The sequence below is a fragment of the Patiria miniata genome, unplaced genomic scaffold (genome assembly GCF_015706575.1).
Source record: "Patiria miniata isolate m_02_andy unplaced genomic scaffold, ASM1570657v1 HiC_scaffold_22, whole genome shotgun sequence".
Lineage (NCBI taxonomy): Eukaryota > Metazoa > Echinodermata > Asteroidea > Valvatida > Asterinidae > Patiria > Patiria miniata.
The window spans coordinates 15,290,648-15,434,826 of record NW_024037061.1 but is presented as its reverse complement, the minus strand read 5'-3'; the positions used below and the strand labels follow the sequence as shown (position 1 = coordinate 15,434,826).

The following is a 144,179-nucleotide window of genomic DNA, read 5'->3' as shown; positions in this document are numbered from 1 at the left end:
CCCTGGTGGGAAAGTATGGATTTTGAGGACACTCTGGTTGCCACATACATGTATGACACCTACTGCAAGGCACATCTTTTCTGTTCTGTGTAGGTCAGTAACCCAATGTCTGTAAAAGTGAAAAATAGTCAAGCATTAGAGCTGAGCAAGAACTCCCTTTTTACAGGTTTATGTATGTGTCTTGACTAATTTAGGACAAGAAATATACAATTTAAAAAATTTCAAGCATTTTTAATGTTAGGATTTGTTTTTAATTATAGGTAATAACTTTGTGTCAGATACCCAAAAGTCTGGTCACAAAAAAGTGAAAAAGAGTATTGACCAAGCATTTAATCTTTTTAAATTTTATTAAATCATTAGAACTCTGTTATACATGTATGTATACACAAGTTCATGTACCTTGACTAATTTAGGACAAGAAATATACACATTTTAAAATTTTAAGCATTTAATGTTTAGTACGTATACTTCTTAATATATGATCCACACTACAGTGTTGGCCAGGTTTTGTTTCAAAAAAGGATAAACTCTTTGAGTGTATGTATGCACAATTAGATCATTTGCGACGTATTCACCCACAAAAATTGTTCAAAACCAGTCAACAAAATCAGGGATTATTTTAGACTGTCCATTCCCACTCACTGCATACTTTTGGTGTGTGGGCATTACGAAAGGCAGTAGTGCGGCCTGCATAATATGCAAAAGTAAAACGAAAGGAATTTTTGTGAATGGGTCCACAAAAAGGACTCGTGAGCTTTGACAATAGAACACAGAAGTACAGGAATGTGGAGGATGTACTCTAGTAACTCTTTACAGCACTCGATTCTTTAAATCTTTCAAAAGCCTGAAAATACTGTATTATTATGCATGCAGAGACCACAGAGCAGCATTCTGTTAGAGTGTTTGGAATATTTCAACTACGTGTACGAGCAAGCCAGTGATTCCTTCAAAAAGATTGTACTGAAATCCCAACTAGGCCTACAAGGTTGAGTTCTAGCTGATAAAATGTAGCATTTGTGATCAACTCTGTAAAAAAATAATTAAAATAAACAAATAAAAAAAATTGTATGAAAGTTGTACCTTTTGAAAGAGACTTCAAACTTTACAGAATGGATTTACTTAGTACATACTTTTTATTTATTTTTAAACTCAATACACAAACATACGTAATAATCTCATAGAGATCAGATAGAAAACATTTTGAACATCAAATTCAAATTTTCTGTTTTTCTCGAAATTTTAAATATTCAACATGCGAAGAGTCATCAAAGAGATCATATCGAATTGCAAAACTCGTCTTTAGGACTTACATGTACATGTACATGCATTTTGTACATGTACACGTACATGTACTGTATGTTTTAGTCCTTTTGAAATCTAAGTTATTGTGTACAGCATGCAAACTGTGCATGTGTCTTTTTTGACATGTGCATGCATGTCAAGCATCCAATCTCTACCCACAGCTCTCTTAATACTTCCCGACATCATCACTGTAACCATGGCGACAGTCGTACCTGTCACACTGCCCTACTTGTTTCAGGTGTGTCGAAAGAAAATTTGGTCTCCGTTGTGCTGGACAGGTGTTGAGCACACATGCTCAGCCCCCTGTGGATCCTCCCCTCAAACCCTCACGCAAAAGCCCCTCAGAGGCAGTCCGTAGGCATTCACTGATGTTTACACCGGTAACCCTGCTGGGAGAACCGGTCGCACAAGTGAACACATTTTACTGTGCGTGCCGGCGTCGCTTGTGGAAGCATTGTTAGACTTGCCAAATATGTTTTTGACATTCATTTTATCGTTTACCTGAACTGTTCCATGCTGTGTGGACTGTTAAAGGTCTGAACCATGAAACTGTAATTGGTGCTATTTTGTTGAGAGATAATTAAAGGAGATAGGATAGGGGTGTGTAATTAAGGGACATGGTCGACATGTACATGTATGTTTAACATTGAGAGCCTGACTGTTCCAAAGTTAATAACATGTAATGGAATGTTCATTTCGAGTGATGCATTTGGCATTTGGCATGCATGATGTATACTATATACTGTACAACTCATACAAGGAATCACATCTCAGGTTGTTATTAAAACAAAATGGCTAAATGTAAATTTTATAAATCCTAACCGCCAAGCTAGTAGGAACCATCCTCAATCCTGAAAAATTCTCCAATTGCCACTCTGTAAAAATTTGATACAGCCTCAATCCTCCAAAATCATTTCTTGAATTTGTTCTGTGGAGGGGTGACCATTGCCTCAATCCTTTAAAATCCTACAACAATTGATGTAATAGGTTGAGGCAGTGCCGATGACATTGCAGTGCGGATGATATCGAGCATTTATGCAGGGCCCAATTATGCATGACTGAACATAAACAATGCAGGGTACAGCCTAAAACTCAACACAACGCATCCTCCAAAATCAACCGACACTTTTTAGCCATTCAGCTTCAATCCACCAAAATCCTCCAAAACTTCCTGGAGAATATTGGAGGATTGAGGAGGATTAGGGCTGTAGTGAATATAGAAACATTGGCAAATAAAGGAAATCGGGCCATTCCAATTTCAGAATATTGTGGTGTTTTTTTTAACACATTGACCCAGTTTTCTAGAATCTCTTCATGCTTCCTTCCTCCCTCAATACACAGAACCTGCACAAAGTGTTGTCACGACTTGTCAAAGTATTCACATATGTACCGGTAGCCTATTTCAATCAAATCCAATTCTGTGGGGGAAAAAATCAGGTCTTTATGAATTTCTCAAACAAATGTTAAGGTTTTATTTTAGGTTTGTACATGTGTGTACAATACACGTATTCCAATTGTTTTTAATTTTTTTTTTTTTTAGGTTTTATAGATCTACCCTAAAAATATCAGTTCGATAACAACATAAACAACATGTTTATTTTTACAGTGCGTGATTCGGGGGAAGGTTTTTCCCCTTCTTGACTGGAAATCTGCAGTTGCGTACTTTATTGTCACCTTTGTTGTTAACCAAAACAGAAGGTTGATCTTGAATTCAATGCAATGTGAGGAATGAAAATGTTTTGGAAAAGTTGTCCAAACACCGTTCCCTTTAGTGGTTCTTGATTTCAAGGATTCCTTCTCACCTTGCAGTTCATGTTTTATTTTCCACTGCGAAATGAACAAATATTGTGTATATGTTTTTTCATTTTTTTTGTTTTTAGGTTTTCTTGTTTGCAATATGACATTGCACAAAATTCTTGTCAGGTGTAGGTCAATGGGTGAATTTTTTTCCCCTCACAAATGAAAGTTCGTGTGAGGAGCCTGAATTTTTCTGATTCAGAAAAGAAGTTGTTTTTTTTGGTTGAGAAATCCATTTCTGGCAGTTTTTTCTCACACTGCCAAATTATATTTTATTGTTTGTACCAACTTCTTACAAATAACAAAAAAACTAGAGAGCACTCAGAGAGCGCAAACCTCCGCCAAGGCTAAACAATTCCCTGCCATATTGTCAGTACACCCAAAAGAAATGCTCGCATCAATGGTGAAGAATCCTTAAAAAAAAAATCCCGGATCCAGATCCGGATCACTTCCAAAAGCTAATCGATTTGTACTTGTATCAAGGACCACCCCTAAAAAAATGTTCATGCAAATCCGTCCATAACTTTTGGGGTTGTCTTGTTAACAGACAAACCAACCAACCAACCAACAAAATTCGATGAAAACATAACCTCCTTGGTGGAGGTAATAATTGGGAAAAACATCTTTTTTATTTCTAGACCGATTAGGTTTTTCATCAACTAGTTCTGGATAAATTAGAATACATTATAATGTTGAGTTTCATTTCCTTTTATGTTTGACAGGTGCGTGAGTTGGTGAATGAATGCACATGCCCCAATCAATTCCCAATGGTCAGGGAAGCAGAAGGCAAGTACAGGATCGGAGAACAGCTCACGCTCATTTTTGTTAGGGTGAGTATTTGAAACTGATTGGTTGATTCGTTGATACTGGATCGGTTGGTCTGATAACCGGTCCATTACTAGTTGGTTTTGTGTGTTTCTCCTTCCAACCCTGCATGCTTGTGTGTCCCCTACATGTTTGTTGCTTGTTCCTCGATCATTTGACTCTGAAAAAGGCCTTGCTAAGGCTGAAATATGAGGCCATTTTAATTGTTTGATTAGTTTGTTTTGTTTTTGAATTCCTTATGTTTTCGCCCCAAAGGAAATGAAATATTTTCCTAATGTCCCAAACAATCCTTCATACCAAAGGATCTACCCACTATATTGGTCCCCCGAAAACATATGTTTAATTTCCCAACCCAATCCTGTCAAACCTGACAGAGTGGAAATTAACACTTTGACGAAAACACCCAAACCCGTACATATTTACAGGCATTGTCAGTCTATAAGAAAGAGCGTCTCTGAATGGGTCTGAGCCACCATTTTCCCTATCTTTTTTTTTTTGGTGTTTTTAATTAAATCATTCACTTTTTATTTACAGTAAATCTTTAATATTTCAGTTACAAACGATCATTCAGTAAACTAAATTTGTGTCAACAACTGAAGGCAATGGTGCTGTGTAAATTCCGTAACTTCCCCAGACGTTGCCAATGTGTAAGAGGGGGGCTGGACACCATTTCACAATAGGGGCGCTTAAGCATTTTTAAGTATTACTCATATAATTCATTTTAATACATGTATTCACGCTTAACAGCAAACCAGGTTATGGCAGGGGTTAAATTCGTCATGATTCTTCCTGATTTCAGGAGTTATAATCCCTTTTGAAAATCTGGAATTTCTGAAGGTTGACTACGAAGACGTTTTTACCTATAAACGTTTTTAGAAAACAAAGGAAATAAATATTTTAATGGACATTTTAAGACCCTATGTTGCCCTGGAACTCTCGGCGACCCTCAAATCCTTTTGCGATCAGTCCACGGATTTTTCTTTTTCCCCAATACATCCCTGTCATGGTTACATGCAAGTCACATCTTTAAAATGATTCTGTCCAAACAGACAGCAAATTCTTTACTGAAGCCTCTTCATTCTGTTTATGATTGTATGCAAATAAGTTCAGATCCCTTGATAAGAAACCAATCTAACAAATCTACATACATGTACATGCACATATTTATGTATAAACTCTAGCCCACATCACCCTGCATACTGGTATCTGTAAAATGAAAAAAATAAATATCTTACAGCTTGGACTCCCATATAAGGCCATTATTGCATGGCCAGACATCAGTGACATATTTCAGTCACACGTAATTATTAGGATGGGCAGAATGTGTATCTTCTGCCTATTTGTATAGGGAGCTGAAAACAAGTGCAGGGAACGAAAGCCCTGTGTCTTGGGATAATAAATTGCCTTAGTAATCGCAGTGGACTGTTGACAATGCTTTCAGGAGTGTTCAGCTCAGATGGAGTACATTCAAAGATGATTTGTGTTCTCAGACGATCATCAGTTGTGAAGGAATAAGTGAAGTACCGGTAGAGTGTGCATTCCATAAAAATGTGGGGGGGGGGGGGGGGGACAGGCTGTGGTCGGTTCCATTAGCATTTCAAAGCTTCAGGTTTGATTAGGTTTAATGTGTTTCAACTTGAAGACTCAGATATGAGATTTGTTCAGGCTTTTGTCTGAATTCAGACTTTTTGAATGTCAGAAAGACATTATCAGTATAGAAAAAAATTGTATCTTTCAGACTTTTCATTCAATTTTCAGACTTCTTTTAAAAATTGACAATCTCATCACTGAAGACTAGAATATGGGTTGGGTTATTTCAACAATGGATATTTTTAAAGTGCTCTGATAAGAATCAGAAGTAATCACTAACAAATTTCTTGAGATGTGATTACCTTTTATTTAGGGCTGATTTATACCAAAGACATGTATATGAATATTCAATCATCCACCAAATATTCATTTTTAGATTCAAATTTTCAAAAAATGTGAGCAGTATCAAGAAGATGATGAGAAAGATGGCATACATGTAGTGTAATTTGGATCGTTTTAATTGTTTTCTTGTTGATCATGCCGCACTTTTGTTGGAAGCCACTTTACAGGCATATCTGTAATTTTTTGTTTATAATCTGTCAAATATCAGCCGATCCACTACATCCACAAAAAAAATACATTGATACGTCAGTACCATGATGTTCTTTATATTATTTTGAGAAGCTCTTTGTCAATTTTCGGCAAGCACAAGTGCACTCAAACCCAAACCCATGTAAAAATTAATCAGTGCATTTTGAATATTTGAATATTCGATAAGTTCGAATAATAGAATTCTAAGTTTTTCAAAAATGCACAGCGCAATCACTTTTCATAATTTGTGGGTGTGGCTTTGTTTTTTCCTGTGGGATATATTTAATTGAAAAAGTGTCAGTTTGTAGATGCACACATGCCTATATAAGCATTTGTTTTTGCCAATCATTTGTTTACCTTCTCTTCTCTGATGTTTGATTATTCCATATTTGCCTTGTGGGGAAATCATATGGGGATCGCCACAGGCCTAGTCTGGTTTTGTGTTTTTGTGCCTTTTAAAAAAGTGCAAATTCATAGAAGTTTTGACTCCATTTCCTGGTATGGCTTAAACCACAGATTTCCCTTTACAGTTGGTTGGGTGAATCCTTCCCTCCCGAAATGATAACAAAATGTCCGACCAAAACCGCCTGTGTTAATCTTCATTCACGAATGTCTAATGTGAGAAAATTGAAGATAATGTGCCAGGCACATGCTGTCGGTGTCTGCAAGTAGTTATTTAAAATGTGGTGGATGAATCACGGGGAAAGAACCATGGTGCACTTTTGGGCACCCGTTTTGGCATCATTACTGGGTTTTTTTTCCCCGCTTGATTTTTATCGAAAACCCCGAGGCCTGATATTCATTCAATCGCTCTCATGCTGAATCATCAGACTTGTGAGTAAAGATATTGTGTATTCTAGATATATAAAAGATAATGTGTATTCTAGGACAGATGAGCCCTGCTGCAGCGCCCTCTTTTGGTGTAAATTGTGAAGTGACAGTCAAATGAAAAATGGTTTGGAATTTCTTTGGTGTGCCATGTGCATGGAAAGCGTTCAAAAGACATGTACCTAATTTATTTCCCAAATGAGGAACTGTCAGTGAAATTATGATTGGTTGGGAAATAAGTATTTTTTCCCGGAATAATTAAGAAATTACAGTGGAGAAGAGTTTAACGACACATTCTGCCAAACATTGTACCAAACAATGTACCATCACATTCTACATATTTTTGTCATTTTATGTGTAAAAACAGTAGATATTTGAAGGTTTTTGTTTTTAAGCCGAATAGTGGGCAATCTCAAATTTCCAAATTCCCACACATTGGCATCGTGCCTGCCACTCGCTGCTAGAAATCAACAGAGGGCGCCCTATGCACACGATATCTGCACATTACAAGATATTAAAAAAAAAATTCTCCAACAACTTGCCAGTGACAGAAAATGAAAACATTGCTTTTATGACTGGACATCCTGTTTTGAGTTTACTTCTGACAATGACCTGAACAGTTAGGTCAAGTGATGACCCAAGTTATATAGGTCACCAGCAGAAGATAATGGCAATTCATTCTGGACAGGGATTATGTCAATTAAGCCAATTACAGGTGGATTGGGCCATGCCCAGGCACGGTGTCTAGGTGTATCATCAACCCAGGATTGAAATACTATGGCATATGGTTTTTATGAGTACAGCAGATGCACAAATTGTGGACATTGCGTGAAAGAGTGCCTTGTCTATCAAAATTAGATTGTATGATTCTGGAAACGAAATAAAGATTCAATGGGAACAGTGCCTCCCATACATGTTTTGACAAAGCACAGTGAAAATGTTCAAGCTTTAACCCCTTAATAATGAAAATTGAAAAAATAGAAAATGTGGGTGCCATCTTGCTTTTGACACCGTGGGCATGAAGAATCAATTTGTATGATCATGTTAAGCCATTAGCAACTATACTACAATATTGTGTGTCACTGTGTGTTTATTCCCTAAAGAATTCATAAAACCATTGAGTGGTCGGGTGGATTTGGGCACTACAGGGAGTAATGGGCACTGTGGATTCAGGCACTACAGTGACTTTAGAAATGCAAATAATAAAACTTTCAAGTAAGTTTATTTACAGTTCTTGTGAAGTACATACCCATTTAAATATAGCTTGGCTCAATTTTTCCAAATCCTGCAAAATCCTCTAAAACCTTGTAGACTTTTAAGTATCTGTGAGGGTTAAGGACAATAATAAGCAACTGCATACACCAATCTTGCAGACCACAAACATCTTAGCCTATTGAAGAAACTATCGACGATTGACGTCAGTGGTTTGGGCGTGTCTTGCTGGCATCTAATCAGCCATATTTCCCATCTCTGACCATCTTGAGCTAACATCATCATGAAGAGGATATGACTGGCTTGAAGGGTGTCACAGGCGTGGTTTACCCCACAGACACTTGGGCGCTGTGATCTTATAAACTATTTTTCATCAATAACCGTTGGTGTCCTGTCTAAAACATTCGCTTACAATGTACAATGTACGCTCGCAACGACTGCCTCTGGTTGGCCCAAAGCTGTACTGTATTTTTTTTCACAAATCATGCAGTCCATTGTATATGACTTCATGTACATATACATGTATGTATTTCACTCTGTTATAAATATTGGATGTCACTTTGAAAGCTTTCATTTACAATTTTGTTAATCCTATATTAAAAGCTCCTACGGTGTCTGTCTGATGTCTGTCTGATGTCTGTGTGTCACGTTTTTTTTGTAAAAGATAATTTTTGTTTTCTTTTCTGACTGAAAAATCCTAAATTGAACTAAGAAATAGTTCCAAGAGAGGTTTTTCCGTGGACCTGAGTGGATGGGAAAAACCTGTTGCCATGGTAACTTGCATCTGAAGGTTCAAGATTGCAGTGTGATTATGTAGGGAAGTTATCCAAGTTTGTAGAAGAGGCCACTTCAAACCTACATGCTTTGCCCTTGAACCAGACAAGGTTTGCAAAGTGAAGGAAGGCTGTTACAGTTTGGCTACATACCTGGAGTAGCAATGTGTTTTTTTTCCCTTTCTTTAAAGGGCCCAAGGACACATTTTTTTTTCTTCAAGTTTTATGAAAATAATAGAGGTTGCACTGTACATCTGTGTTTTTTCTAACACCAGAGGGCGCTGTCACTGTCATTTAAGGACTCACTGCAGTTAAGGCACTTGATATAGCTGTACAGTACATGTCATCACCCAGAGTTTAATAGCTAACCTAGAACTTTTGATTAAATTTGTTCATTTGATCATTCCATCATTCTACTTAAAACAAATCATTTCTCAGCAAAAACAATAAAACAATGGTAAATTGGACACAATTAAGGACGCATTTCAAAGCTGTACCCAGCTTGTTGGTGTTATTTCTGTGGAATTGAAATTCATATATGATAGCTACATGTATAACACTGTAGCGTCTGAAACCGCACTGCTGATTACTCACTTTAGGGCCCAAAATCGCCTGAGCATCTGGTTGGAATGATTCTTCAGTGAATTAACACAATAGACCATTATCATGTTGCGGCCATCTTGATTTTTTCCCATTCAAATCAATGTAACCAAAGCGAGGCTGGAAGGAAAAATAGTCTGGTTCCTTTTTGCACAAAAAAATCATTATCGTTCAATATTGTTATTGGATACAGGGAACATGACTGAAATGGTGGCAGCACGATAAAGGTCTATATAGTACAGGTTAATGGGTTAATGTCATCATTAATGGTTGACAAGATGCCTGTACTTTAGGAAGTAAGAGGTGTTCCAATAAGGCCAAAGTAAAGCACCAAATTCCTGATGGAGGCACGATGGAGGTTCTTCCTGAGGTCAAAGCAAACGGTCTCTGGGAATACGGGAAAGCGTTGGTAGACCATACTTCCTACTATTATGACTAATGTCTGGAATCACCAATCAGGAAACGCAAAGGGAAAAACCTATGAAAACAGACCCAAGAGTTGGCATGAAATCATTGTTTTTAAAACAAACACAATGTTCAAGTTGGGTGTAAGGTTAAAAAAATAATCCCAAACATCCCTTCCCTTCCCAAAATATCACTTCCCTGTTTTTCCCCGCAAGGTTCAAATGTAATGACAACATTTGGAAACTCTCAAAACTTAAACTGCCAGTATATTATGAAATATTCTAATTGATTGTAAGTAAATATTAGAATCATTCATCCTGTGAAATCGTGGCAAGTTTAGTAAGCTGTCATTTTCGGGAAAGGGGAAAATTTTACGGTACAATAATTACCTTGCATTGGTTCAACCAAACTATCGCGAGAAAACAAATCGGCTTTTTTCAAATGCTGCCCCAAATTGACCTAATTTAGTTGAGGCTGCAATCTGTTAGACATCCATGAATAAGATTTATTTTCCCGAGTGACAAACTGGGGATTATATCACAAGAGGATGCAAGTCAAGAAGCATTGAGGACGATTTTGGAAGGGAGCTGGGGCTTTTAACGGGGAACCTTACTTTGCATCTAGATAAAATGAAGACACAATTTCACTGTTTTCTCAAAAAGTACATGTACAGTCGACTCTCGTTAGTACAAACATTGTTAATACAAATTCTGGTTATACATAAAGCCTTAGTCCCGACTGTGCATTTATGTGCACAATGAATGGGACTGATGTTCCTCTTAATGCAAAACTCTCATATAACAAACAATTTGGCTAGGTCCGAACGAGTTTGTATTAACGAGAGTCGACTGTATATCTTATATTATTTACTGAGCTGAACTTTTAACAAGATAGTTTTTTTATAACTTGATTCAGATTTATTGTATTGTTTTCCTTGAGTCGACAAAAATACCCCGTTTTTGCAGATGGTGTTCATAACCTTTAATGCAATCAGCCAACTAGTGATCCTACAATCGCCTAACAAAAGTTTCATTGTAGAAGAATCTATGTATGGTGCCTTTTTCCCACAAAAGCCAAACATGAAAATTTCCTGTGAAAACCTCTTGTGCGGAATTGCAAACCGGCAGGAAACCTTCCCCATGTTGTGGCCTCATAGGTAGTGGTTATGTTCAGTGTTCGTAATGTGGTTTAGACTCCATGCAGTTTTGGCAGGCAGCAGGTATTGAATGCATGCTGAGATTCAGATCCGGTTGGGTTTAATAAAAAATGTTCCATATGTTTCATGGATTAATGTATGTCTATGTACAGTGTATGTGAGTGGGGGAAAGGGAACATGACGATGTCTTAAAGGGAAGATACAACATTTGCAAACATCAAAAAATGAAATGATCAAATAATCACGAAATACCTTACTGGATTATTAGGGAATGACAGTCTAAAGCATCTGTAAAGTCGTAGCTCCTGGTGTGCTGACATTTTCAAGAAAAATTGTATTTTTCCAACGCTGGTCGGCCGACCAGCATTGGAAAAAACCGGCTTTTTTCAAAAACTGCTCCTTATTTGTCATATTTAGTTATTCCGCATTTTCTTTGCAATTGATTACACACCTGTAAAGGGGTACAAGCCTGTTAGACTGATTCTCTGACCTTACAATTCCACAAAGTCTATTAAATGCTCAGTTTCATCTTAAGTGGGGTTACAGAACCAGACTACAAGAACATTATAGGTTTTCTTGGTTTTTCCAGCATCTACGAACCCAAAACAGAAATTGCTATAAAATACTAACCCCCAAATCCATCCATTTCTTAAAATTACAGTAAAACAAATGTTGTATATTCCCAGTTGAATTGCGCTTTTAAAGAAACATTGTGAAAAAGTTAGACGTAGATTTAAGATTGAAACCATAATGACCTTCTTTCTCTTGAATTTTTTTTCAATCGTATTCAAACCATGTTTTTTTTCTTGATCTACTCCAATTTCTACTTTCCCAATAGTTTTATAATTGATTAACCTCCTTCACCCACCCCCTCATTTGGTTATTAAAAATCATCATCGTGTGTATGGAAATCACATCATTCATCTAAAAATACACCTACATGTACATGTCCTCATCAGTTATGAGTAGCAATGTATCATCAATTCAGTCTACAGAGGGCGCTGTAACTTTTCCTCTGATTACTTACAGCCAGCATGGAGTGGTTTAATAGAGTGACTGTCAAGCTCATAGCCTCTCAAATAGCCTCTCAGAATCACCCCAGACATCCGACTACAAGTTTTGTAACTTAAAACCCTCCTACCCTTCTGCACTTCAAACCCTTCAAGTTTTGCAAAACCACTTTTTCCCATAAGTTAGCACCCACACTTCAAATTCCTTTGAAGTAATCTTCTGTGGAGTATGGATACCACTTCAAATGCCTGCACATTTCTTTTGTGTGGTTAAGCTCAGGGCAAGCAGGCAGATTCAGTCACGCTTCATTCCCCTCCCCTGTTTTTTTGTGTGTGCAGTGACACTCTGTGTGACACAGTTACTTTAACACTTGAGATCCCTTCACCTAAAACTGACCTGCAGGGTTTTAAAGGGTTTTACATATTGCTCGCAATATTGACTTCCCGCTAGAAGAGTTAAAAGCAGAAAATAATGAATAAATAGTTAGGTTTATGGTTCCTTTTTTATTCTGGTAGATTTTACGCAATCACGTGATGGTTCGTATCGGCGGTGGCTGGGACACACTTGAGCACTACCTTGACAAGCATGATCCCTGCAAGTGCAAACGTAAGTCAATTGATCATTTGTGTGCATTTTATTTGAAATTTAGGTCAGAACTTTATTTTTTTTAATTTTTTTTTTCAGTTTGAAGGGGGGGGGGGGAACTTTCCAGATTTTCAGTGAACTTTCATCTTCAAAAATGTTGCTGCACTTATCACAAGTCCATCACAAACAGTAAATCACAAGTCCTTTCACAAGTCTAGTCACAAGTAACAGGGGATGAACAATTGACCTATCGCGGTAGAATCGCGTTTGAATTGCGTCAACGCAGCTTGTGAAATATTGTTCAATTACATGATATACAAATGGACGCGGAACGCACAAAATCTGAGACAACAGAACGTAGTGTACAAAAACTCCATAGGGTTGTTTAAGGGGCGTGGCTAACTCGCAAACTGCGATAGGTCAGTTACAAGGGCCTGCCTTTGTTACAATTCATTGGAATAACTTGTGACTTGACTTTGATTTGTTGGGACTTTTGAGGACTTGTGCTGGACCTAAACACTGTCCTTGAGTTTTCAAAGTTACAGCTGCATAGGACGTGCCACCTTTGCTGATAAGATTATGGCAAACATTTACTCAAAAATGAACAAATTTGTGCTCTTCATTACTTGCTGAAGAATGTAGCTTCTGCTTGGTTAAAAAAGATACTACACAACATGCATACCTTTATGTTTGACTTCCAGTTAAATACTTTAATTGCAACCAATGAAACTGACTTGTTCTGGATTTCTTTTTGGTCATTTCAGTTCATCGCTCTGGGGGAAGGAGCCGGGCCAATAGTTTTGGAAGCAACTACCGAAGGTCACCAAAACGAAGGTAAAGATTACATTCTTTTGGTACCCTAATCAGGAAGTATTCAAAGTCTTTACCTCGTGGTCAAATAGGACTTGCTGACTTTCTGCTGTCTGTCGTGTTTTTTTATTTTCACCAGTAGAGGACACTGTTGTACAAATATCACAGATTGGTTTAAATCTTTGAGTACATTATCACCTTACTTAGATGGAATTAAAACAGCGTGCTATGACGTTCCTTTATTATATCACCTTGCCCTCTCAAGTGATTGCAACTTTGAGCATGCTATAATACGTGCAGAGTAAAAAAACACCATTTATGACAACTCAATGAGATTTTTTCCTACGTTTTGCAGGGTGTCAGTAGAGGGTCCTAAACTTCACATCCGCAACCAGAGTGTTGAGTCTCTGGATGACTGCGAAAGCCGATCAGTGCGCAGTCCAAGTCCACGCATGAAACGCGAGGACAGTAATGAGACTCTTGCCAGTCTAGATTCCAACCACAGCGCGGAGCTTCTCAACAGCCACAGTCCTGTAAGAGGGAGACCTGGGGGCCTGGTGCGGAACAGCCCGGCCAGGAGCTCACTTCAGGCAGAGAAGCGTCCCTCTCAGCTTCCACGGAGGCTGAGCCAAGTCGGCACAGGCACTGAAGAGTTTCTCAGAAAACGTCGAGAGGAGGTGGGCACCGACAGCCAGAGTCGTCAGGGGAACCTTGCCCGCAGCGCTCCCACAAGCCCAACACGTCACGCCAGGCCCTTGTCCTGTACACCAATTGACTTGAATGAGTCCAATGTGCAATCTGATGTATACAGGCGGCTGGCACTGGCTGGTGGACGGGAGTCTGGTTCGGCGACTCAAACCCGCCGACACCGCAGCTCCTCGGTGAATCTGACCAACACTCCACGCAGCAGAGAGACCTCGCAAGACCGAGGTATCCCCATCTCGCCGACTATGAGACGAAAACACCGATCTGGGTCCCTGAATGTCAGCGCTTCAAGATCCGATACCAAGAGACTTGCCGACAGACGAGACAACTCAGTCATCATGATCTCGCGAGACACTGGAGGGCGGCATCGCCTTAACAGCACCAGTAGCTGTGATTCCAGTGATCTCAGGTCCCTCGAGGGATCATCCTTGCGATCCCCAACAGACAGTGAGAAATCAGCCACAGAGTGTGTGACCCGGAGACTGAAAGAACAAGAGAGGACCCGAAGCCTTTCTGTCGACCGGAGTGCTGCAAGAGCCAAAACCCCAGCCTTTGAAAGGGGATCAAGGTTGCGGGCATCAACAGGTGTAGGGGAAGGGAGAGCAACAAGATCACAAATCCCAGCATTTGAGAGAGGATCCAGGTTACGTGCATCCACTGGTGTCTCTGAGGGAGCTAACTCAAGAACCCAGAGCCCTGCATTTGAGAGAGGCTCAAAGCTGCGCTCAACCACCGGTGGTATGGGATCTAATGTCAGACCCAGGAGTACCACAGCAATTCCGTCAAGATCAACCAAACCAGAAGACAGCCAAGAAGCTGCCGTCCAGAATGTGCCAAAACGACAGCCCAAAGAAAGTCCTCTTCAGAGAAGCGGGTCCCTCAGGAATCCACGGACTGATCGTAGGCTTTTTAACGACAGGGACCAAGAAGCAGGTTTCACTAGAAACTCTGCCAGAAGGCGGACCTTCATGGGCAAGGAGACAAAGAAGGCAGAACTGAATGCAGAGAACCTGGCCAAGTACCTTCAGAACTACCAGAGTAGGGTGGCTCCAAGAGAGACTCGTAGCGAGACCAGAAGTAATGCCAGTTCGAGGGCCAGCTCGCGGGCCAGTTCTCCTGGGACATCAAGGCTGAGACCCAGGATCCCGGTCCCCAGCCACCTGAAGGCCGAGCCCAAGACACCCATCAGGAAGGACTGCCTGGAGAATGCACAGCCATCCCGCATTCCCATGCCCGTCCAACACAAACGGCTGTTGTCAGCAGAGGGAGGTGCAGCCGCCTCCTCTCGTAGTCACTCCCTCCCCGATCTGATTGCCAACATGATGGACTGGTGTCAGCGCACCATCAACATCGACAACTGTGATACTAGGAGTTTCACCAGTGCTGGTTCCATGTCTCCGACGCCTTCCCTGAGGACCGACCAGGACTCTGGTTATGAAGACAACCCACAGAAAGGCTCGCCTCTTGGCCCAGATGAGCCTTACCACCTGCGTAGGGCGGAACGCGCTAGATCCATTGCAGAGGGGGACGAAGAGCCACCACTCTTGGCTGAGGGAGCCACCGGTAGAGGAACATCAGCAAAATAACGCTAAGCGCTCAACTTAACCCTTTAGTGACCAGCCTTAACTTGTTCAGCAACGCTGAACATAGAGAGTATATTCCCAACATGTGTGGTACCGGTATATTCCAAGTGGAAGTACCTTGACAAACAACATACACGAACACGCCATTGTTTTGCAAGCTCTTCACTGAGTGATAATTGATAAACCCTTCAACTTTTCATGTATTGTGGATAAAAAAAATGAGTTTGAAAATTGCTAGCTACATATATCTGTGTTCGTTATGGGCGTAAAATTCTGGCCTTATCTGTCTGCTGTGGTCACTGAAGGGTTAATCAACAGTTTGCTATATTTGCGTTGGCATTATTATTCACTTAGCCTCATGGGTAATAAGCCATTTGCGAGTTAAATTTGAATAAAATCTGGAACGCTGACTTAATCCAATGCTTTGCACGTGTTTACTTTGCATTCTCCCGACCAAAGAGACTGTTACTATATCACGTGATTCGGGGCAAGCCTTATGCTAGCAACCCCCAGCTCCGGCATGGTCTGGTTTCTTTGTTCCATTCTCACCCATTGTGAACGATGTATTGGTACTGAGCGTCTCTTACGTAACTATGTAAGAGCTTGCCCCGAATCATGTGATTAGCAACAGTGTCTTTGGTCAGGAGAATTCACAGTTACAATGTGCTAAGCATTCTGAGCAAGTCAGTGTACCAGACGTTTTTCAAAGTTAAATCCCAAAGGGTATAGGTCACTCGCAAATGGCTTATTGCAAAAGGATAATCAGTGTCGGTGCATCGTCAGTGGACTTCAAACCTATTTTGGTAAATACACTTACTTACAATTTGCCAATCAGCATTCACTTGTTTGCATTGAATTGAACCTTGAAGTATTTTTCCAGAGGTTCGTGATTCGTGTGAAAGATGAAGTTGATACCAAAGCCAAAGTCTATTTCCACATCGGAGTTGACAATGTGATTAAAATATATATTGATGAATGTTTTAATTGAGGATCGTGTGTTACAAAAAAATGAAATGTGTGTTTTCCAACTGCCAGTTTTATGAACTGTAATTTCGGCATGAAATAATGTTTTGTCCTTGTATAAATGTGCCAAAACAAATTAGTATCTTAACATTCTCTTCAGTTCCCGTACATGAGTTTGAGTGTTTTCTTCAATCGTCTTAATTCAGTTGTACGTAAAATTATAATCTCATAAAGACGTGGAAATCCCCACAATCCATTCCCATTTGTGTAGTATTTGACCATGAGCTTTTGAAAAAAAGTTATTATTATGGATCATGATTCCAACAAAAATATATAGAATTGAAAATTTTAACAATCAATCCTTTGGAATTCGAGTCTGGAAATACTCATTACTGGAATCATAACAAAACTTAGAGTAAATAATTGAAATAAGAATATTACGATTTATCGAGATAAAATACTTGTCCTACTTGCTCAGATTAAATGGTTACCGTTGTGCATGCTGTCTGCTCATGTCATTATAGTGCAGTGTTGCGACAAAGTATGTTCGGCCAAAATTGTTATCAGCGTTCCTGAAAATTCCCATGTTGGTTGAAATATTGTACGCTTGTAGGTGTGCTTCGCGTTTATTGTTCAAACTGAACGACTGTTGAAATGAGCCAAAGTGTAATAAGAAAAATCTTGCATTGATGTGCTACTACGTGTTCATGGTGTCCATAATAACCACGTATACTAAATATCTGTCCTTGATGCTAAGCAAATCTCTTAATAAATAAATTGTGATCAAAATAGTTAAAGAGTCCGTAAGGAGCCTTGATAAATACAGGCCTTGACTTTTAAAAAAATTGGACTGAAGTGATGTGATTCAGAATAACGATGTGATTGGTCAAGATTCTGAGTTGAATCTTTGCCCTGTTGCTGTTGCTCATAAACCCGTGATCACAGTGGTACTTAATTTATCGGACTATGCATATTGTCTGAAAATTTACATTTGAGAAGATCAAATCGCGAAATGTCCTTTGGCCTCTGTTTATATCAAAATGCATTAGTCATTCAAATGTCAGAAATGATTTATGAATAAAATATTTGTCTTGGGAAGTTCAGTGAAAATGCATTGTATGTAGATTGTACAAAGACATGATGTCTTTAAAAAAAATTCAAGATTTTTATTCCCAGTAGATTTTAGGAGCATGAAATTGGCAAAAAAAAAGGTATCTTGGATTACCATTTGAATGAATTGATTAATGCATTTGCACAAAAAGTACGATGTAAGTCTGTCTAGTGAAAGTCATTGTTTTTTTTTATTAAGAAGGCCAATTCTGCATTCCATGGTGCTAAACACAAAACAGCTGTATTTTTTACAAAAAAATATATGAACACTGTGCACCAATGCTGATTTTAAAGTATTTTAAGTATTTTATATCATTTTACCATTTTATCATTTTAGAACCTTGTCTGACAACACTTTTAAGCTGCGTGATTTTCTGGAGCATTTGCAGGTAGAATATCTTGTTTTGAAGGATATTTGTGTTTAACATTCCATTTTTATGTCTTTTTTTTCTTTTTTTCTCCTTTTGCTTGCTTCCACCCTTTCAGCTTTGGCAGAAAGTTTGTCACGGTCAGAACTTAAAATTTATTCCCGTTTTGCGTAAAAGTTTATTTGTATGCAGACCTATGCATCGTCAAGTAATAAAGTGCCTTTTTATAGGCCACCACTTGAACCGTTGTTAATTTGTACCATACACACGTTGGAAATAATGTTAATATTTCATTGACTTAATTTATTACGTTCTTACTTAAATTATGCAAATTTTAAATTTTGTTGGTGAAGTTTTATGAAGAATCGTTGAAGCATTTGATGGGCAACTCAGTGTGCAAATTGTGGTGACGAAACGTGAGATGGCAGCGTGTGCATTGTAAGGGCTGGTTCATTTTCATCGCAAATGTAACTGGGTTATTTTATAAATGTAGGGTCCAAAGTGTGACATTGTTCCTGTCCCTGTTACCTTGGTACTTTGTAATTTGTCATTCAAGTACATGTATCATTAAGTAGTCGTTGTAGTCGAGTCTGTCACAAGCCAATGTGGCCCATCAGGCCGGCGTTTATCTCCGGTTTCAGTCGCATGAAACGACCGAGAATATTTCCCCCTGGATGGGATGCTAGTCCATCGCAGCTTACTGCCCAGTTAATGCTGGTACCCATTTATGCTCCTGGGTGGAGAGAGGCAAGTGGGGGTGAAGTGGCTTGCCCAAGGACACAACATGTGACCAGCAGCTGGATTCAAACCCCTGACCATGTATTATTAAAAATGACCTCAAATATTTTCTTTTTTATAATTCATTGGGTAGGTGTGTTGCTATTCATAGTCACTATTGAAGGACGACTACATTGTATCATTCTGATGCACTCCTTTGCTCATCAGAATTATAAAATCACAGATGTCAGATGTAAAGGGGACAGGAAAAGAGGTGGACCCCAAATTGATAGAATGACCCAAATGCGAATAAGATTTCAATGAAGGATTTCGTTGCAAATATTTTGTGATGTCCAATTCACTTTGCATTCGCTTGAAATATGAACCAGCCTCACGTGTGTAATTAATGTAACATTGTATAAATGAGAAAAAAAGCTGCTTTGATGTATGAAAGTGTATAAAAATGTAAAAGGTTTTGCAAAAGTTAAATTTGGCGTGGAAAATTGGGGTGAAAATAAGCAGAGCTATGAAGTTGTATATGTATCGTCAAATAAGTGTAAAAAAAAAAATACAGCCTTCAGATGGTATTCTTTTTGTCTGTTCTTAGCAGTTGTCCTGAATTCATAACGACCCCAGACAGTTTACCTATTCCTACTGGTCAAGAGACCATCATGTGTGCAGTTTTAAACTGCTGGTAAAACACTGCTGCGTTCTGCGCCACATCATGCAGTACGCACTGCGTGCGCGCCAATCTCCATATAAGGAGATTTTTAGCACTATGCGTGCGAGGCACATGCCATAGACTTGGCCAGAGAGGTGTTTTCACAAAACATGAAGTAAAACTGTTGAACAAAATATTCCTGTGTACCATCATGCGGATATAACTTGAAGTTAGCAACTTCCTGTGTGAAGCAGCTCTCTATGAAAGTGGTCCCTGATCCCTGAAAACGTACGGTCCAAGTCAATAGACCGGTTTTCTGCCACCAGAAAAAAAATCATTCTTAGCAGAGCCATGGAATGGGCCACTGCATTAGACCAATCCCAGCACGCTGTCAATTCTATCGCACAGGCCCCCTTCAATGGGGAAAGCATTGTGCTAGCTATTGTTCAGATAGTTGCACAGGGCGGTTGCTTTGGTACTACAGAGTGCACAATGGTTTCCATTAAAGGGGGCCTTCTGAGTGATCATGCATGTGTCCGGATTTGTCTCTACTTTTAGTCGTATGTCATTGCCAACTGGTTTTCTGGATTGGATTTGAAAATGGATTGTCACTCCAGTAGATACCAATGCAAGTAAAAAGAACAGACGTAAAGAAACTGCCTTTGATTGTAAATGGATTAACTGTATGAGTAGCAGTTGTATCGGCAGACGGTAGATGAGAACCAATGACCTTGATAGTTTTCAGTCATTCACATTTGAAAGTAACCAGAATAAAAAAGATTGCCAGAGATCTAAGAAGATTTATCTTTATTTATTAATCAGATGAGGTTTCGAGAAAGATGTGTAATAATAAGCATGCTTTTTAAGTCCAAAGGCAACATGGCGGTATTAAAGTTTGCATGTGCTAAATTTTGATGTTGCCCTTCTTGACCATGTTTTTCGACAATTCCCTCCAAAACTTAAAAAATCCAGTCATCCAGTCCATCACAACCTATTCAAATGAACTTGACATAGGCATTATTTTGTTATTGTTCATCCCGTTACTTTTGACCAGACTTGTGGTGAACTTGACTACAAGATTGCACACCCTCAGAATTCCCGTATCAAAACTTCAAATTTTATACTCAACTGACTCAATTAACTTTACCTTGTCGTCTTAACTCTTAAATATCACATCGTAAAATTGCATAGACATAGTCTTACAAAACTGCACTTGAATGTTAAGGCTTAAAGAAAATGATGCGAGTGAAGTCCCTTCAAGGGGCGATGCCTTTGTTGCAAGTTGACTCATATTCAGATCGGCAACACCAAACCTGTCCTTGTGCCCCCCCCCCCCCCCCATGATGGAGAATAACCTCAGTATTGTGGCCAGCCATTTTGATTTTTAATGGTCTGAGAGATTCACGTGGATTTTGTGGCTGCGTTGGTTCCTAATGGACGCTGTAAGCAATTTTGCTTTGATCTGTGTAAATTTGCCACGGTGTATTTGTGATTATCATTTTGGTCAACTTGCTGGTATAAATAAATTGAGGCTGTTGAAAGAAACCTTGTTTTACAATTTGTCAGACTTATTTTCTCATGTGTGGAACCCAAGCCCCAACTTCAACCCAATCATTCATTCAAACATCTTTTCGGCATTGGAACCTGCAACCCCCAGATTGCAGCTCCAGTGCTGTACCAACTGAGTTATCCAGCTCTGTTAGCGCCCCTTAAACAAAGACAATGACATAATGGAGAACCAGCAACACACAGGGGACTTGATAGCTCAGTTGGTAGAGCACTGGAACGGCAATCCGGAGGTCGCAAGTCCAAACCCTGCTGCAGTCAATTTCTTTGTTCATCTTTTAAAGTTATACATGTTATGTACCTACATGTATATGTCAGCTTCTCTTTGTAGACTATTTGAAGATCTTTTTCGACATCATTTGTATTTTTGTGTGCAGTCTATCCTCACATGATTTGGAAAAGAAATACATCTTTGGACTCTGGGTGGTCTTACTGTTCTAGACCAAAGAAATTGTCACTGGTGCCATGTAGTTCCTTTCCATTGATATTACAGTAATTGGGTACCAGCGAATGCCATGTGACCCACATCCACGGTTCTAATTGGTTGACAAACTACAATTTTAACAATAAAATACATAAAAGTAATGACTCTATATTTATTTTTATTCAAAACATAAACTACAGAAACAAATTATTTTCTCTTCAATTGATGTTTATTCTTCAATTATTCATATCTGCCTTCATCCAACGAATCATAAATATTAACTTTTTGACTTGTTGCATACGCATTATTGGAAAAATTGTCTTTTTTTTTCTTCAAAACTAATCAATTCAATGATAACTTTTAGAAAATTTTGAACGATATCTCAAATCCAGAAAAAATAAATTAAAAGCAATCATTTGACTTCAATAAGTCATAGCATATTTATTTTACAGGCTGATTTAAAAAAAAAAAGCTGTGTGAAAGTGTATGAATGTAAATTCCATTAAGTTGAAAATTTCACATCTTTTTCTGAAACAGTGAATTAAATTTAATCTAATTTAATCTTTGATTTACCCAGAGACAGTAACTAGTCTTCTGCGACTGTTCCTTGGAATTTTCACAGTAAAAGAAAAATTCATCTGGAATAAATACGCTTACAAATTTATGCATATGAAATAAATACAAAACATTAATTCTAAAAAAAAAAAAAAATTGGGAAGTTTTTGAAAAATATTTTACCTTGCACTTATTTCTAAAAAAAACCAAATTTGAATGGAAGTTTTGAAAAATGTTTTACCTTGCACTTAGCTTTGTATAAAAAATGCTTACAAAAATGTGTTAAGTTATTGATTTCGAATAATTTAACCTTTTTTTTTAAGATTTGCGTAAATCGGTTGCTATGGACAATGCTATTTTTTTTGTAAAAGCATTTAATCAAAACCTCCCCGTGGCAGAGAGGCAAACAGAATGGTCTCCAATATATATGGAAAAATCACAGTCTATCTCCAAACTTTGCTAAGCTCATAAAGTTTTCCCTTGAATTTTGTCCATTCTTTATCCAACAAAAGACTCCTGTTTTAGATTAGGTCTTTTTTTCATAATTATAAAAATTTGTTTTAAAGGGAATATACAACATTTGCGAACATCGAAAAATAAAATTTCCAAGTTTTTACGAAATACCTTACTTGGATGTTGGTAAAGGACAGTCTAAAGCATCCTGTAAAATTATGGCACCTGGTGTGAAGTCATTTTATAGAAAAGTGGTATTTTGTATAAATTTCCAACGGTGGTCGGCCGACCACCGTTGGAAAAACCTAACTATTTTTCAACTCCTGCTCCAAATTTACAATATTTTTTTTTCAATCCAAATTTTGTTTGCTATTGATTACATGTTCATGAACGGGTGCAGGCCAGCTAGGCTGGTTCCCTTACATTACAATTTTCTGGCATCCATAAATTGATCCATTTCATCTCTAGTGGAGTCGGGGAACCAGCTGTACTTGAACATTTTTGTTTTTCTTGGTTTTTGCCAGCATTTTCGATCACAAAACTTCAAACATGTCAGTGTAACAATATTTGATCTATTATACTCACCCCTCAAATAGTTCATTTCTGAAAATTACAGCAAAAGCCAATGATGTACATTCCCTTTAAACCACCTTTTTTTCTCTAACGATGAGATAATGCAAGCCTACTTTACTCTTTTTTTTTTAAATAACGCTTACTCCCAAAAAAGATGTTTCCATCTGTTTATATCAATTTATTTATTTTAGTTATTTTTTTTATTGACAAATTGTCTTGTGAGGGCGCTGTTTTTTTGTAATCCTGAGCAATATTTACAACATTTTCACTACACTAAGGCAAACTTAAAAGTGCATGAGACCGTGAATAACTGATGTACACAGTGCTAACTACTGTCATCCGTTATGTATAAAAGCTGTGTCTTTTACCAAAGTGTTGGGTATAACATGTTTAAAGAATGAATATGACTTGGTCTTAAGGTGTAGGAAAATATATAAAAACTCTGCTGTCTTCCTGTGGCCTTATAAAACTAGTAATTTCCGAAGTTATTCTCTGGTTTACCAAATGAAGCAAGAACTACTGAATTTAAAACCCAAACAAAATCAATCAACTGCATATCGTCTAAGGTTTTAAGACTGTTTGGGCTGAAAACTATCTTGGCAATTTTGTAGAAACCTAGCTGATAATATGTGCTCATTCTGCTTGTTGATAACCCTACCTTCATGATGTCATACATGTTAGAAAGTGTCGTGACCCTACGCAAGTTCACCTTACACATTTAGCAGCCATTTTGAGGGTACTACAGCATATGACATCACGTGCAAACACTCTACAGACTACGATGAACAAAATCGGAAGCATAAGATGGAATTTGTGTCGATGTGATGTAAATTCAATATTAGGGTTTGCTCTTCACCGACGTATAAATACTGTATACTCAGTGTGCTACCACCCGAGTGAAAGTGAGAAAAAAATCACTGGGGTGGGACTCGAACCCACGACCTCCTGCTTTCTAGTGCAGACGTCTTACCACCAGACCACCGAGCGAACGGGATCGGTTGGCTGGTTCTAATCGGAAGTGATTACTGAGATTGAACCAAACTCGTGCACATGTTGCATACATTCTTATAAGGTCAAGGTGTGTGTGCATTTTGGTTACTATTTTGGTCAAGCAGCATATTGAATGCATGTGTATGACCTGCTTGCAAGTAATAGACTGTTTCATGGGTTCGCTCGTACCCCCCGCCCTGCAAACAGGACGCTGGGATACTCTGATGAATTCACGCTCTGATTGGTTGGATTTTACGTCACAAGTGACCTATGCGTCATTAAGGTCATTACTCTGCAAGGTTTGAAATGGCCGTTAAGACTGATTCATTACTCTTGTATTCCAGTTTAGAGATGGTTTTTTTCTCGTTGAAAAGCCATAATGTAATGTACATTCTGTAAAACTTATCTGTATTGTAAATTTACAATTCCCGTCACTCGCTCAGGCTCCGTTTCAAATCACGAACGGTCGGATTGCATTATGCGATGCTCAAAATTTTGTCCACATGGTCCGCAATGAAACAGCTAGAAATCACATCCGGTATGGAATGTGCGCAAAGTTTTATGGGAAGTTTTCGGATAGCATTTGCGCACATTGTCTAACTGCGGTTTTGAACAGCTGCAGCCAGATGCTTTATACATAGGTCATAGGCCACTTCCTTCACAAGATTCTGTGAAGCTCATCAGAGTATCCCAGCGTCCTGTTTGCAGGGCGGGGGTACGAGCGAATTTCATGGGTAGTACCATCTCTGTGATCACATGCTGAGGATACATGCATGATGGGGTGTATGTCATGGGTGGCAGAACAGGGGTGGCAGGATTAGCTCCATGACTAGTGACGTTATGTGTGACTGGAACTCGTTCTTCTAGCAAGCCCACAGGAGCATAATTTTAAAATGCAGCACTGTTTTTTTGGAGAAAAAAAAAGAAAACAATTGTGTAAAATTAAATATTAGACTTGCAAGATAACTTAGCTGTCACTTTTGTCTTTCTCTTATTCAGCATGTTAGGGGATCCGCTTTGACAAAGGTTCTGAAATACACAGTTGCGCGACTGTTGTAATTAAATATTAATTATATTCGGAACAAATTTATACTGTAGTGTCTGCTTAAATTACAAATTCCTCGGAAAAAAATACTTTCACATGCAGTCATTCTTTTACGTCTCTTTGCCAAATATTCTGGAGCTTACATTGATTTAATCTGGAGTTGGTCACTTTTGCACCTTTTGACCTTCTCCACCATAATTATGTGCATTTCATATTGCTTATCTATTTATTCTTTTGTCTTATGTATCTTATTTGATTTTTATATTGATTATGGAAATGAAGTTGAAGTTTATCATTGTTTGAGGGAAAAATCTTCTACGAAGTCTATTCAAAGGGACTTTCCTTCCCAAAATAGCTGAGAAATGCTCTCAGAGTGCGTCTAAAAACAAAATTTTCCAGGGCCCTTACATGGGGCCCCGGCCCCACGCCATCAGGCGCTTCGCTCGCTCTGCTTAACGGGTCACTATTTATTTGCCACCCCAATAGAAAACAGCTTCCACCGCCCTTGCATTTTCAATGATTGTCCCCAAAGATTACCATGTGATCACAAAGATGGCGGTATTCGTGAATTGGCTCCTCCTCAACAACAGTTTCTAGTAGGCATCTGATAAACAAACTTGTATCATATTAATACCATCATACTTCCACCGTACTGCTCCTGCTGTCGTTAGGATCACTCATCTCCTCAGGCATGTTGGACTCCGAGTCCCCGCTCCCAGCATTGTTGTTAGTAGCCAGGTCGGCAAGGCTGCCCATGTTGCTGCCTGAACCGGATGCACCCTGCTGCTTGGCCATCTCTGCCTGCATCTTAAGCAGCATGTCCTGCATCTTACGCAGCTCGGCCTCCTTCTCCTCCAGCATGCGGTCCTTCTCGCTGACCTCCTTGGTGGCAAAGGAGTCCTTCCGGATGGAGTTGCTGATGGGAAGAAAGAACAAATGGAAACAAAGTCTCGTCAAGTACTGATATGAACTCCTCTTAAAAAGAAAGGCATCCTATTTCATCAGAAGAAGCTGCCGTATGGACCTCTTTCACAAGCAACCCCTCATCGGTGTAAAAGAGAGAGAGAGAGAGAGAGAGTTAGACACATAGAAGCCACCATGGAGACACTACAAGTTGTGCAAATAATTTGGTTGTTCTGTAAGGTAAGTGTGCATTCAGTTTCGAACCCCTTGATTGTCTTTTATATGAAGCATGGAGAGAGATGAGATGCTATTTTATGGTGCTGCTGAACAGTGAGTAGAAAATTGTTCTATGTTTTAACCTACAACTTATGTTACAGCAATACTGCTGGCATGGACATGAAGATTTGTTGTTCCTGTCACTACTCAAGCATGCTCCCCCCACCGAGTTAGCGCATATTATCCTGCACTGCTATTGTCTCCAAGAAATAAAAAGAGGTTGAGTTGCCAAAACAAAAAATTATCGTTGGGATAAAAAGAGTTTTTGTTTTAGTCTCTTATTACCCACATAGGCTAGGCCATATTCATTCAGTTATGGGCTCCGTGGAAAGAACACAATGCATGTGCATATTCGCTCTTGTGCGTATTGCACTAGCGCAAAGCTAACTCTGATTTCTCTCATCTCAAGTAATTAAACTTTTGTGGCACCTTGTAACTTTTTCATTGATATGAAACACTGATATGCAGAACATAATATATGCAGAATATAATATATTCTGCATGTTTCATACAATGTAATTGAAAAGACCATACTTTATTGCAGAATATAGCGTGAGATACCATGCAGTTCTTCAAATCATCAAGCAAAAGATTTTTAAAAAAAAACAGGAAAAAGTTTTCAACTCACAGTCGCTCCTGCTTGACGTCAGGATTGTCTGTTTCATCCTGGATTCGCCGCAGTCGGTAGTTTTCATAATGCAGGTCCCGTGTGACTTCTTTCAGATCCTGCATGTGAGTCCTTGCAACAGCAAAAAACATGAAAAAGATATTTGCAAGATAATGCTGTCAATTCTAAAATGTTATCGGCACACACTGTTGCTGATGTAGTAACAGAGAAACAGTCTTCTCAATGGTATGGTTTGAGACCAAGTTTGAAACAGTTATAAAACCGAGGGGGGGGGGGGCTTCCAAATTTGGTTTGCCCTTTAGCAACATAGTTTTATGAGCACTGAATAACTGAAAATTTTTAGCAGGACTCGAACCCACGACCTCCTCCTTACTAGTTCATCAGCACCCGATTTCATCAAACTTTTCGTAACTTACAATGCATCGCAGCGCTGCGATGCATCGTATCTCTACAATGCGTCGCAGCTGCGACGCGTCCTGCAATCCATTTCACAAAACACGTCGTAAGTGCGACGCGTCGTCGTAGGTGTATTTATAGCACAACTCTGTGACTGTTTTATGTCTTTAGTCAGCGTACAGTAAATAGTTGTCTGATATTCAACAAAGCGTCGTCGGATGCATGGAGATTTCTATTGTTACGTCACTAAGTTAAGCAAATTTTTCCTCTGAGGTAAGCATGCCTTTTGCTGTGCTTATGCTTATGGTCTCAATGAAATAGACAGAGGCTCTGTTAGCATAAAATGATGTGCCTAGCCCAGGCTGGCTGGTTCAAATCTGATGTGGCATGTGTACCAAAATTAATTTTTATTTTGTGGAATAGAATTTTACGTCATCAAGATGTAAATGGGTTTTTTTTCTTCAAAAGATATTTTTTTAAAAATGGGGATTGAAAAATAAAAGATGAAAAAAAAACCAGGCAGCACCTAAAAGCAATTGTGTCATGCGCACCCTTATTCAGACTCTTTTATGAAAACTAGAATTGCTTTCTATCAAGTTCTGAAGCTATCAAGATCTAGCTGAAGTTATCAAGATCTTGCTTGGCCAAAGGTAGCAAAGAAGTTAGATTTAGAATTTATTTCCATGATAAACAATTTCTTCGGTTTGGACATAAGTATTTGTGACCAGCTCCACAAAAAAGGGTATTAAGTCGCGCTGAGCATTATTGTGTATGGCCTGCTCAACATTGAGAGGGTGAAAATTTCGTCAAAATGTGATTGTCATTTTTTTTTCATGAATTACATCTTTAATACCTACAGTTTCAAGTTTCATTCACAGAAATGTTGATTTTGATGAACAAAGTGGAAAAAACAACCATTCTGTGTGCATCGTTCTGTTGTTCTACAACAAAGCCAGCTATTTCAAAGCCTGTTTTCACAGTTGTGTAATTTGAACTCCAGGGAAGTAATTAATATGCAAATACGTCGGATCTCCAGAACGGGAGGGGCTATGGAGCTCTATTATATACCAAATGAAAGCTTACATTGTGAGCTTTCCAACCATGTACATAACTCAATTTCACTTTTTTGCGACATAATACCCTTTTTTGTGGAATGGGTCACATTTGGTAATAAATGCTCAGGCTTGTATTCTACTCACCTGATAAGCATGTTCCTCAGTTTCACAAAGTCACAATGTTTGGGATTCTCGACTGCAAAACAATATGTACAATGAAAAAAAAGCAAAACATATTATTCCGTGACAAAATAGAATCTGAACTTTGCAAGATACCGTATTGCATTTTTTTGGTCTTAAAGTGTTGCTGTGTGTTTCACTGTTTCTGTTCAGACTTCTGTTCTTTTCCCCTTACTCCTTTTTTTTCCACTCTGTATTATGATGACCTAAATAAGCTCCATTGTGTTACTAACATGTTTCATACTTCTTGAATCAAGTATATTCTTCAGCATCTACTCAAGCATCTTCCTTTTCAAAATTCCTGTGCAAGAAAACGTTTTCTTCTTATGTCATCACACTCCCTTAATTGCGTACATGGTTTAGCTTTCTTTATAATTTGATCAACTCTCCTTTTTTCACTATGTTTTGAATTTTCAAAATTTCTCTTCACCGAGACAGTTTCAAACAGTCTTTGGACTTTAAAATGTCCAGCCAATGTTTATCTGATTGCTTGTAATGAACTGCAAATAAGTAAGTTTAGCATCTGAGAAAAGCACTGCATATTTTGGAACCAAAAGTCCAAGGTTTTAGTTTGTCTTGCATCCCTAACATTTCAGAGGAAGCTTGGGTGTTGCCCTCTAATGAGCCTTAATAAAGTACTTCATAAAAATTAGAGGAACAGTTAAAGTTAGTAATGGTTTGGCCTACCCTCTGTGATACCCCATGGGTAGAGTCGACCACGAACCCGCTTGCCTCCCACCTCCACCACTGTGTTACTGCCAATTACAGCAAACGGAACACTCGCCTGCAAAACAACACCAAAATTTGGCAATAATCTAACTGAATGTTCATATAACAACTTTGAAACGGGGCCGAATCATAAGTCCGACGTCTCATAGGTCCGACGCCTCATAAGGCCGAATTTCGGACTTATGAGGCGTCGGACCTATGAGGCGTTGGACTAATGAGCGGACCCCTTTGAGACATTAGTTTTAAATAAATGGAAAGGTACCTTTTGGGACTTAAGTTACAGAGACTTAAATTACAGAGCTCGCATCAGGCTTGTTTTTACTTTCTGCTTTCACGATATTGTGAATTTTTAAAGTTTATATAAGATTGATGTTAAAAACTGTACCCCTTTCCCCACTATATTTTTTCTTATTTTTAAAAGCCAAACACAAGAGACCTGATGCAAAAAGAACTTTACACTGAAAACTCAAACAGCATACCTGTAAAACGCTCTGGATGAGACAGATTTGAATTCTTAAATAGCAAATGTCTTTTTTTATGGACATTTGATCCTCTTTCTATATATATTCCAACTAAAAGCCAAAATCCAGAGTTCAAACAAAACTCCAGAGTGTGAACTAGAAAAAGTGAAGAAATTGTTCACAGTTTTGAGAACAATCTAGAACAAAATTTCTTCACACCAACTCCAATTTCAACTTCAACTTTGATATGATACAGGACAAATTGTGGTCTTTTCGTACTTAGTATTATATGTCTTTTACATGTTTTTGTACTGATAACATCCATTTTACCTTCAGCTCCTTGTCTTGTTGTTTGTAATCCTCGTCCTCGTCAGAATCACAGTCGGGGAAGCTGTAGATGTTGATATCTTGCTCTCGAATCTCACGCATCACCTGTCATATTTGAAAAAATCACAAAACCATTTCTTTACACTCACAGGAAAGAGAAGTTTTTAACTCCGTTTTGTTACAATTAAATACTTTCAATTTATTAATGGTATATACAATTAGAGAGCTGTTGTTGAGTGTGGTGTCTGTGTTGTTTATCTATTTTGTATTCGAAGGAGGGGGGGGGGGGTGCGTTGGCAAACCAACCACTCACCAATGATAATTATTTACGCATGACTGGAAGAATCCTACATTTTCTTTCCTGGAATGTTACTTACACATATTGCAAATCTCAGATCTTTTATCTCTGTATGTGTCTACTTCAAAACCTTAACTGGCCTTCCCCCAACAACTTCCTTAGTTTCTGTAACCCCCTTTAAGAAACAATTATATCCCCACTACATTTACGTAGATACAATGATCATAGGCTATACATGTATAGGTTGCTCTGCCCTGACTTTATACAGCATGTCAAGCTCATCAATTCATGATAAGGACATTTTAGTATTTTTCCATTAAATGTACATTTTCGAAAGAAGTTCTCCAGAAAATTATAAACAATAGACAACTTACCCTTTCTTTCAACGTCCTGACTTCAGTCGGTGTTAGACAATCTGCCTTAGCCAGCACCGGTACTATGTTCACCTTGTCGTGAAGTCGTTGCATAAACCCAACATCAATGGGCCTCAATCTGTCCAAAAGGATATATGACAAATATTGACAAAACAGATTAGGAGCAGTACATTTCTAAATTTAAGGCATTAGGAAGAATTTCTTTAGCAAAAGGTTTTTTTGGCACCTTAACAAAAAGATTTTAAATTGAAATGTTAAAAATTCGATTAATTCAGCATTTGAATAAGTTATTCGGTTTCTGCACCAAAAACTAGTCAGGTTTCAAAATTGTGGATTTTCAAAATTGTGAAAAATGTTTATATTTTGGCTAAATCAATAAGATTCAGAATGTATATTGAGTGTTTTTGATTTTGTTTTGTTATATTAAATGTACAGTTTTCTTAATTTGTTGAGTTATTGGGGGAAACCGTTTATACAATTTTTTTGCAGATCACATACATTGAATCTTGAAATTTAATTTTAATGTACATTATGATAAGTAAAGCCAAGTCACTACACTTTTGCGCACAATTGACATGAAGAAACTATGTAGAGGAAGCATTTCATCTTTACAAAACATGATATTTTCCAGTTTTGCATTCCTTGAATGGCCTGGCACCTGAAACGGCCGTCAACATGTAAGCCTATTCCCTTACATACTGGCCTCTGTAATGGAGTGGATTTAGCAATTCGATGACACCTAATTCTCTCATAGAAACCCCCACGGGAATCTATGTATTTGGATTGAGATGCAGGGATGTAATTGAAAACATATTGTGCATTTATAACAAGCGAGCGTACCAGAATCAGTGATGTTTGGCCGAGATTGGTGTGCCTTACAGAAGTGCACCGCAAATTGTACTTTATTTTTTTTTTCTTTGATCAAAATATAGTCGCATCTTTTCAGTAGTAACAAAAAAAAACCCAAAAGGAAGGAAATGGTTAAAGGGAAAATACAACATTTGCAAACATCAAAAAATAAAACTACCAAATCAATTTGAAATACCTTGCTGGACTGTTAGTGAATGACAGTGTAAAGCATCCTGTAAAATCATGGTACCTGGTATACTGTCATTTTCAAGAAAAGTTGTAATTTTGTATCAATTTCCAACGCTGGTCGGCCGACTAGCGTTGGAAAAAAACTGGCTTTTTTTCAAATACTGGCCCCGATTGACCATCGCACTTGTTTGCAATCGATTACACACCTATGAACGGGTACAAGCCAGCTAGACTGGTTCCCTGACCTTACAATTCCCCAATGTATGTAAACTGTTCTGTTTCTTCTTATATGGAGTCAGGGAACCAGACTACAGGAAAATGATTGTTTTTCTCGGTTTTTATAGCATTTTCGAACCCAAAACCTCAAAAAAGTCAGTGTAACTATGTTTGCTATATATTTCCAACCCCCCAATTCCATCCATTTCTGAAAATTACAGCAAAAGCAAATGATGTATATTCCCTTTAAGTGAAGACACTGAGGCTTCAGGCCTTTGATATTATCAGCAATCCATTTGTAAGTAGATTACAGAAAGATATATTCAATACATTTACATGGTTAAAATTTTGAAGAGTTTCTGTTGAAATGTACATGTATCTTCTTGGATATATAGGAAATATGCTGAGATGCTGAAAATGTGGAAATGTATTTTTTTTTAGTTGCTCTTCCACTAACGAATTGTCAATTTGTACGTTTTGTTTTAACGAAAAAAATCTTCTTTATTCCGATTTTAGGAGTCTGCAAACCTCTGAAAAAAGGACTTTCATTTTGCCCACAAATGAAGCCACCCTTCGAGAGCCTTATTAATGTCAGGCAGCATGATAATACGATTTTTGGGAAGAATAAGTACTTCAATTAACTAAACGTCGGTTGATGTTTGTTTTGTTCGATGCCTCATTCAAAAGTGAATAAACATTAAAATTGCTAGGAAAAGAGCAACTGAAAACAAACCCATTCTTTGAGATGAAACTCAAAAATAGCATAGGGAACGTGTGTGTGTTGAAGCGGGAGAATCTTGAAAAAAACTTCTTTTTTTCCAAACGTAGTTCCAATATCAATGAAAATACGTTTCACGTGGAAAGTAATAAAGCGGAGGAATACTAAAACTCCGCCTGTTCACATCCTCTTACCCGTGTCCGTACGGCGAGATAAAGTAGAGACAGCAATGTACTCGGTTGTCCACAATGTTTTTCCGGTTCAAACCGCTCTCGTCTTCGTAATACTGAGCGAACTGGTCTTCAATGTAGTCGATAATCGGTTTCCACCTTCGAGTACAAACAATGAGGAAAAACGGCATCGTCAGTTCAGTATCTTTTTTTAACTTCGATTGGCGGGAATGGTATAATACTCATATCGTGTAACACGTGTTGAAGCTCTTTGGCAAAGGTTGTACCTCGTGGGCGGAACCGAAGTGTCAAGACTCAAATGGAATAGGCAATGATTAATGTTATCTTGAAGAAAACTGTACTGTTCTTTCATATTGTATTTAGATCCCAATAATAAAATGCCGTGGTTTTTTTTGGCGAGTTCGTTGAGTGGCAACGTTGACCAATTTCTGCCTCAATTAAAAAAAAATCACCATTTTAATCAATAATTGGCGACCGTACGTTTGTGATCATGTTTTTTTTTTCGTTTGCTAAAACAACACAACTATAGAGTATCTCTATAACAACTTATTCGACTTTGACACTGTAAGATTTCTGTCGACTTACGAGTTGCTGCAGTTGACGGAGTCCCCAAACCCTGGGGTGTCGACCACGGTCAATCTGAGCCGGACTCCCTGCTCCTCGATGTCGATCGAGTTTCGCTTGATATCTACCGTTCGCTCGATTCGTTCTACGGATGGATTTAAAGGTTGCGTTAGTGCTTATAAGTTGGTATGTCCGTGCTTGTGCATGTGACACCCTGAATAGCAATTTCATTTTTTTTTCAGTATTAGATAAGATAAGGGCTTTTTTAATGAGGTACCGTACACAAAAACAACACACTGTATATCAGATTTCGTTTCAGATGATTTACAATGATTACTTCAAAATTCACTTATATTATCAGTCTTCACATTAAGCGACAATGGATATAAAATACTTATATACTAAAATACTTATTGTTCAAAATATAGTTGTTTCCGCTATAATTCGTTGCCAACTGTATTAATATTTTATACAAGAAAGGGAAAGGATTGCCTGCCCATATTTTTTTAAAGACAAATTTCACTCTATCAAGTCTATCAACAGGGTGCGGTTTAGGTAGTCACTTAGAAAGGATGAAATAATACAGGTGGATTGGCAAGCAATCGTCATATTGCAACAAGGAAAACCAGACATATATAACGTACTTGGGTAAAATACTGCCGGCAGTTGTTATGTTGACCGACATTGGGCAACTTTTGCGAGTGTATATATAACGGAGTAAACCAACAAGCTCTCGTTCTGTCAGTTAATATTCTGCTAAACTTAGGCCTACCTAAAACAGAAACTGATCCATCACCAAAACAAAACCTGAAGTCAGTTCACAGAATCTACCACACTTACTATAGGGAGATATTGACAAAACTATAACACTGACAAACATTAATATTACACCAGGAAATGTATTTACCATCTGCACTTAGCTCCTTTCGCTCCTTGTACAAATCTGTCAGAAACAAACTATTCACTAAGGTAGATTTACCAAGACCCGATTCACCTGTGGGGTGGGGACAAAAAAGAAAGTCACTTTTGAGATATAATTTAAATGTTAGCTTTAGAAGTCACTTGTGTTTACTATTTCTTTCTCGGTTTTATTATCGACTAGAATCAGCTGTGAAATTCGAAGTAGTATTTAGTAATAAAGAAACACCTTTTTTACGAGGAAGTAAAAGGGACAGGACACTCTACAGTCTGCTCTACATTTTCAGAACTGACGACTAAATAAGAATGAACCGTTTCTATTTGACACAAATATTTATAGTACTGTTGTGAGTGTTTCTCGATGTTCATCAATCATTCGCTCATAACGTATGACATGGGATCGAATATTTATGGTATTACAAACATCAGAATTGAGTGATTGCATGATGTGTGGCTGGGGTGAAGTTTTTGTGGCACATGGCTTTGGGCCGTCGTAAAGGAAATATTTACTCCTGCGATTTTTCTATTGAAAGCGTAATTTAAACTGTATTCAATGGGTGTGTGAAAGATTGTGAAACGAAAGAATAACCTCTGTGTCGATTAATTAATGTATGAATTTCAAGGAACAAGGGAAATATTGCCATTAGTAACACGATTTAAATATACAGGAACTAAAATGTTTATTATCATAACTTTACGAGTCGACTCTGACTCTAAAAAGCAATTTCTCGACAATCTCCATTTACTTGAACTCTATAACGTTTCGACAAAAATACCGCTTCTTTTCAAAGTGGAAACTTTCATTTCACTCAAACAACCGATTATATATAACAGGGTTCAGACTGTAACGGGGATATTAAAATAATTTGTCCGTGATTTGCACAGTGGATAAAATTACATTGAAACTGTACGTACGCCTTCTATATCCTTGGCACCCGATTAAAATGTGTGCAAAATCGGAATCACGTTTCTGCATGGGCGTCTGAACTAATTATGATACCACGTTTTTGTAAAGTATTTTTTCTTTTCTTTCTGAGATCATTCTTCCTTTCTAAATGACAACGGACCTGAAAGAATAATTTTACAAGGTGTTTGGCACCATTTTTCCCCGGAGAGTTTCCGGGTGGCAAATGATACTATACTCAGTATTCAAAACACCCAAGCAAGCTGTTGGATGAGGTTGGTCACTGACAATCAATCAGACTTGGTGCGTCTTGCGCAAACAAAATATACCTTAAAAAAACCCAATAATATGTTTTCGACCTTTTTATATTTCTTTATTCTGCATGTAAGCAACGTGTCAGGGAAAAATATATGAAATCCCTGCCTCCCAAAAGGCGTTCTAGGGACACACTCACGATCCTGAATTCTGCCTCAGCATATTCCCTTACATGCCGGCCACTTGTAATATTTTTTTTGCAGCTCGTCCAATCATCTTGAAACTGTTGTTTCACGTTTCATGTTACTGGCGGGAAATATCCACGCGTCTGACACTTTGCGTAAATGACTTTTGGCACAGATGCGAAGGTGTTGACATATCCGTTTGGGTTTGCTTCGTTTTGGGGGTTTTGTCATTTGTCTTCTAAATGCCACTCTCTCATAATCTTCATCGATGTGTCTTATATCCGTGTTCTTACCATTATGATTACCGATTATACCTTCAATGGGATTGCGCTCAAATGCATATAGCATTATAATGGGAATTGTTTCACCATGAGGTTTCTATGAATTAACTCAATGAAGAATTCTTTCGATGGTTTTTATGCTTACCTACAACCATGAGCGTGAATTCAAATCCTTTCTTGACGGACTTGCGATGGACTTGGTCCGGTAGGGTCGCAAACCCCACATACTCCCGACCCGATTGCTGTATATAAATGGGACAAATGCATTTCTTTATATAAAATTTGTGTTATCCATTTATAAATTTTTGCAGCAAACGTGTATTTCTTATTTTTAAAAAGTATATTATTTAACCGAAGAGTGCTCGATAAAGATGCTTCATGCATATAGCTGCTTCTTGAAAATCATCACCAGATATATTCATAAATATCCTCGCGTATATTAAAATCTGTATTCCAAGCTCCCTTTTTCTACAACCGAATGTTGAATTAACTTACCGAGTAACCTGTTTTGAATTATCCGAATGTTGTTGCTTTATCTATCCAATTTCAAAGTAAAGACAATAATTCTCTCCTTTGCACACATTCGTTTTCCTCACAATCGAAGTAATTTATATCTTTCTTTTTTCCAGCGATAAATTTTGATTACTGTCTGAGTGTTTATAAACATCGCATGACCTTCTGACCTTTCGAAGCGGATGACCTAATTTGGCAACAAAATCTAAAATAGTGGGAATGTCAAAATGTCAACTTCGCCGGATGCAACATTTCCTATAATGGCACACGCCACATGTATAGGAAATTCCTGATTTCACTGTATGCCGTTTCCTGACGTTCGAAATAAATCCAGACTGAACTGAATCAATGAGCTATTTCAGCGCAAGAATGTCAAAAATACCCATACATTACTTATTGATATCTGTTTTTACAGACATGTTCACCGGTGCAGATGGCCTGGTTCAGACTCAATTACGAAAAGTCATCGTGCACCTCATGGACCGCTAGTTATAAAATTAGTCAACTTTGACTTTTAGAGCGGATCCCTGAATGAGTGAGCATTATTCGAAACTCAAAGCTACACATAGTTACACAATTTTCATGTCGTGCAAAATAACCGTGTTATATCTCCTTTTTGATTAGGCGTTTGATTCATTTAATGCCCTTGAAATGTGTAGCGACCAAAAGAAATCCGATGTTGGTCTGTGTATAGAATAACTTCGCAAAAAACGCTGATTTTATTGTTCACAAGTTATCATGTTGTAACTACAAAACATAATTCTCTTTTTTTTTTAAAGAATTAACTTGGAATTATCACGATAAACCAACACGCAGGTGATCATTTCCAGACAGTTATGTCAAAGTTCAATCGATTTTGCATTTACATAAAAGCTTAAAGGGGGATTTCTCGTGCTTAAAAAACTTCAATCCCACGCTCACATCCAATAACGATATCTCGCTCGTAAATTTTGTTTCCAAACTGTCAAATGGCCGTGAATGCATCTCTTTTGTTATTAAAAAATTAGAATGTGGAGGGTGCAGAGCTCAGTTATGGGCCCATTCACGCTTGCATGCCGGAAATAAACGCGACTCAATAAAAAATATTTTTCAGTGATCAGTGTTATTGTATGTTGCCTATTGACACATACCTAGAGCTCTCGGTAGTTTTTATTTCCTTGTGCTTTTTTTAAGGTAACAGCGTTTGGTGCCAGTGTGGTTTAGGCAGTGGCTTTTCAAACGCTTTACTGTGCTAAATGTAACCGATACTCTAGATACCCTCTATCTAAATTCCAAAAAGCGTAGCCAGGGTTGCAATTTAGACTGAAAATCGCTCTAATTTTAGATTGAATACTCAGGGAAAGAAAACAATCGCTTCAGTCAAGCCCAGTTAAAACTCGATCTTTTCGAGTTAATGAATGTCACCCTAAAACGTCTCTGGTACCTACTTTCAATCGGTGAAAGTGAATAGTCACTCTTTGGATAAAAGAAAATACCTGAAACAAGTTATGTTATATCGTACGTGGGTTTTGTCAAAAAAATCCAAATATCGTGAAGTTTATTATGAAGCGATCCCATCGAACTAGAGTACTACTTATAAAGAAATCCTGGCGGATTCATTTTTGTTAGAGTTGAAACGTGGGATATTCCCTCGGCTTCATTTTACCAACTGGAGAGAAACCATGTGTAAAAGACTCCAAAATAGATATGGTTCCATGGGAATATTATCCCGGAAGGCAACTATGCCATGTGGTAGGAAGGGCAAAGATCCCATGAAACATACACGGGAAGGCTATGATTCCATGATACATGCATATGGGGATGGGAGGTAAGTGACAAGAGGCAAGTAAGCTAGGATCCCATGAGAAATGGAACTTGAGTCCTATACTGGGGGCTGATGGAAAAAGGCATTTATGGTCTTTTGCAATAGGAAAGGGTATACATGATCCTATGGCAGATAAGATGGAGCAACAACCCAAATAAATTGGAAGGGGAATGGTCCCATCGTACATTGAAGGGAAATGGTCCCATGGTTCTTCTGTGGTGGCTTGGCATCATCTCATGGTAGACGGTGAGATGATTCCATGTGAACGTGGTATAAACGAGAAAGAACAGTGGTCCCGTATAGCAGATGGCGAGAGTCAAAACATTCCATGATGGAACTGTGGGATGAAACTGTTCCATGCGGGTCCCATGTTGGAAAGATGAAAGGATGTGTATAGGCCTACCTGACCACGGTCAAGTGAGGCCCCATGGTAGATGGGAAGGGGCCATGGCCCGATGTTTGGCGAGGACCCATACAATGGTCAATTGATGGGACCAGGGTTGTCGTTACCAAACTACTCAGACAAACTACTAAATATGCCAACTCAACTTCCAGAAGGTACCGGACTACCGGTATAAGGTTAATTAAACTGAGACTCTCAATTGTGGTAAGATCACCAGACACCTTTTCATATTTTAGTAGATTAAGTAACCTTGTTTGAATGTTAACAGAGTGTTTAGTTTGTATTCCATACGGTTGCGTTGATGCCTAACTGCAACCTCATCCGGTGACATCGACTAAAACAATGCTCCATTAACCATTGGTTTACCACTAATTGCGAGCGTATAACTTACACGGGCCACACCATTATCGCTCGAATCAATAATGCTATGTTATACATGTACAAATGATATGTACTTGTATAACGATTCGGTTGCATAACACGAGCTTTCGATTTTATATCAAGTGGAGCCATATTTCCATATAATTATCAAGATAGGTCTATCCATATACGTTCATGTATTATAAGCTTACCTTGTCAGTAGGGAAAAACAGTCAGTTTGCACTTAATGTACACGCTTAGCTGTATATAATGTGAAATGGTGCCACAAAATTAAATTACAGATTCCATCTATTATTTACTGCCATTCCGACGTCAATAATGATGCAATCATGCAAGCATGCTAACCTGAATATCCACGTGAGTCTTCGGCATCTTGTCAAAGGTAGACAAAAACTTGGACGACATGGAAGAAAAGATGCAGCTCCTCTTTAAAAGACGACTTCGCAGGTCAGTAAACCACTCCGTCGTAGTATCCAAGACACGCTGTTTGAGATTCCACACACGTGGAAAAAGTACAGCGAACTAAAGTCCCCCGGACACCTCGCTCAAGAATGTCAGAAAATACAGCCGCGATACAATGTCAAGTACAGTTTGAGATATGTGTCCGAAGGCTTTGACTGGTCCTAGCTTGATGTTTTCTTGTATAGGAGGTACGACTCGATGCTTAATACAGAGGTCTCTGTTTCAGAAGTGACAGTTAACTTGCAGCAGTGTGGATCCTTTTTTCCACTTGCTGATTCTATTTAACAAAATCACAGCCTAGTTGTATTGTTAAATATGTTGCTTGATCTCTTCGGCGTAGAGCTCACAGCAAAATAAACTCCACATCAAGTTTCTGAACGTAATAACCTAGCTGTTATTTCACTTTCGTTGATTCACTCAGTGCGGTCAAACAGCTCGATAGAACAACTTCATAGAGTTTAGAAACTGAATACCGCAACACAGTTGTCCTTCCTCGAATACCTCTCTCTCAACAACGTCGCCAAGCTTCACGCACTAAAAAAATAAATCATATAAATTTCACTTTCTATAGTTCATAGCAGTTGTTACAAACGCATCCCGTCCTTGGTTTAGGCTATACATGGCTGTATTGCTGACTATTAGGCGGCCATTCAAACCAAGCAATTCATGGTCAAAATATTCAATCCATACTTTCATATGCTAATAATTTCTCCTTGTGAACTCCCTGGCCTTGGTCGCTTTCGTCTTCAGGTGTCTTGTTGAATGAAGATAAAAAACCAAAATCCATTCACTCTCCAGAGAGGAAAAACTGGAATCCTTCAACCAGCACTTACACCTCAAGCACGGCAAATAAGATCGTCCTAAATTATCTCTTCAAAATCAGTATTATCAAATATGCACCATCAATCACTAAGCACGAGTTTTTGGATCTTTGCTGCTCCCATGTTGAATCTGTTTCTTTCCAACCGTGGATGCTAGACAGTCGGCGCGTGGATGGCGGCAAGCCAGTGGGCCCCGGAGCTTAAATTGACGGCTGAGGATAGCTCGACATCGACCCCTCATCAAAAGTATTTCACGTTTGGTACTCCCCAAAATAGAAATGATGTCTCGATGATTGAAGCGTTGCTGGTCTGTTGTCACTCCTCTATTTATCCACTGAAATGTCCTACATCTATCCACTGAAAAGTATTTGTGAAATATGTATAACCCACACCCCTAAATAGTTTCATCTTGAGCGTTTGTGGTGTGTGGGTGGTTTACAATGGTTTGCCAATTGTGGTTGTCGATTTGTGTGTTACTGGACCGTGGTTCAGTGGTTTCCCGTAGAATGTCAAGGCTGAACACCGCGTGTGAGAGCTGTCGGAGTTGAGATGTACAGTCGGTTCTATTCAGAGGGACTTTCCACCAATTGCACCTGTATACACCTGTCGTGTATGGCTCATAGTCTATCGGATCTGTGCCAGCCATAAGAAAATGGCCATTCAAATGTGCATACTTCCGGAAATAAAATGTCAACTGTGCACATAACAATCATACAAATGAATATTATACCCCATTTACTATTGGCATTGTTTTCCGTCGTAGAAGATCATTGCATGTTGTAAGTCCATGCGGGTGGTCAATCGAATCGAAGCACTGGCACCGTGCTGATGATGACAGGCGATGTATCGGCGAAGATATTATAATAGACAATATCGGGAATTTGAAAATATGTTAATCGGTTCTGAGGCTGGAATATTATCCTCAGGTCTGCCTCAATATTTGTCCGCGTCTAACTGGGACGAGAATTAGTTTCGTGGAGTCTCTCCGAAGAGTACACATCCCATCTCGGATCTAGTTTCCATAACGCCGCATCCTTGCCTGATGATTGCAGGCCTACACGATTGCAGATGACCCCTTTTTCGTTCGCCGTTCAACCACCCCGTCTCAGTCCGTCATTGCAGCATCTAGCGTCGCTGCTTGTTAGTCTGCCAATCTTGTGTGTGCAATGCAGAGGTTTTTTATAATCGCAGTTATCCCATTCTGGTACAATACTCCAAAAATACCATCCCAGGTATCACAATATTATTCCAACGACAAGCAAGATAACATGTAGTTCATGTCAGGTCAGTAGTGTATTACCCTGCGTTGTGTGAACATGGAATTCCTTCACACGATCGATATGGACTGACCCGTAAAATATATGCTATAGCATAACAATAATATTAGTAGAGCTGGAATTCAATTCATGGATATACAATGCAACTGCGCATGTGTACAACTATTGGACTGACCCGGTTCTGCATTTCCGTTTCCTCATCCTTAAGGAAATCATGCAGAGATTTCACGCTGCCTTGCCCTTGGGCTTTTTTAAAGACGATGGTGTTTACGCATTTGTAATTAAATGCAAACATTTGTTAATTTAAAGTCTGGCATGCTATGCAGTCCTTTCAGAAAAAGTGAATAGGCCTAGTGTGAACCTTTACCAAATTCTGTTTTTCAGTGATCCATATTATATAAGATGGTCTTGTTGGTATTGTCAAATGTCACACATTCAAATTGCATTTATTTCAATTCAATCCCCTTATTTCATGGTTTGTAGTGCCTCTGTACCTCTGTTTCGTTTTACCCAGACACCCTTTATTATTTGCGCCCTTTATTATTGTGTGCATGACAAGATTCCACCTTTAATCCGTCTTCATTGGTGGTTAAAAAAAAACTGAAAGTATTTTCCGTTTTATACGCAATCTCAGGCAGTCCCCAAGACTTTGTCCCTCCCTGGCAGGGCGTCTGATGATTCACTCCCTCATACTTCCCCCGTGTTTCCTGTCTGGATCTCGGGGCAAGACTTCCCCCGTCATTAGTGACCCGAACTATATGAGGATAAGCTAAGTTATAAAGTAAAAAAGTTCTGAGGCCGTGTTGGCATGAACTCTGTGCTGAGTTTCATTACTCAGAATATTTTTTTGTTAGATTGAGAGTTTTCGCTGAATTCGTTGGGTTTATAAAAATCTTAACCCGTAACGTAGATGTGACCCTAACACTCAAATTCACTAAGCAGTGTGTGTGTGTGTGTAACGTATTAAAAAGGCCTATAGCCACGATTTCAGATTTTATAGTATGGCGCCCTCTTCAGTTACACTGGTAGTTACAATGGTACAAGAACAAAGAGACATGATGGATTACTTTCTCTCTATTTTATGTTTAAGTTATTAGTTTTGTATATACCATATCAGTTTTGTTGAAGCGCTGTTTTCCTTCTTTGTACGAATAATAGGTGCAGAAGTGCATCATCAGGTGTGGCGATTATAATGACATATGAAGTATTAAAGGTAATAAGGCCTATACAACATTTGCTTTAGCTGTAATTTTCAGAAATAGACGGATATGGGGGTTGGTATTTTATAGCAAATATTGTTACACTGACCTGTTTAAAGTTTTGCGTATACTGACGCTGGTAAAACCAATAAAAAATTTTTTTAGTCTGTTTCCCTGATCCTACTTCAGACAAAACGGAGCAATTTATAGACGTAAGGCAGTTGTTAGGTCAGTAAATCGGACTAGCTGGCTTGCACCCCTTCACGGATGTGCAACTCATTGCAAACTAAATGTGGACTAACTAAATTTGGTGAAGTGGGAGCAGTATTTTTTTTTAAAAGTCAGTTGTTTGGTCAACGATGGTTGGCCAACCATCGGTTGGAAATTAATACAAAAATTCCACTTCTCTTTAAAATGACAGCATATCAGGTGCCATTATTTCACAGGATGCTCGAGACTATTATTCACTTACAGTCAAGTGAAGTACTGAAAGGGAAGATACAACATTTGCAAACATTACAAAACGAAATGATCAAATTATCAGGAAATACCTTGCTGGATTGTTAGGGATTGACAGTCTAAAGCATCCTGTAAAATCGTGGCTCCTGGTGTGCTGACATTTTCAAGAAAAATTGTATTTTTCCAACGCTGGTCGGCCGACCAGCGTTGGAGAAAACTGGCTTTTTTTCAAAACTGCTCCTAATTTTTCATAACTAGTTATTCCGTGTTTTCTTTGCAATTGATTACACAACTGTGAAGGGGTACAAGCCTACTAGACTGATTCTCTCCTCTCTCATCTTACAATTTCCCAAAGTCTATAAATTCTCCGTTTCATCATAAGTGGGGTCAGGGAAACAGACTACAAGAACATGAATGGTTTTCTTGGTTTTTCCAACATCTACAAGCCCAAAACGTAAAACAAGTCATTTTAACAATATTTGCTATAACATACTAATCCTCCAAATCCATTTATTTCTGAAAATTGCAGCAAAAGCAAATGTTGTACATTCCCTTTAGGTTAAATTTGTTTGATGACTGTGCTTTGGAAGTAAAAAAAATTGTTTGGAAGAACTTATTTGGAAGTTTGTGGCGGTCTAGAAGTATAGACCTCGCGCCCATGTACCTGAATGATCAATATTTCAACAGTATTCTATTCGTGTTTATTGAGCAGTTAAGGAATGTTAATAGAGGTGAGAATGGAGCAAAATGTAAGGAAGATTTGGGGGCATGCCAGTATTAAGCGCTACGACAAAATACCGTACCTTTGGACTTTCTGGTTCCCGTTCGGAGGTTGACGTCCTTCGCCCGAATTCAAACCGATCTACAGCACCTGGGAAAATAAAATTCATATACGAAATATACCACCAGAAGAAAATGTATGTTATTATGGAACCTGATCTGAAAATTCGACACTCTCATTGGTGTGATATTGTCACGTGACTATATACATTTGTACATTTAATGGAGATGTCAAGAGGCTATAGGTTCTCCGTTCTCATGGGGACGATAACAATACAATACTGACTCACTGGGAGAGGATTGTCCTTGTTTCCCCAGACAGGACCCTCTTTAGAATCTCCATGGCTCACTGGGATGATGTTCTGGCATACATGAGAGGCTTTCTATTATGTTTAATACATTTCGCATGCGCTACGTTACGTTCATGGACTATGTACTTCTTTCCTGCTGGTTACATACGAGTTTCCGTTTTAAGCCATTTCGTCTTTAACAGAGCATCGCCAATTGAGTTGCATTGTTGAAGCACATCATTTTTTTTTTGCAACATGGGATTCCTAAAAACATGCAGGTTCAAAGCATCAACCGCCAATTAATACAACTTCATTGAGATAACAAAACGATCTCATCTGAATACTCAGGCTCGAAATCAGTGGTCGTCTTCCTTTGGCCTTCGACAAGATGACACATAATGTACGACCAGCGTTTAGTTCAACTAAAAAGTTTGCATAACTTGAAATATTAAAATTTTGTTACACCAACCTGATATTATTGACATGCGCGACAATTTCTTCCGGGCTGGCTTTTTAGGCAGAGAGGCGCCGCTGTTAGCCATTATCATTCACCGACACAAACAAATCTAAAGCGTCCACAAAAATTGCCAGTATACGTCTTAACTGCGTGCGAGCAGATGGACCTATGAATAACTATAGTACTGTACACTATATAAAAACATGACGCACTTTGTAGCATCACCGTTCAGGTATAATGCTCGTATACCTAATAAGCACATGTAAGTAAACAACGAAACGGCCTCATAGTTTTGAGACAGTTTCAAAAACCATGTTCGTGCAACACCCTCTCGCATCCAGGAAATGTAAACTGGCAACTAAGTGAGCAAAGCTCTATTAATCATTTGCCCAATGTAAAGTCATCATCCGTATGCTTACCCTGCACGTTTGAACCTCTGCCGTCCATGGCTTTTGCAACACTGGCTTTTACAACAGTTTTGAGGCTAACCTCGTCATACTTTCTGAACGGGGGGTTTTAACACTGCCAAATAGCTTGGGCCTTTGTAGAGGGCATAGTTACTGATGCAGGACGAGTGAACCTTTTTGAAGCCGGGGTCAACATGGCTGACAATAACACTTGTAAGTTGTAGTGGGTTATAAAAAACTCTTCAGTCGATTTTATTTACGAACGGTCTTGCATGGGTTGTTGGGAATGTCCCTTTTTGATATACGAGGGCTTAATGCATAACTTCGTATTTAAAGGAGGGCTGACAGTACTAATGATATTTTTTTTTGGGGGGGGGGGAGACGAATCGAGTCTGCTCAGGCATATCGAGCAAGGGTCTGTGAGTGAGCTCTCTTTTCGGCATGGTGATTGGGAAACTGACTATTATAAAAGCACAAGAATACTACAAAATCGTTCTGAAAACGGAATTTTTTGTACAGTCCAATATGTAAATTGTAATTACTTTACTGCGGGGCACGGTTGGTAAATGCTAGGTTCACACATTCCCGATTTTTAAGCTGAATCGCCGCGAATAACAATTCTTGAGTGAATCGGCGGGAATGGTTCTTGGCTGCCTCGGGATGATTATGTTTGTTCGGTGAAAGATCGTGAAAGATCGGGAAGTGCCCCGACAAATTCGAACATGTTCAAAATTGTCGGGTTGATTCGGGAACCATTTTAAATTCTAGGTTTATTCTGGTTGTAGACTTATTCACAACTAATTCGGGAATGTGTGAACCTAGAATCACGTCCAGCGTCCTGGATTACATGTATTAAGGACAATGGTTGTATTATGGCAACAAAGATTACAAATTGTTACAAAACACAGATGTCTGAGATTTAGTCCATCAATCGAGTTCCCACTTTAATGTGACACAAAATGTAAGCAACAAGCTTTCAACAAAGATAGTCCGATACTTGTCATGATTGGTGCACTTGTTTCCGTTTCGGCGCAAGCAATCCCCAACCCTTTTTGAACACAGTAGTGTATACAAATTATAATAATTGTAATAATTGTAGTCAAAAATCTGTTACTTTGGTTTTGCACTTTGGGTAAGATTCTATGGCGCCCTCACGTACTCCACCATGAACTCGCGGATTGTTTACGTATTGTGCGCCCTCTATTGACTGAAACGGGAAATTTAACCAGGAGACAGTAGTCCATTAATTCAGCGATACTGAAAGAATTCCAAAAATAAACCCTTCTAATTGCTATCCATGTACTCAGAATCTAAAGCAGTTAATTTCGATAGATTTCTGCCACTGCCTTCCTCAGTATTGTGTCAACAGAGGGCGTTTTACATTATACATGTATGTCCAATGTAACAAGTACAATGTAATCAAAATGAACAAAACAATTGCGGCTGATTTTTCTGGTTTTCATCTTAATGTTCGGAAGCACGCTACTCACAATTATAGTAGACCTCGCGTTGCCAAAATGCTGTAATTAACACACAATGAAACGGATATGGCTACCCAGCCCTACATCCTCGACATCCACAACGAGAGTTTGCTGCAGTATTGATCCAGATCCAGATACTCGGATGGAAATTTAACGCCCCAAGTATTGCATCGTCCCAGGTATCTAGATGATGAGCCTGCCCCAGTGGCGCACCCAAGGGGGGGGGGGGAGCCCTCGGAAGGCTTGAGTCCCCCCCCCCCCCCCCCCCCCAAGGTTGTCATTTTTTTGTTGGGGGGGTTAAAAAAAAATAGTCCTTCGATTTGACCTTGGTGATAAGTATGTGGCCTATAATAGGGGTGTGAGTGACGCCACCAACGTCAAAATGGTCCGCCCCTCCAAAAAAAAAACACTGCGGCCAAAAATTTGGGGCAACATTGTTTGAACAAAATTAAACGGCTTCTAAAAAAATTAAAAAAAAAATTGTGAGGCCCCCCCCCCCAGCCAAATCCTAGGTGCGCCACTGGCCTGCCCCGACTGTTTCAACAGCAGTTGGGGCCGTTGCTATTGTTCAGGAGTAACACTTGGGTTTGGACAAAGTGATTTCGGATCTACAAATGAATCGAAACCATAAAAATAGACAAGGCCCAAGGTTTGGAAAACCGCTTCAACTACTTTGACTCGTATACTTACTTGTATGTCTTGGGCTTGGTGACGGCCGAGTCCATGACGTCCGAAACCCAGGGGATCTGGCTTGAAATGAAGACATCTTTGTTCGACACCGTCAGAAGTTGACCAGTTGGTTCTCCCAAACAGACTTGCCTCAGCCGACGTGGACTACCATTCAGCGTATGTTAGACAAGGGAGGTTGTGTAATTGGTTTGGAGGAAGCAGATCACTCGGAGGCTATTCTTAAGCGGACAGGAGTGATTAGAACCTATTATTAGAGACCTTCGGTAGATGACTCAACACATACACCACAGTTTTCTTGTTGCATGAGGAAAATCCTCGCTTATATAGAAGACTTACGCGACCTCCTTGGTAAGATCTTTATCTTTCGACGCCAGATTTATTATTTCCAATCATAACAACGCTCGACCTCTCTCTCTTTCTGCTCCTCTTGGATGCACGATTCCTTCCCGAGTTACCTCATCTCTGTTTTAAATTATTCTAAATCTCGAAGTTGAGAATAAGACGATGCTTGATGATGGAATAATGATCACTGAAGTTTCTTTCCCGTGTTCGACCTCTTCATAGGGTCTCGGTTCTCCAGTATGCAGTCCTATCACAGCACGGAGAACCTGTAACCTCTACAGAATGTATCTTTAAGCCCAAGATTTCTTTTGGTCGTAAAATGCATCAGCTTCCGCTTAACGTTAACTGAGCCCATCTGTGATGTATGGTGGCCATCAGCTTGGTCTATGAATATGGGCACAGTGTTAACCTTTTACCAAGTTGACTCACCTGCAAGACAATTCTTGTTGTTTTTGTTTTGTAGAATGCACAGCAGGTATACGTATATTTTTGCCGGTGGTTGCCACTCATGCACCACAGAGATGCAAAGTAAGCAAGTCAAGAAATGTACGATGATCCTGGAGCTTGCTGGAACAAAGTGCTGCCTTGTACCTCACCATCAGACGCTAAAACCACCAGGGGTGACCGAGGCAACTGATTAGACGATCCGTGAAGGACAAAGTTAATCGGCAGCCGCTCGTGAGAAACCTCTCATCAGATCGTCACACCCACCTCACGGCCAATCCTGTTCCTTGCTCTATGTTCCCATCAATACGACCAGTAAGCTTAGCCACGTCACGAACTCGGGCCTGGATTACACCATGGAGGAATGAGGAGAATTGGTGTATTGTGCGTGTGTGATTATGCATACACACAGGTATTGACAGTCAACAGCCTAGCCCTCGAGGCGTGACTCGCTGAGCATCAAAAGCCACTGAGTCCGGCCGGCGATCGTCAACATCAGTGAAATGACATCCTCCTTTGGCCCTTCATTGCTGCAACCCACTCAGCCGGACCAATGCATGTACAACACTACGATATGTACTTCGTCCATCAGATTTAGCAGCAGGGAGCTCAGCCCAAATTGCCTCCCGATGTATAGGCCTACAACACCCCCTCTGTGCCCTTACAATGCGCCTGTAATCTCGGTTTGATGAGAGGATAAGAGATCTGCCCAAGAAGCCGTGAATCAGGAGGACAAAGGATGAGAGAATGTAAGCCTGAGATTGAAGATGGTCCGAGCCCTGTGTGATGAGGCAATTGTCCCATAGCATCACTGTGCGTGAGACCCGGTCCTTTTGACAGGCAGCAGAAGCGCCATGGTGTTGTCGCGCCGTGCAGTCTTCGCATGGGGTTAATGAGTAACTGACATGGCACACAAGACAGCTCAGTTCCCTGTAAATCAAGCGTGCACTGTACATGTATTAACATAAAACCATGGCATCCATCTATCTACCTACCTCTGTACCTGGAATATTTGATGTGGCACACGGGAATATCCTCTCTCTTTGTAGATGCTGATGTCGATGATTAATCGTTTCGTATTGCAGACAGTGCGAACATTTGGACACAATTTTTCGTGACATAAAACCGATGCAAAATCCAAACTAATTCAAACGAAAACAGCTCTTTGTTGAAGGACAAACCGTAACTATACTTAATGTATTGCTTTGGCCCTCAGTCTTGATGTACATCTATTTTGTAAAAAGAGGTTCAATTTCAAAAGTTATTTATACGTTCTTGTGCCAATTCAAAGCTGAGTTATACTTTGACTACAGAATCACCTGATTAAATACAGTATCCGAAAATGAGTGGTATATATAATTTCTTAATTGATTTTAAATTAATATAAATTGTAGACCATGTTACCTATGACGTCATACCAACGGTCAACCGACAGGTATCCCTAACATTAATGCATCATCTTCACCTTTTGAACGACAAACTCTATTTATTGATTTATGTACTTAATCGTGTATTCTCTGCTTGCATTTCTCATTTTGGTATGAAAATAAATGTGAGTTTTGAATTGAAAATTGAACTGAATGTCATTTTGCCCACATTAGATATTTTATGTCACCACTTTTACACCAATCGCATTTCAAGAGATACACATGAGGTGCAGAGAGAACAGTTTTCCGAAAGCTGGCACGACGTGACCACAACCAACCGTAACAAAATTTAATATAACTTGTTAAACTTTATCTCCACCTTTTGAATGACAAACAAAAAGCACCCAAACCTGCGCAAATTCTTTCTTTTCTCTGATGGTACCCCTCCCCTTTTTTACATTTGCCTGTTTACTTCCACTGGTAAACTATCTTCTTCACTAAGACAAAATTATCCCGTTTCGGTAATTTGAAAGATCAAAACAAACTTTGAGAGCTATATAAGAATGAAACTATGTAGCAAGTTTTAGAAGACGTACCTCGAGATGGTATACATCCTGCTCATTATTCCCCCTACTTGAAATCACACCGGGATTGTTTGATCATTCTTTTGTCGACTTTCCATTAAGACGTGGAGATATTTTGATGGGAAAGTAGGTAAACTTTTACAGTATAAAGGTAAACACGAACAGCAAGGCAGACCTCGAGCTCATTGTTTGTTCGAGTTTTTTTTCCTGATCAAAAGTAGGCGCCAGGACGTTTTCACCAATACAAGTAGAAGGCAATAGCACGACAACAATGGATGTGTTGTAAAACGGAGAAGTTAGCCGAGAGAAAATTTCCTCACTTAATTGTAAAACAACCAAGTACAAAAGACAACCATATCTATTTTAGGTTCTGAGTAAAATGGGACAGAATAATTATTTGCCAGTGAATTACCATTGGTCGATAGAGGGCGCCACTTAAGTGAAACGTTCGAAAGTCCGCGGTGTGGCATGAAATTTGTTCTATGAAATAAGGACTCTTTGAATTGAATATGTATGCTTTAGTGAACTTAATTGGGCAGGGGCACGTCATATGTGTGAAATAAAGTCCAATATAGGTGCCCCCCCCCCCCTCCTGATTTCATAAATGTCAAACTTTTACATGACACTTGTTCGAGTGCATGTGTGGTATAAGGGCTTAGGGATGAGGTTGTTTTTATGTTCACCTGTTTACAACGAAGGCCTGGATAATGACACATTCAAACTTAAATAGGACGTTCTGTTAGACCACACAATATCCAAATATGAGAGAATTTGTATTTTGACAGGATACAGCTAAAACATTACAAATGAACATACTGAATGTGGGGTGGGTATAGTTGGTTTGAACACCCCCCCCCCCAACCTCCCCGATAACATCCCAAGTAACAATCATGAAACATGCATGTTTGAGTACAAAATAACAAAAAGAAATATGATAGCAACCGCGTTTCATTATTAGCAGCCTAATTTCTGCAACTTCAGAGAGGTCCAAATCCACCGATCACCCTTGCGAGGCCACCAGTGACTGATACCTCTTCAAAATAAGAAGCTTCATGTTTTATTATGTTTGTTGTGATTTTATAATCAAGCCTCGAGGTTTTGCTGCTACGGAATTTGGCATTAAATTGATTGAAGACATGGATTACATGTTTTTCTAACAAGAAACCTTTATAATAATACCTTTCATCATCTTTTCCGTCATCGGTCCTTTGTAGATGATTGGTGCGTTGTTGATTGCTGAATCTCACCTTTTTTTTCTTTTTGGTATTTATTTATTTATCATGAATTGTTAAAACTTAGTAGAGATGTGAACACGTGAACTTTCAAACATCGTTCCGGGAGCTGAGCCATCAATTCCGAAAAACTGGAACAAAAGTTGAGTTTTCTAGTAATAGAGGCATCTGTCAGAGCCACGATGTACAATTATGCTATGACCGTCCCCTATAGTGGGCGCAGACATCCGCGATTTCTTTTTTTACGTTGGCTTATCTAGCTCCCAGACATGTGTTCTTGAACTTGAACTCAATGTTTCTGGAGTGCTGAATGATAATACCTAACAACCAATGAAAACTGGTGTGCAAATGAAAAGATGTTTTAATCGGATGACGTCAGCCCGCTTCACCTTAACCAACTATGCTGCCTTAAAGGGAAGATACAACATTTGCAAACATAAAAAACACACGAAATGATCAAATTATCACAAAATACCTTACTGAATTGTTAGGGACTGACATTCTAAAGCATCCTTTAAAATCATGGAACCTGGTGTGCTGACATTTTCAAGAAAAACTGTGTTTTTCCAACGCTGGTCGGCCGACCAGCGTTGGAGAAAACTGGCCTTTTTCAACAACTGTTCCTAATTTTTCATATTTAGTTATTCTGACTTTTCTTTGCAGTTGATTACACACCTGTGAAGGGATACAAGCCTGCTAGACTGATTCTCTGACCTAACAATTCCTCAAAGTGTATTAATTGCTCCGTTTCATCTTAAGTGGGATCAGGGAACCAGACTACAAGAACATGATAGGTTTTCTTGTTTTTTCCAGCATCTACAAGCCCAAAATGTGAAACAAGTCAGTTTAACAATATTTTCTATAACATACTAATCCTCCAAATCCATTTATTTCTGAAAATTGCAGCAAAAGCAAATGTTGTACATTCCCTTTTTTAAAGACATTCTCAAATTTAGTAAAAAATGAAATTCCCCAGGTGAGGATCGAACTCACAACCTCGGCATATCAATGAACAGCCGCAGTGTGTACTGTCTTATAAGTACCGCGCGCTAACCGATTGCGCCACTGGGGAACCCTGATGAGATCGTTGGTCAAGGAAATTCTCGAATCATCTAGCCAGCCGCATGTGAATGCCTTACTAGTTGGCTACGGCTTGTTGTAATATAAACGTGCGGCTTACACGCACGTTTTATTTTGTTTAACCTTCATCGAGTGCCATTTTGTATGGGCTACCACATAAGGGCATCGTGGTTGGGAACAGATTTGGCTACAAACTAAATTATCATTAAACACCTTTATTATATTTAAGAAAGTGGCATTTTTATTATTCTTTTTCAATGAGATGTTTGTGCATAAAATTGAAAGCACTCATTTTTTTTGCGATGTTGACCCTCCACAGTTTGCGTGACAGACCAATTGCATGGCAGCCATCTTGGGGTGCAGTTCTGTTGTTTCGCAGTTGCATGAGCAGTTTGCTGCCCCTTCCGAACAGGCACATTTTCGACGGGCCCTGCACTAGTAATATTAAAGAGATGGATGATTAATTTTGCATTGTTAATAAATATAAATACTTTAGACATTATGCTAATACTGTATTGTCGCTGTCCAATCAGAGCACGAGTAAGGAGTTCCCATCCCAGGGCCTAGCCGCTTGGAAATAAAGTAGTCCCTGGACCCATGGGAACGAGGTTGCGGGAACCAGTCAACACGCCTTTAAATCTTCAACTACACGTTAATCGTAAAATAGCATTCATTCATACTGACGTGCAAGTCGTCACGCACGCTTTGCCTTTTGTTGATCATCGAACCGTTCAAAATTCACCTTTTTAACTGCACCACGTCAACAAACGGGCCATTCTAAAATAGCTGTTGGGAATCTAGAATACTTTGTAATGATTTCTATTTGGAAACAGCGTCGTTTTATTCGAATTTAGTTGAGGTAGGAACTGGTCGAAAATTCCTGTTTTCGCCGGCAGGAAGGGTTTTTCTCCGCGCAGACCACACGCATGCGTGAGTGTTGTCGAATGTCGTCAGAGCCCAACCCACGGCGAGCCTCCTCCATTCACGGTAAACGAACTTCTCCGTAGATCGTCGGCCATGTTGTCCGTTCAGTTGCATCAGAACGGGAAGGGATAACAATTTCGCGACGAGAGCGGTGGTTTCGTATTAATTTTCAAGTGACCTTTCGTACATGTTCATATCACTTGCCTGCTTCAGGAATTATGAGCAGTTTTCAGTTTTCCACGCCGGAAGACATACGTGAGTATACTCTCTTTGCTTTTGTTTTTTTTTAGGCCCTATAATTTTTCGCATGAGAAATGTAATACGGAGTCATTGCCACTGCACTGCGAGTGTCACTGTCAGTTGTCGAGTTTATCTTGATGTCTGTGTTTTAAGTAGTACTGTTCTAGTGAATCTAGTAAGTTAAAATCATAAAAAGGCAAAGCTAAATTGATCAAAAATGAAACGGGAAAAAATGTTGCAACCTGACGACAAAGTTTAGCGGTTGTGTACAAAGTCTATTTTTGAAGAGTCAAGAAATGTTTTAAAGTATTTCCTAACAAAATTGGAAATGTTTCTCAGTCCCAGATTCATGTCTTATCATCATTTTGCAATGACTGACCTTCATTGAGATGATATATGTGATGCGATCAAGCTACATGAGTCGTTTGTCGGGAATTTTCATTTGGAGATACTGGCCAAAATAGGACCACTTCATCACATCACCTTATCACATTTCTTGGTGTTCCGACTTCCATAATTTTTTAACTAAAGATGGAATCAGGATGCGGTTTTCACTCTTTTCAAATCTGTAAGTGTAATAAACCACATTTCGACAGGGGTCGACAAACGACTCATTTACTGTAGCTTGACCAGCTTCACATATGAAGAAAAAAGTGGCCTCAGGTTGCAACATTTTTTCTATGAAATGCACATGACATTTTAATCTAGCCTAAACATGACTTGGCAAAAACCAAGCAATTGTAAACAGAGCTGGCTTGTGCAAGTAGATGCAAGCCACGTTTATTGACAATGTTGTTTCATGGGCTTGCACTCTGTAGTGTTGTCACAGTCACACCACAATTTCTTGCTCTCCCATTGGTTAGTTTTAGAGGTGTGACCGTTTGGTCATGAATATAACTACCCAGCCCGGCCCTTTGATAAGATGCATCAGAATAACAAAGGCCCATTACATAACATCCTTAAAGCCCAGTGAGTGTGGTTTACTAGTACAATCATAGATGCTTGCTCTATGGTGTAATACAGTGAAATCTTGATAGGTCAAACCTCAAGGGAACAGGTTCAAAATTTGAGTTTGGCAGTTGTATATGGCGTGTCAAACGTTGCAAAATTCAAATGTTTCAGTATACAGTGCGTGAAATTACAGTCGGACATCGGACATTTTCCGACCACTTTCATGGTTTGTCCGACCAAATGCAGATGTGCTCGGACAAAATGTCCGAGCGATTTATGTATTCTTTGTGGAGTTGTCTTTTTCAGAAGTATGAAATAAACGGTTGCACTCAAAAGTATTTTGTTGTTTTACTTTATTTCCGATGATCCGGTCTGTAATACTTACCGTACGCTGAGCGGCTGCTAACTACATGTACGTGTTGTCTTATATTCACGCAATAGATGCAACGCGTTTACACCCCAATACATGTAATGAGAATTTAGCAAGATCAAAGTACGTTGTGTTGCGCGGTATGCTTTAAGTGCGTGATTGTTACTAAATTCTCACAACGTGGCTTACTACAGAAACGAGCGCGTGAATGCCCGGCGCTTGTCATTGCAACTACATAGTGTGTATTATGGATACGTACGTACGTACGTAAACATACATACTGTACATGTACACACGTGTATGTACCGTCCACGTGTTTGAAGTAAACGCGGCCTTTTGAAAGTTCGTCTCGCAAGGTTTCACAGAGTAATTTACTTGGGAAAAAGGAGCATTTCAAGTTTTCAATCATGAAGAGAGCACTATGTAAGTATGTTTTAACTAGTCCTCGACTGTTGATAACCTATTTGTTTGCTCATGTGACCTTCAAATTTGGAACGCTAAATGGCAGATCAAAACTTGACAATGGCAGAACACTTTTGATTGTGCTCGGACATTTTGTCTGACCACTTTTTTTGTCTAATTTCACGCACTGGTATATATGTTTGATGTTCAATATTTATGTGTTATCTTTTACATTTATGTGTGATGTTCAATATATGTGTGCGATGTTTTTCAATATTGTGTGTGATGTTCAATATATGTGCGATGTTTTACATGTATGTGCGATTTTCAATATATATGTGCGATGTTTTACAATATATGTGCGATATTTTCAATTATGTATGCGATGTTTTACATTAAATGTACAACGATTTCGATGTAATTATGTGTGATGTTTTACAGTATATTTGCGATATTCTCAAATATGTGAGCGATGTTTTACAAATATATGTTTGATATTTCGAGCAAAACATTTTGGTGTTTTTACTTCTGTATTTGATATTTCATCGTATATGTATTCGATCTTTTGCAATATGCATTTGATGTTTCACTTTACATTTGATGTTTCGTTAAGAGTCGCAGTCTGGTTACTAGACCGCAAAAGGCTGAACATTTTCCTAAAGTCAGTGTATGAGACGTGATTAGAGCCAGACCTAAACGGTAAAAACCGAAATTGTGGGTAATCTTGGATCATGTGCAAAGCAGTCATTGTTTGGGCAGTACCACCAGCTGAATGTGTTTGTTATGTGGATGTTTATGATGTTAGCATGGTGCTATAAAAACCAATCTGCGCAGCAGTACCGGGTGCAATTTATTCATCATAATTCTCGGATAAACAGCCCATCCAGTGTTGTATAAACAAGAGATAAGAGTTACAGAATTCGTTGGCTTTAAATAAATGGCAGACGCGAGGGCTTCCTTGCTCTATGGTGAGAGACTGAGGATATTTTTTGGCAAAAAAATGTTTTCTTTTTTAAAACTTCACGGATTAATATTTAGTGCAAGGGGTGAAATAATATTTAATACTAATAGACACATAACAGTGAACATTTGACATGGTCAAATGTGACGACGAATGGAATGTTAGTAGTGGGCAGCAGGGAAAGAACGTAGTATCCAGATGCCATGAAGTCTAGATGGAGAGTCGAGAAGTATTTCCAACAAAATCGGAAATGTTTCTCAATCCCAGATTCATGTCTTTCCAATGATTGACCTCTATTGTGATGATATATGAAGAAAAAAGTGGCGTCAGGTTGCAACATTCTTTCCGGCAGCAGTTTGAAAATTCCAGGCCGCTCATTAAATTTGGTCTAATTACTGAAAAAGCACTTGACCAGTGATTAGTTTGAGTCCTTTGTTTAAGTGCATGCCATATTTGTGCCGATATATTGGCTCATCGAGAGTGAAGCAACGGGAGACTGTTAAGACGTTGGTGGCAGCAAATACACCGGTCCTTTTTTTCCATTGTTTGCGTCATATTGAGCATGTGTGCTTTAGCTTAAACATGATGTAAACAATTGAAAAGGACTGGTGTGTTTGCCGCCAGCAACGTCTCAAAAGTCGCCCATTAAAAAAAATGCTTTGTTGCAGTTGCACAGTACCGTGTCATTTAATTTGTAACATATAAAACACAGGTCTGTGCTAAGAAATCTCAGTTATAAACAATCCTAGATTTGTAGTCCTGTGCATGAACTTAATCAAAACCTTGTGCATCCCCGATCTAAACTTTGTCCGTCATAATCAATCATGTCTCCACAATTCTCCTTGGAACTGTTTCAGCCAAAGCCCAGCCTATATGCGACCTGCGACCTCAGACAGGTAACCAGCACCAGGTCCTTGCCTACAGGAACAGTTCAGCCAACCATGAGACTTGGTCTGTGACGTTTGCGCCGGACCGCTCCTACTTTGCCTGGTCGTCAGGAAATTGCATAGTCAGACTTGTGCCTTGGGATGCCCAGAGAAATACAGTGTAAGCATCAGGTTGAGGCCTGAATGAATAAAGTTTTAAAATTGTTCTGCTTCCAAAAACGGAATTTGCAATAAAAGTGACCTTTAAACCAACATAAATAGAAGGCCTAGTGTTTTGATCCTTCGCATGACCTTTCCTGAAGGTAAAAAGATACCCATACATCCACACTATTGGATTTTAGCACCTGGGTTAACCCTAACCCCCTAGGCCCTTTTTGCTAAGAACCATCCTCAATCCTCCCAAATCCTCCAAAATTTTGCAACTACGCCTAAATTTTTCAAAATTGTCAGACAGCACTGCCTCGAATGCATTCATTGTCAATCCTCCAAAATCCTCCTCATCCCAAAATTTTGCACTCATGTTTAAATGGAGGATAACCAATGCCAAATCCTTCAAAATCATCAGACAGTCCTGCCTCAAAATGCATTCATCCTCAATCCTCCAAAATCCTCTTGTGCTTCAATCACCATTCATCCTCAATCCTCTAGAATCCTCCAAAACCGCCAGGAGGATTTTGGAGGAGTGAGGTAGGTTAGGGTTAACGGTGGACATTTTCTAAAATTACCACCAAAAAAATTATCCTCAAAGAAGGAATGGAATGGCATTGAGGAAAGCATACGTGTATACATGTCTCTTAGGCCAAAAAAAAAAAGTCTCCGGTTTCTGGTATGCGCGCGCGTCGCCGTAGCCATGCGCGTCGGCAAAATGAAAAAGTTTTTTTTTCAATACAAGATGATGTCTCAAAACCGCCAAACTCACTGGTTTGACTGGAATTCTGCTGCTGCACAATTTTAACGTGTTTTTAGATGGGGTTATGATCGAGAATAAGCTTTATGTGGCCTCTCTGGACTCCCATATATTTGCACTAAGTTTAGTCGGGCACCATTTGCAGTCATCAGCCGACATTTGAAGCCAAAAAAAAAAAAAAACACGTAAAAAATAAAAAAGCCGCGTCGCCGCACCACTTTTGGGGCAAGCTCCATACCAGAAACCGGAGACTTTTTTTTTTTGGCCTTAGGCTTAGCTTCAAAGTTCAAAGCAATGACTTTACAAATGTAACTAAAATTTTGGGCAGTGTGCTGTAGATAGAGCTACTTCAATGTAATTGACAAATTCATCATTGGCATTCTTAGGGCTTCAAATGCCCAGTGAACTTTTGGACTGAGTCCAAAACTTAGGTGTCTTTCATTGCACTCTGTGCCAGACTAGACCCCTGATCTAGTGGGGTTTTTTAACAACTGACCTATTGTGCTAGATGCTCCATTTGAATAGCCAAGTCAAGTTTTAACTAAAGGTCAATCTGAAAATGAATAAAACTGCTGCAAACTCAGTGCTTTCTGAATGGATTGACCTCGCTAAATATACACACCAAAACAACTAGAGTAGAGGGCCTAACACATTGATCCTAAACTTTTCATAAAGTGCGTATTTACTTGTAGTAAAACCATAAATGATCTTTAGACTTAAAGGGAATGTACATCATTGGCTTTTGCTGTAATTTTCAGAAATGAACTATTTGAGGTGTTAGCATAATAGATGAAATATTGTTAAACTAACATGTTTGAAGTTTTGTGTTCGAAAATGCTGGAAAAACCAAGAAAAACAAAAATGTTCAAATAGTCTGGTTCCCTGACTCCACTAAAGATGAAATGGATCAATTTATAGATGCCGGAAAAATGTAAGGTATGGAAACCAGTCTAGCTGGACTGCCTGCACCCATTCATGAACATGTAACCAATAGCAAACAAAATTTGGACTGAAAAAGGGTACATTTGCAGCAGTAGTTGAAAAGTAGTTAGGTTTTTCCAACGGTGTTGTTGGCCGACCACTGTTGGAAATTTATACAAAAATACCACTTTTCTTGAAAATGACTTCACAGCAGGTGCCATAATTTTACAGGATGGTTTAGACTGTCATTTACCAACATCCTAGTAAGGTATTTCGTACAAACTTGGTAGTTTTGTTTTTTGATGTTTGCAAATGTTGTATTTTCCCTTTAAAAAATATTGGGAAATCGATGCTTACAATTATGTAAAGGAGGTGGCTGAGCTTTGAAGCTGCATAGTCAGATGCTTGTAGGGTTAAATTTGTTTCTTCCACTGTGCCATGGCAAGTAACACCAAGTTGTAGTTCCCAAACCAGTTGTGTCACTGTCAAACTATGTAATTTCATGTTTATTTTGAAATATTATCAACAAATTTTGTTTCATAAATTTTAAACAAAAGTTCCCCCTTTTTCGCCCGTGTCTCGCAGTCAGGACATAAACAATGTCAACGTCATTCGCTATGGTGCAGTCAACCTGCAGCGGAACCAGCAGCAGTACCTGCAGCAGCAGGATCTGCAGCAGCAACAGCAGCAGCAAGAAGAGCAGCAGGACATGACAACCAATCGCGAGATGAAAGTCATCCGCTGTGGCGAGCCCGTCTGGTCCCTGGCCTTCGGTGCCTCTAAGCCCCACAAGAGGTGGAAGCATATCAACATCAAGTACCACCACTTTGAGCACCTGGACTCCAGCTACGACTTGATCCTGGCCATCGGGCTCAAATCAGGCAAGATCATGACGGTCGACATCGCTACAGGTTGGTAGAAAGTTGCATATTAAGCCTCGGTCAATAGTGCAAACGAACACTTCGTGTTTCAACTGAACACTGTGAGCAAGTTTGGGCGAGAGGTATGATTCAGGATAGTTTGACAACTTCACTGGCACATAGATTAGTCAACTATAGAGGAATCCGGGCGTGTGAACGTGAACACAGTACACTCACTGCCCCCCCCCCCCTCTTCAATGAGGAAACCATTGTGCGTGCCATTGTACAAATCAACTGCCCCCTGACAAATTATTGGAACAATAGCTAGCACAATGATTTCACCATTAAAGGGGGCCTCCGTGATAAAAAAGATAGAAAACATGGATTTGTCTTCGGTCTAGTCAACAATATGACACTGGTTGAATCACTGGTTACCAATCAGCATGCATTATTGCACAGCAGGGAGCCAGGACTGAAAAGTTGACATTTGACCAATGTTTGAATCAAGAAGACATTTTATTATACAGGGTGAGTAAAAAAAAAAAAACCCAAATGTCGGGACTGTTGTTTTAGTGAAGTTCTGCATGTAGCACTTTCAAAATCTAAGATATGAAAGCCCAATTCATAAGCTTTCTTTTAGTACAAGAATCATTCAAATCACTCATGTACTTTTTAAGTTACGGAATTTTAAACACAACCACTGTTTTTAAGGTTCTGTCCATGGATCACAAAAAAGGTGTGCGTTCTTTCAGCAAAACGAAAACAATTCACACACATCTCTAGGTGATTTCTTTTCATTTTGCTGAAAGAACACCAACCTTTTAAGTGATCCATGGACAGAACCTTAAAACGATGGTTGTGTTTAAAATTCCGTAAATTAAAAAGTACATGAATGATTTGAATGATTCTTGTACTAAAAGAAAGCTTATGAATTGGGCTTATATATTCTAGATTTTAAAAATGCTACATGCAGAACTTCCCTAAAACAATGGTCCCAACATTTGGGTTTCTTTTTTTCTTGTCACCCTGTAGTGCTACATTATGTAGTTAATCTTTTATTTTTTTCTTGGCTTTATGAGTGAACTGTAATGTCATTTCAGGACCACCTTAGGTAATGGGAATGAAATCCGTTGTTATGTGCATCGTGGGCAATGTTTCATTGGCAAATTTCCAACTAGGCCACGGTAGGCTGCCATGTGTCTAGCGATTGCGGATTATCATAACACAGTTCAGATAGCAGAGTTCTACAGAGTTCCCACATTTCCAAGTATAATCTACATGTAACACGTACATAGTGAACTTTGCTCACTTTACCAGTAATTATGATCCAGTGAACTTCCTCTTCTATCAGTTTTGTAAATAAAGTCTGAAGATCAACTGAGACGCTATCATTCTATTGCATAATTGCTCAGCAGGCGACCAGGAAAGTCAATTTTTTTTACTGACTTGTTCATTCCAGACAGAATGGCAAATATAAACAAATGTGTACGTGCCGAGATTCCCCGTGTTGTCAGAAGTATTTTAGGTTCAAGTCCATAGCCAAACACATCTCCAAAATGTTTATTTCTTCCACTGGTTTAAGGGGCATTCCATAAATTTGGGGTCCAAATGTTTGCGTCCCTGTTACTGATGGATGTAAGATTTTGTAATTCAGGATACATTCTTTAAAGGTAGAGTCCATCATTTGCAGCCATCCGAGAAGTAACTGGCGTAATTATTGTTGAAAAACTAACTTGGTTGAAAGATAGTAAGGGGACTAAACTCCCTGTGAAATTATTCTTTCTGGGAAGCTGTCATTTTGAAGTAATCAACGAAAGAAGGCATTTCCAACGGTGATTCTTAAGAAGCACCGTAGGAAAATTTAAATTAGTAGTTCGTTTTGTTATTCAGCGAAGCGCGCACAAGTATTCGAACGACGCACACGCGCGCGCGGTTGTTATAATTCGTCGGATCAGTGCGCGACGTCGCGTATAGTTGCAATTCAAAACAATTCAAAACATGATTCAGCAACTTTTGATTTGAAATTGAGATCTTAGAATGCTGTTTTTCTCGGAATGTACAGCTGAAGCTTAGCTGAAACTTCATCAGGTTGGTTGCTCAGTATCCTTCATTAGATTTTGAACTCTTTTGTTGCTTCAAACGAACAAAATGCACAAATTACAAATGATGGACTATACCTTTAAATTAATGCCTCCTATCTCCAAGAGTGATTATGTAAAAGCAAAGTACCTGTCAAACAAATAAAAAATTAGTTTGAAGTCAATTTTAATGATCCTTGCATGGCAAATTACACAGGTCAGGTGTAACAGAGACACCAAAAAAGGTCACACTTTTGGATCCCAAATGTATGCAATAACCCTTAACCCTAACCCACCTCACTCCTCCAAACTCCTCCTGGCGGTTTTGGAGGATTCTAGAGGATTGAGGATGAATGGTGATTGAATCAAATGAGGATTCTGGAGGATTGAGGATGAATGGTGATTGAAGCACATGAGGATTTTGGAGGATTGAGGATGAATGGTGAATGAAGCACAAGAGGATTTTGGAGGATTGAGGATGAATGCATTTTGAGGCAGGACTGTCTGATGATTTTGAAGGATTTGGCATTGGTTATCCTTCATTTAAACACGAGTGCAAAGTTTTGGGATGAGGAGGATTTTGGAGGATTGAGGATGAATGCATTTTGAGGCAGGACTGTCTGACAATTTTGAAAAATTTAGGCGGAGTTGAAAAATTTTGGAGGATTTTGGAGGATTGAGGATGGTTGTAAGCAACAAGGGCCTAGGGGGTTAGGGTTAAAGTTTCAACTCTAAATTTTTTGTGTGAACCAAAAGATCAGCTCAAAATCCACTGAAACACATGATCCGGTATATTTATTGGTTCAACGTCAGTTCCATATGTTTTAGTTATGTCCAATGTACATTTTTCTAGAAATCAAGTTTTTTTTAATGTTTGATTCTTGCTGATGTTTTTTTTATAGAAAGTTGGTATTTTTCTTCCACTTTGTGGCAAACATCCTACCTGCAAGTAGTGACATGGTGTTTTTAAGCCCTGTTGGCAAAAGGCCATGTCGGCATTGAACTCGATTTTTATCAGGATGACGGTTCATACTTTAACAATACAGCTCTGTGAGCTTGCTTGCCAAACTCAGACTTGACTAATACATGTATACCTACATAAATAATGAAAGGTTTGCGGAAACACCATGTGCGAATATGTGCGAATAAAGAGAATGGTTCTGAAAAGAACCAGAGGTATAAACTCTGTTTATACACTTGTACCTACATTGTACAACAAAAGTGACACAGTACGTTTAAGTCAGTAATCAGGTAGCTCAGGAATGGGATTTACCCAACTGGTATTCATTAGACACAGAAAAGAGTATAATAATAATCATCTTGATGAATTATTAGCACCCCCCCTCCCAATAAAAAAAAGGCTAGTACCAGCAAAAAAGAGCTGTATTTCCTACTAAGGAAGTTACTGATCATGAATCAAGAAGAGAAACAAAACTTTTACTCTTGAAGACTCGACTAAGTTCAATTTGGGTTTTGATCTCTCAGTGAAATGTTTGCTTTATTTCCTTGTTCCTTTTTTGTGCTGCATGCAGGATTGGTAAAATGAAAGTGCGTAGGCCTATACATTTGTAAATAGGGTTGAATTGGCATGTTTGCTTTTTTTTCAGATCTAGTGGAATTTTTTTTTTTTAATTCCCTGTGGACTTACATATTTGTATTACAATTACATGTACATGCACATGTTCAGGCACATGTACACGTAGAAATAAATATAATTTAAAATTATTCTCACTGCGTAGAAAATGGTAAATTTCAAGGTCAACTTTGAAGGCGCAATAAAGACACATAGGAATACAGAAATACCATTACAATACCTGCTTGTGCTAATCGGGTGCCATCCATGCATAACGAGATAATTTGGTCTTTATTATCCAAACACAATATTAGTTTCATGGAGCCAATTTTCAGAGGGTTTTAGGGGAATTTTGAAATTACAAATGGAACAATTATGTTGATCCTGTGCAATTAAACTATTCAGACATGAATCCTTTGTTGTGGATCATTCACGTTCTATACATTAGCACCAGTAAATTTAAATTGTTTCAGACAAGTGATTACATACTGTACAAGTTGTCCGTGGTAGCACTAATGTATGTGTTTCAAAAGTCATTTTTTAAAATGGCTCTGTGTCTTGACATGGCTTAATGAGTCTGTATAAAAATTGTCGTACTGCCGCTGCGAAGTGCAATGGAAAGTATACGTGTACATGTACTGTGTATTTAATGATTGTGAGGTAATTTTATGCTGGAACGTGTAGTTGGTGATAGTAAAACCAAGCCTCACAGTGCAGATTAGGCAATGAAGTACACAGGTGCAGGGCCTTTGAATTATTTACAATGTGTCACTTCGCATCCTGCATGCATATTTACAATTACAACAAGATGCTGCCAGCATACATATCTTGCTTTTGAAATTTAAAATGAAGGAAGCTGGTACCTGCATTGTTTTTAGATTTGAAGATTGTATTTGCATTTATTTCACTTCAGTTTTCAATTTCACTTTCAGTTTTTCTTAGTGTGATTTAAAGCTATAGTCCATCATTTGTAATTAGTGCATTTTGTTCGTTTGAAGCAACAAAAGTGTTCAAAATTTTATGAAGGATACTGAACAACTTACTTGATGAAGTTTCAGCTCAGCTTCAGCTTCATATTCTGAGAAAAACAGTATTCTAGGATCTCAATTTAAAATCAAAAGTTGCTAAATCATGTTTCGAATTGTTTTGAATTGCAGCTTTACGCGATGTTGCGCACTGATCCAACGAATTATAGCAACCGCGCGCGCCTGTGCGTCATTCCAATTCTTGTGCGCGCTGCGCCGAATAACAAAACGAACAACTAATTTAAATTTTCCTACGGTGCTTCTTAAGAAGCACCGTTGGAAATGCCTTCTTTCGTTGATTTCTTCAAAATGAGAGCTTGCCAGAAAGAATAATTTCGCAGGAAGTTTAGTCCCCTCACTATCTTTCAACCAGTATGTTTTTCAACAATAATTACGCCGCTTACTTTTTTGGATAGCTGCAAATGATGGACTCAGGCTTTAACAAAGGATTTTATCATCAAACACAAAAATCAAAAGTGTGTATTATGAAAATGTAGCATTCAAAAATTCAGAGATTTGGGTTTTCTGGTTTAATGTTTTATTTATAAACATCATGTATAAAAGCATTCCACTATTTTCATATTTTTTTTAAAAAATTCTACTCCAGAGCAAATACTTCTTCTGATGGATCACAAGGACGTGATCCGAGACCTGAAGTTCTGCTCGGACGGCAGCCTGATCCTCCTGTCTGCCTCCCGGGACCAGACTCTGAAGGTCTGGGACCTGAAAGATGATGGGAACATGGTGGTCACGCTACAAGGCCACACCAACTGGGTCTATGGATGTGCCTTTGCCCCGGACATGACCATGCTGGCATCAGTTGGCGCTCAGAAATGTGTACGTATTCACAGACTAAAGGCCCTTGCATTGCTGTCCAGAATCTTTGTTGTTGTCGATCCGGATTTCGGGAACCCCTTTCGGACTAGTAAGAATCCAGTGCGGTGTCTGCACGGGTTTGGCGCTGTGCGCAGGTCAAATCCAACCCTGGCCGTGCTCTACCTGGGCATAACATCCAAAATCTACTGCCAAGCCATGTACAAACTAGTCTGACTATAACACCCGTAGTCAAACATCTCATATATGAAAGAGTAAGAGTAACAATTTTAGTTATTGTTGTAGTAAATAATCTGTTGCATTTGTATTATATTAATTTGTGACAAATGGAAAAAATAAAACAATACAATATATGTGAGGAATGCAAATTTTATGCGACCCCACGCGCAGAAGGCGCCCGCTGAATGGTCAGACTCTGGAGGTTATCCGCTCCGTTCACAAGTACCCCCTCACCGGCAAAGAAAGTACAGTGGGGGGGGGGGGGGGGGGGGGACTGACCAATGCCATCTTGCCTGACTGCAATTTTGCCACGACGCGCAGCCATACCACTTCGTGTACATAGTACAAATCCCCTGGTGTACGTGCGTCACACACAAAGAACGGTGCGCGTCCACCAGCTAAATGTCCCTCCCATGGGACGTCGTTGCTAGGTAAAAGGGCGCCCTCTTTTGTTGGCGCACGGAGCCCATAAAGCCTTGCTGGCTGTGCAAGGAGGCATTCCATAGACTACACGTACGTATGTACAAACCAGTACTATTTCACCTGTGTTCAATCAGACCTGGTTCTTTTCACGGTGGACCCCAGTTGATTTCAACACAAGTATGCGAGACGATAGTGTGAAAGGCCCTATCCCGCTGTGGTATTTAGTCTAATTTTTCTGAATGTTACAAAAAGCCATAGTGTCTTTCGCGCGAGTGTCGGGCATCATCGGCAGTGCATTCGAATGCCGCTTCCAGTGGTCTACTCCCAACTTTCTCTTCCTGAATTTGATTCAATTCAAGGATTTTATTATCGATACCTTGCAGCCCAAGGGATAAATTGTGAACGAGTTATGTTAGCGTTCAGTTCTGCACCTGGTTTCCTGAAATGTACTACCAAAACTGAATTCCCTGCGTGAGGGGTACATGTACACGGAGCCCATAAGATAACCCTCGTTAAAATAGGTAATTGCTTTATCACCAAACCATGCTAAATCAAACAATTTCAAATTTCTTGATTGTACCTTTTCTACAGTAGTTGCTCTCTGTTGGTTTGAGCAGGTTTCTGGCATTCCTGATTTAGTAGGTGCTTACAGGAAAACATGAGAGAGTTTAGAGATGGGAGAAAACCTGTGGTTAATAGAGTTAATTTGCGTTTTAAATCTCAAATTGATTTTGTGATCAATCAGGTTATCGTCTGGGACCTGAAGGACCGCAACCTGAGACAGTGCAAGATACTCCGCCGATTGACAGGGCACCACCACGACGCAGTGTCCTGTGAGTTCTCACCGGACGGAGCTCTACTCGCCACTGCATCTTACGATACAAGAGTCTTGCTGTGGGACCCACACATCGGCATAATTCTTCGTCAATATCAGTAAGCATATGAGTCTGACATGCTGGGCCCCATCACATTGACGGGCTAAGTAGAAAATAGTGCTTAGCAAATTCATATACAATGCAAAAATCAGCTGGGAATCTAGTGTTTCTGGCCAGACTGGATTCGGGATTTTTTTCTTACAAGTGCAGACTTCATGGCTGAAGATAAATGCACCGCCAGAAACACCGGGGTCAAGACCAGGACCCAAACCCACACTCTACTGATCAGAAACACCAGAGCTTGAGTCCAGTGCTCGTAACTGCTCGGCCATGACACTCCTGAGTTTCTCAGGTCCAAGTGCCGTAGGTTCCATAAAGTATGTTTGATTCATCTCATTGATGGCGCCCTCTACCGTTGCGACAGCTTGGCTATAGCTTGCCATTGACCAATGGGACCATAAGCAAAATCTGGTCTTGGGCACAGACCACTGAGAAACAGTCATAGAAATGGCACATTGGCACAATTCTTCACCAATATAAAGCACCTTTAACTATTCTGAATCCTTCAAATTTCATCCATTGTGCATGAATAGACCTAAGACATAATGACATCACACTTTGTTTACACGTGCACTTTCCTATGGGAGCCAGGAGGGGACAATTGGCCGGCATCATCACCTGGCTCCCGTAGGAAAGCGCACATGAAAACAGTGTGTGACGTCGTTATGTCTTAGGTCTATTCAAAGACACCTTCTTTGTATTTGAACTTTCAAAAGGGAACAAGTCCAAACAAAGGCATTGATTTGCAGTTTTTACTTTTGTTGTGTTTGGCATGAAGCATATTGCCCAATGTAAACTTCCACACTGTCACTCGGTTATCTAAAACCAATCCTTTTAGTGAGATTTGCCGATGAATATAAATCATGTCATGTTACAAATATTAATCTCCTGTATTTAGAAATATTTCCAGAAAGAACCAGTGGTTACTTTGTTCCCAAACAGACTGTGTATCGTCTAAAATGTCTAGAAAGCACTCTCACAATCCTTTTTTCTAAACCAACATTTCTTCACAGATGGGATTATTATTCTCATGGTTTTACCTGCAAAAACCTGATCCTTGTATTCGTTTTTGCGTGCAAAACTTTAAAAAAGATACGCAAGGCTTATCCATAATCATTCAGACTTGTTTCTTTTCAATTTTTCCCCGACAGCCACGTCTTTCCTCCCCTGTCACCCGTCTTTGCTGGTGGTTCCAACAACAACTACGTCAGACACATGGCCTTCTCCCCGGACGGCAGTCACTTTGCTACAGTCTGTGATGACAAGTAAGAACAAACAACATGCGGTGATCAGAGTTGTGATCAAGTCGATCACAAGCCATAATCACAAGCCAGTCACAAGTCAATCATAAAGCCGTCAAAGGTCACTCACAAGCCAGTTGCAAGTCAATCACAAGCCACTTGCCAGTCAATCACAAGCCAGTTGCAAGTCAATCACAAGCCAGTCACAAGTCAATCACAAGTCAATCACAATTCAATTGCAAGTCAATCACAAGCCAGTCGCAAGTCACTCACAAGCCAGTCACAAGTCACTCACAAGCCAGTCACAATTCAATCACAAGCCAGTCACAAGTCACTCACAGGCCAGTCACAAGTCAGTCACAAGTTCAACACGAGTCAGTTGCAAGTCAATCTTAAGCCAGTCACAAGCCAATCACATGCCAGTCACAAGTCAATCACAAACCAGTCACAAGTCCAACACGATTCATCCAGTCTCAACTCAAGTGATAACCTATTGAAAGAAACCGTAACAATAGCATCCCTTTTGTCACAGGTCATCCCCTGTTACTTGTGACCTGACTTCTGACTGACTCAGTTTGACATGTGATTGACTCAGTTTGACATGTGATTGACTCAGTTTGACATGTGATTGACTCAGTTTGACATGTGATTGACTCAGTTTGACATGTGATTGACTCAGTTTGACATGTGATTGACTCAGTTTGACATGTGATTGACTCAGTTTGACATGTGATTGACTCAGTTTGACATGTGATTGACTCGTGATTGACTCGTGATTAACCACTCTAGCAGTGATCACTGTAGATTACTATTGGCTATGTTTAGGGTCATGTTTTTCATTTGATTCAATCAATTCACAAATCCAGAAATATAATCGTTGTGTAGTTGGGTTGCCTCATTTTATTTTAATAAGGGAATCACTTAATTATCAAAATCACCACATTTCAAACTTTTGACACGCTCCCCAAAATTCAGACTAAATGCGAGCTCGTACTTAATGAGACTTAAAGTTTTCTTTTTGCTTAAAGTAAACATCACTCAGAAACAACAATTATCGATGTCATGAAATTATTTGTTCAACTCGCTAATACCAACCCTCAACCTACCTAGCGGTAACATTGGATTGTTATCTGTGGTTTCTTCATTCTAGGTACATTCGTTTCTGGTCCCTATTTGACACGTCAGATCCCATCTCAGTCTCTATGGTTGTTGATGGACTGTGCTGCAGTTACTCAGCAGATGGACGCGTCCTGGCTACAGGGTAAGTCTTTGAGAAAGTTCGGTTTGTTTGAAGCAACAAAAGTGCTCAAAATCTAAAGACAAGTGCTTAACAACTAACCTGATGAAGTTTTGGCTCAGTGAATGCTGTATTTTCCGAGAAAACAATATTCTAGGATCTCAGTTTCAGTTCAAGAGTTGCAGAGTCAAGTTTTGAATTGCGCTCGAAATCAGTGTCCGGGACACGTTCTCATTCAGCCGATTGCATATACCCGACGTCACGTACTGAACTGATGAAAAATAGCAACCGTGCGTGTATGTGCGTCGTGTCAACGCTTGCGCGCACCCATTCACGGATTCGCCGATTTACAAACCAACTACTAACGGAAATTTCCAAAAATGCGTCAGTTGAAGCATCTTTGGAATTGGCCTTCTTTTATTGTTTTCTTCAAAATGACAGCATGGCAGAAAGATTAATTTACTATCTTTAAACAAAGTAAACATTTGTTTGCTTTGCTAAAGCAAAGTCGTTTGTGATCATAGCTGTTTCTGAGGAATGCACCTATGCATGCATAAGTGTTACTGGTCACAGGCAATGGTTTAATGTGGACAAAGTAGGTTTTGTTTCATTATGAAGTTGCAGATACTCAGTTGCAGGATTGACTGTACTTTGAGGAACGCAATATCAATTTGTTTGAAGTCATTGGCATATTGCCCACTATTTTGATGGTCAACAAAACCAGGTCAGAATTAATCTGAGATACCAAAAATAGTATTCGGATCAGCTCAGTCCTATTTGAATTGAAAATCCGAGCATAAAGTCAGAATAAAAAGCCTTGAGCGACTTGAAAGTCTTTTGCACCCGGGTGATTCTATAAATTTGGGGTCCACTTTTTTTTCTGACATCTATGATTTTATCATTCTGATGCACTCTGTAATGCAGTCGAGAGGGCGTAGCAAAGTACGGAACCCAACATAAAAACAATGGTTTGAATTCATTGTTAATGATACTTGAATGGCAAAGTAAAAAATACCAAAGAAACAGGAACAGGGAAAAAGTCTCACACTTCGGACCCACAAATGTATAGAACGATCCAAGTCAGTCTTTAACAGCAGACTGCGCTATCTTTGTGTGCTGAATTTACAGTCACAATTTTAACTTTAAATCCCGGGATTCTTGTTTAATATTCCACAGGACAAGAAATGGTTCGGTTCATTTCTTGGTGGCACCCAAGGAGGTTCAGACGCTGCAGCACCTGTGCCGTCTTGGCATCCGTCGACTGGTCCCCAACACCAACAACCTAGACAAGCTGGGCCTGCCGCCTGGACTCAGGAACTACCTGCGCTATGACATGCTCACCTGACACGCGGTAGGTGTGAAAAGGTTCGCAGTCTGGGATTGGTGTAGTCTGGATTTGGATTTTGTTGTCCTTATGCAGTTTCCACCACGCCAAATTCGTGCTCATAGGAAACAACGCAAAATCAGACACGAAGAGCGCCCTCTAGTGACGCTCAGGGGCAAGGTGGCAATATTTTTTTTTACTAGAAATTAAAGATAACGACCTCTAGGACAATTTTCTGTTCAATTTTACCAGTGGCAGCCACATCAATTTTTTTTTTTTGCAATCCCTTCCCCAAAACCACCCCTAAAACAATTGCCAATCCCTGGGCCCAGGTCTAACTGTAACCCCCTGTCTCTATGCGAAATAGACCCACAAGTTGTTGTTTTTCCCCAACAAAATCATCCGAGGTTGAAGTCACAAATGCTTGATTTCCATAAACATTTCTACAATCAACCCCAATTATAGGCTGCAAGGACCTCTTATTCACAATTACCTGTGGGATCACAAAATATTAATGAGCTCGCGCGCAGTAATTGACAGCGGTTTGTAGGTGTGAGCCCTGCAGGGGAATCCTGACAAGCAGCCGTAGTTGTACGTGTAGATGGTGCTATCAATAAAATGAATCACATCCGGTCTTGAGAACTTTGGCAGAGGGACCAAAGAAATTCTAAAAATACCTCACAAGTTTAGTACGGCAGATAGGTGATGGGGTTGTGCCATTGCTGATACAAGCATGGCATTTGGCACACAGTCAGAGTACGTCATGAGAAAGATATCTGGCTAAAGGGCCATCGCAGATTTGTACTTTGACAAAATATAGGTAGAATAACAAGCAATGGCATCCATTTTGAAAATTTTGAAATTGCTTGTTATTCTTCCTATATTTTTTTCAAATGACAAATCTGCAATGGCCCTATACCCACATATCTTTCTCGTGACATACTCTGACTGTGTGCCAAATACCATGCTTGTATCATCAAAGGCACAATTCCCGTAATATCTCCCCAATCTGTCCCACTAGTTCACATCAGCTTGAATACAAGTTTAGTTCGGACCAAGACTATCCGCTCCATTCACAAGTACCCCCTCACCGGCAAAGGAAGTACAGTTGGGGGTGACCGACCGACGCCATCTTGCCTGACTGCAATTCATTCACCGTGAAGCGCAGCCACTGCGTGTACATAGTACAAATCCCCTGGTGTACGTGCGTCACACACAAGGAACGGTGCATGTCAACCAGCGAAATGTCCCGCCCATGGGACGTCGTTGCTAGGTAAAAGGGCGCCCTCTTTGTCGGCGCATGGAGCCCATAGGGCCTTTCACACTGTCTACAATCTCCGTATTGGACCCGGGTCCAACACAGAACCCCTGTCACACCAGCAAGAATCCAACACGGCTTCTGTACGGGTTTGGCACTCTACCAAGTAAAATCCAATCCTAGTCAGGACCAGGGTTGAGAGGCTCTACCTGGGTCGAAAATTTAAATTAGTAGTTCGTTTTAGTATTTGGCGAAATGCGCGGAAGCATTGGCACGAATGCACGCGCGCGCGCAGTTGCTATAATTCGTCGGATCAGTGCGCGACATCACGTATAGCTGCAATCGGCTCAGTGAGAACGTGTCTCGGATGCTGAATTCAGGCCCAATTCAAAACATGATTCAGCAACTTTTGATTTGAAATTGAGATCCTAGAATGCTGTTTTTCTCGGAATACACAGCTGAAGCTGAGCTGAAACTTCATCAGTTTATTTGTTCAGTATCCTTCATTAGATTTTGAGCACTTTTGTTGCTTCAAACGAATGAAATGCACAAATTACAAATGATGGACTATATCTTTAATCGTGTTGATTTCAACACGTGTAGGGGAGAGGACAGTGTGAAAAGGCCCATGGTTGGTACTCAGACCCAGACAATGCAGGAAGCTTGGTAGTAAGCACACATTGTTTGAGGCTAGACAATCTATTTTTGGTAGTTGTTCAAGTTCATTGTGCAGATCTGAAATCAGTGCCATGTGTCTAGTTATTTTTGAGCCTCCAATATACAATCCGATGTACATGGGAATAAACACCCAGGTTTTAGTGTACAGCTTCCTCAGTACTTGCTTCAAATTCAGATATCTTTGCTCCCACAATTGCAAGTATTTGTGCACTGTTTTTTTTCCATTAATATCCAAACTCTAAAGCCCCCAAAACATTTTTTTTTCCCCCTTGTGTAAACCGACAAGGAGAAAACTCTTCACTAATTAGAATTATAAGCCCCCAAAATAGTAGCATCCAAATGAAAAATACACAGTGTGATGGCATTAGTCCCCATCATGTGTACAACACGAATATTTGAGTCGGGTTAGTTGAGTACCAAATTGCATAGGTTTAGCCAAAAGGGATGTCTGGGTGCCAGACTGCCCGTTTTTGATCTGGAAACTGTGCAACTCGCCAGTCAAGTTATGCTACTCTCACGTAAGCAAAGTACTTTCGCAGGCCCAACTTCCTAGTGGAATAAACATACTTTGTTCTTTTTCACCAGGTGGCAGAAACCGACACACTTCTCAATCTCTTCAGGGTCTAAGGTTCTTACTTACGCAGATGCCTTACAAAGCCTTCTTGCACGATGTCACTGCGCCACTGTCCAAGGTCAAGGTCAAAGAGTATGTGGCGGATGTAATGTTTCCGGATTCGCGTGACGTCCTTTCGCACTCCCACCAAGGTTTTCTTGTACTATTGCTTCAGATCAGGTATCTTTTCATGCTTCCTGTACAATGTAGACACTGTAGAATGACTTTGATTGTAGGCACTTGAATAAAAACAGAGAATTTGTATTGACCAATCCGAGCAGGCTATGACTTTTATCTCAAAGGCCCCTTCAGTGGTGAAAGCATTGTGCTAGCTATTGTTCAGATAATCTGTCACGGGGCAGTTGCTTTGTACAATAACATGCCCAATGGTTTCTCCATTAAAGGGGGCCCCAGTGAGGGTACAATGATCACGGGGCTGGATTTGTCTATACATCACAAGTCCAGCAACAAGTAAATCACTTGTCAATTCACAAGTTTAGTCGCATGTGACAGGGGCTGAACAGTAACAAAGGAAAGCCCCGGTCACAGTTCACATGATAAAAGCTCGTGACTTAACTTGAGACTGGACTTCTTGTGATGGACTTGTGAGAACTTATGATGGACTTGCAAAGGACATTCACATGGGTGGATCCCCCTGCCTTCGTGTGTAGATGCCACCTGCTTGAAACTAAAAAATATCTGCGGTTCTTTGTCGGTCGCCTGCATTTTTCTGTCAGTCACGTTGCATAGAGCGCCCTCAGTGAGGTCAGGTGTTCGTTCCTCTGTAAAAAGCATGAGAGTAGACACTACGTTTTCAGTGTCAACAAATTTAGATAACAAAATCTGCCCTCGACGAGGGCGCTGTGTGCAAAGGGTCTGTAGTCACTGGAGTTCCTGCAGATTTTAGAAAACTTTTATCACTCGGCAACAGTTGCTGAAATTTTGCAGAATCTGTTAGAATATCCATAGGCTTCGAGCCAACTTTAAAACTGAAATTGTGCAAACATTGTGGAATATCCTCAATACTATCATTCGTCAGAAAATGTCGCTGAAATTCCGCAGACTTCGTAGACTTTGAATATGTGTAGGCTTCTTGTCCGTAGTATTCTCTGGAATTGTGCACACTAGACTCTGAAGAAAAATCTGCAGTCTTGTTTGTGTTACATGTAGCATTGATTGGAACTCTGTTTCCACTTTCAGGGTTGCTTTTCAAAAGGGGATCCTTGTTTGTTTGTTGGGTTGTTTGTTTAGTTTCATTCTGAGGAGTGTATACACATAGATTGTTTGCATTGCAGCCATCTTTGAGGCGTGCTTTTATGTTCAACAGGGGTACGCATGGGTACACCTCTCATACATTCATTGTTAATGAATTAACATAACAAAACACACCTCAACGATGGTTGCTGAATGCAAGTGTCTATACCTTTTGAGGAATATAATATTTTTTTTCAGATTTCAAAAGGTTTCCTGAAGTATATTTAACATGTTTTCTTGCTTTTGTACTGTAAATATGTGTTTTATAAGAATTTTTACGAGACGTGCAAATTTAGCCATCATTTCTCCTGTTTTCGTTGTGTACAATTTTTCATGTAGAAACAGATTCCAAATATGCACAGCTATTTGGTCCTTAAAACAGGGTTTGTGAAGTTTCAGACCAATTAATTGATAAAAAATCAGTCATTTTTCTGAAGTTTACTGCAATTTGAAGGACATTTTGCAGAACGGAATGCAGAACTTTTATGTTGTTCACACTTACAAATCTACATGTATAAGTCCATGCATATATTGAAGAGATTCAGAAAATTGTGCCTAAGCTCCGTTTTTTCCTTTAAATTCTTGGACATGTATTAATCCTTCCCCTGTACATACGTAAGAAAACTGTGAATATTAGCGCAACTGTACAAATGTCAGTCAGGCCATGATCCATTATGTTCAAACAAGCATGAAGATGTTATGGCAATTTCTCATCATTTTGGGTTTGGATCAATATTCCCTTTTATAGTGTAGCCCTAACTCCTTCGGGCGTGTGAAAATCATACGAAAATGGAAGATTCAGCATGTTATGTTAGGGACAATTGTAGATATTGTACAATACATGTAGTATTATGCGCAGTTATTAAAAAAAGAGAAATCTGTTTCAAAAGATGAAAGAAAAACCAGTAACCAAAAAGTTTTACTATATTCTATTTTTTTTTCAATGTTGAGTGTGCTAATAATATTGCTTTTAATCGCTAATACTATCACATGAAATGTCCATTTGTTACCATTGATGGAATGGAGCCTTATACCTTCGAGAAGCATTCAAGCTACACAATTATTAACTTGTGTATGATTGCTTCTCGAGTATTTACTAGAAAATTCTTTTCATCAAAGTGCATTTACTTAAATACTTAAATACATGTTTAGTATTGTTAAAGCTACAGTCCATCATTTGTAAGTTGTGCATTTTGTTCGTTTGAAGCAACAAAAGAGTTCAAAATCTAATGAAGGATACTGAGCAACTAACCTGATGAAGTTTCAGCTAAGCTTCAGCTGTACATTCCGAGAAAAACAGCATTCTAAGATCTCAATTTCAAATCCAAAGTTACTGAATCATGTTTTGAATTGTTTTGAATTGCAGCTATACGCGACGTCGCGCACTGATCCGACGAATTATAACAACCGCGCGCGCGTGTTTCCAATACTTGTGCGTGCTGCGCTGCGCTGAATAACAAAACGAACTACTAATTTAAATTTTCCTACGGTGCTTCTTAAGAATCACCGTTGGAAATGCCTTCTTTCGTTGATTACTTCAAAATGACAGCTTGCCAGAAAGAATAATTTCACAGGGAGTTTAGTCCCCTTACTATCTTTCAACCAAGTTTGTTTTTCAACAATAATTACGCCAGTTACTTTTCGGATGGCTGCAAATGATGGACTATACCTTTAAGTATTTTGTGTTTGCTTACTTGCATGATCCAAAAAGTATGTATTGAAACCAATTCAAAGATGTTCAGGTGCTTATGTTAATTAATTTTGATATATTATACTATGTGAAACGAACTTTTTTGGAAGAAAATTGCTTTCTAAATTATAAAGCTGAAGAGGTAAAGCGGCTTTACTGTTTGTGTCAAACTCGGGTGAACGTTTTGAGGGTGGAGCTTTATATAACATATTATCGTACTTACGCATGCGCAATACTACCAACGAGTCCATGTTTCATGTAGTCGGATATGCACCCTACACTGGTTCAAAAATGTGTAATTGCAGAGGTAATGTTACGGTACCTTTTTCTTTCCCCCGTGTGATGAATTTGTCAATAGCCATGAGCTCTTAAATAACTTGGGTACATGTATAAACATGAACTGTGAAATATGCATAGGCCTAAGTAAAAAGGCAAATTCCAATCAGTTTGCCTAGTAAGAAGTATATTGTGTACACCCAAAAAGTGCTTTGAAACACTCACTGAAATGTTAACGATTGCATCCATAAACACCAGTTTGCTTGGCTCGGTTTTAATATACGGCCGGTGTCCAAGGCAAAATGGTGTTATTAAGTGCCCAATTTCTCAATACAAACGTCTGAAATATATCGTATACACGATTGGAAATGCTAAACATGTTCATGTAAAACGTCTGACAGTGTAGATTACAATGTAGATCTAAAAACAACTTTTGTAGTTTTGGAGATTTCAGGATTCACCCACTAGTAAATACATACAGTAATGTTAATGTTCATATTGACCTTTTTACTGTACAGTATATAGTACAGAAAAAGAAGTATGCGCCTTATGCTTAGAGAGTCAAAATGTCAAAGGTCGCATCGTCTGTTCCATGCACATTCTCAATTAAGAAAAATGAAGAGTGATTTCCTTTGACAGTTGAATGCCTAACAGGAAAACATGAATCACTTCTGAGGTTTGGCAGATATCTGATGGATGTACAAGTGCCAAGAAGATATTGGTACAAGTGTTGGAAAGTTTTTTTGTTTTTTTTTAAGTAGGTTTTGGCCTTTCTAACTACATGTACTCTTTTGTAAAATAGAATACATATGTAGATAACAGTACCTGTAGATCATTCCCTTGTGAATACACGTATGCATTGCAGGCATCGCAGAGTGTTGGTGTATGATATTTTGATTCAGTAAAAAAATGAATCACAAAAGGTTCCATCATGCCTATCCAAGCGACACAAAACCATTTACCATTCAAAGCATAAGGACGCAAGACCTTACGCATGAGGCAGTTTTAGAGAACAGTGCTTACAATATGTATCACTTAATTTGGCTTGGGTAAACCTTTTGCGCATTCATTGTTACTAAATCAAAAAACACACCAAAGAACACCCTTTTAGATAGCTTCTACCCCATGCTTTTGTTGTAATACACATGACTTATTCCCTTAATAAATTATATATGTGTATATAGTTAACATGTAAAGAATTTTCATTTCAATAAAGCATGGCTTCAGTTCGACATGACATGTTTATTCTGCATTTTGTCTGGTCAGTGCTGTGTGTATTTGATTTTTCTCTAATTTTTCGGAGGGGTGGATGGGAACAACATTCTTCCTAAATTATGACAACAAACCAATGGATAGACTTATGAATAATCTGAGACAAAAGACACTTTAATGAGTAAAATATCATTCTGTATTCAGTTCCAGAGTATTGATGCAAGAAAAATGTACATCCTAAAATATCAGGCACATTCACATTATTTCGTTGTCAACCATTCTATATATGGTTCCTGCCAATTCATATAATCTTGTATTTATATACTACTTACATGCTTATTAACATCTGCTTATAATAATGACAATGCTCAAAACATACTTTTTTTCTTCATAATTTTTAACTTTCTGGTAGATAATCAAGTATAATGCATATTTCCACACAAATAAAAAAGTATTGCTTCAATAAACATTTTAGCACTTTTTCACATTTTTAACACCCTGCAATGAAAGAAATTGTTTACAAATATTTTGTACAAACAAAAATATAAATAAAATTTGAACATTTCAGTCCTAATTCACCGCTTTACAGACCACATGAATACAAAAATGATAATTCGGTCAAACCACGCCCTAGTATCACAACGGACGTTCACAAAGACTAAGCAATGTACTACTGTGCCACAGTGGTTCAAGTTTTCTGCTCGACGTTGCGAGACGTCACTCATCGGGAGTCTCTGCCACACAAACCTGTGCTGAGGAAATGCGGCACATCCTGTTACGTCTCCCACCCAAAACCCCCACAGAGGAAACCTGGCGTTTAACATCAGGTGAAGAAGTCAATTCAAATTGTCCAAAGGTTTGAGACAGACAATACAAAGGCCTGTTATGATCCGTGTCCCATCAATACACCTCCTGAGACGCCTATCTTCATTTTTGGAAAATATTTTTTATGCTTGAAGAGTTTGAAACAGTGCATGGATTTGTTCTAGTCATATTCTGTAGCCCTACTAGTATCTGCAATGCCTAGGCTTCATGACTGTGTACTATCAGCAATTACTAGTTCTGGGGCCCAGTAACATGCAGTTGTTCTGGCTTTTCTGACCAAGCCTAGTATAAGGGCGACAAGAGAAAAGGCAATTTCTAAATTGGGAGACTTTCCAAATCATTGGGTCTATGACACTGTGCACTGCTTTCCAAATCAAATGGAATTTAAATCTCCAACTAAAAAAAAAAAACCCAGAAGGAACACAAGCTTAATACATACATGTAGTTAACCCTTTAGCACTTGTATTACATTGTATTTACTCCTCGATGTATCAATACAGCCAGAGACCAATGGGGGCAGTTGAGGCGGTGTGAGGAATAACAGGCAGGGCAGTTTGGGGCGGTACATCAGCTAATGGGGTTAGAACCTGCCAATCGCATTGATAAAAAATTGATCCAAATCATTAATTTCAAGTCTCACACATCCTCAATCAACTTTAAAGCAAACGGTTTCGGAAGCTTGTGATAACATTTCTATGAATTAAATTAATAACAAATTGTATAATAACTTGTCTTTCTGGCTGTACAATAGAAACACATGCATTCTTTGTGATCAGGCAAACAATATTATGTACATAATATATTATATGCGAGTAAACATGCAAGATATAAATAACACAGATCTCACAGGAGACCTTGAAAATATCAAGACCCCGCAAACACGCTCAATACCGGGGGCTTGACAACCTTGACGTAATGAGGCAGAAATTAAAAAAAGAAACTGACAAATAGAGAAGGAAATATCCATTTAACAATTCCAAGTCCAGCTTTCGCCACTTAGAACCTGGCACAAGCCCAGAAAGGACAAATGCTGTATTTTGGGATATCCACAAGTATATGGCAAAACATCAGTGTTGTAGTCGAGTCCATCACAAGTCCTTTCAAAAGTAAAGGAATGAACAAAATGATAAAGGAATGCTTTTGTCACAGTTCATTTGAATAGCTTGTGACTTGACTTGAGACTGAAGGACTTGTGATGGGCTCAACTACAACACTGCAAAACATGTACATGTAGGTTTATGTGATTCTTTAACCGCTAGGATTTTGAGTTCAAAACAAATGGGGGCAACATGACTGTAATAGGCTGTAGATCCGGTATGCCTTTGTTGATGCATTAACTTACATGTACTTATCGTGTTTCACTAGCTATCCTTCATGACAACTTTGGCAGGTTTCTGGAAATGAAATTTCTTTGAGTTTTTGTAGTCTGTTCTCAGTAATTCACGGACTTTCCAAATTTTAAGGAATCACAGAACTAAACAAAACAGTAATGGATTAACATGAAGAATCCGGTACCGGTACATGTAAGTCCCTGGATGCCCTGGCAATTCATTGATATTACTCCATTCAAAACTAGCTATCTCTGAATAAATAATGCCTGCAATTGTTTGGGCTGCTGACCCAGATTGAAAAGAAAATATCTTTTTCGTGGAAAAGTGTTAAAGTCTCCTGTTTTGTGTTTTGTTCACAAGCTGGTTATAAAATAAAATTTCCCTTTAGTGTTTTGCTTAACTGTTTAAATTTTGGTCATGTTTCCTTTCATGACCAGACTACCCATACCTATATGGGCACTTGGCCCATAATAACACTGCCTGTTTAACAGCTCGCTCTCTCTCTGTAAAATCTTGCCACATGAAATTTGTTTTAATCTTTGAAGAAACAAAATCTTTTAAACCTCACTGACCTTGGATGTTTGTTAACGCAAACCAGTCACAGCAGTCTGGATATTTTCAAATCCAAAGACGAAGTCATCAAAAGGTCATGATTTTCAGCCCCCCCCCCCTAAAAAAAAGCACATGTCGAGCCACTGCAAGAGATTTACCATATATCAAAAATTAAAAAATATAATTTTTTTCAAACCAAAATGATTGAAATTCCTTCTCAAGACAATCATCAACCAGCAGTTTGATCCTCAGATGAAGCCGTCGCTCTTGTTACTACGAGTCGAACGTGGGTTCATTTCCATAAACACCATTTCGGAATTGTGGCGATTGGCCGCTGCGCTGTTGCGGTTTCGGTAGAGGTCCGTTGCTCCGATGGTCTGTAGAGAGGAGAGGGTGAGGGGGGGGGGGGGGGAGGCAAGGGGGAGGGGTTTGAAGAGAAAGTGGGTGGAGAAAGAACAAACAGACATGTTGCCGGACAAAGGATACAGATATTGTGAACTTCTTACAACATAAAAGGAAAGGTTAAAGCTACAGTCCATCATTTGCAGCTATCCAAAAAGTTACTGTCGTAATTATTGTTGAAAAACATACTTGGTTGAAAGATAGTAAGGGAACTAAACTCTCTGTGAAATTATTCTTTCTTTCACGCTGTCATTTTGAAGAAATCAACGAAAGAAGGCCTTCCAAAGATGCGTCTAAAGACGAATCCTTGGAAATTTCTGTTAGTAGTTCGTTTTTTTAATCGGCCAAGCGGGCACAGGCGTTGACACGAATAAATCGTCGGATCAGCGCGCGAATCACGCTATTGCAATCGGCTTAGAGAGAACGTGTCTCGGAAGCTGAATTCAGGCCCAATTCAAAAAATGATTTATTTTTTTTCAACTTTTTTTTTGAAATCGAGTTCCTAGAATGTTGTATTTCTCGAAATATACAGCTGAAGCTGAGCTGAAACATCATCAGGTTTAGTTGTTCAGCATCCTTCTTTCGATTTTGAGCACTTTTGTTGCTTCAAACGAACAAAATGCACAAATTACAAATGATGGACTGTACCTTTAAGAGGTTGCAAAGTGAAACTGGTGCTATTGCACATGCTAGTAATTGATGTTAGAGTATGCACTCTGTGGAAAAACTGGGGAACATGAAGCCAAGTTTCGTAAAGGACATTTCAGCGGCGACTTTCTCTGTGCTATAGTTAATGGTAGTGGGAATGAAGGTACTACTTAAAGACTTTCTAAATATGATCGTGGGTTCGTGAAAGCACAATAGAAGCAAACTCTCCCTTCCCTATTCTAGACCACAACTTGAAGAGAAAGATCCTGTCAATTCAGGGACAAGTACAAGAGTCCAAATTATTGGCCTTGGTGATTTTGCCAAACTTATTTTTGGTTCCGAAGAAGCATGAAAACAGATCGTAAAAAACAGGAAAACAATCACAGGGCAGCATGAAAAGATACGAGGATCACAAGGTTTTGACATGCTCAAAAGGCAAAATACACTCTTTTTTTAAAAATATATTTACAATGATCTCAAACCTCTCCAGAAATATGTACATCAACTGTAAGACTAAAAAGACAAAAACATTTTTGCCATTTTGACTTTTTGCATCCTTTACTTTTTTCATGAGAAGTGATTTTAAATGCATTGTTTCAAAGAGACAGCAGATTGTCTTTCTTTTGGGAAAATATTAGATCATCTTTGCATACACGTATTATGCCTTTAGAGCATGACAACATGGGAAAAGAAATTAAAAGAAATGCCCCTCACACACACAACGCACTGTCAACTCACCTTTCGTTTGTGGGTTGATCCCAAAATACTGCGGGTATAGAAAAGGTTAATGCCAATCTTACTTTATCATTATTTTTAAAATTGTTATGGGGTGGATAATTTAACATTAATTTACAATTAACTATTTTGAGCTTTGAATATAGTATGGGCAATAGTAATTTTCATTTTAAACTGACTTCCTAAATCGTACAAGCCTTTAAGAGTTTTACAACAACTTCAAGCAGTTTTTTGGGGGAAAACCGATTTTTGAATTTTAAAAAAAATAGTGTGGACAAAAAAACTGAATTCGCACAATGTGGAACTTTTTGTTGTAAAACTACTCAACTTTCATGAAAAAAAGGAAACTTCTCAGGAAGACTACATGTATAACTAACAGTTCTGTTGTTCAGTGTTAAATGCAAGATTTTCAAGTTAAAGTATACATGTATAAACATATTTCAAAAATCTGATGATTTTTTTTTTTGAGTGAGTGAAATAAACTCTGAACACCTGTTTGTTCTGCATTTTCAATTGTAGTGCACATACATGTTAATAATGATTTGACATGCTTATTATTTCTCTTACCACGAGCACAGCGATGATAGCGCCCATTACGGCCCCACCAAACACGTCACTCCAGTGGTGCTTGTAGTCCGAGACGCGACTCAGACAGGTATAGAGGGCCAGCAGGAGGGCGATGAACTGCACCAAGGGGCGCAGGAAAGCCGTGTCGCCCCACTTCCAGCGAGACTGCAGGTACAGCTGTGAAATTGGGGAAGACAGTGGAGACCATGTTTAAGGGAATGTAAATTAATCGGGGCTTACAGGCATTAGGACCATTTGCCTTTCAAGCATTTTGTTCGTTTCTAATACATGTAGTAACACCACTCAAAATCCAAAGAAGAATGTTCAAAGACTAACCTGTTGAAATTTCAGCTCAGTGGATATTCGACTTTTCGAGAAAACAGCAAAAAAACACAACCTTTTGTCACAAATTACGATTTCGTCCATTGCACTCTGTATTTCCAAAATTCAGTATTGACTGATCGTTGGAAATCACCTACATTTCTCGATTTCTTCTAATGACAGCAGGCCAGAAATTTTTTTTCAAGGGTGTTTAATACAAGTGCGATCTTTAATCCAAGTAAGTTTTTTTTATCGTGATTTGCTAGGTTACTTTTGGGATAAATGCAAATGATCCTACCTGCCTTTAAGTTAAACAGAGCAATTGCTCAATCTTCGTCTTTGACTTCGGGTCTGAATTCTCTCCCATTACAGGCATATTTTGAAGCTTTTGTTTTTATAATCATAAAATTTTGTACCATGACTCTTAAAATTTGGCCCCTACTTCCAACAAGACTCCAGCAAGATTCAAAATCAGGGGTCTAACATCATGCAGCTAATTTTAAACCCAAAGCCAGAGATATAGCCAATGTTTGAGAAAAAAAATATGCATTACATTACGTTGTCACAAAAAAACTTACTGAACATGCTGGACGATATTTGAAATTAATGTGCAGCTTTTCTTACAGATGTATGAAGATGCACGAAAATACAAAAAAAAACCACCAAATCATGCCTAACTAACCTCATTTTTATTACCTACACAAAAAAAAAAAAAAAGTGTCTAAATTCATTTGAAAAACACGAACTGTTTTTGAATTTAACCTCTCTGCCACTATTTACAAGAAGGCATAGCTGTTTACACCAGCTATTTTGACAGGCTGATTAGCCTTTTCCTAAAAACATTTGTCATCCTTAACAGCATCGCTGAAAGGTCAACTCCCCAACCCAGACCCAACAACCTTGCCGATATGACAACCCCTGTATATCTAACTCAACCAACCGAGACCCGAGGTATAAAACTGTCATTTTTAACTAAAAACAGGCAATCAAATTCCCTGAGGACTAGGGATAAACAGAAAACCTGTTGAGCTCAACTTATTAAATATTGATTGACTGACTTATTTATCTTGGAAACCCATACCCCTGAGTGAGCTTTAATACTTTTAGGCCAAGTAAAATAATAAACCAGTTTCTTGTTTCCGCCTGATTACTTCTTCCTGTCCACCTCCTTTAAAAAAAAAAATTGGGGGGGTTGCTCTGGATTTTTTATTCATACATAATTGTGTCGTTGTATTTCAAGCAATGTCCAAGTTCAATTTCCGGTAGAAAGGGTGACGGCTCCTTTGGACATAAAAGCATCAGCAAAAGAGTCAAGAAAATAGAAGAATCAATCTTGGAAAATCCGCCATCTTGGGAAAAAAAAGAATGGGCTGCCTCCACCCATTTTTCAAAAGCCTAGACGAGAATCATTTTTTTAAAAATTGGCCTTACCATATCTCAGTATAGCGTAACCCGGTGCTCATTAGAAGAAAAAAAATTAATTGAAAGTTCAGGATGTCGTGTGGATTGGCTGAACAATGATAACGAGCCCACTGAAAGGATATAGAATGGTTAGGAGTTCCCCGGCCAAGTAACGAACTTTAATCCCCAACCCGAAGGATGTGTGTCATCATGAGAGAGGCAGGGAGTAGGAGGGGGGGGGGGTAACAAAGCGGGAATGACTCACCGTCAGATACAGCATGCAGTAGACAGAGACTGCCGCATGGCCAGACGGAAAGGAACGACTGCCAAAAGTGAAGACAGGTTGAAACAAAGAAACAAACAGAAGAAGACGGTCAAAACACGAGTAGGATTCAGGTGTTAGCAACAGTTGGGAAACTGGCTGTAAATGTCACTAGACATTTGCCTGCTGAGTAATAATTCAATAATTGTGGGTTTAACACTCAACAAAAGGAGAGTCTTGGGGGTCCTCAAAATTACTTCTAAAGATAACTTTTAAAGCTATAGTCCATCATTTGCAGCCATCCGAAAAGTAACTGGCATAATTATTGTTGAAAAACAAACTTGGTTGAAAGATATTTAGGGAACTAAACTCCCTGTGATATTATTCTTTCTGGCAAGCTGTCATTTTGAAGTAATCAACGAAAGAAGGCCTTTCCAACGGTGTGTCTTAAGACGCACCGTAGGAAAATTTGAATTAGTAGTTCGTTTTGTTATTCGGCGAAGGACGCGTAAGCATTGGCACGACGCACACGCGCGCGCGGTTGCTATAATTCGTCGGATCAGTGCGCGACGTCGCGTATAGCTGCAATTCAAAACAATTCAAAACATGATTCAGTAACTTTTGATTTGAAATTGAGATCCTAGAATGCTGTTTTTCTCGGAATATACAGCTGAAGCTACAGCTGAAGCTGAGCTGAAACTTCATCAGGTTAGTTGTTCAGCACCCTTCTTTAGATCTTGAGCCCTTTTGTTGCTTCAAACGAACAAAATGCACAAATTACAAATGATGGACTATATCTTTAAAATAAAACAGTAACATTTACAGTACGGCTGGGCGAGTAACTCGATTACTTGAGTACTCATGAGTAGTTTATGCTGCTCGTAGGTCTACTGACTCTGAAAACTTAAAATAAAAAAACTGTGTATTTTCCTTTAGTGATCTAAAATGTAACAGATAAACCTTAATACAAAACATTTATGAAAAAAAATTCAATGTAGGCCTAACACTTCACTTTGCAGCCAAATCTGGTGGTTGAATCACTTGTTCACTCTACATGTAAACCGTTCGTCTAAGAACGTTTGATGAAAGCAAATGATGGCACACCCAACGGGGGGGGGGGGGGGGGGGGGGGGGGGGGGCTTTTTTTTAGTCCCACGATTTTACCGTGGTGATATGTTTTCGAGTAGTATAAAAGGGGTGTAAATGGCACCACCAACGTCAATATAGTCTGTCCTCCAAAAATCAATTTAAAAAAAAAAAAAATTTGTTTCTGCGGCCAAAAAATGTGGGCAACATTTTTTGAAAAAAAAATTAAATTTCTGAAATAAAATTGAAAAAAAAAAAAAAAAAGCCAAATCCTGGATGCGCCACTGCAAGCAAATCCAGCCACAAGTAAAGAGAGTATGAACAACAACTAAGGCGGGCCTTTGTCCTAGCTCATTTGAATAGCTTGTGACTTGACTAAGGACTAGAGAACTTGCGATGCAAAAAAAAAAAAACCTCACTGTGATTCCTCGATCCTATGCGCGTTGTCGCCCGTACACTCGTAGTCCTCTACATACAATGGCCGCAGCCCCTCCGTACAGTTGAAGCTGTCGAAGTTGGGCTGGCAGATATCAAAGAAGTGCGGCCTGAGCCGACCAATCACATTCTTGGAGATGTCGTAGACGGCCAAGGTGACACACAAACCGAAGAAGAACTGAGCGACGTACTTGAGGAGCTGGTAGAGGAGCGGGGGGATGACCACGTCGCAGCAGCAGCGGTTGAAGCTGCCCGGCGGGAGGTACTCCGTGTCCTGACGACGACGGTAAGCGAAGATGGTGACCTCCGTCAAGAGGATCTGTAAAATCAGAAAGCAGTCTGGGGTTTAACTCTTTAAGGCTGATTCATACTTCATGCGAAGTTAAAGGGAATGTACAACATTTGCTTTTGCTGCATTTTTCAGAAATAAATGGATTTGGAGGGCTAGTATGTAATTGCAAATATTGTTAAACTGACTTGCTTCACGTTTTGGGCTCGGAGATGCTGGAAAATCCAAGAAAACCAACCATGTTTTTGTAGTCTGGTTCCCTGACCCCAAGCAAGATGCAACGGAGCAATTTATAGACTTTGGGGGATTGTAAGGTCAGAGGATCAGTCTAAAAGGCTTGTACCCCTTCACAGGTATGTAATCAATTGCAAAGAAAATGCAGAATAACTAAATATGAAAAATTAGGAGCCCTTTTTGAAAAAAAGTCAGTTTTCTCCAACGCTGGTCGGCCGACCAGCGTTGGAAAAATACAAGTTTTCTTGAAAATGTCAGCACACCAGGAGCCACGATTTTACAGGATGCTTTAGACTGTCGTTCCCTAACAATCCAGTAAGGTATTACATGATAATTGGATCATTTCGTTTTTGATGTTTGCAAATGTTGTATCTTCCCTTTAAGGGGAATATACAACATTTGCAAACATCAAAAAGCAAACTACCAAATTATCACGAAATACCTTACTGGACTGTTAGTGAACGACAGTGTAAAGCATCCTGTATAAAAAATGATGGCACCTGGTGTGCTGACATTTCCAAGAAAAGTGGTAATTTTGTATCAATTTCCAACGCTGGTCAGCCGACCAGCATTGGAAAACACTGTTGTTTTTTCAAAATACTGCTCCCAATATCTCATATTTAGTTATTCCGCATTTTCTTTGCAATCGATTACACACCTGTAAAGTGCAAGCACGTTTGTAATTGTAAACCACAGCTAATTAATTAAGAGGCAGCATTTTCCTGACAACTTTTTTAATTCCAGGGATGTACCGATAGTCAAGTCCATCACAAGTTCATCACAAGTCCATCACAAGTCCATCACAAGTCCATCACAAGTCCATCACAAGGCCATCACAAGTCGAGTCACAAGTGGACAAACAACTACAAGGAATGCATATGTCAAAGCTCATTTGAGTAGCTTGCGAGTTGAATTGGATGGACTTGCAGGGTTCATGTGACGGAATCGACCACACCCCAGCCTGTGTTGTTCTTCCAAAATCCTCCATTTTCGCAGAAAACCAGTGGAAAGTTCTTGGTCCTTACAAGCCAAAGGGGCGTTGAAAGCCCCAGGTTATGTCAAAGCTTGGTTCTTCCTGTGGGAAATTCTCCCAAACCCCAGCATTGTAGTCCAGGTACATCACAAATCCGGTCACAAGTAAATCACATCTCAGTGCCCTTGTCACGTCTCACTGGAACAGCTCGCGAGTTCTAACTGACTTGCGATGGACTTCTGATGGCTTATCGCTGCACGTTTCTCTTTGTTTCCCCATTTTCCTGCTTCCTTTTTACCCTCACCCTGAGTGGCTTTTCATCCACGGTTGAGATGACTTCCATAAACTTATTTTTAAAAAAATTCTAAAGGAACTACTACGAACAGCTTAAGTCCATGGCTTTTAAGAGTAGATGTGTAGCTCCCATTCTTTTAAAATTCTGAGTAAGGCCAAAAAAAAAAAAAAAGTCGGTCTCTGGTCAGCGTGCGTCGATGTTAATCATGTGCGTCAATCTTCTTTTTTTTCCAAAATGTTCCGCGGTAGCTCCAACAGCGCCCTCTATTGCCGCACCTCCTCAATTTTTTTTACCAAAGAGCACCAAGGAATGGGAAATTGCACCAAGGCAAATGATCGAAAGAACCAAGGCAAATTAGGGAGGACACCAATGTACATGAAGACACCAAAAAAGCAAAATAGTATCCCACCTTGTCTGTACAATCCAAGCTTGAAAAAAAAAAAAAAAAAAGAAGCCGCGTCACCGCGTCAATTCCAGAACTTTGGTCTGACCAGAGACCGAATATTTTTTTTTTTGGCCTAATCATGCCATGTGGTGATTTTAAACTATGTACCGGTGTCAATGTACTTTATGCAACAATATGATGGCATATACCGGTACAATATTTTAAAATTCCAATGAGTAATCATGTCATGTGGTGATTTTAAACTACGTACTGTATGTACTGGTATCAATGTACTTTAATTAAACTACATGTAATGGTACCGATAAAATGTACATGTACATGCATGTACCGGTATGTACATAAATGATTTATACATTGTATATTATACATGTTCCGGTGCAACATTTGTGCATCACATTTGAGGCAAGTTGTTCTTACTGTTATACATACGTACATGTTCTGTAGGTACATGTAGCCTATGGGTATTGTAATAATATTGTGTATAAAGCGCACGTATCCACCAGTATGCTCATTGGGCCAAGGAAACATTCAAAACACAATCTCAGCTCCCTGGACATCCATTTTCTCCTGGGTGAGGAGAAGCAATGAGTGACAAAGTGCCTTGCCTAAGGGCACACGCACCATGACCCCAGGCTGGACTCGAACCCACATCCTGCAGAGTAACCCGCAGACCTCGAATTCAATGCTCCAGACCACGAGGCCACGGCACTCCACACATAGATAAGTAGAGTATTACTGATTTCATGTTTCAGGATTCATTTTCACTAACAACGACATTTAGAAATTGTATAATGTATTTGGATGGTCCTAGTACTTGTAAATACTGTACATTCGTTAATTGTTTTTGGCTTGTTATGAGTTTGTTAGATTGAACATTTGAAATATGACTTTTTGAGCAGCACAAATTAATGAAATCGATGTATTTCATTATAATTCTGTTAGGCCTAACTCCCTAGGCCTTTTTGTTAGGATGTAGCCTCAAACCTGCAAAATCCTCCAATTGGCCTCACGGAAAAATAGCATAGCCTCAATCCTGCAAATTCTTCCATTATTTCTTGAACATGGTCCGTGGAGGGGTCACCACTGCCTGAATCCTGCAAAATCCTGCGGCAGTGACTGTGTTGTGACAGTGATATGTTAAGGGTTGGCCAGTGACATCCTGGAGCAGTGCGGAGGATTTCACGCATAATCCAGGCCTATATTTATGCATGGCTGAGCAAAAACAACACAAGGTCCAGCCCAAGACCTTGACAAAGTGCATCCTATGAAATCAGTAAGGCACTTTTGCCATGTAACCAAATTCCTCCACTTAGGCAAACAGGGCTTTGACGGATTCAGGGGGGTTAGGGTTATAGCAACAGCTACATCACATCCTATCATGTAACGTTTGAAATGCTATTTTTTAAATGCACAGTAAATGAGAAAACTTTTTACAAATCGTGTCGGAAACCCTGCTTATCGATGTGGGGGGGGGGGGAGTTTAGATGTTAACAGACCAGTCTCTAAGGGGGACCCAGATGTCCATTCCCCCCCCAACTGGCCCCTCCATTGGCAAAAAACATAAGTGTAAAAATGATCTACAATCGTGTTGTTTTTTTTGTGGTGCACCCCCCAGCTTGTACTATGGCACCCCCCCCCCCCCCCCCATGCCCGGAGCTGGCGACTGGACTGGATATACAAGCATTACAAGATCCTTATCTTATAAACCTGTGTGCTACACTAATTTTATTTGAGCCCTCAAATCTCTTTCTTCCTGTTGTTTAATTATTTGATCTTTCTCAACTAACCTGTTTATTTCAACTCAATCTCCAAAAAATAAAAACCTGACGTAAACAAAATAATCAAACAGTTCCGTAACACTAGGTGTACATGTACTTTACAAAGTCTTTCCAGGAATGGTTCTTAATGATTCGTAAACCCATCAAAATCAAGCAAACACAAGCGCTCTGTTGGCAAAAGGGGTGTGTAATCCAAACCAACTCAACTGATTGGCTTTCAATGAACAGGATACAGTTTTTGACAATGTATGGCATTTATCTACTGAATACGAATACACAGAACCAAAACAAATTTGACCACATGGGCATACAGCCAACTTCCACTGACCCTCAAAAGTGCAAATTTAGTTCTCAAAACCCACGATGGTTCTGATATACGAGAATGGACTTTTAACTACAAAGTACACATGTACGTGACCATGGCCAGGTTTATTTCACATATGACTCATATGTGGGGTGCTGTGGCCTCGTGGTTAAGGGCATTGGATTCGTGGTCTGCAGGTAAAGCTGCGGGTTGTGGGTTCGAGTCCAGCCTGGGGTCACGGTGCGTGTGCCCTTGGGCAAGGCACTTTGTCACTCATTGCTTCTCTCCACCCAGGAGTAAATGGGTACCTGTCAGGGCAGAGATGGTTAGTGTGATTGAATTAGCTTCCTTGCACCTAAAGTAACATGCAGCATCGAACTGTATACTCCCTGGGGAGCTGAGATGCTGTTGGGAATGTTTCATGGGCCCAATGAGCAGGGGTAATAATGATGTAGCGCCTTGAGCACCAATACAATACGTGCGCTTTACAAATACCCACTATTATCATCATATTCAGCACGTACTACAAGTACTGAATTCAAACCACACAGGCCAAAGATATTTTTGAGAATTTCTTTACAATTTCTATTAAGTTTGAGGCCCATTTAGCCGGTCTCGCGTCTGGATTTGAGGTCTTCACCGGTTCACCCCATCTTCTGGGGTCCTCAATGAAAAGGGAAGCATCACTAACATAGAGAAAGTGTGTGAGCCAATGGTTACCCAAGTTAATCCCTTCCGATGACAGTATTTGGTCCATGACCTGTACCAGCAGCCGATGAGCTGTTTCTTTTTGCAGAAGAGGACCATGCTACCTTGGTACTTTGTAATTTTATAATCACTCTTGGACTCAGATGGAGGACAACTGACAATAAGGAGTGCCATCAGAATTATAAAATCAGAAGTCAGATGAACTGTAACAGGGACACAAAAAAGTGGACCCCAAATTTAGGCCTATAGCATGGCCATTCTCGAAGTGGAGGGGCACAGTCCATGTACTGTCGTAAGATACTCAAAAATTGGCAGGAAAGAAGGAATATTCCAAAACTGGAGGGAGAAAATGCCAAACCCCCCACCCCCAGTTTCTGCCACCTATATGCCTGTTGCATGCTACAATCCTGGCCAAATCTCGCTGGTTCCCCCCCCCCCCCCCCCCCCCCGGCCCCAACTCAATGTTGTCTCTCATTGCGCGGTGTGTGCTCCATCAGCTGGAGAGAACAACATTGACCGGGGGAGCGGGGGAGTGGGTGACCGTGGCAGGCTCAGGAAGTGTGCCAACCATTTTGGCCGGGATTGTAGCTCATGATTAAGCCAACACGTACCAATATGAGAGGCAAACCTATGCCCACTGAGTACAGCACGGCTGAGGAGACAGTAGAATCCTTGTATGGATAGGAAAGGCTCTCATCATAACAGAAGAAACCGCGCTGGTAGATGGGAAGTTTCAAGCCCGGAATACGGAACAATATTGCTGGTACTGCGACTGTAAACCCAAAAAAAAGAAAAAAAAAAGTTTTAAAAATCACATACAAATTGATATGCAGTTGGTGGGTTAAATGCATCAGTCAATTGGGGTCCAAATGAATTGAGTGCTTATTTTTATTTAGGCCAAAAAAACTACTAGTTCGGCTTCCGGTTTCCCTACCTACCCTATTCTGACAGCCCCTGCCCTATTTTTTTATGGGAAAAATGAGAAAAAAAAACACCCAAAACCATCAATTTCTACCTTTTACCCTTGACTACACGCAGACTCCTCCATATGACCGTACACAAAAAAAATTGGCAAACAAAAAAACAAATTCCCTACCTACCTACCTACCCTATTTTCGAATGCCATGTAATTGGAAGCAGAATTTTTTTTTTTTGGGGCCTGAGTTAAATCAACAGTCAATTGAGGTCCATACAAATCGAGTGCTTATTTTTATTTATCAATGGAAAAAAATTAATATCAACTTGCACTGAAAAAAGAGGTATAAATTTTATGTTATAACATCACTGTCCCAATCAGCACCATAAATGTGGCTCAAATACTGGACATCCTCCGTATTGTGAGCCACACGGCAGGGCTAGCTAAGTATGAGGAAAACTTGTTTTGAAGGAAATTGAAATCAGGACTGTTTTTTTCACTTGATATTCATTATGACAGATGCTTACCCAGTTAATAACAAGGAAATCCCCTGTAATGCCTGTAATTTTCAGGCAAAAGTTGCAGAGAGTTTGTCCAAAAAATTACTGCTGTATTTTTCTCGTGGTCAGGGGTCATCACTTTTAACCTATTTATTTTAGTTATGTGAGCTTCCATAGTGAACATCAAGTGCAAAAAGCAGGACTGATTTTAGTTTCTTTAAGGCAGTGGCCAGTGGATATTTAGCCGGAGACGGCAAACCTTCAGGATATGCACTGAACATGCACAGTTACTGTTTTTTTGTACTAAGACATTTTACGGTGACAAATTTTAGTCTGGCTCCATGCCAACATTATTGTTGTAACTTCGAATTCACAAGATGGGAATCAGACCATTTTACAATTTAAAATAAAATCCTCCAGAGCCACAAATCTGAAAAAGAAAATGTAATACGGTACTCTGCAATAAAATGTTTGAGACATGTTAAAATAATAAAAGAAGAATATTGTTATTTTTGGGGGATGGGGAAAAATAAATAAAAAATGTCGCCAGTGGGGCCGGGGATCGAACCCGGGTCTTCCCGCTCATGAAATTCGTTGCTTATCCACTTGACTACAGGCGCTACACAACCGTTGATGGTAATTTAATATATCTTATAATTCAGCCCTATCTTTGAGAATACAGCGCCCTCTGTTGATGGGGATTGCCGCCGGCAAACCTTTAGTAAACGTTAGCTTGCCGGCATTACCTCCGGCAATATATCCACTTTCTTTCTTTAAACACAACATTTCCTCATACGTAGCCATCCCTGCTGTGTGAATCTGTCATACTTGTCATAAAAATCACGTTCACATATGACATATCTGAAACCCTCCCCCTAATTTTGTGCAAATTTCCTGTGATTGTGTAATGAAGGGCATTTTTCTCTATACCTTTTGTGGTTAAGGGAACAAAAATTTACTTTTAGGTTATTGGACTTAGCAAACCAACAGGTAGGGCCTATGCCACAGATCACAGAGGGCAGGGTTTTCAGTTTTTGAGGGAAATTTTTGAGTACAGCGATGCTGAAGATGACAAAATGCAACACGAAAATAAAGACACCACACGTGAAAGATGGCGATCCTCGTTACTCGCGACGCAAACACGCAAAACTGCATTGATTCGCATGGCACCAACCGTAAAACTGTAAGAAACTGTTCAAAATTACTAAAAATTATATTATTATGTTTTGTTAGCTACTACTAGGCCTACATGTACCATTCTTGTTAATCACATCAGTGTTACAATAAGAACATTAAACTTTTAAAGGAAGTAAATTTATTTCAAATCAAAAACAATTACATATAGTCGTGGCGCACTTCGAAGCTTACCCAACTTTCCTCGTGTAGTGTTGCCAAACCTCTTTGTTGACAAACCTCAAATTCATGCAGTAAAATACTAGTACTTTGACCTTATTAATGCATGCTATTTAACCTCTTTGAACTATTTCGGTTTCATAAAATTTAATCCGAAATTTAAAAACGGTGGCATCTGGAAATTGGGCACAAATTCGCGGAGTGTTCCCTAACGTGGCGCACTTAAATAAATCTCTGAAAATTCCAAATTAACATTTAAGAATTTCTGTTAACTTGATAAATTCTGATAAATCATTATTATCTCTACTTACATACCCAGCCAGATGTTCGTCAGAAAATTATTTTCTTATTTTTCGGGGCATTTTCAAAGTGTTCACTTTGCACTTGAAAATAAAAATCAGAAAATCACGCCAAAATAATTTTTTCTTCTAACTTTGTAACGGGTGAATAAAATCACGTTTTATGAACGGGAGTGTTTAGAACTTGATGAAATGTCAATTTATGTGAAATTTCAGTTAAAACTTTTGCTCTAGCTAGGCGCTACAGGCGAAAAATCAAAGTGCGCCACGTTGGGGGCCGCGCCACGTTAGGGTACATCAACAATTATTAACACACATAATAAAACCGTGAAACAAACTTATTTTATGTATGTAGCCTATATGTTTTTATGAATGAAAATGAACAATTTACCAAGCACCAAAGCCAAGGTATCCAGGAGAATAAATCCACACTTTGCAGCACCACTTCCTGCCATGTTGACTCCAGAGAGTTCCTCAGCGGAATGGATAGATTTGGGCGCTACAAAGTATGATGCCAATGAGTAATTTTATGATCAAAATGAGTCATTCACGTGTGAAGTTGTACTCATTCAATGACAGTTCATATCCGCGTTCGCGTAATCCGCACAACCGGACCTGGCTGTAGGTGGCGCTATTTATAAACAAAAGCTGAACGCGCGCACGTGCCAAAAAATTATTATTTGGTTGCACTGCAGAAAATCTCACGTGTCCATTTTGTGAAAGGAAGCCCCCCGGAATTTGTGTCACAAAATTAACGGTTTGTATACATGTATACATGTCATGAAATGAATGGGAGGTTTGCGGTAAACCCATGTGAATGAAAGATATTTGTAAGGCAGTTGTTCTGAGAAGAACCAGTTGGTTTAGCTCGACGTTTCGAGCTGTAATGCTCCGCTCGTCATTCACATGGTGTTTCCGCAAACCTCCCATTCATCATTGATCATGTCTAACATGCCGACCCTTAAGTCTAATTGTCGTGAAACGATTTGAACAAAAATAATGCAGATAAAGTGCTCCGATTGTATGTGGGGTTTAAATAGTCACACCTAATTTTCACTAATGGTAAAAATGTGATAACAACTGGGAAGTTCTCACAATAATAAATGCGCACTCTATTCGTCAGGGTAACGTTGGCCATGCTCCGTCCCTGGTGATAACTTAAAGACCTTGCTCTATGGTTAAGGTCCCCCCCCCCCTCTCCCTCTTTGCAAATGTTCAATTTGTATGTTTGATGTTTGCGGGGGAAAAGGCTCACTAGACCGTTATCATGCCGCCACCAATGACAATGTTGCTTTTTGTGTGCAAAAAGAAACCAGACTATTTTCCCTTCCAGCCTCGCTTTGGTTACGTTGCTTTGAGTGGGAAAAATATCATGATGGCCGCAAACATGATAATCAGGTCTATAACATGAATGTTACACAAGAACATGATGTAGATTTACAGACACCGCTGCCTGAGTCTGACATCCCTTGGTTAAAAGGATCCGTGCTTTTCCTCGAAACTGAGGGCGCTGTGTTCACTCTTCAGTACAGTGCATGCAGGGGAATTTTGTTTTAATTGTCAACCGAAAATTTGCTTATGAAATCATTTGTGCATAAAGTTTGTTTAATGACTTATACTGTCATGTACAATACTCACACACACAAAACCAGAAAATTGTCCACATCAAAACAAAAACTAAAAAATTCGGAGACTTTTGATGCTGAGACAGCTTTAACACAGAAGTTTCAGCCTTGAATGACATCACAGTTTTGCTTATGAAATTCGTGTTAACATGAAAACAACAAGACACCAAAAAACACCATTTAAAATGGCAATATGAAGATCGAAAAGTAAATTTAAATTAGGCAAGGTGATTGCAGAGATTGCGTTGAATTTTTTTTATTAGATGGGCCCTTTGAAAGGCTTATAGTTGGGTTTGCGCCGGAGGTCTTACCCACAAACAGATCCACAAGCCTCACATAACGCAAAACCTGTGCAGTAATTAATCCATAACTATAAACGTTGGTGGAGTATTTCGTTCGATGTCTCACTCGGTAGTAAACACCTTTTGTATTGCCAGCGAAATGTGGGACAAAATCAGGGCGAAAATCGAACATTTTGAGCGGAGAGGACAGCTTTAACAAAACGATCGGAACTTTTTAGTCCCGACAGAAATAGCAAAACCCGGAAAGTTTCACGACCTCGAAAACAGCCCATGTACTGATTTAACAGAAGTGAAGTATTGTGCATTGTGTTATGACACAATTCCTGCATTTTTTCATTTATCCAGTGCAACACAGTAGCTTTTGACGATAACCACTCAGTTAGAAAACTCCATACAAAATTGATGAATGATGGTGCATATTTCCACCGTGAAAAATACACAAGAATTAGTGTTCCATATACTGAACTGTATTGAACTATAGAAGTCGTTGATTGATAACAATGTATTGTTATATAGGAAGTCAACGATGGCGGATTGTGTGGTGATTATTCTGGTGAAATGTGCTCAAATTTGTATCCTTGTACTTTATAGCAGTGTTGGGTGTGTGTGGGGGTGGATGGGGCTGGATTTGAGGGAGGTGCATCAAAAAATAATATACATTTATTACACGCCAGTGAATAATTTAACGACAGCATATCATATTCAACAGAGGTTGCACATGCTGATGGGTGTGTTTGGCTGAAGCAGGTCTCTGCCGTGTGACACTCCTTATAAGACTCCTTGCATCATGGCATGGTGCGCCCCCACCGACGGCAGTTTTTGTTGTTTAAATTCATTACAGAGGAACAAAGACCTGTCCAAAGATAATGACGTCAGATGAACGGGGTCTATGTATAAGCCGCTTTATATTTTTTAAACTACCTTGGCTTCCACCTTCTTTGCAAAGGGCGAGTCCAAAAAAAACACGTCCCTTTGGATAATTCCTTGTCTGCCACAAAAACGGAAAAGGTTACCAGTTTTTTTCTCTTCAGCCAACATTCGATCTGGGAATTGACTTTGTTCCGTGCAAATGTCACTGATATTCATCCATGCATGCAAAGGATGCGGGCCGTGCTTTGAGACTACCCCCAAAACACTAACAGCACAATGTTTTCCAATATATTTAATGAAAGGCCTGTGTCCTTTGCACTAGTGCAAGTAGGAATATCAGTCAAATTTATACTACATGAACAGATGAAGTCAATACCCAGATCGAATGTTGGCTGAAGATAAAACTTGGTAACATTTCCCGTTTTTGTGCGAGACGAGTTATCCAAAGGGACATTTTTTTACTCACCCTGTACAACGATGTGTTTGTTATAACATGGACATTATCATAAGGACTTGATTGGGGTCTTTTCTCAAGTCAAATTGTTGATGTTATTCATGTTCATGAAGCGCTCAGCTAACATTAATTCACATAGCAACATTATACATGGGAATAATGTTATCTTGACCACTCAGAATATGCGGGTATCTTGCAGTGTTGTAGTCGAGTACTTTTTGCCGAGCACCAAGTACTGCCGAGTACCTAGGTTGCCGAGTACGAGTACGAGTACTTGTGCTTCCGAGTACAAGAACAGGTCTCCGAGTACGAGTACTTGAGCTTCCGAGTACGAGTATACGAGTACTTGTTTTCCGAGTACGAGTACGAGTACTTGTACTTTCGAATACGGCACCGGGTACATTGTGCTTGAAGCCTAAAATTGTGTTCTGTTAATCAGTTGTGATACAACTTAGGGTTCGTCTTTGCTCTCAGCCTCTGCCATGTCATTATATGCAAATCAACGCACGAAAACATGCGTTTAACATTGTAATTACTCGGCATTAAGTGGATACCTAATATTCCTTGCATACTAATAATGTTGAATTTCCATCTTTAATCAGACAGGGGGTTAATAAAATTCTTCGTCGGGGATTAAAATGCATGTGGTTGAAACCAGATGGTCTATTCAATGCGAAACAATACTGTTCCGGTGACGAATTAAAATTTATTTTTTTAAAATTCTACGAGGGTCAAAACAGCAAGGAATGATGTGCATGTCAAGCAGAGTAAGAGATGAGATTTTGCTTATACATGTACACTCATAATTATTGTGTCTAAACCCCTGCCTATTTCCTCTTAATTATGGTTATATTTTGGTCAACCATACGAACAAATCTATTGATTTAACTTAAGAGATTCAAGGGCCAGCTATAAACGCGGGTTTCTATATTTTCGGTTGATGTCTCATTTAGAGAAAGTGACTTTTGTATCGATCACAAAAAAAGCATATTGAAAAACAGACGGGTTACTGGTTTGTAGGACACACACATTGCTCACAAGACGAATTCAAACCGGTTGTAAGCATATGTTACAAGAAATGTTATTAGCAGGCGAAGAATTCATTATTCGCGCATCCCATGCTATACTCCGTGGAAATAAATAAATTGAAAATATAACTTGGGAAATGTGGGTTTATTTAGATCGATTCTTGACACACTAATGCAATAAATATGAAAATTATAGTATGATTTTTATTGGCAGTATGTGAGCTAGAAATAAATACATGTGGTAATCGTGTGATTTTTTCACCAAAACTAAGGAAAACTATTTTAAGGGACGTCAGATTCGCTCATTTTGGCTCTACTGTTATGAAAATCACGAGTCTCCCATTTTGTTTCGAGATCCTGAGTGACTTCGCGAAATTATTGAGCGTCGGTAGGCCTACTTTGCCCCATTTCCACCTTGCCCTATATTGTCTAAAGCTCTATACAGGGTGAGTAAAAAATAAACGAAACCCGAATGTCAGGATCATTGTTTTAGTGAAGTTCTGCATGTAGCACTTTCAAAATCTGGGATGTGAAAGCCCAATTCATAATCTTTCTTTCGGCACAAGAATCATTTAAATCACTTATGTAATTTTTAAGTTACGGAATATTAAACACAACCACCGTTTTATAGTTCTGTCCACGGATCACAAAAAGTGTTCTTTCTGAAAAACGAAAACAAATCACACACACCTTTTTTTTAGTGATCCGTGGACAGAACTTAAAAACGGTGGTTGTGTTAAAAGTTCCGTAACTTGAAAAGTACATGAGTGATTTGAATGATTCTTGTACTAAAAATAAGCTAATGAATAACGCTTTCATATCCTAGATTTTGAAAGTGCTATACATGCAGAACTTCACAAAACAAAAGTCCGGACATTTTTATTTCGTTGTTTTTTTACTCACCCTGCACTCTAATATAGTGTAACTATATAAGGACTATATGGATTACACTGTATGAGGATGAAACTCCACTCTTATTTTTACATTGAAGTAATTGTCACTCGAATGGGGCCAACTCTTGGGCTTTCATATCCTAGATTTTGAAAGTGCTACATGCAGAACTTCACTAAAACAATAGTCCGGACATTTTTTTTTTTTTTTTTACTTACCCTGCACTCTAATAATTATAGTGTAACTATTATAAGGACTATGGATTACACTTAAGATGAAACTCCACTCTTATTTTACATTGAAATAATTGTCACTGAAATGGAGCTAATACTTCTGACTTAATAATTATACCTTATGGGTAGCGGCCATCTTTTGTTATTTTAATTCAGTAAAAATGAACGCACAAAAGGTTCACTCATGCATATCTCAGCAAAACAAAGGCACCGGCCCCTAAGATGGCTGCTACACTTTAGGTGTACTACGGACGATGATCGAGCTATCAACGCATTATGGGAAGACTGTACAGTGTAAACCAAGTGGGCCAACGTTTTTATAGTGACTAAAATTCACATTTGACAGTGCAGATTTGATTAAAAAAATTTGAGGTCTGTGCTTTTGGGCAACAGGTATACGTATGACTAGACCTCTGGTGCATGCATTAAATTAACATCACAAAACACGCCTTCAAGATCGCTGCTGGATGGAATCGGTCTGCTCTCATCACGGCGGGAATTACTACGATCAAGTGCTGCATGCCCGAGAATTCACCGTCTTTATAGATAACAAGATGTGTGTCGCGTCAACTTTTTGTTTCTCAAAACTTGGTCTTGTCAAAGCCCCAGTGCGTGTCCAGTCGCCTTGGTAATTCCTACTTTCTACAGAGGGAAAGTATAATATTGTATCTTCTTCACGAAAATGTATGTACACTAGCCCTCATTGTAACAGGTTGATTCCCGGATTAACAATGGGTATGCACAAAAGCTCGATAAAAGAAAACTATTTTCATTGTCACATTCGACACAGTGCCCACCAGTGTGATATTCGTCTGTATGGTGTCTGGCAAATTTGACGCAGACTTGACCATGAAGTCAGTGTTCATTGTCGCTTTTCAGTCGACGCTGTGAATCGTGGCTTTGCAATTAAAAACGGTCGCAGATCAAGGTCGGTGAATGACTTCGTACTTGGTTTTTTTTTGGCAGGTGTAGATCAGATTCTTTTTTCAATACTCTGCAACCTTTTATTCGCCTAAAAGGTCGCATGGCTACGGCCAGGAATAACACGTGCACAATCACTAATGGAAGCCACTGACTAACGGCTGCGCAACTTCCCATAGACTCGTGTGTTATTTCCGGCCGTAGCCATGTAAATCAGATACAGCCTTGCAAACTTGGCTTTTAAAAGTGAACTCTAATTTCTGTGAGCTCCCATTGGACACGGCTGCAGACCAGAAAATAAACTGCCATAGACCCATGTGATAATACCCCCAGTTCGTAATATCAGGAGAAATACTCACAACTCTCTAATGTGTATTTTTAATAAACCTCTATGAAAAAAAAATCCACTGAGCTGTTTTTTGGTGTGTGTGGACCCCCTAACCCGCCCCCCCCCCCGGATCCGCGGCCTGGTGCCGCATTACCACCACTAAATGAAGTTGTTCAACACAACATAGATCACAGCTCTCTCCTCTATCATTATGAGAGACATGGGTAATCTCCAAAGACATAGAAAGCAAAATAAATGCTTTTGCCACCTCTTGCTACCGCATTATGCTGAGCATCAAGCGTGTCGGCCATGTTCCCAGTGCCACCATCAACATTACGACCATGACCAACTCAAACACTCTTGTGCAGCTATAGACCTTTCTTTTGATTGTAAACATTGGCGCCATTTTATATGGGCTGCCGAAAGCGCATATATTGAAGCCGTGGTTGGCAACATGTTTTACCCAAAAAATTTCCCCAAACGCCCTCAATACAAAGTTAAAAGGCATGTTAAGGAATTATGTTGTAGCTTTGTTGACAATGTTGTACTTCCAACCATCAAATAATATTTTGGTTATCTGTAATAACCCTTCTTTATTTTTGCAGTGTTGGACCTTCCATAGTTTTGCAACCCGTGGTTGGCAAAAATGCAGTTTGCCAACCAAGCGTAAAAAGGTCTATAAGAACTCGGCAGCTCAAGCTCCTTGGACCATGGAGGTAGAATTAATTCTACCTCCATGCTTAGACACATACTCCGCATGCCAGACGATGAGCCTGCAAAAGTGTATGCCAGGAAGACAACGCACATCATACCTAACTTATATTCAATGCTTGCTTGGAGGTAGTGATGGCATGTTGCGACCAGACACACTTGCCCGTGATCGCAGTAAATGGAAGACGCTTATAGTTGCCTGCTCCGCAGCCGAAGGATGATGATGATGTGCCGCATTAAAATAGGAAAATACCTGCTAACACCCCCCCCCCTCCTTGGTATAGCTGAACCCCGTCAGGGTACAAACCTAGATCCGAGCCGCCCCTGCAATGAACATCCACATAGGTCTCTGACGTATCATATTTTCCATTGATTGATTAAACCGACCTACATAATATTTAATGCGGTGACGCGTGCACAGCAATTCCTACCAGCAATCTCCCACAATGCTATGCAGATGTCTTTTGAAATGCACGCGCGCCAGCAGCGCAGCCGACCATCTGTCACAACCGTATACCCAGGGTTTAAGTACCGACGAAACCTCGGAATCACCGCGCATTCTGTGAAAATTAAACCACGGAGCACACGGCTCTAAAATTCTCGGGGAATTCAGCAAAATCGTTTAAATACGGCGCATTATTTTACTCGGGTTAATTTTTTTTTAAAAGTAATTGTACACGAAGCATTAACACCTTTCCACGAGCTTTAGGGCGTTTGCTTAGTTAAAGCTTAAGATTTTGCCACCTCCGATGAGTAACTATTCAGAGGACCAATCCACACGGGGGGAAAATAGAGCTATCTGTACAACAAGGCGAGATCGATCCGATGGACTTCACTTTCGAAGACAATCCGACCAACTCGAGTCCTCCCCTCCCGGTGAGCTGCACTCCTCCAAATTGATCGTCAGGCATCCTGTTCTTTTCCACGGTAGCTCACTGAATGGTCTCTGCAACACGGACCACTACCGACAAACCGAGCGGGTCCGCATTTTCCAGACAGCAGTGTCGGCGTTTTTCCGTGAAGCCATGTCGGATGGCGAGCGGGGAGATAATTACGGGGCAGGCAGACACAGGGGGCTGCCACCGCCGCTGACAACCCAGGCGTACCATCCCATCACCGTGCCAGTGCTACCTCCAGCACCGGCACCGGCACCGGCACCGCCACCCCCGCCAAGCCGGCACTACTGCTGCAGCCCCGGCTCTCGCTTGGTCATCTTCTGCGGACTCCGGAAGAGCCTGCGAGAGATCCTGAGCTCCAAGCACACCTCGTCCATGTACAGCCTGGTACCTATGATGTACTCCCAGGCCGACCTGTTCTACAGTCCGAGATCCAAGCGGAACGACAGCGAGGGAGACATGGGGCAATCGGCTACAACGCTCGGCGGCGGTGTGTCCTCCGCCTGGAAGGGGCTCAAGATTGCTGTGACGCCTAACCCCAAAGCGCATCTGCATTTCAACGTGAGTATTCCAAGTACAAGTCCAGATTGACGAAAACTAATATGTCCCCTTCCTTTCAAGGACACAAGAGGATTAACAGTTTAGAGACAAAGACTTTCTTTTAATCGGTCGTGTGTATCTTTATTTCGTTAAATATCGGTCATGAATGGACGGCCCTGGAGTAGGTCTAATTCCTTTGTACAATGTTGAGATTGTAGAAGCCATCATCGAAACAAATAACAATCGTACATAACACACGACATTACAGGGCGTGTTCAATTTTTTTTAGGGGGGGGGGAGTAAGCAACACTTTATTTCCCCTCCATTTTTCACACTTTTATACGACCCTGGGGGGGGGGGGGGGGGGGGTGGGGGAGGGTGGTTAACCCCCTACCCCCTACCCATCGATGCACTACTGCATTGTACCAAGTGGGGTTAATTTCGAAGAAATCCACGCAAGTACACAAGGTGTATTATCCTTGATCCGAACCAGGATCACAACAGGAGGAGAATCAGATAGAGACCTGATTCACCCGAAGTGCTCAAAAAGTTGCAATCAAAAATCAGGGAAACTTGACACTCTCTTTATTAAAAATTCTCCACAAATTCCATAAGGCAAAGACGAGGTCGTACGTATTCACCAGCCAAGATTGTATTTGTTCAAATTCTATTTAAGTACAGTTTTATTCCGACATGTGATACCAGAAAGAGAAATCAGCTAGTCAGCTATACCCACAACGTGAAACATCTACTTTTAGTTTTAAAACCACCATTGGTGTCACAAAACGGATTTTCATTGAAACTCCCCAACCGTGCATAGCCCGGGGTTGTTGTACCGTGATTTCCAAGGTCATTACCGACAACTTGCAGGGGTGGACAGTTCCCGGCTCACTGCTACTCTCCTGGAAATTTCACGGGAACATCATTTGCCCATACATTACCAACGCCCGTGGCTTGCAATGAAGTTAAAAAAAACCGAATGTAGGCTTTTTTAGGCAGTTCCATAGTCCTTTTTTAAACCCAATTCATTACCAAAACAGTTTTGCAATTAGTCACATTTGTTTGGGGTTTGACACCGTATGTGGCATACCGTACCCCTGCCTTGCTGCGACACCCAAGAGCCGGCCCCGCCCCAAGGGTTTAAAGTGAAAACTTAAGAATGTCGGTCCTTCGCTCACTCGACTATTAAGCGAGTGGCGCACGTGTAATTATGCGTCCTTATTACCTGTGGAGCCATGAAAATTTCAATAGGCCTGCTGGTTACGGTCAATTCTTTTATGATACAAAAGTGATTTTTAAAACATCTACAATTCTAAACGATACAATCAATCACAACCGATTAGGGTTATAAATATTAAGAACCCTGATATACAGGACAGGTATAGCTGAAAAGAACAGGGAAACAAAATGCGTTGAAAACAGTATTTACAATTCCAGGGACGGTTTTATTCTCGTAAATAGTGTTATTATTATCGACAATCATATTTGCAAATAATTCAATTGAATCGTAAGTGAATTGTTGTGAATATTGTAGTTTTTGTTTCTCGACAATATAATTTCCACAACGCGCTTACTCACTTACTACCCAGCACAGAATAATGTTCGGAACTTATGTAACACATGAAAGACAATAGCCCATGAACATTATTTTGTTCTTTGCGTGTGACCGATTTTTTTTTTACCAAAAGCTATAGGTCTATAATACCGCACGGTGCAGGATATCTGCACAATCCAATTAAAAACGGACGGACACTTTTTTGCGGGCAGGGCATTAGATTAATAACTATCAATGAAGAGCCACATAAACAGGAAGAAAGGAATCATGCACAAAATGCCATAGAAAGCCGTAGTTTTTGTCTTTAGATCATTAATGTCTACGCAAAGGTGCAGGAGGGTTCAAGCCATTAATGCCCACATAAGACCCTTGTTGTTACCAACCGTTCCCCCCCCCTAAAAATCTACATTGTGTGGTGCATTCGTCATGCACGTGATTACCAGAAGTCGTGAAAGTAACGACCTTGCACAAATTACAAATGAGGCGACGAGATATTGATATCAAAAAATGCAATTTGTCGAAATCCATGTCAGTCTTTATTGTTTTTGTTTTTACCAGAGATGGTTATGTGATTGAATTAGCTTGCTTGCGCCTAACAGGCAGCATCGAGCTGTATACTCCCCAGGGAGCTGAGATGGTATTTGGAATGTTTAATTAGCCCAATGATCAGGGGTAATAATAATACTGTAAGCGCTGTGATTTAGTTTACTAATAAGAGTGTTCTTAAATGCCGATTATTATTATTATTAAGAAACTTTGAAGTTTATACATATGCCATAACAGATGTTTCAAGGTTGAGGAAAAAAGGTTTACCATTCTCTTTTAACCTCCTTGGTCAATTTCAAATATCAGTTCAACCGATAATACCGGTATTTATTTGATATGATCATTTGCATTTGTCCCAAATGCAACAAACTGAATTATTATCCAAAAGCTTACTTGGATTGGATTAAAGGTCGTACTGGTACCGAACACCCTGTGAAATGATTCCATCTGGCTTGCTGTCAGTTTGAAGAAATCAAGAAATGAAGGTGATTTCCAACGATCAGTCAATTGACTGATTTGTTTGGGAATACGGTAATCGTGTTTCGTGATCAAAAGCTTGTGCATGGTTTCAGGGGCGGCGGCGCCGGCGGAACGCTTTTCAAACTAGGGGGGGGGGGGCAACACCAAAAACTAGCACTTGCTCAGAAAAGGGGCACCTTCCGTCGGTGTGAAAGTGGAGGAAAAGAATGTGGGCCCGTTCATTTCGGTATAAACTTATATGACGAGGAACATTATGAATACGCTGTCCATCTTGCGCTTGTGTTCCTTATAGAGAGCCCATTTTTTTATCACGAGAGGGGCACTGTTGCTTTTGTTGGCCACTGTTCATTCAGTGACCATTTTATTCGCGTGAAGAGCACTATTATTTTTAGGGGCCAGTTTTCCATCTTGAGAGGGGGCATAGTTTTAATGTTGCGAGCGGGGGCACTATTAAACTGTGGTTTCGAGGGGCGGTTTTCCATCTCGAGAAGTAATCGCGAGAGGAGCACTACTTTTTTATGGCCAAGTTTCCATCTCGAGAGGGGCACAATTTTATTCTTGCGAGAGGGGTATTTGTGCTTTCGAGGTGTAATTTCCATCTCGAGAAGGTGCCCAATCTTGTTAATGCGAGAGGGGTACATGTGTTACCGAGGGGCAGTTTTGCATTACAAGAGAGGAGACAATTGTATTTATAGCTCTATCATATGCTTTCATATACGTGTGCGTCTGAGGGGCAGTTTTGTTTTCACCTCGAGGGGACACATTTAAAACCGAGAGAGGGACACTTTGGTTGGCCTGGGAAAATCTGGCGGGGGGGGGGGGGGGGCAAGTGCCCCCCCCCCCCCCCCCCCCCCCCCCGGTTCCGCAGCCCCTGCATGGTTTTCACTGTTTCCGCGATCAGGGAATTATCCACCGAGCTGAAACTTCAACAGGTTAGGTATTGAACATTCTTCTTTGGATTTTGAGTGATGTCATTGTTGGAAACGAACATGCATGAGAAACATCTTAGGCCTTTTAAGTTGAGGCCTATTTTTTGTGATATTCTTGGGGCCCGCCTAGTCTGCGGGGAAAAGACAATTACATCCGCAACAGCGGTTGCCGCACCTGGTTCTGGAACCGTAATGGCTTAATAATTATGTTTTGGTCTCTAATTGGCAATACGAATCTTGTTGACATCATCTGCTTGGTATATATACCGCTATGTACACAAACGCTCGTAATCATGGGCGTCGCGAAGGTGGGGACAAGGGGGCGCTTGCCCTCCCCCACCCCCCTCTGGAAAAGCGGGGGTAAAAGAGAAAAAGGGGGAAAACAGAAAGAAACAGAGGCGTGAAGTCATATTGCTGTTAATTTAATGGGTCGGGGGGGGGGGGGCAAATGTCCCTGCCACCCTCGAAAAATGATAAATCAAGAATATGCTGGAAAAGTACAGGGATTTGGGGGGGGGTGTGCTTTGCCCCCCTCTAGAAAAAATCCTGGCGACGCCCATGCTCATAATGTGACTTATATACATGGAAACCATGGTTTATTACCATTGATATAACGATGCGGAAGATCATACCATCCATTTCCGTCCATATTGGGATTACGCATACTCACATTTCGTAACAAGCTGAATAACTGAATTTAAGCGTGTACGCAAATTCAAGAATTGATTTTGAAATGTTAAGATATGCAAATGAGAGAATCTCCAATGATCTCTCTGCTACCAATGCAGATTAGATGTACCAGCACAGTTAGTTGAAACATGCAATAACATCGGTTGGTCAGGAATAACATTTTGAGAATTATGCACATACTAAGTTCTCGTGGCATTGACAGCAATTTTAGAATAATGAAACTACATAATGAGCTGTTTTATACGTCCGCTATGAACAGATGTCTTTTTTTATCAGCGTGAATGCATGGGTATCGCGAAAAAAGGAGGATCACCTTTATAATAAGCCCTTTGAATATTGATGAGTTAAAAGAGAGGCTAAACAGACAAACTTTATGAACGAGAGTACTGAAAGAGAGGCTATAACCAGCCAAACTTCATGAACGAGAGCTCTAAAAGAGAGGCTTGGCAGGCAAACTTTAGGAACGAAAGCTCTGAAAGAGAGGCTAAACAGACAAACTTTATGAGCGAGAGTTTTGAAAGAGAGGCTAAACAGGCCAACTTTGTGGACGAGAGTTTTGAAAAAGTGGCTGAAAAAGCAAACTTTATGAACGAATGCTCTGAAAGAGAGGCTGAACAGGCAAACTTTATGAACGAGAGTTCTGAAAGAGAGGCTAAACAGGCCAACGTTATGAACGAAAGCTTTGAAAGAGCGGCTAAACAGACAAAATTTATGAGCGAGAGTTTTGAAAAAGAGGCTAAACAGGCAAACTTCATGAACGAAAGCTCTGAAAGAGAGGCTAAACAAGCAAACTTTATGAACGAGAGTTCTGAAAGAGAGGCTAAATAGGCAAACTTCATGAACGAGTGTTTTGAAAGAGAGGCTAAACAGGCCAACGTTACGAACAAAAGCTTTGAAAGAGCGGCTAAACAGACAAACTTTATGAGCGAGAGTTTTGAAAGAGAGGCTAAATAGGCCAACTTTGTTAACAAGAGTTTTGAAAGAGAGGCTAAACAGGCAACTTTATGAGCGAGAGTTTTGAAAGAGAGGCTAAACAGGCCAACGTTATGAAGGAAAGCTTTGAAAGAGAGGCTAAAAAGACCAACTTTATGAGCGAGAATTTTGAAAGATAGGCTAAACAGGCCAACTTTGTGAACGACGGTTTTGAAAGAGAGGCTGAACAGGCAAACTTTAGGTGCGTAACAGCTCAGGAATCTATACACATAATGAGGCAAGGAAAAAATTATATTTACAGGAACTCGTGCAGTCTCGGTTTAGTTTTAAAATGGCGACTAACAGTTCGATAGCAAAATTATGAGGTTGCTGAAGTTTTCAGGGAATAATAGGTCCCAAAAGATATTCATGTAGACTCATCTAGAAATATTAATCAACTTTGAATCTGTTTTTGTCTTGTTAGTCCGCAGTAAGACAGGCGGTAGAGAAGTACTCTGATGTTCTCTCCAGTATGAAATGCCATCACATGGATGACATCATTAAAGAGGTAAAAACACAGATAAAATCCTACAATTTAAGATCAAAGTGCTATTTTACTAACCAAATATAACTTTGTTGTCTTCAGCTGTCCAAGTTAGAAGGTTCCCCCAATTGAAGTCCAAAGGACAATGGGGTCAGGGAACCAGACTACTTGTCCGAGTAACAACTCGCCAACCAATCCGAGTCGCAGAAAAACAATCACATATTTTATGAATGAATGGGAATGAACCAATCACTTTCCTACAAACTGCAGGTCATGCGCCTCTGCCCGTTGCTGAGGAACGAAGTGACGGTGAAAAACAAAGTGCGACGAGCCGTCAAGTCTTACATCTGCAATGCTGTCACGCACTACAAGCGAAAGTAAGTGGCAAAAGGGGGGCCTGGGAGTGCGCCCTCATTAATTCCAGTAATCCTTAAACACGAAGTCTAGTATCAAACGGCATTGCTTTGAGGGTAGGACATTCGTCAAAACAATTCTTTCAATTTCTTCGCACGTACATTCTTAAATCTTCAATCATTTATTCGTTCAAATACATTATAATGTGCGCACATCGAAGTAAAGACAAGCACTAGTGGCACTACAAAAAGAAAGAGTGGACCTCAGCAAGAGAAACACCGTAAGAAAAGAAAGCATGATTGTGGTGATGTGGAGAGAATTGAAGTAGGTTGGTTGTTCCGATAGCAGATTTTGAAAATTTTTGAGAATTCAGCTAAATTAAGGACACAATTCCATAGATGTCAGTGGGGTCGCTATGGAATATTGCGCAGCAAGGGTCTGCCAGCTGATTCGGTGATTAATTATGCAAAACAGACTGCGTCTTGATCTCTACACTCTGACCATTCCGACATCCGATAGCGGGCGCCTTATATCAGGTCTCGCAAACCCGTTGTTTAAAAAAACAACATGGCAGCCAAAATAATATTGACTCATCAACAGCTAAGTTAACATTTTTGATTTAAACAACGTCACTATTTCTAAAGTCGTCTCCGATTGGCTGGCGGGTGGAGTCGCATAATAATTTGCACTGCTGACATAGTATCAGACGTTGGTTCACAGAGAGGGATCTTAACAATGGCCAGTGGAAAGATAAAGCCCCAACACCCAGGACCTGTAAAAGTGCGGCACGCCGCCCTGCATGCATGGGCGTCGCCAGAATTTTTCCAGGGGGGGGGGGGCAAAGCAAATTTTCCCCAAAAATTCCTTAACTTTTTCATTGTATTCTCAATTTATTATTTTTCCGAGCGTGAGCAGCTAGCTTTTGCCCTATCCCCCCCATCAAATTACCAGCAATAATTATGGCTTCGCACCTCTTTTTCCTTTTTCCCCCTTTTTCCGGGGGGAGGGGCAACCCCCTCGCGACGCCTATGCCTGCATGGCGGATAAAACATATACACGTGAAAAAAGTATCTTTAGGCCTGTATGACTGTCCAAGCATATTTTTTTTACATGCATTAAATGCATCTGTATTTGACAGACAGCGGAATAAGGTGCTGGGTTACAGCAGTACTTCACACGGGAGCGGGTCAGCGTCGCGCGTCCACGGGCCCGATCACAGCGAGGCACATTCGCCTGATGTGGAGGACTTTTTCGGCGGCGACTCTTCGAGCTCTTACCAAGACGAGCTGATCGACTACTCCAATGCGGGACACGCCGCGCACGCGTCTGTCACCATGGGTAGCGTTTCCCCGCAAGAAAACGCTGTCGTGTATGATCAAGGGTAGGAATACTTTAATGATTTTCCCTGGAAAAAAGATTTGTAGAAAGTACATTATTTTGAAAAAAGATTATTTCGAAGGTGGGAAAATATCAATAAGGTTTAATATATTGAATGACATAAAATGTGATTATTTATGCTCTCCCCCTTGAGCACACGCTCATATTTTCTCCTCACAAGTCTAGCTTTTGGTCACGCCAAAATAAGGTATTTTTGCCGCAGCTGAAGTTTTGATTAAAACCGGCAGAATAAAGCGATTGGACAAAACTTTAGTTGTCGATTGGGGGCGCTATCCACTGCCACTTGGTGGCGCACTTCTGACATGTGCTCGCTGAATTATGAAAATTGAAGCGCAGGTGAATTGGTCGTAAATGGCGTAATAATTAATTCTTTCTCTTTAATCACACCAATGAATTTGGAAGGAAATCATCTGAGATTGAAATGTAATCATCTGCAGATGCAGTACCAGACTATTTCATTACTGCACAGCTGTTGTGTTGAGTTTGAGTTTGTGTTGAAATTTCATGTTGAAATGTTGATATGCAAACGTGTAAAAATGAATCTGGAAATTTCACAAAAAATATACATCTGAAAAAGGCAGCACTTTCTGATTAGCCTATAAAGAGGGTGAGTATGCTTCTAAAGCAAAAAAAACCCTACAAACTAAGCCTAAATGTGAAAATCAAAATTTGGCAAAGTCGACACGATTTTTGTACACGTGGATGTGTGGCCTATGTTTACGGAGGCAGTCCAGTAAATAGGCCACATTTATGGGGCTAGACGCGATGACGCCACTTTTTTTTATAATCTCGCAATGGTGTAGGACTCTACGGATCGCCTTTTTAACATTTTAAACATGGTCAGGCGATGGTAGAGGGCCTAGGTACATGGCCGTATATGGTTACCTTTAACGTGTTTTGACCATTTTCACTCGTACCCCCAATCAAAATCGTCAGAATTCACCACAAAAACATTCTTCAAACTGCCTTGTGCGCCCCTGTAGGCTTCAGTGGGAATTGGAAATACAAATGGTGGTGGTTTAAGTTCACATACCTTAAAGGAAAGAGAAATTTCACCTTCAATTCGGAAATCGAGCCTCGCCGAGCTGTCGTGCCGGCAAAAGCCATCTTGACATGTTGTTGTGTATGATTCATTCAAATTTTGAGGTCGACTGTTTCCTGAACTGCGCAGCCTGCACATATCGCATAGCCGTGTATGCGATATGTGCAAGCTGCGCCTTGAATGCCAATAAATAATTACACGTCCAGTCTACTACATGTATTCACCACAGAAGCCGTTGACAAAAAATAACCAACTGGTTTTTGACATGTATTCTAAAACTGTATCTTTCATTCCAGTCCTGCACCAACATCTACCATTCACAGACGACTCTCAGCATCATCAGCTGAAAGCTGCCCACAGACCGACAGCGTGTCAGACAGTGAGAGGTCGCAGCCCTCGGTTGCAATCGCAAAGAGTGAACTTGGCCCGGACCGACAGCTACAGATAACAGAGGTGCGGACTATAATGGACGTGGATGGCGACAGTTGCGTGGCATCGTCTGGAGCAAAGGACGAGAAGGGATTCCAGTTCAGTGAAGGGCCATCCATGGAAGAACTGTAAGTACTATGTAATCCATGGATCCATTTTTCTCAGCACCCCCCCCCAACCCAACACCCCTTTTTTTTATATAAAAAAGGGGTATTGGGTGGGGGGGGGGGGGGAGAGAGTGCTGAGAAAAAGTGCCCCAAATTGTTAAATCTCAATAATACGCTACTACTACTAATTTTAGTTGTGGAGTACTGGCACTTGTAATTCCTTAACCCCCCCCCCCCTCCTCCTCCCATCCCTGCCCATGGTTCTATTCTGGTCCACTCTTGAATTAAAGTGGGAAAGACCATTGCAAGTTTGTTTACGATTTGGTGGGCGAGGAGCTTGTATACAGCTTTACAAAATGCATCTGTTATAAAGCTGTCCCAGTAATGGCAAACAAATATGGTACTCCAACTAAAACAGGGTCGGTCTCCAATTTTCATATCAGGATCAGACAAAAATCCCATGTCAAGCAAATTCTGTGCCAAAGTGTAGAGTTTGGAGACAACAGTTTTGAAATGTATTTGCATGATTTTATTCCTGTTTTGATTCCGTGCAGGAGAGCTGTTCAAGCCGACTTTGCCAAGCAAAGAGATTGGGACCAGTTCCATCAGCCTAGAAACCTACTGCTTGCCATGGTAAGCCTCACTCAAATCTATAAATTTAGGGTCCACTTGTTTTTTTTTTCTGTCCCTGTTACATCTGACACCGGTGACTTAATAATTCCAATGTACTCCTTAATGCGGTCGTCCTCCAATAGCACTTATGAATAGTAAACTACCTACCATACCAAGAAAAATATAATTGTTTGAAGTCAGTCTTAGGCCCAAAAAAAAAATGTCGGTCTCTGGTCAGCGCGCGCGTCGATTTTAATCATGCGCGTCGATCTTTTTTTTTTCCAAAATGTTCTGCGGTAGCTCCAACAGCGCCCTCTATTTCCGCACCTCCTCAATTTTTTTTACCAAAGAGCACCAAGGAATGGGAAATTGCACCAAGGCAAATGATCGAAAGCACAAAGGCAAATTATGGAGGACACCAATGTACATGAGGACACCAAAAAAGCAAAATAGTACCTACCTTGTCTGTACCAATCCAAGCTTGAAGGAAAAAAACAAAAAAAGCCAAAAAAAAAAAGCTGAGTGGCCGCGTCAATTTTGGAACTTTGGTCTGACCAGAGACCGAATATTTTTTTTTTGGCCTTAATACAAATGGAAGACAATTGACAAAGAATAACAAAGATTCAAAACTGGAAAAAAAAAAACATGTACAGCAGTCTCAAATTCATTTTATTTACTCTGAAGATAATTAGTCATCAATTTCTTTTTTAAGAAATCCAAATAAAATGCAAATCCTTTTCCATTAATTTATTCAAATGTAACCTGAACGATAATGAGGATGTTCGGAAAAAGATATGAAAACAAACAGATAGCAATACTGTATTTGTTTGTCACAAGTCTGTTTCGTCTTTGCCAAGAATTGTTGAATTGTTCTTCCTCCGTACAGATTGGAGAAGTTGGCGAAGTCTCAGAGCTTTTGTAAGTAAAATTTCGATGTTTGAATTAAGGATTAACAGGAATTGTGTAATTCAAATATTTTGGAAAAGATGGGTAAATCTTTTCCAAAATTTCTGGCCTCTATAAAGTAAGTCTCGCAATTCATTCTCTAAAAACACCTGACAGTATTCAAATTATTAGGAAATGTGCTACATGGTATAACATTATTTATGATTCATAAATACCTCAGACAGTTTAGCCATTCCTATTGGCCGAGAGCCCGTCACGTGGCCGGTCTTAAATGGATCATAAAGACATGGCTAGCTGGTCTTAAACACTTTTCCAGTGTCACAATAAAATGTGGACTCCTAAAAATCCGGTGCCTCTTACCGTTTTATTGGTTGAACGTTCACAATCTTCACGTAGGCATGCGCAACACTACCAGCGAGTCAGAATTTTATAGTTCTAAATTCAACACGCAACGCCCCAGGTGCGTTCTGCACGACATCGCGCAGAACATGCTACGCGCGCGTCAATCTCCATAAAAGGGTTGTTTACATCTTACTCGCCAGCTGAACACTCCATTATTTTGCTAGAGGGATGTTTCAAAAAGCATGAAGTGAACTTGTTGAAATCAGGATTTTTTGAACAAATTATCTCTTTTTTTTTACCAAAAAGGTATTTATGAATGGGAATAAATATGTGCTCCGTCGGTATTTATCAATCTGTTTAATACCACTTAGAGTCTGGGTGCTGATAATTACCCTCGCCTCCTGCTCGGGTAATCAGCACCCAGACTCTAAGCGGTCTTAAACAGAGTGATAAAAACCTCTCGAGCACACATTTATTCCCTTATTATTAACTCCAGAATTTGTAAAGCCATAGACATGATAGAGTGCTGATGTGATTGGAGCAGTACAAGGAAGAGATTGTTTGGGGCACTGCATTCAAAAGTCTCTCCAAGTGGTCTCCCCCAACTCTCCCTTTCTTATCATTGAGGGGGTACCTGTGCACGGAGCCCATAGACTAGAAATTACATACATACCCACGGTTTAAAGGGAATGTACATCATTGGCTTTTGCTGTAATTTTCAGAAATGAACTATTTGAGGGGTTAGTATAATAGATCAAATATTATTACACTGACATGTTTGAAGTTTTGTGTTCGAAAATGCTGGAAAAACCAAGAAAAACAAAAATGTTCAAGTAGTCTGGTTCCCTAACTCCACTCAAGATAAAATGTATCAATTTATAGATGCCGGAAAATTGTAAGGTAAGGGAACCAGTCTAGCTGGCCTTCGCCCGTTAATGAACATGTAACCAATAGCAAACAAAATTTGGACTAAAAAAAGGTAAATTTGGAGCAGAAGTTGAAAAATAGTTAGGTTTTTCCAACGGTGGTCGGCCGACCACCGTTGGAAATGTATACAAAAATACCATTTTCTTGAAAACGATTTCACACCAGGTACCATAATTTTACAGGATGCTTTAGACTGTCATTTACCAACACCCTAGTAAGGTATTTCGTAAAAACTTGCTAGTTTTATTTTTCGATGTTTGCAAATGTTGTATATTCCCTTTAAATATTTGTCTGGGATTAAAGTTATAGGGCCTACAAACACAATTATTTTGTTCTATAAATGTAATATTTGTTTGACTTGTGTTTCCTCTTCTGCAGTCAGTGGCGAGGAGAGTGCAAGGAAGGATTAGAAGGTAAAGACCGTTGCGGTTTTTCTTGAAGACTCTGTGCAGTAACTATTGACATTGATATGGCTGTGTGGCCTTCTCATGCTGAACTATTGTGCGGACAAAAATGTTAAGACCTTGCCAAAGTGAAGACATCTTGAAGCACTCTTTTAACCACTTCGTGCCGGAGGCTGTCTTTAGACTGACGGATTAAGACGTCAAGATTGCCTTGACTCGCCTCCGAGTGATGTCTAAACACGCTAATCCCTTGTGCCTTTTGTACACGCACACAAAGTGAAGTCTGTGGAGGCAGACTGTGTGTTGATCTTGAATTGGCCGTTGTGCACGGCCTATTATTGTACAATTGACGCTCCAGTGTACACCCTGGAGTATTGAAACATACGAGGTTTCGGCAAGAAATATCGTGCAAATACTGTTGAAATCACTCTTGCGAATCTGTATTTGTGGCGTTTGGCTGTATCAGAAGTTGGCAGGGAAATTCTCGAAATTTTCAGCAAAAATAAACCCAGCGCGAAGTAGTTAAGGGTATAAATGTGCAATTGTGGCCAAATATCTGTTGCCAAGCAGGGTTGAAATTCGTATCAAACTCTCAAAGTGTCCTTTTTTCCTTCTCCTTTCTCCAGATTGGTCTGAGAAGGACAAGAAGCACCTTGGGCAGGAGTTGAGCGACGTCCTGATGTACCTGATCCGACTGGCCGAGAAATGCCACGTGGACCTGCCCCGCGCCGCCATGGAGAAAGTGGGTCTCAACGCCAAGAAATACCCAGCGCAGAAGGTGTACGGCTCCAGTAAGAAATACACCGAGTACGACTGACACTCGGGTGGAGTCTGGTTCCCAAAGGGCATTTGTGGACATTGTGGTGATGTCGGTCACGACAGGCACTGGCATCTGACTGTTGAGGGGACGCGAGCGTCTGTTTTCAAGACAACACCTGAACACTGTATTCCGGAGTGTTGCAGTATTGAGACTATCACCTGTCCGTTTGTCACCCTTTTCTATGACTGATGCTCAGAAGAGTCAACTTCCCAAGGGAACACCGATTGTGGGCAATTGACAGTTTTGAGACTTTTTGATATTTTTTGTTTTTGATCAGTGGCGTGCTGTGGCCTCGTGGTTAAAGCTGGGGGTTGTGGGTTCGAGTCCAGCCGGGGTCATGGTGCATGTGCCCTTGGGCAAGGCACTTTGTCACTCATTGCTTCTCTCCACCCAGGAGTAAATGGGTACCTGTGAGGGCAGAGATGGTTATTGTGATTGAATAAGCTTGCTTGCGCCTAACAGGCAGCATTGAGCTGTATACTCCCCAGGGAGCTGAGATGGTATTTGGAATGTTTAATTGGCCCAATGATCAGGGGTAATAATAATACTGTAATACTGCTGTACTTGCCAATGTGTGTACGCATCCTTGTTTCCCCAGTTGTGGTTACCACACACAGGTTGTACGATATTCATTATGGGACCAAAAATGTGGGGACACGCCAAAGTACCCGCAAGTTGCTTCCAATTTTTTTGTCTAATAGAAATCTTTGCCTGTAGCACTGTGCCTGCCAGGGGTCCAAGACATAACAGCTTTGACTAAAAGCTTAGTTAAAAGTGACAATTTTGTAATAAAAAAGGAATTCAATTCGTGGCTGATGTTGAAACCTCACCGTCAGTATTGCTGGATCTTTTCACACCTTTGGAAACCTCAAAGTAGGAATCAACTCGGTCAAACAGTATGACCAGCTCACAGTGTTTGGTGTGTGGGAAGAGGTCAACGGCCACTGCCTTGGTTGGCCGGAATGGGATGCCCTTGCTGCGATTTGAAATCGGTCGGCAGAGACTGGGGGAGGACAGAAAATAAATGAGCAACTACCCTGAGGAGAATGTCTTGTAATAACCACAGGCTGCTCAAATTGTTGGTTGCACAATGAAGTGACATATACGCTAGTTTTGCTGCATCACAAAGTGACAAAATTTCTTTATATGGACTTTGTGCACACAATACGTGACCTCATGGTGCGGCAACTACCCAAGATACATGATTTGGTGCAACTGACGAAATGTACTATGATAGAAGCATTATTCATTCCCTGTTCAGGGGCGTAGCAAGGTCATTTTTACTTGGGGGGGGGGGGATTTCTTGAAAAGAGCACTTGCACATCCGTGCTGAAATGTAGACACGTTTTTTTTCTTCTTCAGACACTTGGCCTCCGTAAAATCAAATATGGGGGTGGGGGTTTGGCCTGGTACCATCTGTCGATGGGGGCGCTGTCCAAAACCAACAAGTTTGCGCACTAATGGACAATAGATGGCACTTTTCAGGGCAATGCATGCACAAAATAAAAAAAAGGCACTCGTAAAGGCCACTGGCACAAAAAGGCTAAGATTTTTTTTCAAAAGGGCACTTGTTCAGAACAAAGGGCACTTGTTAACAAAAGAAAGGGCACTCTTTACAAATATTGGGGGAGTGAAGTGCTGGTGAAAAAAAGGGGATTTTAATGAAAAGGGAAGTCTCTCAAAATATTTATATATTGATACACTCCCCCCCCCCTACACCTAGGCTGTTACATGCGCAACTTGACTTGCGATCTGACTTGTGTCAGACTTGATCACGAATACGAATGGGGTTCTAAAATTATCCAACAAATATGATTGTAGCATGTGTTAATGTATTTTGGAATACTTCCTGCAAAATGTCTTTATTTTTTTTTGAAACAAAATTAATACCTACTTCTTTTCCGCGCCTACGACATTTTATTGTGAAATTGGGATTCCAATTTTGTTTTAATGGAAAGTTTGTTAAAACTATTTTATTATAACTAGAGGACATTGTGAAAAGTCTTTTCTATATTAATTTTGCCTGTTAACATTTTTGAAATTGTGACTTGGCTGTGTTTGGGTTAGAGATGAAAAACCTAAACAGGAATTGCATCATTTCAGACATTTGATTATGGAAAAGGAACTCAACTTCTACAGAGATTTACTTTCAGCTCAGGAATTTTATAATTCATTAACATTTAGTGGATTTTTTTTATGTATGCATTTGAAAACAGCAGGGTTTTGGATAAAAGGTTGGTATTTTGGGGATTCAGGTTTGAAGTATGTTAAGAGTTTGGTGATGGAGAATGAATGTTTTAAAATAAACTTTTCAGAGTATTTTTTGGTTAATAACCATTACCATTTGGCTCAAAATCCACACATTTTTATTGAAAATTGTTTAACGCAGGTGAATAAAAATGAAATAGCGTAAAAAGCAACACACTACCTCTATGTATCCATATTGCATTTTTGCGCAACATAAACAATGTACAAGTATCATTTTGTGTGAAAACTTTTGATAAAGTTAGTGCTTTTGATAAAGTTTGTCCCAATAATTTCAAATAGAAACATCAGGACATTTTTAGGTTACTCTGAATGAACAGTTATGAAAAGACAATGAAACTCATGGATTTGTCCAAATTCCAGATACATGTATGGTGACGCCGTGTCTACTAAACACAGCTGCAACAGTATAGTTTTACGTGGATCCATTGTTCGTTTGGGGTAATATTTTTATCGAAAAACAGTAAACGGGTGTTTAATGCTCCTATTTGGAGTTTTCTCATATTTGTTGTAAGAAATGTTATGAGAATGGTATAATACGGACAAGTGATTTTCAGGCAAAGATGTGTTTGTATATAATGCTCTACAGAGTACTGCTCATGTACACAGCTTTTTAAAGTAAGCAGCAATAAATCATGAATTCAATTTTTGTCACTCAAGTCATTTAGTTTTTACTCACTCTGTAAAGTTGTTGATGGCATTTTGCGGGTGGCAAGACACGTAAATAAGACGTCTTAAGTTGGAGCATCTCTGAATGGCCTGCAGCAGCTTAGAGCTGAAATTCAGAATTGAGCCAATCGAATGAATTCTGATTTGTTAAGAGTTGAAACAAATTAATAAATGAGCTTCCATTATTGTTATTGGTCTGTACGTGTTTGATGTCTGACCAGGTTTCACACATAGCCTAACTGAGGCAAACGGTATACACTGTGCTGTGAATAACTCCTATCCCCAACAGATATAAAGACGGGATGAAAGGCTTACATATGCCAGGCCTGGGAGGGTCTGCCAACAATGTCATCACAATCCTTCAGATCTTGGGTTACGTCTGGTAACACTACCTCAGCTTTACTGCACACGTACTCTATATTACTGAGATCTGGAATAGACACACAGACAGACAAAGGAAAAGATTGAGAAACAAACAAACACATGTCATCTTGATTACGCACTGCTGTACCCTCTGCTTCATACCAGCCAACTGACCCCAGCCAGTTCGGTGGTTGAGTGGTTACACATCTGCCCTCTAAAGCTGGAGGTCATAGGTTCAAGTCCCACCCTAGCCACTTGTGGATTAGCTCTCATAAGCTGTAGACAGTACCTAGTATACAATGCTTATCAAAAAATGGTGGGGTAAAACCCAGAATTTAAATTTAAAAGTCAAATTTTCATCATGTTTTTATCAACTCAGGTTAATCTTGATTGCAAATGTAGTTTCCTTGTATCATTCACAACAGTGCACAAGACTGTTCTGCTGTTTTTCTTTTCAAACTGCAGCTATGTGTTTCACATCTTTGACTTGAAAGTTGCACCCTGAAAAAGGCCCAAAACAGCGCCTTCTACTGTCCACGCACTGAGCCATATTAGTGCTTATTGACTTTGTGAATACCTTGGCTTTCAGCACTTGTCCTTTCCATTTGTATCCGTTGAGTACTTTCAATGCCTCCTCCTTATCTTCTTGGCAGCTGAGGGATAAAACAATTCAAGCCAATTACAAGTTGTAAGTTAGGACTGGTAATTGTACAAAAGTTTGTTTAAGCGACGCAAGATACCACAAGTGACTTTGTGAATACCTTGACTTTCAGCACTTGTCCTTTCCATTTGTGTCCATTGAGTACTTTCAATGCTGCTCCTCATCTTCTTGGCAGAAGGAAAATAATTAAGGACAGTCAGTAATGACTTTGATTTCTATCTATCAATCCATCATAAAGTGTATAAACAGGAAAGGAGATCACTATTTGTAAATTTGAATGTTTGTGTCCGGGGAGGGGGTGGGGGTGTAACGTTCCAGGCCCCATGCTATTTTCGAGTTTCATCCCGAAAAATTGATTTCTTTCTTTAAATTGCTATTTTTCAAGAAATACAAAACTTATTCACTTTTGAATGGCACATCAACAGAAAAAAACTGCCCCAGGTCTTGAATGATAACTTTACAATTTCAAATTAGTGGCTGTCAGACAATAACTCCATTCTCGTGGCGTAGGCTGGTTCCCACCCCACAATCAGTATCAATAATGTACGGACCGGGAGCCAGTCTGCTAGCAAAGCGGATCATCAGTCTGTGCCAAGAACAAAAAGAAAAGTTCATGGGGGCTTTCTTAGTATAACGTTTGATAGCAGAAGTCTCAGTACACTTTCAATTTCAAGTAAGAGAGTGTGGGAATTTCATAGATTCAAATCTTTGTTGATGCAGTGACTATTTGTATCTGTATTTTAATTTTCTTTCTTGATTATCCAAACACCAAAACTAAACTTGTATCAAGTTTCCCTGTGCTCTTATTTGTGTTTCATTACATCAGCACACTCAACTTTCACTCTTTAAGAAGCTCCCATGTCACTCACTCCTGACTAGAATTTTCTGGTGCCAGTTTGTCTTTCATGTCTCAAATATTCATCCCTATCTTGCTGGGTTTTTAGGCTGGCAAGTTTCCTAAACGCTCCAAATTCCAACTCTGCGTAGTAAACTAATGGTAAACTCCTTGTTGTGTTCATCAATAAATAAAAGCAAAATTAAGAGATTCACTTTTTGCTGGGGTGAGTTTTCATTTTTTTTATCATGAATAGAGGAAGCTATGTATGGATTAAAACAACACAGTTTCCTAAATTGCAGGAAAGTAAAGAATTACACACACATATGAGCAATTCCAGCGTTATAAAAGGGATATAATATGTCTGTGACAGAGCCAGTTAACCATCAATGATTCAGACAAATGATCCAAAAACTCCCAGTGTGAAATCTCCTTGACCATTACTAGATGATGGATGCATACAATTTGGAAAAACATTCAGGTGTACTCACTGAACTCTTAACAGCTCCAGGGCTGGACCGTACCAGCATTTCATAATACTGGGATTGCCCATCACTGAACAAACTCAATTTAGAGCCAAAATGTCACAAAATCAGACCATCTGATTTCAAATACGCACACTCGATCAAGCAACAACTGACACTCGACTGGATGCCCACTTGATTCATTTCAGAGTGCCTAGGGTTGCTCTTTGCTTCTCTCAGAACTTCTTCAACTTCTTTGCAAAGTCATGTTGACAAGATTCAGTGAGCAGTATTTGTTCCCCAACCACCTGATAATGCCATTGCCCATGCCCACACCCCTGGTCAAAACATGGAAGGGCTGGGGATAAATCCCTCACTTTGCCAGTGAGTCCAAGGACAGTTGGTCTCAATCTGCCCCTGAATGAGAGAGTTTCTATAAGCAGGGGGTTGTGGTTCACATGCCACCAATGACACTTCAGAGTTGCCCAAAAATCATCAAATCCAAAGGATGAACTCTGTGTAGTAAACCCATGGTACATGCTGTAATATTCATCATTAAACAATTAAGAGATTCACTTTTTTGGGGGGGGGGGGGGAGTCAAAAACTTGTTTCCCTCCATGTTATCACGAATAGAACAAGGGCGGATCCACCAGGGGGCCAAAGGCCCTTCCCCCCCCCCCCCCCCAAACGAATCCAGTTTTTTTAGCGACTTCGCAATAAAGGCATGGCAATGAGTTCACGACCATATTTTCCTCAAAAAACATTGGTTAAATTGGTCAGAAATTGCCTCAGATCGCACCACAGAGCATCTAGAATCCAAACAATTTTCGGGGCCCGTAAGCGGGCCCCGAACCCCACACCGTAATTCCTTTGGACACACTTTGGGGACCTATATTTCTTTTGGCCCTCTCCCAAAAAAAAATTGTGTTCTTAATCCGCCCTTGGAACAGAAGAATTAGGCTTTATTCATGAACATGTGTATTAACTTCAAATACAAAACTAAAAATAGAACACACTTCCCTTGTGACAATGGTAGGAAAGAAAAGAAATACAAATATGGGCAACGCAATGGTTAAAACTTGAGTATTGTCTGTGACACAGCCAGTTATTAACCATGTTATCTAATAATCATTCAGATAAATAGATCCAAAACTCCTAGTCTGTGATCTCCTTGACCATTACTAGATGATGGATATACAACATTTGATAGACACATTTTCTGGCTTATCCATTGAGCTATCACATGCTCCGTCACAGGTATTATATAATGCTGGAATTGCCCATACAGGTAGCTGTAAAAAAAATAGATTCAAAGCCAAACTGGCAAAATTCTGACCGTTCCTTCATTTGTCCTTTGCAAAAAACAATAGAGAGTTAACATTCTTTACCTGAATGTCACAAAAGCATAGGTTGCCTTGTTGACAGCCTTGACTTTCTTGGGATTCAGTTGTAGACCAGTCAATATCTTTAAAGTTGCTGTAAAAAAAAATGAAAGTATTGACAATTGAGCATGTAAGTCTTGCCAGGGCAGGGTTACTTTTACATGTTGGTACCAAACACTGGCAAATGCAGTCACAGACTCTCATTTTTGTATTTCGCAATTTTGTATCGGCACGTTCACGTCAATATTTTGCAATTGTGCTAATCTGATCAGATATAAATACATGACATGTTAGAACAAAACAATATTTAGAATGCAGTGCTCTTCAGACCACTAGCATGTAACTCACAGCATCCTCTCTTCTATACATATTTACAGTTTTCAAGGCCCTTAAAGAATAGTATTTGTTTCAATGTAGTTGGATCTTTTGCATTGGTATAGAGAGTCCAGATACAATGAGTAAAATCAATAACCACAGTTTGAGCTGTAAAACTCTCAATGTAAAATACGTAGAGTGCCATTTCACTTTCCCGAAGTGTGATGCGAAACAAAACCTAAACCAGAGGATTCCACAATGTAAAAAACCTTTTGTGGAGAAAATAAAAAAAAGTTATAACCTGAAACAACACATCTACATGTTTCGTATGTCAATGTCAACTATGAAACTCAATTGTCTACTTTGGTTCTGTATGCTGTCAAAACAATGAACAAACAAACTTATCCCTACACATCTTAGAGATAACAAACATACTGAGGAAAAAAACTGAAGAAGCTTTTAGTTTCAACTACACATTGCTCAAGGTTCTTTATTCCCTGTTAGTATAAAACTGGAGTGATCTTGAAATACGGCAGAACACTCTTTGCTGCATCTGAACAAAATGTTGGATATGGAGATCAATGCTACACTGCACATGAACTATGCCTACCAAAACAGCTCCACTCTATCAACTGAAGTAGAAAAACATCTTGAGAACTATTACACGAGTCGAGACAGAAGTAATCAAATAACATGGTTAAGTGTTGAAATCATTGCACCAATCGGCCTCCTCATCAACTTTGTCTTTCTCTTCACAGTCATTCGAGTGAAGTCCATGTGTACAATCATCAACATCTATTTATCCAATCTGGCTGTGGCTGACTTGCTCTTCCTTACGACTGACTTCATATATGTATCTGCATTGTTAGAGTACAGCATGTTTGTCCAAAATGGAATGCAAGCTTTACGATCCACGTTCCAAGCTGCTTCTAATTTCTTTGTGGTTACCATAGCAGCTGAGAGATTCTCTGCAGTGCGCAATCCTCTGACATTCAAAGAAAAAGCCTCTAAATCTCGAGCAGCAAAGATATCAGCAGGACTCTGGGTACCAACAATTATTGTTGGTGTGATTTTGATATTCTTACCAATAACAGACTACGTCTTCACTGACATCATCGTTTGGACCCGTAGCAGTATCAACCTTGTCTGTTTAATAGCAACTCTTGCTTTGTACATCTATGTAGTAGTGAGAGTACGCAAGCAATCAGCCCTGTTCCCAAACCGTCCCAAACAAGCAGGAAAGGTACTCTGTATGGTTATCATCAATACTGCTGTTTTCTTCATTCTGAACTCATTGTACACTGCAGCTTCAATTACTGTCTTTGTGGCAGAGAGTTATGCCACAAGTGTGCCTCCCCAGGTTGTTAAATTTCTAAAACTTGCAGAAAAAGTAAATATTCTGAGTATGTGCATAGTAATCATCCAACATATCAATAGCACCATCAATTCCCTGGTCTACAGTGCCACAAATGCTGAGTATCGTGCAGCTGTAGTCGAGGCTTTCTCATTCCTGAAACTGTGCTGTCGTTGCTGCCCAAGACAGAATCCCAGCCGACCGTCGCAGCCAGGGAAGCAGATTGAGCTTCGTGTGATTCCACAGGCAGAAAATGACCAAGAGCACCGTGCTGCTAGGCCAAGCAGCAAGCCACCAAGCCAAGGGCATGCACAACACACAGAGAGTCAGCAGTCACTGGACAGCTGTCAAGAACAATGTTCCAGGCAAAGCAGCAGCAAGGCATCCATGCACAGTCAGCATGTTCAAGTGCACGTTGAGGTACATGCAGAGCCAGTGGGGACCCCAGCGCTTGCAAGTTCTCATCAGGAACAATGCTCTAGTCCGACTGACTGCAAGCCATCCATGCAAGGGGAACAGTGTGTACATCCAGAATCAGCAGAGAGCCAGCAGTCACTTGCAAGTACTCAGGAACAATGTCCTGGGCTGACTGGCACCGAGCCATCAGCACAAGGGCAGCAGTATGCACATCCAGAACCAGAAGGGAGTCAATCGTTGGAAAGATGTCAAGAGCAATGTTCTCTAGTAATTGAGCGTGAGACGTCCAAGTGAGGGGAGCACATACATGTGTGCTTTTGAACTGCTCTGGGATGTTCAAACTGTAGAGCAGTTTTAAGGCCTTTTCATACCTGTACTGTACATTTTCTTCATTGGAAAGCCAAATAGATTTGACGTCGAGAAACTTTAACAGCATAATATGGTGGAGTTGAAATGTGTTTTACTTTAGTGGATTGACAATAAATGTACAATGTACGTACCATGACAACATTAATATGCAGGCCCAGAGCAGATTGCAACCAACCATCAGTGAAGGGAACAGCTGGAACTCATTCAATGTATGTATGCAAGTGGTTCAGAAATTACAAATCGTATTACGTTAATTGCTAATTGAATGAGGATTTTGTGTGTGTCTAAATGAGCAAGTTTGTTTGTTTTCTGTGTGAACAAAATACATAAACATTTGTCTTCGAGCAAACTTGTATCCTCGATTCTGATTGGTTGATCCATGGCAACAACAGTGTGCTATGAGGCTGTTTTGCACGGTCCATATCGCACCCTGCGTACTGCGCTATTCCAAGATGCGAGCGACATTCCAGCTGCACGCGCTGACCCGCTAAATATTTTGAGTAAAGCAAGCTAGTTCCAACTTTACTGCGCGTCAAGTTTGCTTGAAGATAAATTTGTTATCACGCTCGCGCTCGTGGAACACGGAAAATGTAGTGCGTCAGTGTCCCACATATCACGAGGCCGAATGTGGGATACAGACGCACTACATTATTCCATGTTCCACTCGCGCTCGCAAGATAATAATAGTATTGGCACTGGAAAATCATGACATTTTCCACTTTAAAAATACTTTTTGAAGTGTCTTTGAAACAGAGATTGAGGTTTTTATTTTGGGACATGCACCTCTTAATAAGTTTGAGGATGTTTCAGGCTTTTAAATATTTTAATGAAAGTGCCAAGTACCATATTCATGAACAATATAGTGATGTAATGAGCTGGAACTTCAGTGTCACTGCTGTCTTAGGACAAAAAGTTACAAAGTGTTTTGGTCGAGGTTGACTGTATTTAGCATGATCATGGCACAGGGTCATAATGCACGAAGTACTATGTGTGCATGCACAATGCAATGAATTTTTGGTTCATAAATTACACAGAAAATCCCAAAGCTGTACAGTGTAAAATACCTATATTGACATCACAGCAATGTAAGAAACAATTGTGAAAGTGCACAGGCATTGCAAAAAGTATGCAGCTGTTTACCATTACTTCATATGATTATTTTCATGTTTCAGGGAAATTCATTCCATGGCCCGTTGATGCAATTGAAAAGACCCTGAAAAATGTCAACTATGGTTGGCAATACGAACTCTTGAAAAAGTGCAAACTGTATGATTATCAATATCCAGGGGTTAGTGTTTATAGAGCAAACTCATCACAACAAATTCAAAATGTCTTGGGAGGTTTTGGATCTCAATCTTGAAGATCTCTGAGGTGAAGTGCTGTTGTGTCAGATAGTGATAAGGATCCGTTATGGCAGCGCCAGTCACCGGTACGTCAGAGGTGCTGGTGGAATGGTTATCTTGTGGGTCAAGACTTGATAGACAAATGAACAGATTAAAAAACAAACTCCAATCAGAGAAAAAATAGATTGAGTTGCTATTTTTTTAGCATTAGGTATGTTTAAGTCTAATATGAGCTTTTAAGTGAGATGTCTATGGCTATTGTCTAGGTCTTCACCCATTCCAATTACATGGGAACAATCTGACAATAGCCGTAGCCATAGCTCTAGAAGCCCGTTTCAGACACAGCCTAAGTATCAGACAAAACAAGTTGTAAGCTATGCATTCAGAGCATCTGATTCCAATTCCAATCTTTGTTCATACATGTAGCACAACATGGAAATATTTTCTGAAGACCAAATACAGTGCAGAATTTTCTTTCGAACTTTCTTGAAAAATGTTTTAGTGAGGAGAAACCTATTGAATAGATGATTTTTTTCAACAGAGCACAGACATAAAATGTATAATATGAGACCATGGTAAGTTTTAGATTTAAGTCTGGTGTATCAAAGGTGATTTCACAGCTACTAGCTGGACAAAATGTAGTTGATAAAATCAGCAATTTGCATTCCACTTCTGTCTATAGAGCGTGCAAGTTTATCTCAAAAACCTCATTGTACGTGAATACGGTACATCTGAGCATGGCACTATGTGTTATAGGAGCTACGGCGTGTGTAACGTCCTATTTGTGTCCTGACTAGGTTTATCCAGTCAAGGGCAATTAATGTGTTCTGGAAAAAAACAAGAACACATTACAATTTACAACAGATTAAGCATACTACAAATTGATGACTATGATAAAAAGAAAAATGTTGATCTCAACTTTCGTTCAATCGATCACGCAGATAACAAGTGGGTAAATACAAACATGGAAGTCTGTGACTAGACTAGTCAGTGTTTGGTACCAAGATGTTCACATGAAAAGTGAATGTGAACTGGCGAGACTTGCATGCTCTATAATTGTACATAATCTGTGTAGCACCACTAGTCTGTTGTATTACATTATGAGCTCCATGTCTGTATGATGTTAAAATGCAAAGCAATATTCTAATATTTCTTTTAGATGGACTCAAGGGCAGTTACAATTTGGATAATTGAAAAGTCAATGCTATAAAATATAAATGGATTTGTAAAGTTAGCATCAGACAAGGTTGTATATGTATCTTAATTTGGACAGTATCCAAAGAATTGCTGCTTTCTACATCTTCATTAAAGCTGCTATTTAATGCTCTAAACACAAATAATACAGCAATGTACTATCACCAGATCGGTGTTTGAGCTTGTATGTCTTTCTGATACCTGATAATATTTGATTGTTGGTTTTGTTGGCCGGCAGCAGGATGCAAACCATGTTTCTAAAAGTCACATCCTTTTATAGGACAAACAAATTTGCTTGTAAAAGTATAAGTGATAAATTAAATGTGCATGTACATTAGCAACATTTAATGAAGCAGTGATTTTCCTGAATTTTGTAACCTCAATCTTGGTTGTAATTGTTGAAAAATCCCTATTGAGTAAAAGAGCTTGCTGGTCAATGTTGAAAGTACAAATATATACCCTCAATATTCATGCCACAAAAGTAAGCCAACATTGGTTAGGAAAGGGGATGACACGGTTTAAAGTCTTTTGAGGCTTGTTTCTTTCTTAACAATAATTAAATCCTGACAGACATATTAGACAATGCACAATATGTACATCTGTCTATCTATCTGTGTGCTACGTTCTGATTGGTTGGAGCTGATCAGCAGTAGCTACTAATAGGCCACGCCCCTCGACAGCCCATCCAATCAAACATGAAAGCTGATCTAGGTCTTTTACAAAAAGGAAACTTAAGTGGAAATACATACATGTAACTTCGTAAGCACCGAGCCGGAAACCAACAGTGTTATCTGTCAATGAAAATAATAAGACATGAAACTGAAATGTTTGCACAATATATCCAGGGCGAAGTTTTATGAAGACCTGATCTTAAATGACAAGAAATTAGGGGAATAACTAAGAAAATTCCTGAAACTTTCTGTTGCGGTGTTCATGAATGGCACATCACATGCACATCTACGTGTGTGCACACTTCATGTCCATTCTAGGCAATGTGCACTTTTTGCCTAGAGCACCAATACCAGAGGCTAGGGTGCTCTAGCTGATCTTTAAAAAAAAAAAGGAACAAAACAGAAAGTAACGCTTTGATTTCCATTGAAGAGTGCCCCCTATGATTGCTCTTTGCTTCTCTGAGAACTACTTCAACGACATGTTCACAGAATTTAATGATCAGCATTTTTTGTCAACACGTGATGATCCCATTGCAAATCCCCCCCCCCCCAAAGTACCTCTGGTCAAAACACGCAAGGAGGCGGAATAAATCCCCCACCTGGGGCATGCCGTGATTTTGGATTCTAGGTGCCCTGTGGTGCGATCTGAGGCAATTTCTGACCATTTATGTTTCTGAGCAAAAGCTCATAATTTAAACATCATTTACGAGTTTGGAGCAATTGAATCAGCTATTCTGAGCTATAGAATCATATGTAGGCTACAAAAAGTGGGGAGGGGGCAAACGATATGATATCCCCCCACTTTAAAAGGTGGGGGGATTTGTCCCCCCCCCCACCACTCCCCCCTTCCTCCAATGATTGACGAGATTGGAACCAGCCAGCCAACCCTAGCAAGCCTGGTGGTCAAGTGGTTAAGACATCTGCACTAGGAAGCAGGAGGTTGCAGTGCAAGTCCCACTTGGGTAACATAATTCTTAAGAAAGATAGGCAACATTTTCTGGAGCTTTAACAACTTTTTCGGGGCAACTGCACATGTTAGTCGGCTGTGTCTGGAAGCAGTTTGTTAAGGAAGATCACATTTCCATTCTGGCCCACAACCATCCCGTGTCTTTGGTGAGTAGCTCACCTTTGTTGCTTCAGCCAGGGAGACATCTCCCCAATGTTCCGTTGCAGCATCTTGGATAAATTCCTCAGAAACTTCCTGGTGTTGGTCTGTTTGGTGGATAGCTGGTCCTCATACGGCTGGTTCCATAGCGGAGTCACTGTGTTGTTTAACCTGCAGATTGGGAAAGGATGAAAAATTGCACTCAGTATTTCAGAGTCTTGTTTGAGTAATAGTGAATGCTTCAACTGCTATTAGCCTTTTTGAGATATGGCAGACACAATATCAAGGTGCTAGTAGGTTTGGGTAAATTTGGGGTCAATACAAAATACTTGACCCAAACCAAATAGCACCAATATCCATGATATCCGAGTTTAGAACTGCAGTACATTTCTAATGGATGTTGGTTCGAATCCAGCCCAACCCTGCATTCTATCTCAATGTCTTCACCTCTCTTCTACTGGTAAGCTGTCCTCCTCCTTCCTCCTCTTAGCTTCTTGGGTGTTTCCATCAGATTCCTCTTGACTTCTCTTAGAATAAGGCTCTTCGATTACAGGTCCTCAACTGGCTTGGAAAGCTAGAGAAAAGAGTCATTGTGAGAATGTGAACCTGTAACCACAGCAATAGCAGCCACTAGACCCCTTGCACTGGTAGCCAATGCTGAGGGGTTCTTATTCACTTAAATCCAATGACAAGTGCCAACAGAAGCAAGTGCCAATAGTAAAAACCACAATTGACTTTGTGAATACCTTGGCTTTCAGCACTTGTCCTTTCCATTTGTGTCCGTTGAGTACTTTCAATGCCTCCTCCTTATCTTCTTGGCAGCTGAGTGATAAAAAATAAATACAGACAGTCAGTAATCACTTTGATTCCTACCAATCAATCCATCACAAACGACTGAATGTAACAGAAAAGGAGATCACTACATTTGTATTTGTAAATTTGAATGTTTGTGTCGGGGGAGGGGTGGGGGTGTACTTAAAGCTGCAGGTTACATCCCGAAAAATAGTTTTCTTTTTGAAATTGCTATTTTTCTATTAATACACAAAACTTATTCACTTTTGAGTGAGACATTAACCGAAACAAATGGCCCATGTTTAGTTATTGAATTATAACTTTATTATTTCAAATTATTAGCTGCCAGATAATAATTCCATTGTCGCGGGTTAGGCTGGTTCCACTATCTACCCCACTATCAGTATCGATAATGTACGGACCGGGAGCCAGTCTGCTAGCAAAGCGGATCATCAGTCTGTGCCAAGAACAAAAAGAAAAGTTCACGGGAACTTTCTTAGTTTAACATTTGATAGCAGAAGTCTAAGTATACTTTCAATTTTAAGCAAGTACGGTGGGAATTCCATGGTTTCAAATCTTTGTTGATGTAGTGACTATTTATATCTGTATTTTAAATTTCTTTCCTGATTATCCAAACATCAAAACTAAATCTTGTATCAAGTTTCCCTGTGCTCTTATTTGTGTTTCATTACATCAGCACACTCAACTTTCACTCTTTAAGAAGCTCCCATCTCACTCACTCCTGACTAGAATTTTCTGGCGCCAGTTTGTCTTTTATGTCTCAAATATTCATCCCTATCTTGCTGGTTATTTAGGCTGGCAAGTTTCCTAAACGCTCCAAATTCCAACTCTGTGTAGTAAACTAATGGTACTCTCCTTGTTATGTTCATCAATAAACAAAAGCAAAATTAAGAGATTTTCTATTTGCAGGGGGTGAGAGCTTTTCGAAAAACCAGTTTTCAATTTTTTTATCATGAATAGAGGAAGCTATGCATGGATTATAACAGAACACAGTTCCCTAACTTGTAGGAAAGAAAAGAATTACACACACATATGAGCAATTCCAGCGTTATAAAAGGGATATAATATGTCTGTCACAGAGCCAGTTAACCATGATATCAATGATTCAGAGAAATGATCCTAAAACTCCCAGTGTGAAATCTCCTTGACCATTACTAGATGATGGATGCATACGATTTGGAAAAACATTCAGGTGTACTCACTGAACTCTTAACAGCTCCAGGGCTCGACCATACCAGCATTTCATAATACTGGGATTGCCCATCACTGAACAAACTTTAGATCCAGAGCCAAAATGTCACAAAATCAGACCATCTGATTTGAAATATGCACACTCAAGCAACAACTGACACTCGACTGGATGTAGATGCCCACTTGATTTGACAAGCAACAACTCACCTTGGTAGTGAATATCAACACAGAGTTTGCATTCTTTACCTGAATGTCACAAAAGCATAGGTTGCCTTGTTGACTGCCTTGACTTTCTTGGGTTCCAGTTGCAGACCAGTCAACATCTTCTTCAGTTGCTGTAAGAAAATATATTAATAAATATAATTGAATTGCCTATTCAGCATGCAAGTCTTACCAGTTCATGGTTCCTTTTTATGGGAAAATCTTGGTACCAAACACTGACTAGTCTAGCCTCTGATCCAGACCTTTGAAATTTAATAAGTAAACAAAAACAAATACTACTAAATGTTGGGGACATTGAGATGTGCACCTTGTACTGTGTTTATTCCTTGAGGTCTAACCCTCTCACATTTGACCAAATTCAACACCTGGTTGTCCATGATATTTAGGGCCAAGATACCATGACATAATCAATTATAAACTCTATAAACATGTACATGTACCGGGTATTACAATTAATTGGTTTCAACAGAACACTGAGAGAGTTTACAGTGAAAATCAAAATGTTCAAGCTCTCAACTCCAATGAAGCTTCATGAATTCTCCAAAACACACTGAACTGATAGCATATCTGTTGTACATGTACATACATGTACATCAATTAACATTGGAATCCATCATCATGATCAAAATACAAAATGTAAGTTTGTACAATACCAGGGGCTGGGATTTTTTCGGTGGATTAGAGGGTGGTTGGGTTTAAAGAACAGCGTTGCACTATCTTGAGGAAAACACCCCCCCCCCCCCCCAAAAAAAAAATTAATTAATAATTACGAGCAGAAACAAAAATTGGCAAATTTCATGACAATGTCAATAGTGAAACAGTGTTGAGTGTTTTGGTTACACTGCTGTCAAAATACTAGACAAAATTATCCTTGAATAACTTAAAGATGAAAGGCAAAGCTGGGAGAAAATATGAAGAAGCTTTTAGTTTCGATTTCACATTGCTCAATGTCTTATATTCTCGGTTAGTATAAAACTGGAGTCATCTTGAAATGGGACAGACTACATGTACCATTTACTGCATCCGTATGGAATGTTGCAAATAGTTGTTACACTGTACACGAACTATGGGTGATGGCTACCAAAACAGCTCCACTCCATCAACTGAAGTACAAAAGCATCTTGAGAACTTTGTTAAGAGTCAAGACAGAAGTATACAAATATCATGGTTGAGTACTAAAATCGTTGCACCAATCGGCCTCCTCATCAACTTTGTCTTTCTATTCACAGTCATTCGAGTGAAGTCCATGCGTACAATCATCAACATCTACTTATCCAATCTGGCTGTGGCTGACTTGCTCCTTCTTATGACTCAATTTATATTTGCATTGCTTTCACATAAAGAGTACAGCGTCTTTGTCCAAAATGCATCCCAAGCTTTACGAGACACGTTCCTAGCTGCTTCTAACTTCTTTGTGGTTACCATAGCAGCTGAGAGATTCTCTGCAGTGCGCAATCCTCTGACATTCAAGGAAAAAGCCTCTAAATCTCGGGCAGCAAAGATATCAGCAGGACTCTGGGTGCCAACAATTATTGTTGGCGTGATTCTGATATTCTTACCAATAACACAGTACGTCTTCAATGACATCCTCTTTTGGACCTTTTCCATTATCAACCTTGTCTGTTTAATAGCAACTATTGCTTTGTACATCTACATAGTAGTGAAAGTACGAAAACAATCAGCCCTGTTCCCAAACCGTCCCAAACAATCAGGAAAGGTTCTCTGTATGGTTATCATCAATACTGCTGCTTTCTTCATTCTGAAGTCATTAAACATTGCAGCTTCAATTATTATCATTGTGGCAGGGACTTATTCTACAAATGTGCCTTCCCAGGCTGTTGAATATCTAAAACTTGGAAAAAAAATAAATATAGTGCTTATGTGCACAATGATCATGCACCTTATCAACAGCTCCATCAATTCCCTGGTCTACAGTGCCACAAATGCTGAGTATCGTGCAGCTGTAGTCGAGGCTTTCTCATTCATGAAACTGTGCTGTCGTTGCTGCCCAAGACGGAATACCAGCCGACCATTGCAGCCAGGGAAGCAGATTGAGCTTCATGTGATTCCATTGGCAGAAAATGACCAAGAGCACCATGCTGCCAGGCCAAGCAGCAGCAAGCCACCAAGCCAAGGGCATGCACAACACACAGCGAGTCAGGACAGCTGTCAAGAACAATGTTCCAGGCAAAGCAGCAGCAAGGCATCCATGCACAGTCAGCAGCATGTTCAAGTGCACGTTGAGGTACATGCAGAACCAGCAGGGACCCCAGCGCTTGCAAGTTCTCATCAGGAACAATGCTCTAGTCTGACTGACTGCAAGCCATCCATGCAAGGGGAACAGTGGGTACATCTAGAACCAGCAGAGAGCCAGCAGTCACTTGCAAGTACTCAGGAACAATGTCCTGGGCTGACTGGCACCGAGCCATCAGCACAAGGTGAGCAGTATGCACATCCAGAACCAAAAGGGAGTCAATCGTTGGAAAGATGTCAAGAGCAAAGTTCTCTGGTAATTGAGTGTGAGACGTCCAAGTGAGGGGAGCACATGTGTGCTTTTGAACTGCTCTAGGATGTTCAAACTGTAGAGCAGTTTTAAGGCCTTTTCATACCTGTACTGTACATTTTCTTCATTGGAAAGCCAAATAGATTTGACATCGAGAAACAATAACAGCATAATATGGTGGAGTTGAAATGCGTTTACTTTAGTGGATTGACAATAAATGTACGTACCATGACATCATTAATGTGCAGGCCCAGAGCAGATTGCAACCAACTATCAGTGAAGGGAACAGCTGGAACTCATTCAATGTATGTATGCAACTGGTTCAAAATTTACAAATCGCATTACCTTCATTGCTAATTGAATGAGGATTTTGTGTGTGTCTAAATGAGCAAGTTTGTTTGTTTTCTGTGTGAACAAAATACATAAACATTTGTCTTCGAGCAAACTTGTATCCTCGATTCTGATTGGTTGATCCATGGCAACAACAGTGTGCTATGAGGCTGTTTTGCACGGTCCATATCGCACCCTGCGTACTGCGCTATTCCAAGATGCGAGCGACATTCCAGCTGCACGTGCTGACCCGCTAAATATTTTGAGTAAAGCAAGCTAGTTCCAACTTTACTGCGCGTCAAGTTTGCTTGAAGATAAATTCGTTATCACGCTCGCGGTCGTGGAACACGGAAAATGTAGTGCGTCAGTGTCCCACATATCACGAGGCCGAATGTGGGATACAGACGCACTACATTATTCCATGTTCCACTCGCGCTCGCAAGATAACTAATAGTATTGGCACTGGAAAACCATGACATTTTCCACTTTAAAAATACTTTTTTAAGTGTCTTTGCAACAGATTTTGAGGTTTGTATTTTGGTACATGCACCTCTTAATAAGTTTGAGGATGTTTCAGGCTTTTAAACATTTTTATGAAAGTGCCAAGTTCCATATTCATAAGCAATACAGTGATGTCATGAGCTGGAACTTCAGTGTCACTGCTGTTTGACGACAAAAAGTTACAAAAGTGTTTTGGTCGAGGTTGACTATATTTAGCATGATCATAGCACAGGGTCATAATGCACAAAGTGCTATGTGTGCATGCACAATGCAAAATTTTTGTTCATAAATTACACGGAAAATCCCAAAGCTGTACAGTGTAAAATACCTATATTGACATCACAGCAACATAAGAAACAATTGTGAAAGTGCACAGGCATTGCAAAAAGTATGCAGCTGTTTACCATTACTTCATATGATTATTTTTATGTTTCAGGGAAATTCATTCCATGGCCCGTTGATGTAATAGAAAAGACCCTGAAAAATTTCAACTATGGTTGGCAATACGAACTCTTGAAAAAGTGCAAACTGTATGATTATCAATACCCAGGGTTTAGTGTTTATAGAGCAAACTCACCGCAAATTCAAAATGTCTTGGGAGGTTTTGGATCTCAATCTTGAAGATCACTGAGGTGAAGTGCTGTTGCATCAGATAGTGATAAAGATCCGTTATGGCAGCGCCAGTCACCGGTACGTCAGAGGTGCTGGTGGAATGGTTATCTTGTGGGTCAAGACGTGATAGACAAATGAACAGATTAAAAAAACAAGCTCCAATCAGAGAAAAAAATAGATTGAATTGCTATTTTTTAGCATTAGCTATGTTTAAGTCTAATATGAGCTTTTAAGTGAGATGTCTATGGCTACCGTCTAGGTCTTCACCCGTTACAATTACATGGGAACAATCTGACAATAGCCGTAGCCATAGCTCTAGAAGCCCGTTTCAGACTCAGCCAAAGTAACAGACAAACAAATGTGACAAGTTATGCATTAGGAGCATCTGATTCCAAATACATTATACCAATCTTTGGGCATACATTTAGAACAATGTGGAAAATGGGCTTTATTCACGAGTCGGCCATACTAAATTGAAAGCGAGGTAAATTGGAACTTGCGAAGAGAAATCATAGCAATGACATAAAATAAATTACAAATTAAAACCAGTCGGCTGTGATGAATAATTTAAAATTTGAGATTAAAAAATAAGCATACCCTAATGTTTTAAGCCACATTAAAAGAAAAAGACAAAAGTGACGATAGAATGTACAAATAGTCTGGCACCATCCAACTCAACAGTTCACAATTAGAAAGAACACATGCAGGGAACACGACCAAAATGGCTTCCTTGTGAAAAAAGTCCATATATTCTCAATACCAAATTAAGTGCCGACCCTTCGTTCAAAGTTTCTTGAAATTGGTTTTAGCGAGAAAAATCTATTAAAGATGTGTTTTTTTTCAGCAGAGCACAGACATATTGTAGGCTTTGTATGTACAGTATGGGATTTAATCTGCTTTCTTCATAGCTACTACATGTAGCTGGAGAAAATGTAGTCGTTAGTTAAAGTCAGCAAAGTGTACCTCACTTCTGTCAATAGAGCATGCAAGTTGATCGGAAAAAACCTGCAAGATTTTATGTAAATACGCTACATTAAGCATGGCACCATGTATGTAACAACGTGTGTAACATCCTATTTGTGTGCATTTATTTTGTGTCCTGACTAGGTTTATCCAGTCAAGGGCAATGAATGGGTTCTGAAAAAGAGAAGAATCATTCCAATTTACAACACATTCAAAACATTGCCAATTGATTAGGTCTACTATGATAAATTGAAAAAATGTTGACTTCCGTTCAATCGATCACGCAGACAACTATTGGGCAAATTCAAACACGGAAATCTGTGACTAGACTAGTCAGTGTTTGGTGCCAAGATGTTTACATGAAAAGTGAATGTGAACTGGTGAGACTTGCATGCTCTGTAATTGTACATTGACTATGTAGCACCAGAAGTCTGTTGTATTACATTTATGAGCTCCATGTCTGTATGATGTTTAAATGCAAAGCAATATTTTACAATTCTTTCAGATGGACTCAAGTTTACTTAAAATTTGGACAATTGAAAAATCAATGCTATAAAATATGAATGTCTTTGTAAAGTTAGCATCAGACAAGATTGTACATATACATGTATCTTAATTTGGACAGTATCCAAGGAATTGCTGCTTTCTACATGTTCATTAAAGCTGCTATTTGCTTGTGTACTTTAACACTCTAAACACAAATAATACAGCAATGTACTATAACCAAATCGGTGTTAGAGCTCTTATGTCTTTCTGATACCCAGTAATATTTGATTCTTTGTTTTGTTGGCCGGCAGCAGGATGCAAACCATGTTTCTAAAAGTCACATCCTTTTATAAGACAAACAAATTTGCTTGTTAAAGCAAGATCAGTGATAATTAAATGTGCATGTACACTAGCAACATTTAATGAAGCAGTGATTTTCCTGAATTTTGTAACCTCAATCTTGGTTGTAATTGTTGAAAAATCCCTATTGATTTCAAGAGCTTGCTGGTCAATGTTGAAAGTACAAACATATACCCTCAATATTCATGCCACAAAAGTAAGCCAACATATTGGTTAGGAAAGGGGATGACAAGGGTTAAAGTCTTTTGTGGCTTGTTTCTTTCTTTTCAATAATTAAAGCCTGACAGATAGATTGGACAATGCATAATATGTACATCTGTCAATCTTTCTGTGTGCTGCATTCTGATTGGTAGGTAACTAATCAAGTCCTTCGTGCGTCATCTACTTATAGGCCATGCCCCTCGATAGCCGATCCAATCAAACATGAAAGCTGATCTAGGTCTTTTACAAAAAGGAAACTTAAGTGGAAATACGTACGTGTACCTTCTTAAGCACCAAGCCGGAAACCAAGAGTGTTATCTGTCAATGAAAATAATAAGACATGAAACTGAAATGTTTGCACAATTTATCCAGGGCCAAGTTTCATGAAGACCTGATCTTAAATGACAAGAAATTAGGGGAATAACTAAAAAAATCCTGAAACTTTCTGTTGCGGTGTTCATAACAGGCACATCACATGCACATCTCACATGTGCACACTTCATGTCCATTCTAGGCAATGTGCACTTTTTGCCTAGAGCACCAATACCAGAGGCTAGGGTGCTCTAGCTGATCTTTAAAAAAAAAAGGAAAAGTAACGCTTTGATTTCCATTGAAGAGTGCCCCCTATGATTGCTCTTTGCTTCTCTCAGAACTACTTGAACGTCATGTTCACAGAATTTAATGATCAGCATTTTTTGTCAACACGTGATGATCCCATTGCAAATCCCTCCCCCCCCCCACGTACCTCTGGACAAAACACGCAAGGAGGCGGAATAAATCCCCTACCTGGGGCATGCCGTGATTTTGGATTCTAGGTGCTCTGTGGTGCAATCTGAGGTAATTTTTGACCATTGATGTTTCTGAGCAAAAGATCATAATTTAAACATCATTTTCGAGTTTGGAGTAATTGAATCAGCTATTCTGAGCTATAGAATCATATGTAGGCTACAAAAAGTGGGGAGGGGGCAAACGATATGATATCCTCCCACTTTAAAAGGTGGGGGGATTTGTCCCCCCCCACCACTCCCCCCTTCCTCCAACGATTGACGAGATTGGAACCAGCCAGCCAGCCCCAGTAAGCTTGGTGATCAAGTGGTTAAGACATCTGCACTAGGAAGCAGAAGGTTGCTGGTGCCAGTCCCACTTGGGTAACTTGTGAGTTTAAAATTTTAGTTTTTCATTAGGGGGGGGTTGCTTTATTGTGTTTTCCTTTTTTTCAAAAACCTTTGGGAATTTCGCGTGCGTGTGGACTATACTTCAGAAAATTTGATAAAAATATTTTGTTAATCTAAAATAATTCTTAAGAAAGATAGGCAACATTTTCTGGAGCTTTAGCAAGTTTTTCGGGGCAACTGCACATGTTAGTCCGCTGTGTCTGGAAGCAGTTTGTCAAGGAAGATCACATTTCCATTCTGGCCCGTAACCATCCCGTGTCTTTGGTGAGCAACTCACCTTTGTTGCTTCAGCCAGGGAGACATCTCCCCAATGTTCCGTTGCAGCATCTTGGATAAATTCCTCAGAAACTCCCTGGTGTTGGTCTATTTGGTGGATAGCTGGTCCTCATACGGCTGGTTCCATGGTGGAGTCACTGTGTTGTTTAACCTGCAGATTGGGAAAGGATGAAAAAATTGAGCTCAGTATTTCAGAGTCTTAACAAATTTTAGTAATAGTGAATGGTTCAACTGCTATCCTTTTTGAGATTTGGCAGACACAATATCAGGGTGCTAGTGGGTTTGGGTAAATTTGGGGTCAATACAAAATACTTGACCCAAACCAAATAGCACCAATATCCATGATATCCGAGTTTAGAACTGCAGTACATTTTTAATGGATGGTGGTTCGAATCCAGCCCAACCCTGCATTCTATCTCAATGTCTTCACCTCTCTTCTACTGCTCAGCTGTCCTCCTCCTTCCTCCTCTTAGCTTCTTGGGTGTTTCCATCAGAGTCCTCTTGGCTTCTCTTCAGCAATCAGCACTGTTACCAAACCGTCCCAAGCTAGCAGGCAAAGGTCCTCCGTATGGTTATCATCAATACTGCTGTTTTCTTCATTCTGAACTCATTGAACATTGCAGCTACAATTATTCTCATTGTGGGAGAGACTTATTCTATAAGTGTGCCTTCCCAGGCTGTTGAATATCTAAAACTTGCAGAAAAAGTACTTATTCTGAATATTTGCATACAAATCTTCCAACTTGTCAATAGCTCAATCAATTCCCTGGTCTACAGTGCCACAAATGCTGAGTATCGTGAAGCTGTAGTTGAGGCTTTCTCATTCCTGAAACTGTGCTGTCGTTGCTGCCCAAGACGGAATCCCAGCCGACCATCGCAGCCAGGGAAGCAGATTGAGCTTCGTGTGATTCCAAAGGCAGTAAATGACCAAGAGCACCGTGCTGCCAGGCCAAGCAGCAGCAAGCCACCAAGCCAAGGGCATGCACAACACACAGAGAGTCAGCAGTCACTGGACAGCTGTCAAGAACAATGTTCCAGGCAAAGCAGCAGCAAGGCATCTATGCACAGTCAGCAGCATGTTCAAGTGCATGTTGAGGTACATGCAGAACCAGCAGGGACCCCATCGCTTGCAAGTTCTCATCAGGAACAATGCTCTAGTCTGACTGACTGCAAGCCATCCATGCAAGGGGAACAGTGGGTACATCCAGAACCAGCAGAGAGCCAGCAATCACTTGCAAGTACTCAGGAACAATGCTCTGGGCTGACTGGCACCGAGCCATCAGCACAAGGGCAGCAGTATGCACATCCAGAGCCAGAAGGGAGTCAATCGTTTGAAAGATGTCAAGAGGAATTTTCTCTGGTAACTGAGAGCGAGACGTAGGGCAGAGCAATGCAAGTGCACATGTGTGCTTTTGAACTGGCTGTATGTTCAAACTGTAGAGCAGTTTTAAGGCTTTTTCAAACCTTACTGTACATCTTCTTCATTGGAATGCCAAGTAGATTTGACGTCGAGAAACATTAACAACATAATATGCTGGAGTTGAAATGTGTTTTAATTTAGCAGATTGCCAATACATTTACGTACCATTACATCAGAAATATGCAGGCCCACATGAGAGATTGCAACCAACTATCAGTAAAGGGAACAGCTGGAACTCATTCAATGTGTGTATGCAAGTGGTTCAGAAATTACAAATTCCATATTGTTATTGTTGCTTGAATGAGGTTTTGTTGTATGTGCTTATATGAGGATATATCAATGTATATGTATCGGCACTCACATATGGATACCCCTCACGTTTTTCCAATGTAAATGTACTTTTTTTTTAAGTCCTTTGAAAAAGATTTTGAACTTTTAATTTAGCACCTCTGTATTTTCAGTCTCAGGATGTGTGCTTTTAAATATTTTTGATACTGATAAGTAACATATTCATGAGCAATACAGTGATGTCATGAGCTGGAACTTCAGTGCCACTGCTATTTGAGGACAAAAAGTTATAAAAGTGTTTTAGTTGAAGTTGACTGTTTTGTTCATTTAGCATGATCATGGCACAGAGTCAGTGAGATACTACAATGTACAAACTGCTATGTGTACATGCACAATGCAATGAATTTTTAGTTCATAAATTTCACAGAAAATCCCAAAGCTGTACAGTGTAAAATACCTATATTGACATCACAGCAACATAAGAAACAATTGTGAAAGTGCACAGGCATTGCAAAAAGTGCGCTTAAAAACGATAACAAGTATGCAGCTCATTTGCAACTACTTCACATGATTATTTTCATGTTTCAGTGAAATTCATGCCATGGCCCTTTAATTTGGTTAATCTATTTTTAAAGACCCTGAACAATCCCAACCATAGTTGGCAATATGAACTCTTGAAAAAGGGCAAACAGTATGATTATCGTTATCGAGGGTTCAATGTTAAGGGAGAAAACTCACCGCAAATCCAAAATGTCTTGGGAGGTTTTGGATCTCAATCTTGAAGATCTCTGAGGTGAAGCGCTGTTGTGTCAGATAGTGATAAGGATCCGTTATGGCAGCGCCAGTCACCGGTACGTCAGAGGTGCTGGTGGAATGGTTATCTTGTGGGTCAAGACGTGATAGACAAATGAACAGATTAAAAAACAAACTCTAATCAAAGAAAAAAATAGATTGAATCGCTATTTTTTAGCATTAGGTATGTTTAAGTGTAATATGAGCTTGCAAGTGAGATGTCTATGGCTATTGTATGGGTCTTCACCCATTACAATTACATGGGAACAATAGCCGTAGCCATAGCTCTAGAAGCCCGTTTCAGACACAGCCTAAGTAACAGACAACACAAGTTGCAAGTTATGCATTAGGAGCATCTGATTCCAAATACGTTATACCAATCTTTGTGCATATATGTAGCACAACATGGAAAATATATTCTCAAGACCAAATTAAGTGCAGACCTTTCGTTCAAAGTTTCTGCAAAAACAATTATCAAGGAAAAATCTATTAACCATATGTTTGATCTGCACAGCACCTATGAGACCATTGCAGGCTTTAGATGTACAGTATGGGATTTAATCTGCTTTCTTCATAGCTTCTACATGTAAAGTAGCTGTAAAAATGTAGTTGATATATAAAGTTGAAGTCAGCAATTTGTACTCCACTTCTGTCAATAGAGCATGTAAGTTGATCGAAAAAAACCTCAGTTCAAGATTTTATGTGAAAACGCTACATTCGAGTATGGCACCATATATTAAAGGACCTACAACGTGTGTAACATCCTATTGTTTGCATTGTTTTGTGTTCTGACTAGGTTTATCCAGTCAAGGGCAATCCATGGGTTCTGAAAAAGAAAAGAATCATTCCAATTTTCAACACATTCAAAACATTGCCAATTGATTAGGTCTACTATAATAAATTGAAAAAATGTTGACTTCCGTTCAATCGATTACTATTGGGCAAATTCAAACACGGAAATCTGTGACTAGACTAGTCAGTGTTTGGTGCCAAGACGTTTACATGAAAAGTGAATGTGAACTGGCGAGACTTGCATGCTCTATAATTGTACATTGACTATGTAGCACCAGAAGTCTGTTGTATTACATTTATGAGCTCCATGGCTGTATGATGTTTAAATGCAAAGCAATATTTTACAATTCTTTCAGATGGACTCAAATTTACTTAAAATTTGGAAAATTGAAAAATCAATGCTATAAAATATGAATGTCTTTGTAAAGTTAGCATATGTCTTTGTAAAGTTAGCATCAGACAAGATTGTATATACATGTATCTTAATTTGGACAGTATCCAAGGAATTGCTGCTTTCTACATGTTCATTAAAGCTGCTATTTCCTTGTGTACTTCAACCCTCTAAACACACCTAATACAGCAATGTACTATCACCCAATGGGTGTTAGAGCTCTTATGTCTTTCTGATACCCAGTAATATTTGATTGTTGGTTTTGTTGGCCGACGGCAGGATGCAAACCATGTTTCTAAAAGTCACATCCTTTTATAGGACAAACAAATTTGCTTGTAAAAGCAAGATTTGTTATAAATTAAATGTGCATGTACATTAGCAACATTCAATTAAGCAGTGATTTTTCTCAATTTTGTAACCTCAATCTTGCTTGTAATTTTTGAAAATCCCTATTGAGTAAAAGAGCTTGCTGGTCAATTTTGAAAGTACAAATATACACTCTTAATATTCATGCCACAAAAGTAAGCCAACATATTGTTTAGAAAAGGGATTTTCCTGACGAGGGTTAAAATCTTTTGTGGCTTGTTTCTTTTCAATAATTAAATCCTGACAGATAGATTAGACAATGCCCAATATGTGCATCTGTCAATCTTTCTGTATGCTGCACTCTGATTGGATGGTAACTTATCAAGTCCTTTGTGCGTAATAAATCAGCGTTATCTACTAATAGGCCACACCCCTCGACAGCCCATCCAATCAAACATAAAAGCTGATCTACGTCTTTTGCAAAAGGAAACTTAAGTGGAAATACTTACCTTTGTAAGCGCCAAGCCGGAAACCAACAGTGTTATCTGTCAATGAAAATAATAAGACGTGAAACTGAAATGTTTGCACAATTTATCCAGGGCAAATTCATGAAGACCTGATCTTTTATGACAAGAAATTATGGGAATAACTAAAAAAATTCCTGAAACTTTCTGTTGCGGTGATCATGACAGGCACATGACATGCACATCTACATGTGTGCACACTTAATGTCCATTCTAGGCAATGTGCACTTTTAACTTAATGAATTATTGCCTAGAGCACCAATACCAGAGGCTAGGGTGCTCCAGCTATCTTTAAAAAAAAAAGGAACAAAACAGAAAAGTAACTCTATGATTTGAAATGTTACTTTCATTGAAGAGTGCCTACTACTTCAACGTCATGTTCAAAGAATTAAATGATCAGCATTTTTT

The 144,179-nt window shown here is 39.7% G+C and overlaps 7 protein-coding genes, 1 non-coding gene and 1 pseudogene across 15 annotated transcripts; 4 read left to right on the top strand and 5 right to left on the bottom strand.

The window, feature by feature from the left end:
• Window positions 1–3,826: 3,826 nt before the first annotated feature.
• Window positions 3,827–15,921, top strand: LOC119730403 (GAS2-like protein 1). The gene is made up of 4 exons (XM_038203278.1): window positions 3,827–3,929; window positions 12,546–12,636; window positions 13,380–13,449; window positions 13,781–15,921. The coding sequence occupies exons 1-4, from the start codon at window positions 3,867–3,869 to the stop codon at window positions 15,714–15,716; spliced, it is 2,160 nt and encodes a 719-aa protein (XP_038059206.1). The 5' UTR covers window positions 3,827–3,866; the 3' UTR covers window positions 15,717–15,921.
• An 8,899-nt stretch (window positions 15,922–24,820) lies between these two features.
• Window positions 24,821–49,470, bottom strand: LOC119729982 (septin-5-like). 5 transcript variants are annotated; one of them, XM_038202772.1, is made up of 13 exons: window positions 44,894–45,014; window positions 44,158–44,225; window positions 36,181–36,277; window positions 34,400–34,486; window positions 33,514–33,637; window positions 32,932–33,066; window positions 30,766–30,883; window positions 30,097–30,198; window positions 29,264–29,360; window positions 28,541–28,592; window positions 26,946–27,056; window positions 25,773–26,054; window positions 24,821–24,994 (listed from the first exon to the last, which is right to left on the bottom strand). In XM_038202772.1, exons 1-12 carry the CDS (start codon window positions 44,970–44,972, stop codon window positions 25,775–25,777), a joined length of 1,350 nt encoding a protein of 449 aa, XP_038058700.1. In that variant the 5' UTR covers window positions 44,973–45,014; the 3' UTR covers window positions 24,821–24,994; window positions 25,773–25,774. The 5 variants fall into 5 exon arrangements, with proteins under 5 accessions (XP_038058700.1, XP_038058701.1, XP_038058702.1 ...); XM_038202773.1 differs by lacking the exon at window positions 44,894–45,014 and adding an exon at window positions 47,460–49,470 and having other exon boundaries at window positions 24,821–26,054; XM_038202774.1 differs by lacking the exon at window positions 44,894–45,014 and adding an exon at window positions 45,301–45,464 and having other exon boundaries at window positions 24,821–26,054.
• A 2,926-nt stretch (window positions 49,471–52,396) lies between these two features.
• Trnai-uau lies at window positions 52,397–52,500 on the bottom strand. Its single transcript has 2 exons — window positions 52,463–52,500; window positions 52,397–52,432 (listed from the first exon to the last, which is right to left on the bottom strand). It is a non-coding gene; the product is annotated as a tRNA-Ile (tRNA).
• A 679-nt stretch (window positions 52,501–53,179) lies between these two features.
• Window positions 53,180–75,782, top strand: LOC119729981 (WD repeat and SOCS box-containing protein 1-like). Its single transcript, XM_038202770.1, has 9 exons — window positions 53,180–53,687; window positions 57,214–57,403; window positions 59,657–59,982; window positions 65,215–65,444; window positions 66,829–67,016; window positions 68,170–68,283; window positions 69,410–69,520; window positions 70,673–70,847; window positions 73,342–75,782. The coding sequence occupies exons 1-8, from the start codon at window positions 53,651–53,653 to the stop codon at window positions 70,839–70,841; spliced, it is 1,365 nt and encodes a 454-aa protein (XP_038058698.1). The 5' UTR covers window positions 53,180–53,650; the 3' UTR covers window positions 70,842–70,847; window positions 73,342–75,782.
• Window positions 75,783–77,979: 2,197 nt separating this feature from the next.
• On the bottom strand, window positions 77,980–95,028 carry LOC119730398 (phospholipid phosphatase 1-like). Of its 2 annotated transcripts, XM_038203271.1 has the most exons (7): window positions 94,813–95,028; window positions 91,965–92,125; window positions 86,351–86,685; window positions 84,849–84,906; window positions 82,862–83,038; window positions 82,298–82,325; window positions 77,980–80,886 (listed from the first exon to the last, which is right to left on the bottom strand). In XM_038203271.1, exons 1-7 carry the CDS (start codon window positions 94,874–94,876, stop codon window positions 80,783–80,785), a joined length of 927 nt encoding a protein of 308 aa, XP_038059199.1. In that variant the 5' UTR covers window positions 94,877–95,028; the 3' UTR covers window positions 77,980–80,782. The 2 variants fall into 2 exon arrangements, with proteins under 2 accessions (XP_038059199.1, XP_038059200.1); XM_038203272.1 differs by lacking the exon at window positions 82,298–82,325 and having other exon boundaries at window positions 94,813–95,026.
• Window positions 95,029–102,061: 7,033 nt separating this feature from the next.
• Window positions 102,062–119,141, top strand: LOC119730396. The gene is made up of 9 exons (XM_038203269.1): window positions 102,062–103,241; window positions 108,817–108,900; window positions 109,147–109,253; window positions 110,369–110,611; window positions 111,967–112,227; window positions 112,761–112,839; window positions 113,705–113,736; window positions 115,372–115,406; window positions 116,024–119,141. Exons 1-9 carry the CDS (start codon window positions 102,534–102,536, stop codon window positions 116,212–116,214), a joined length of 1,740 nt encoding a protein of 579 aa, XP_038059197.1. The 5' UTR covers window positions 102,062–102,533; the 3' UTR covers window positions 116,215–119,141.
• On the bottom strand, window positions 116,991–122,952 carry LOC119730397 (tRNA (uracil-5-)-methyltransferase homolog A-like). Its single transcript, XM_038203270.1, has 4 exons — window positions 122,864–122,952; window positions 120,092–120,167; window positions 119,467–119,581; window positions 116,991–117,220 (listed from the first exon to the last, which is right to left on the bottom strand). Exons 2-4 carry the CDS (start codon window positions 120,117–120,119, stop codon window positions 117,019–117,021), a joined length of 345 nt encoding a protein of 114 aa, XP_038059198.1. The 5' UTR covers window positions 120,120–120,167; window positions 122,864–122,952; the 3' UTR covers window positions 116,991–117,018.
• A 1,235-nt stretch (window positions 122,953–124,187) lies between these two features.
• On the top strand, window positions 124,188–125,237 carry LOC119730119 (annotated as a pseudogene).
• A 4,341-nt stretch (window positions 125,238–129,578) lies between these two features.
• LOC119730395 (tRNA (uracil-5-)-methyltransferase homolog A-like) lies at window positions 129,579–141,749 on the bottom strand. Of its 3 annotated transcripts, none has more exons than XR_005271369.1 (5): window positions 141,705–141,749; window positions 131,876–131,964; window positions 130,372–130,447; window positions 130,073–130,199; window positions 129,581–129,796 (listed from the first exon to the last, which is right to left on the bottom strand). XR_005271369.1 is itself a non-coding variant. In XM_038203268.1 (5 exons), exons 1-4 carry the CDS (start codon window positions 135,832–135,834, stop codon window positions 130,173–130,175), a joined length of 264 nt encoding a protein of 87 aa, XP_038059196.1. In that variant the 5' UTR covers window positions 135,835–135,954; the 3' UTR covers window positions 129,582–129,796; window positions 130,073–130,172. The 3 variants fall into 3 exon arrangements, 2 of the variants coding, with proteins under 2 accessions (XP_038059195.1, XP_038059196.1); XM_038203268.1 differs by lacking the exon at window positions 141,705–141,749 and adding an exon at window positions 135,763–135,954 and having other exon boundaries at window positions 129,582–129,796; XM_038203267.1 differs by lacking the exons at window positions 130,073–130,199; window positions 130,372–130,447; window positions 141,705–141,749 and adding an exon at window positions 135,763–135,956 and having other exon boundaries at window positions 129,579–129,796.
• Window positions 141,750–144,179: the final 2,430 nt, after the last annotated feature.

Bases quoted from the DNA above. Each gene is read 5' to 3' on its own strand.
- LOC119730403 (XM_038203278.1), top strand. From the start codon at position 3,867: ATGGTCAGGGAAGCAGAAGGCAAGTACAGGATCGGAGAACAGCTCACG. The intron at 12,637-13,379 runs GTAAGTCAATTG...TGGTCATTTCAG, and splicing joins TGATCCCTGCAAGTGCAAAC to TTCATCGCTCTGGGGGAAGG. The intron at 13,450-13,780 runs GTAAAGATTACA...TACGTTTTGCAG, and splicing joins CGAAGGTCACCAAAACGAAG to GGTGTCAGTAGAGGGTCCTA.
- LOC119729981 (XM_038202770.1), top strand. From the start codon at position 53,651: ATGAGCAGTTTTCAGTTTTCCACGCCGGAAGACATAC. The intron at 59,983-65,214 runs GTTGGTAGAAAG...ATTCTACTCCAG, and splicing joins GACGGTCGACATCGCTACAG to AGCAAATACTTCTTCTGATG. The intron at 68,284-69,409 runs GTAAGAACAAAC...TCTTCATTCTAG, and splicing joins GCTACAGTCTGTGATGACAA to GTACATTCGTTTCTGGTCCC.
- LOC119730398 (XM_038203271.1), bottom strand. From the start codon at position 94,876: ATGGCAGGAAGTGGTGCTGCAAAGTGTGGATTTATTCTCCTGGATACC. The intron at 86,686-91,964 runs GTACGTGTTGGC...CTGATTTTACAG, and splicing joins TAGGTTTGCCTCTCATATTG to ATCCTCTTGACGGAGGTCAC. The intron at 84,907-86,350 runs GTGAGGTTTTTT...CACTTTTGGCAG, and splicing joins CATAGGATCGAGGAATCACA to TCGTTCCTTTCCGTCTGGCC.
- LOC119730395 (XM_038203267.1), bottom strand. From the start codon at position 135,834: ATGCAACAGCACTTCACCTCAGTGATCTTCAAGATTGAGATCCAAAAC. The intron at 131,965-135,762 runs GTGAGTTTGCTC...ATTTTCTTACAG, and splicing joins CAAGACATTTTGAATTTGCG to CAACTGAAGAAGATGTTGAC. The intron at 129,797-131,875 runs GTAAAGAATGCA...CCCAATCTGCAG, and splicing joins TATGCTTTTGTGACATTCAG to GTTAAACAACACAGTGACTC.
- LOC119730397 (XM_038203270.1), bottom strand. From the start codon at position 120,119: ATGGAAAGGACAAGTGCTGAAAGCCAAG. The intron at 119,582-120,091 runs GTATTCACAAAG...TGTCTATTCCAG, and splicing joins GACAAGTGCTGAAAGCCAAG to ATCTCAGTAATATAGAGTAC. The intron at 117,221-119,466 runs GTAAGCCTTTCA...GTCCTCCCCCAG, and splicing joins CCCTCCCAGGCCTGGCATAT to TCTCTGCCGACCGATTTCAA.
- LOC119730396 (XM_038203269.1), top strand. From the start codon at position 102,534: ATGAGTAACTATTCAGAGGACCAATCCACACGGGGGGAAAATAGAGCT. The intron at 108,901-109,146 runs GTAAAAACACAG...TACAAACTGCAG, and splicing joins TGGATGACATCATTAAAGAG to GTCATGCGCCTCTGCCCGTT. The intron at 113,737-115,371 runs GTAAGTAAAATT...CCTCTTCTGCAG, and splicing joins GGCGAAGTCTCAGAGCTTTT to TCAGTGGCGAGGAGAGTGCA.
- LOC119729982 (XM_038202772.1), bottom strand. From the start codon at position 44,972: ATGATAATGGCTAACAGCGGCGCCTCTCTGCCTAAAAAGCCAGCCCGG. The intron at 34,487-36,180 runs GTAAGCATAAAA...CCCACCCCACAG, and splicing joins ATTCACGCTCATGGTTGTAG to GTGAATCGGGTCTTGGTAAA. The intron at 33,067-33,513 runs GTAAGTCGACAG...TTGTACTCGAAG, and splicing joins TCCGTCAACTGCAGCAACTC to GTGGAAACCGATTATCGACT.